This window comes from Sinohyriopsis cumingii, chromosome 11 (assembly GCF_028554795.1).
Source record: "Sinohyriopsis cumingii isolate HCF-2022 chromosome 11, ASM2855479v2, whole genome shotgun sequence".
Lineage (NCBI taxonomy): Eukaryota > Metazoa > Mollusca > Bivalvia > Unionida > Unionidae > Sinohyriopsis > Sinohyriopsis cumingii.
Genome location: NC_142971.1, coordinates 69,832,806 through 69,976,984, shown reverse-complemented (window position 1 = coordinate 69,976,984; position 144,179 = coordinate 69,832,806). Strand labels below are relative to the sequence as shown.

The 144,179-nt window shown below is 34.7% G+C and overlaps 2 protein-coding genes and 4 long non-coding RNA genes across 6 annotated transcripts; all 6 read right to left on the bottom strand.

Moving 5' to 3' along the window:
- Positions 1-26,227: 26,227 nt before the first annotated feature.
- Positions 26,228-31,185, bottom strand: LOC149788658 (uncharacterized). Its single transcript, XR_016424417.1, has 2 exons — positions 30,544-31,185; positions 26,228-28,566 (listed from the first exon to the last, which is right to left on the bottom strand). It is a non-coding gene; the product is annotated as an uncharacterized LOC149788658 (long non-coding RNA).
- A 6,341-nt stretch (positions 31,186-37,526) lies between these two features.
- Positions 37,527-65,879, bottom strand: LOC149788657 (toll-like receptor 4). Its single transcript, XM_089975744.1, has 2 exons — positions 65,729-65,879; positions 37,527-41,426 (listed from the first exon to the last, which is right to left on the bottom strand). Exon 2 carries the CDS (start codon positions 40,465-40,467, stop codon positions 38,842-38,844), a length of 1,626 nt encoding a protein of 541 aa, XP_089831870.1. The 5' UTR covers positions 40,468-41,426; positions 65,729-65,879; the 3' UTR covers positions 37,527-38,841.
- Positions 65,880-78,053: 12,174 nt separating this feature from the next.
- Positions 78,054-91,784, bottom strand: LOC149788656 (uncharacterized). Its single transcript, XR_016424189.1, has 2 exons — positions 91,657-91,784; positions 78,054-85,814 (listed from the first exon to the last, which is right to left on the bottom strand). It is a non-coding gene; the product is annotated as an uncharacterized LOC149788656 (long non-coding RNA).
- A 30,093-nt stretch (positions 91,785-121,877) lies between these two features.
- On the bottom strand, positions 121,878-128,002 carry LOC149788655 (uncharacterized). The gene is made up of 2 exons (XM_089974742.1): positions 127,742-128,002; positions 121,878-125,773 (listed from the first exon to the last, which is right to left on the bottom strand). The coding sequence occupies exon 2, from the start codon at positions 125,586-125,588 to the stop codon at positions 123,390-123,392; it is 2,199 nt and encodes a 732-aa protein (XP_089830868.1). The 5' UTR covers positions 125,589-125,773; positions 127,742-128,002; the 3' UTR covers positions 121,878-123,389.
- Positions 128,003-131,264: 3,262 nt separating this feature from the next.
- LOC149788654 (uncharacterized) lies at positions 131,265-139,561 on the bottom strand. The gene is made up of 3 exons (XR_016424416.1): positions 138,896-139,561; positions 134,386-134,468; positions 131,265-132,688 (listed from the first exon to the last, which is right to left on the bottom strand). It is a non-coding gene; the product is annotated as an uncharacterized LOC149788654 (long non-coding RNA).
- A 194-nt stretch (positions 139,562-139,755) lies between these two features.
- LOC149788653 (uncharacterized) lies at positions 139,756-143,296 on the bottom strand. Its single transcript, XR_016424415.1, has 3 exons — positions 143,250-143,296; positions 142,294-142,431; positions 139,756-141,627 (listed from the first exon to the last, which is right to left on the bottom strand). It is a non-coding gene; the product is annotated as an uncharacterized LOC149788653 (long non-coding RNA).
- Between the last annotated feature and the right edge of the window lie 883 nt (positions 143,297-144,179).

Below are 144,179 nucleotides of genomic sequence, written 5' to 3'. Positions count from 1 at the left end.
GGTACTCAAAATTAACAAAATCAATCAATTTTATAATGTTGATATGTAGTTACGTACTCAAAATTAACAAAATCGATCAGTGTTGCAAAAATACTACCGAACAAAATATTTTATTATTATTCTGAAATAGTTTATTTTAGCAGAAATATTTTAATTTATCAGAAATATAATAAATTGATATGGTGGTTGGTACTCAAAATCATGCAAATCAATCAGTTTGTCAATCCTGATATGGTGGTTGGTACTCAAAATGATAGAAATCAATCAGTTTATTAATCCTGATATGGTGGTTGGTACTCAAAATGATACAAATGGATCAGTTTGTTAATCTTGATATGGTGGCTGGTACTCAAACTTATACAAATGGAATAGTTTATTAATCCTGATATGGTGGTTGCTGCTCAAAATTATACAAATGGATCAGATTTTATGAAGAAAAAAAATATTTCAGAATAAATATAAAATATTTCAGAATAAATAAAATATTACACGTGTTCGGTCGTTTCACCAATGAAAATACTCGCTCACATAATTTTTCTGCATTGTCTTATACGAGTACTAATCGTTTTCTTTGCCTCGTATTCGTCGGATAACTCCGATCTAATTTTTTCTACTGTGGCAGAGAAAGGAACGACGTTCTTGACCTGATCATCTTTTACTGCAGCTAGTGACCGGAACATCGCCGCCTGAATTAGTTTTATGAACTTGTATTCAGACGATAGTGTAAAACCGCCATCATTTTTAAGTTCTTGCATGATTTCAAATTCAGAAATAATGTTTTCAGGATTCAGTGCATCAGATATATTAATACTGTCTTTTTGATAGCAACAATTGCATCCTTGATATTTTCATGGTGCATTATTTAGTATATATATATATCCCCACATGATGAACCTCTATTCTAGTCTTTTAGCAAGTTCAGGAGGGGCACGCGTCCTACACTTCACACAATATAAATCCATAGATATTTTAAACAGCATGGATATAATTGATTTCTCAGCGACAAGAAAACGATAACGTGTCTAGCACCATCCTGCGTTACCAACTTCCATCAGAATGATAATAAAGGACCGTCTGGAAGTGGAAAGACACAGCTGTTACTTAATCTTATAATGAGATGGTTAAAGTGGGATAAATTGTATTTGGTAGCCTCGTCAGTTGATGATCAACGATGTTATGATGTGCTCAAGGATTATAATGAAAACACGCGATTACTGGATGACGATGTTATCAAGTTTATAACCGATATTAATGAAGCACCATCGGTAGATTCCATAGACGGATTCATTAATAATTTGGTTGTATACGACGATGTGATGCTGGATAAACAAACAAACCCAGCTGTAATTTATGTTACTCAACGATACACACACATACCAAAAGTGATCAGAGATAACTGTAATATTTTAGTTGTGTTTAATGGAGCTGATACACACACGATGAAAAATATTCATCAAACTTGGTGCTGCGGTGACATGGATATAATTAAATTCAAAAACTTCTTTTCACGAGTGCAAGCTAATCCGCATGGATTTATCACAATAAATTTGCACGATCCTAGAGCAAGACATCGTATTGGACTTGATAAAATATTTGGATAAATTAATAGCAGCAGAGAGAGTGGGACCTCAATTAAGAAGTAATTGCGTAAAGCCCGTACATAATTAACTAGAAAAATTTACCAACGACAATGAAGTAATATTGATTAGACAAATTCCGGAGAGAATTCTCAGTAAAGTGTCCACGCTTTTTTAATCTGTCGACGTTTTTCTTTTTTCCGATCATTTGTAGGAAGGCTTATTTTGGTTTTTGGACGCTTCTAAAATTGTATGAAAGTTTGCTTTTTATCACTTCTATTTCATTATACCCATTATGTGGATATTTCATGCAGGCACATCTGTGTTGAATATAGAGGATACATGAAAGGCGTTTCAGTTATTGATAGGCATATATAATGTATGAGCAGGGTAAAAAATCTAACAGTTTGAACCACTAATTGATAATAATCCAGAGAACTGGTATAATGGTGGGGGATAAAATGTATATTATTCAAAACGTGGAGATGTACCATTCGCATGTAAATGAATTTAAGCTTGTCCACTTTATATAACATATACTTCAATCTGTATACTGTAGCAGACAACAACATTCCTTTTGTATATTATGCATTAAATTTCCGAAAGACAAAAAGAGTCACGAACCGTGGATGCAGTATTATGTGTAGATCAAGGACTTCCCTTTTTAGCAACAAGAGTCGCAAACGATCGAACACTCCTTCAAGGTTTAGGACATATCTAAGATTAATTTATGGAAGCATAAATGGATGGAATGACAAACAAATGATTAAATTAATTGTAGTATTATTAACATTAACTTTAGTGGGAGATCAAAGCGCGAACCGAACCGTTATGTGAAAGTGGCGGGGGTAGTGTGTGTATCAATGACATGTATGCATATTTATGAATTATGTTTAGTGTCGTTGAGTGAGATATTGGGATATTATATTACAATCCATCACTTCGAGAGTAATGTAAACCAATCACAAATATAAACGACTATAGTTATGGACATTATGCTACCGAGGCTTTGCAGTTGCCAGTTTGGTACTATGAAAATCAATTGGCACATTGTTTGCATCCACAAAAATGAAGTTTAAGTTTAGGTTTTAGTATAACACCACGACGTTCCACCACCAAAATCCATAATTCCAATACATACAGAGTCATCAACCATCTCACTTGTATGAAACTGATCATGTGATTGCTATATTAATTGCCATAATTTAGTTACATTTTCATCCTAGATTTAACACGCTTGAGGTACGGGGTGGAACAAAGGTTTCCCAACTCCTGAATGCACTGCTGTACCTCAGATATTGCATTTTAGTGACATTTGCTTGTATTTGCTCTTATCAATGGTCCTTTTGAATGTGTTACCTCTCTTGTGATCTATAATCTAATATTAATCATTCATTAAGATGTAGAAATGGCTGTATAGGTCGTCTCCCATCGAACGTCAGTCTAAAGTTTAAACATGTATAATTATTTTGGAAGTTTTAGATTACATTTATCAACTGTTTGAAGAGCTCTATATTGGAATGAATATTTATCTGGAGCAAGATCTTGTCGGTTGTAGTTTGAATGATTTTGCTCTTTCTATGCATTGATTGTTTAAGTTTGTTTTTGTCGTTGCCATTTTCTTTGCATTATATTAATATTACCATCCTTATCAAATTTTGTATGATTTTCAATAACAGCTCTCCTTCCTTCGGAGCCTCAGGCATGCAGATCTTCTTAAAGACCTTTGCTTTAGCCTTAGCTCCAAATGTCATTTTAACTAGCATGATCTCAAGATAGTATCTTCCAATGTGTGTCATATTTTGTTTTATTTTTTTATATCCATTTCTCCACTTGTCATTCCCTTGGTATCAGAATATTTATTATTTTGAAATAAAATTGTCATCTATTAAAGTAACTTTATGTACCCTATTGCTTTTGTTGACTTTATGAGCTTAATTGGTGATATGATTTTTAATGTGCATCTGTAGTATATATATAGCACCCAGTTAGTATTATACTTTGTACTTTTCATGCTATTTCGTTTCAACAAAGGTATTAAATATTAGCTGGAAGTCTTGCATAATAGATGCACTATGATCTTGTGAAAACAAGGGTTGTGTCAATTTGATATATCTTAAATATTGTCATTTTGGTGCGTTTTTACATGTATAATTAGGTTTTCACGATACCAACTCATAAAATTTCTTTAATCATTCCGGTGTTGATATCATTTATTAACCTGTACATATTTCTTGCAAAGCAACGTATACACTTATTGTCTGATGGCATTCTATACCTGATTATTCTTATTACTGAATGTGTTTATAATACCACCCAAGTGTCATAGTGCTTTTAATACCACCCACAGTATGGCTGGTCTCTTGTTAACTTACTCTTTTCACACTCTTTGCTACTGGCTGGAACTTTGAGAGCTAACCACTTCTCCATAAGGTCTTTATATTATGTATCTGGACATACTGACATACTTCTCTTTCATGTAATAGCATAGCTCAATGGTATCAAGAAAATATGTGATAGCAAAAGTGAACATTTACGTTATGACTTCAAAAGTGTGACCTGACTCATTTACCAAGAACTATAACTTTTATGTACCTGGTACATACAAATACGTATTAATGAATATGAAATGCGTGACGATTTAATGTAAAAGGCTAGCGCAATGTATTTAAATATTCCGCGCTGCAATTAATTGGCAGATGAGGAGAAAATATACTTTAAATTGGAATGGTACGCTAAATATATATATTATAATAAGACCATTTCACAATTAATTGTTTGCCGCGGTTTGGATGTTTGGCAATCTGTACGATTTCAACTAACACTCTGCTAATGAGAATAAAGGTCTTTGTCTTCAAAGTACCAAGGTTTATCGTTTAGTGTATCAATAAATATATCTTTCAACCAGTCCACATCCATTGTGTGACGTCACATTATAACCACTAGGTTTAAAGCAATATGCATTCCTATTCGCGGGCTTTCTGTATAACTTTATATAAAGGCTCTTCAACCGAGAATAAGGTACATGCTATACGGAATCAAGTTCCCTTATACAAAAGAAGCTTTAAAAACATAATAAAGCAGGAACGCACTACCTGTTCATGGCACTATCCAAAATAAGATAATTGTTTTGGGGTCATAAATAGTAAAATGTTGCAACACATTGGCATATGAAATACACCACTTTTGGAGACAATGATAGAATTTGCAAAGTAATAACGCATCATGTTGGTATCATATGTAAAGAGGAATGTGAGGATTTTATTATGTCACATTTGTTAAAGGAAAAGCATTACGATGATAATGAAATCGAATATCAAGGACAGTATATTGCATTTGTACATCATGATAAAACAAAAGTATCTGATTGGCCTACTGAAATGTAAAGCAAATGTAATTTTATTTATTGCATTAACGATAAATCGTACGTAGAGGTAATCTATCTTCTATATATATATATATATATATATATATCCATCATGTTTTTGACAGTTTTAGGCAATATTCGTGATGTCTCTAACAAGAACGGGGCGAGAGTAGGACAATTAGTACAGAAATGCGGGCACCACAATTGTCAGTTCGCCCACCGCTGACACAATTTCTAATCCGTTGGGGCTTACTGGATACATTTTAATTTGGCCTACATATCCTGACCTTGGGTCGATATCTAGGATTTAGAATACAAATTATTTTTCAAGGACCTATGTCCGTCTGTGTATTTTGCGTACACAGAAACACATCCTATCCGGATATCCGTGTTTATTGGTGCAAAATAGTGATTAATATACTCTCTCTCATATATATGGTTTATATAATAGGCAAACTAGCAGTGTGTGTGCTTGGCATGAAAAGGTTCTTAAAACACAAAAGCGTTTTACAGCAATGATGTTCGATGTAATCATGTTTCGTCAATGAATATGATACAGCCGGAAAAAACTCCATCGACATGACGATTAATTGGTTTTTATTCCATATATATTTTGCGCACACTACAGCAGTACAACTACAGATTTGCTTTTTCAAATTGTGAATCTAAGTTCAAACCGTACAGCAGCAGAAAGGGCGAACAGACCACTTAAGGGAGTGGTCACCCTTGTGTTTGGACCCCAAAAAATAGTGACCCTTCATAGAGGTCAATACCACGTCTACGATTATTGTTTGTCCCAAACAGAATTGTAGACGAGCCCTCTCTGCTGCTGTGTTATTCAGAATAATCCTGGGAATCTTCATCTGAATCCTGGGAATCTTCATCTGAATCTTGTGAATTTGTTCTATGTTTCAAGTAATATTCAAGTTCTGATGGTGGTTTTTCTATTTTTGGATTTATGTTCTTTCTTTTTCTGTAATATATCATTAAACTTCCACCGCAATTTTTGCAAATCTGATATAATCCTCTAACGCCGTTGTTACAACCAACACAACTTCGTGGACCAGCATGAGGGTTTTTCTTTATAAGATAATTATGTTTTTTACAATATTCTCCATGACATTTTTTATCACATTTGTTAGTGGTTTCTTGACGCAACCACGCACAGTTGTTCATTATATGAATGATATCTTTTTAATTAAATTTAATTTTATCATCACCCCTCTCTGCTGCTATATTAATTAACAAATTGTTATATTAAAAATAATGGTACATCCAGAATCTCATACTGCAAGAATAGCACGAGAACGATTAGAAGCAATTAAAAAATTTCTTCCCGTGCGAGATTCATTTAGAAAAAATCTTCAAGCGCAGCAAGAAGAACAAGTTGGATACGAAGAGGACACTAAAAAACTGTTTAAGCCCGTCACTGCAGCTACTGAGAAAGTCATCAAAGAGGATCTTCTTCCGGTATCAACACAAACAGCAGAACAAACCGAAAAAATAGCAAGAAGAACTAAACAAACAAAGAAGATTTTACGAGATCTTCCACCTGGCATAGCCAGGGAAATAGCTGCGGCTCAACCTCCACCTGTTGGTGAGGAAATACTTGAAGGTATCGGAAAACTTTATACTGAAGTCGCCGGCGCAAAGGAAGAACATACGCCTGAACCCTGGCCAATAAAGGAAAATATAAAATTAATTACAAATTTTAAGGAAGGGTTTGTCGAAGATATTAGAAATACTAAAAGAGAAAAATTACCCGAAAAATATTATTTTATATATCTAACAAATCTACTGTTTTAAACCCCCCTTATGAAAAAACAAAAAATGATAATTTTATTAGATGGATATATTGCATACATGCAAATAAAAGACAAGCTAGAGAGGATGATTCGAAATATAAAGCTCTTTATAAAGAAGTAAACACACTTTATAGAGAGAGACAGAGAGAGAAACAAGAACAACTATCCCAGCTTCAGCTTCCTCCACCTCTGAAACAAACAGAACAAAAACAATCTTCTTATTCACCGGTGATGTCGAAAATTAAAGAAATTTTTGGAGTGACACCATCTAAGAAATCAGGCGAAGGAGCTACTGGCAGTGGTCTGGGAAATAATTTTATTTGTCCTGATAATATCATTAATGATGTGTCACGGTTAGAGGTTCTCATAGGAGGAAAACGTGCCGGAAATAATTCACCAGAAATAATTAATGAAGCATCTGATATTTGTCGGCGATTATTTCAAGGTGGTATCATGGATATCGGCGTTTACCGAGAACTTATCGATGAACTTGCTGATGACTAGTTGTTAGATAAATGGTAAATAAAAATAAGATGATCATACATGAAAATCATCGTAAACCCATGCAGGTCAGAGCGGTAAACTCACGATTACCAATCTACAGAGCTACTTACGAAGATGGACTTGGTGATGTTATTCAGGGATTATTTACAAGGATAGCTCCAAAAGCAATACCTGTTGCAAAACAATTATCGATGAAGGTTATCGATGTTGTTCGTGATAAAGCTCCTGGAGCAATTGTCAATGTTGCTGGTAAGGCGTTCTCGGCGATCAAAGAAAGACTAGCACGATTATTGCGACGAAAACAACAACCACCGGTGAAACTGGCAAGTACTGAGGTGATGCCCGCAGACGTAAGTAAAATAATAAATCAGGCTGCAAATCAAAAACTAGCGGCGATATCTGAAGAAGCAGAAAAAATATAACAGCAAATTTAATAGCAGGAAGCGGTCTTCGTCGACGATGCTCATCATTTGAAAAATGGTAACTATAATAAAAATGTTCAAGCGCGAATCAGACCCAGCATTTGATATGGAGGCACCTGTCCTTAAGTACGAATCTATACGTGATTATCAGTTTTATTCTAATGACGCAAGACAACCAAATCAGCGGGGGAGAATCGAATTACAGGTTCAGGATACAAGTAGATATTTCTTGCCTGCTGAGGCATTATTGAAGTAGAAGGTGAACTTGTAAAGGGGGATAATACGACATATGGTGCCAATCTGCTTGTTGGTTTTGTCAACAACGGGATTATGGCGTTGTTTGATAGCGCCACATACATGATTGACGGAAAAAATATTGAATCAATTCAGAAGGATGTTGATGTTGTTACAACAATAATTGGTCTGGCGAGATATTCTGACGACTTTACAAGATCAGCCGGTCCAACAATGATGTTTGCTAAGGATATTACCAACAACGCTGATCATATCAGGTATGCTAAAATACGGACACCACAAAATACTGCAGTTAATCCACAACCAACTGATGAGGGTCCTGAATACGCAGACAGACCAGCCGCTGCTTTTGATATTCTAAAAGATGATAGCGCGACATACAACTTAGGGTTTGCAACACGCCGAGCAGCGTTGTTGGGAAATAATAGACATGTTTCATGTGCAATTCCACTGTCTCACATCTTTGGATTTTGCAGAAATGTTAGAAAGGTCATCTTTGGAGCTAAACACACAGTTGTGCTTGTAAGAAAAGGTGATGATAATGATGCAATCTGGCGAGGTTTTGCTGTTGATGACGCTGGTAAAGTAAATATATCGAAGCTTTCATTGTGGATGCCAGTAATGACTCCATCTATTACTGAAGAACAAAAATTACTCTCTTTTATGGATCAAGGCGGTAAATCATTGCTATCATGGTTAACAGTAACCACAGATGCTATTCAAAGTTCTGTTGTTGGTTTATTTACATGGCATATAGCATCACAGCAAGGTGTTTCTGCACCACGACATATTTTTATTGCGCTGCAAGATAATGCTAGGATAAATAATCAAGAACGTTCACATATGACATTTGACAAACTTGAAGTTAATGAAGTTTCCTTACGGATAAATGGACATCAAGAACCAGCTGAAGATATATTGTTAAATTTTGGTCAAAATCATGTAGCGCGTTCATATCATCGTTTAATGTCATTCATGGGACGTGATCAAAATATAGATACTGGTTTGCAAATATCACAACTAGATTTTACAACATTATATCCGATTTATTATTTTTCGCTAGAACATCTTGATTTATCCAAACAATCTGTCGTTGATATACACTTTCGAGCTCGTGTTAATGCCCTGCCACAAATCGCGGCTGGTCCACCGGTTGTTCATGGTCCTTATAGAACAATCGCGGTCATACTTAGCGATAAAGCCATGTTACTTGAAGGTGGTAGTGGTCGAATGAGGGTCGTTGATGCACCGGTGGAAAATATTTAATCATGTTATTTAGAAAAATATATTTTATATAAAAATGTCGTATGGTCATGTTAATGTTACTCTGACTCCTGGTCAGGTAAAAAAGCTTCAATCAAAAACCGCCAGCAAATGCGGAACTAAAATATCACTAAAACGAGATCAGATTAGTGGTGGTCCAAACAAATTATCGTTGACAAATAATCAGATTAAACATTTCAATAAAGCCCTGGAATCAAAAACTGGAGTTCAATTTCATATTTCCCCGAGCGCCATCAAAGACATGGTTAAAACGGGTGGTATATTTCCACTTCTTGCGGCTATACCAGCGTTAATAGCTGCTGCTGCTCCAGCCGTAGCAAAAGCAGCCTCGTTAGGTGTTGTTGGAACAGCTGCTGGAATGGCTCTAAAGAAAGCAACTGGAAGTGGATACAAAAAAAGGACGCGGTCTAAGATTACCCGGATCTCGCTGGGGGAGAGGTCTGAGGCTTCCACGTTAGATACTCCAGCATCAAATTTTGATTTACTTGATGCCGCTAAAAAATTAAAAATAAAAGCCTTTAGATGTGTTTTTATGCGAGATCAATTACCGAAACAACCGAATAAACTCGAAACGGGTATTATTAATCTAGACTCGAATTCAGGACCCGGTACTCATTGGGTATCATACGCGGTTGATCCACGTGGAATCGTTTATTTTGATTCATACGGGTTAGCTCCACCTGTAGAATTTATCAAGTATGTCGCGCCACTTCACGCAACAACCTCTGGTTGTAAAGTTTGGTATTCAACGCTACCCACACAAACAATGACAGATCCGCCAATATGTGGCCGTGAAGTAATTAATGTACTCGACGCTATATCAAAAGCATCCAAACCACCACATAAAGTCGTGCATGATTATACAAGTAACCGATTCGTTTCGCGTAAAGCGTTTTAAACAACAGGTCTTATTATAATGGTTGATATTTACGGAAGAAGATTCTCGCGTGTTAAGAGAACATCCGGCGATGTTGATCTGTCGAAGTATGCGACTAAAGATGACCTCGCTGATATTATGAACCTGGCTGGAGTTGACCCAGATGAGGTTGTTACTTTTCAAGATCGATATGGTAAACTAAAAACGAGCAATATCAGATGGAATGATATAGTTGGACGAGTACTCGGTGCAGTTACAGATAATATTCCTGTGTTCACTGACGGCGGCAGAATTAGGGATTCAAGTATGTCGTTTTCAACCATCAGAGATGAAATTACAAGAAGCGTTGCTAATCGTGTGAAAAACACCGGCGACACAATGACGGGTGAACTCAGCATGAACGGAAACAAAATAGCAGTTTTAAGAGATCCAACATCCGGTGAAGATGCTGCAACGAAAAAGTATGTTGACATTAACTATGGTACCGTAGATAATAAATTATCCACGTTACGGGCTGAGTATGATTTTCACGTGGGCGCTTTTGCAAGATTTCGCAGAAACCATCAAAAAACCGCTGAAGATTTTTTTGGTTCTCCGCACTCCGTTGACATAAAACTCGTTGATATCAAAACCAACACTGACACGATCAAACAAACACAGCAAGATATCAAGACCAACATTGACACGATTAAACAAACACAGCAAAACATCGTAGCGGGAATTCCTGAGATCGTTAACAAAACCGGTCTGATTAAAATTCCAACCGGAATAACTCCCGGACATATCACAAACATCGTGTACATGGTATCATCTGGATTTCCAACATGGTCGCAGCAAAACAATATTATCAAATATACCGCAACAGTCACTGGCGTGTACAGGCTGTCCGTGTTCAGTGCTGCGCGATTTGAAATATTTACAACGTTTCCATGGCGTCATTCCACCGACAGGTTTTCCGGGGTTGTATCTATTATATTAAATAGCGGAACCGAAGAAATATTTATTCTGGAAGCAGCTGATAAGAAATTAACCGCAACATCTTACTGGTGGTGTTTGGAATTTGTAGCTGAAACACCTCAATTGGTTACTGCATAAAAATATATGGATGGTGCACAATACAGGTACAATCAAGCGCATGAATGGCAGGCGGCGCTAAAAGATCAAGTCGAACAATATACAATAAAAGTAAAAAAATATCAACGACGATTAGTTATCGTCGACGTGATTGTTTATTCAGTATCCGCTGCTGTTGCTGGAACGGGTGTTATATTATCAGCGGTGACAATGATGGCACCAGTAGCCGTGACTATTTGTATTTCAGCGGCAACAACGATTGCAGGTGTGCTCAATATCATCGCAAAAAAAATATGTACTTGCACGAACGAAAAATTATCCGATTACATAATAAAATTACACACAGCGACGGTAGCATGCTCGAAATTATCCTCGTTGTTATCAGCGAGTCTCAGTGATGGAATTATATCTGATTTCGAGTTTTCAATGATGACTAAAATATACGACGAAGATATCGGTATTAAAGATTCAAGTATTAATAATGACAGAATTACTGCAGCAGATCGTGACTAACACAACTCCGCCAAAGATAACGATGATCTCGGTAAGTTCATCTAATCCTGAATTTAGTATTAATTTTCCTACTGCAATTCCAGTAAAAGAAATAGCGTTAGCTCAATTACGGGTATATTGCAGCTGGCCAAATATCAGATCAAAATCATTTCATGGTACACCAGCAAATAATTCGCTCGTATTTGCTAACAAGAATAAACCAGATGGTACTCCTGACTGGATAGATGTTGGAATACCCACTGGTAGTTATGAGATTGAAGATATCAATGAGGAATTTCAACGTAGAATAAAATCAATAACCGGAAAAGAAGCAAAAATATCAATTAACGTTCATGAACCGACGCTATCTTCGACGGTTGAGATACATTCTCCCGATTACGTCGTTGATATTTATCAATCCACGATAAGATCCGTACTAGGTTGGCCGGATGTTCCCCCGGTGTATGAAGGACCACCAGAACCAAAAAAATCTGATTATGTCACAGATGGACAATCATATCACGAAATTGATGTAGTGTATAAAAAAACGTTAATCGATGTAAAAACAACAAGGGCTGGTGATGATGCGGTTTTTTTATTTACCTAATGGAGATATATTTTCTTGGACATTTTACTCTGAAAAACAAAATCCAGAATAGTTGCCTTAATTGGTATTAGCACAATTGAACTTACTAAAATATTTATAGAAATTAATAAACATCATAAACAACAACTAGAGCAACTACAACAGTACTTTCAAGAACATCTTTTTGATATAACAAGCTCACTCAAAGAAATCATTACGCGTATAGAAATATTAAATCAACTTGTTTCCGACATGGAATATCTCAACCAGCGATTAATTAATGCAGTAATTAATGCTGAAGCAGACCACCATGGCAAAAAGCTTTTTTCAGATAAGTATGCAATAAAAGAAGCTGATCTACCAAATTTAAAATTCTCCGGATATAATGCGAATGAACTAAAAAAATCTGTCAATGATGTCATTGATGAGTTTTATCCTAAAATACTCGATGCGTGGAAAAAACTAGCACCACCTCCAACTGTTTTAAGATATAATAATGATCCACATGGCGGCGGCAGACACGTTTCTCCAGGAGTCGTTAATATAACCAGCACTATCGTGGTCAATCTGGTTTGTGACGTAGTCGATGGCAGCTATCAAATAGATCTCGGAAGATCAAATCAGGCTCAACAAGGATATATTTTATATACATTTACACCACAAGTATCCCCTGGAAGTTTAATCGTGCAAGAACCAACTAATCCTGTTTATCTGCGGTGTCACAATAATATGTTAACACGAATAAATTAAGTAAGGGTAAGGGTAAGTTGCTTGATTCTCTAATTGATTTCAATTGAATAAAATATCAAAACCAGTAAAAACCAGTAAATCGGTAAAAATTACATATTTTTTGAGATAATTTTACTGATATTTGAGCTAATTTTACTGATATTTGAGCTAATTTTACTGATTTTTTGTAATTTTTACTGGTTTTGATATTTTATTCAATTGAAATCAATTAGAGAATCAAGCCCCCCTCCCCCCGATCTGATGGATAATTTAGAACCATCTAACCCAAATTTGATCATTTTACATAAATCTGAGTACCAACTAACCCATCAATCTCAGAATAAATATATAATATTTCAGAATAAATATAATCTCAGAATAAATATAATAAATCTGAGTACCAACTAACCCAAATTTGATCATTTTACATAAATCTGAGTACCAACTAACCCATCAATCTCAGAATAAATATATAATATTTCAGAATAAATATAATCTCAGAATAAATATAATAAATCTGAGTACCAATTAACCCATCAAAATTGCAAATTTGATCATTTTACATAAATCTGAGTACCAACTAACCCATCAATTTCAGAAAAAAATAAAATATTTCAGAATAAATATAATCTCAGAATAAATATAATCTCAGAATAAATATAATATTTCAGAATAAATATAATCTCAGAATAAATATAATATTTCAGAATATAATCTCAGAATAAATATAATCTCAGAATAAATATAATATTTCAGAATATAATCTCAGAATAAATATAATATTTCAGAATAAATATAATCTCAGAATAAATATAATATTTCAGAATATAATCTCAGAATAAATATAATCTCAGAATAAATATAATCTCAGAATAAATATAATATTTCAGAATATAATCTCAGAATAAATATAATCTCAGAATAAATATAATCTCAGAATAAATATAATATTTCAGAATAAATATAATCTCAGAATAAATAAATAATAATTCAGAATAAATAAATAATAATTCAGAATAAATAAATAATAATTCAGAAATAAATAAAATATTTCAGAATAAATATAATCCCAGAATAAATAAATAATTAATTCAGACAGAGTTGCTTTGGTCGTTACCCGCTGACATAATTTTTCTTAAGTATCTTATGCGGGTACTGATTGTCTTTTTCGTTTGATACTCGCTGGATAATCCCGAACTGACCGATCTGACCTTTTCTACTGCGACAGAAAGAGGAACAAATTTATTTACTTGATCATCGCTCACCATAGCCAGTGACTGAAACATAGCTGCCTGAATCCGCTTTATGAACTTATATTGAGATGATAGAACGTACTTATTTTCATTCTTAAGCTCTTCTAACGTTTCAAAATCAGATATTATTTTTTCAAGATTTAGTTCATCAGATATATTAATTCCGTTTTCTTCTAGTTTTTTGATAGCAGAAATAATGTTCGATATTTTCATGGTTCATTATATAATATATAAATCTTTAAAATAAAAATAATTATCCCTACAGAACCCCTATCGAGTCTTTAGCGAGTTCGTCGGGATGTTTCAAGGACAGTACAGCCAAGAACTCGCAGATTGCCATCGCATTCTACCAGGCACACAGAACATTTAATGAATGAAGAGCCCCTATCGAGTCTTTAGCGAGCTCAGATTATGCATGGACGGCACAAACATATATTATGAAATGGAACCTCTATTCGAGTCTTTTAGCAGGTTCATTATGCAATGAATGACGGCACAAACATATATTATGAAATGGAACCTCTATTCGAGTCTTTTAGCAGGTTCATTACGTATGTAATGAGATGTAATGAAGGAAATATATATAATGAGATGAAATATATGTAATGAGATGTAATGAGATGTAATGAATGAATGAAATGAGATGTAATGAATGAAATGAGGCCATTTTCTCCGCTCAACAGAACACCCACCCAACAAATAATCAACCCGTGGGAAATACAAAAACATGTATCTACCACGTTTGACATGGTAGGATGGTGTTCTGACAGCGGAGAGGGGCTGGCGGTGCCCCAATTAATTATAAAAATCGCAATTATGCGTAACCACCCGATCAATTGTCAGTCATGGGATTCGATCCTGGACCGCGAGCGTCACAGTCCAATACGATACTGATTGAGCTATCAAATCTTATTACAAACATATGTTTTGAAAGTTAATATATAACTAAGGAACTAATTTCAAATATATTTACACTGAAATAGCGGTTTCTGAATTCAAGAAATACGTTTATACAATATATTCTCACTAAACAAGTTAGATTTATAAAGCTGGATTAAGGAATTTCCTATTTACTATACCACGCCATCTATGATAGAACATTCGGTTCAGATCATCTAATTGCTAGATTTTTCCATCCACGTAATAACTGTTCAATGAAGAAATATAATATTACGAGATTTTCCATTCGGAGTCAAAGGGAGTATTACTCGATAAATAAATAATCACACATACGTGCACAATCTCGCATTATATTTCTGCACTGAACAAGAAAAATGCAACTAATTTTTAATTCCAAACACTATTATGTACGTATTTCTGTAATCGAGCCAGTATATGCAGGATCCATGTGCTGTACATTAGATCTAAAATTAACCCCCCACGATCGATACAGACTAGACGCTGGATTCTGCACTCAGCAAGCTGGAATATACATGTCGGTTTTCTGTAGGTTAGATAAAATATACATGTATTCTATGTGTTGCGCTGTTCTAAATGTTTCACGAAAAGAACAGAAAAATACACGAACTGTATATTTTTGTAAGTTAGAAATCATAAACGGGTAGGCATCACAGACCTTGGATGTTGTATATGATTATGACCATCAATTACCTAACTTTCATGAGTCAAAAATAAGTAGTATAATAATGATAATTTCTGACCCCCAAAAAATAAATCTAATGCGAAGTAGAGATGATAATTATTGATACTGAAAGGTGATTTTCTGTTTATATTTTTTTGAGAAAGCAGATCTGTTTATATTTTCTGCTACTTTTTGTACTGAATACGGGTGAATATCAAAGTATTTCGCAGCAGAACATATCGAACGAAATATAATTACTTTGCCAGTTTCTGTGTTTGTGGAATTTACCGCCCTTCTAGAAACTGTTTTACATCTTCCAGTATTACCACATGAAGAGTTCACGCTTTGCGTGACAACACGAAGGTTGGATAAACTATTATTTTGAGGATCTCCGTCAACATGATCAATAACAAGATCGTCTTTGATCACTCCGAAGAAACACTCGTACGTAAATCGATAACAGAGATACCTTTTCTTCCCAACAGTGAATCTAAGATAGCCAGTATTAGAAACAGTACCAACTGGTCTCTTCAACATGCAATTTCTGATGACGCCATTACGATCTGATTCGTAATTTGCTATTGTGGGATGTGGGACAAATATATTTTGCTCCATTATAATAGTATTATTTGTTTAAATCATTGTTTGTCTGAAATCTTGATATATAATCCTCCACGGATTTTATAGCGTTTTCACCATTATTATTTTTTTTGTCATAATATCTTTTAAACTCTCTGAACCGTTTTCCCCCGCACTTTCCACATAATTTTGTTTTTTCTCGCACTCCAATACCACACCGCAGACATGGTATTGGTCCTAGACTTCCTCGCCGTATGCCCTGTAAGTGCATCCAACAAAATTCACCTCTACAGGATTTGTTGCATCGATTTACTGAACCGATCATCAACCATCTGCATTGAGACATTGTATATATAATAATTTTTATTTAAATATTTGTTTTAATTATATGAACGAGTTTGAGAAATTATCCCAAACTAGGCCTGTTAAGTATAAATTCAACCTCGACAGATTATCTTCTGACTTACCAGTACGAGATCTGGTTGATCCGAAAAATAAAAGTCTGATCTCGAAAATTCACGACGCCGAGAAGGAATTTTACACAGATGGTGCATCTCATACATGGTCAACGTTCAAGATTATACGCAATACTGTCAAGGACGCCACAATGAATGACAAGCGAGCGGCAACTATCATTAACTACATCACTGAATACGAGGGCAATCAAAAATATTTCTTCAAAGTAAAATTTATTGTATTAACAGAAACAGGTAGTTGGATTATCCGTGACAAATATGATCCTGTCCTTGGTAATAATAAAACTGTCATATTAAGTAAAAATTCCAGACCGGGTCTACTGACGGGTGTTGACAAACCGTATTATGAGCGAGCGTATCCTGTAACAGCGGTTATTTATGGAATCTATGAGATAAATAAAAAACCCAACGTTGATAAACTGGCACCAATGAAATTTTCAAGGTTAAATTGTGTAGCCGAACGAGTAATAGAACACTTTACAAACGCGATGCGTGGAAACGGATTAACTGATTTAAGGCGTGAAAAAATAAACTCGTGGGCTGATTCAGTTAAGGATACCGGTGCTACAATAAAAGATGTTGCTGAGTTAGAAAAAATATTAAAATTTCCAATAGCAGTATCAACAATAAAGGGAGAGGTACTGTACGAATCGACACATAAATCGAAAGGAGCTCCAATAAATATTATTGATCATAACGCACACGCATGGACTAGCGCAGTAACAATATTTCCACGTGATCGAACTGTTAGATTTTACCCCTCAGACATGTTTGATTTTATCAACGAAATAAGTAAAAACAATCCTGTATCGGTATGGTTATTTAAAAGTAATGAGGAAGGTGAATTTGATCAGTTTGTTAGACCAAATGGTGAAATATATCGAACAGAATCTCTCCATGACGAGATGAAAAATCTCGCGGAAAAGTTTTTAGAATGCAAACACGTGGAAAATACTGACAAATTACTAACTAATTGTTTTACCGTTCCATCTGTTGCGGCTCATTTCGCCAGAGAACGAAATTCATGGAAACCAACAAGATTTGATTTACTCGAGGATGTACGCGTAAGTTGCGTCGAATACGGACACGGTGGATTGTGGAATACCAAATATAATTGCGATGATGTTATTTCGGTTGATATGGTTGCATGTTATCCAGGAAGTTTCCTAGGATACGGAGATTGTTCTGTATACTTTAAAAGATTCGGTCACCCCACAAACGAGATGACGCGAGTGGCAATTAATGGACCATTACACGATTTTTATCGGACTGGATTTGCTTGTGTTGAATCATTCGAGCTTAACGAAAATTTTCACAAGATTTGTTATGTTTGGTTTGGCAGACATTTTTGTGAAAAACGTTGGGCACCTATAGTTTTGTTACGATATATGCTAGATTGTGCGATACTGACATCGTTGGTGGTCAGTGAGGCAATTATATCATATCATGCACAGACCGAAGTTTGGTTGCCCATGCCAGATTATATAAATCTCGATGAAGTTATTAGCGAGTTTAAGGAAAAATGTCCTGATGTTTCCGAAGATGATATTATCAAAGAAGCTCCTAAAATTCTCGAGATTAAACTCAAAACCGCAAAAGATCTCGGTTGAAAAATTATAGGTAAATTTACTCAAGGTGGTGCATATGATCATAAAAGACATCACGCACGATTAATTTTAGATGATGCCGAGTACGATTTTATAATCACTGATACAACAGCGAGAAATATATTTGTAAATCGAGAAGGTGTTTATTTATCCGACGGAACAAAATTGGGCACGATCGTTAGTTTCATAAATGACGTCTCCCCACAGCATACTCATCTAAGATCTTCCATGTTGGCTTATGTTTCTATAAATTTATTATCGATGATTAATAGATTTCCCAAGACCGCAGTCAGAGTCGCAACAGATTCGTTTTATATTTCGAGTAAATATTTAGAATCCGTTATGAAATTTACAAGTAATGATGAACGATGGGGTTCGTGGAGGATAAAAAAAGAAATATTACACAATTACACAGAATCAGCAGATGTTCCAATGAGAGATTTTTATCGTGAGGGTAATAAAATATCAGAAATGTCGAAAGCGCCGCCGGTGAGTGATCCAATAACCAGATATAAGACAGTATATCTCAAAGGACCTGGTGGATGCGGCAAAACGACTCGAGCAATTAATGTTTTTAGAAATTCAGATATGATCGTGCTGACACCCACACATAGACTTGCACGCGAGATGAAACAACGGCAAGTACAATCGTGCACGTATCATAGTTTCTTTCGGTGGCGCGGGGATACATGGACTCCTGAACGAATGGGGGAAAAATATATACCTAAAATAATTATTTGGGATGAGATATGTACGGTGTCATTAGATACATTAAAACGTTTCTTGATTGGTTGTTGACGAAAAATACCGCTATAATAATGTGTGGCGATCATGGTCAAGCGCCGCCTTTTGTTGGATCATCTCCACATGATTGGTTAAAAAATTTCGTTGATTATTACGAAGAAATAGATGATGATCATAGAGCTCTCGATGCAAATTTGAAGGAGTTTAAAAAATTAATCAGATTACAATCAAACAAAATTCAGTGTGAAATAATACGCGGAGTAATCTCAGAGACCTCAGTGGGTGATTTTTTGAATTTATGGAGACCCAACGATTTGATAGTAGCAAGCAGAAAAATAATCAGAGACGATTTACAACAGCAGTTATTTCAACTACATAAAGAAAAATACCCAGAATTACCCGTACCGTTGTGTTACAGACCATCAGATACACGAAAACAGAATATTAATGTTGATATTCCAGGACAGACGGAGAATCAAAATCTTGTATTAAATGATATTGTCACCGTTGATATCAGTGTGGTCGAAGATGCATTACGCGCTGACAAATCTTCATGGGTGTTGGGATACGCTATGACGATCCACTCGTCTCAGGGATTAACTATTTCTGACACACGAGTCTGGATTGTAGACGATCACATCGAGTGGTGAAATATAGTTTATTTAGCGGTATCTAGGGTCAGAAAGATATCTCAATTACGTAGAATTATAATTCCTGAAATCGTTGATAAATTTAACTTCATCGATGATGATATAATAAGAAAAAAATTAATCGGATATAAACAATCTGATAAAAAAAATAAACGTGACTTTGATCTTGATGTTGAATTTATTATTGAGTTAAAACAGCAGCAGAATAATCATTGCACAAGTTGCAATTGTATAATGTTATGGCCGTAGTCGAGTAATGATTCAAGACAATTTACCGTAGATAGAAAAGATAATAGTCGCGGTCATACACGAGAAAATACCATGCTGACCTGTCTCGAATGTAATCGACGTCCGGGTGCAGGCACCGGTGCTAGTTAAGTGATCGCGGTGGTAGTTGTGTATCCGTGGGGATTATTTGTAGTTGTTCACGTACAAATCCACGTTGAGGAGCAGCCGAATCTAATCTTTAGATTGCAGGTCTACCTGAGGATCTTGTCACGGTGGATATTTTGTGTGTGGTAACACTCCAAATAGGATCAGTCGCTCTTTTTTTTTACCACCTTCAAGTTCACCAGGCTCATATAAATATCTGACTGTGACATCACCCAATATTTTCTGTTTTTCAACATCTTTTCGTTGTGTTGGTATATTTTTTTTTTGTAATTGCGCTAATGGGTTTCATGTTGGTTGTTCGTGTAATCTCATTATTTAATGCAGCTATCACGTTTGGCAATCTTGCAACCCACTCGCGAGATCTTTTATCCTGAATAAATTCCCTCGCGTATTGATATCCAAATAATCGCTCAGCGAGTGTTCGATTAAATCGCTCAACAATTGCCTGATCACGGTGAATTGCAGTATGACCTCGTCGTATTTTGGTATTATGTTGTTTCATCAACGATGATACTGGACCAAGAAATTCCTTACCAGGATCAACCTGTAGTAGCTGTGGCCATCGCAGACCACCTTGTGGTCCACCACCTCGTTGATAAATTCGTTCAAACGCATCGGCTACTTCAGATGATGTTTTCGTCGATAACGGTTCTGCTTCTTTATATCTACTTGCAACATCAACTACGGTTAACGCGTATTTGTATGTTTTTCCACGCACAGTATCATGCGGTAAAAACAGAATATCAGCTTGATGAACTTCATTAGGAACACTGACATCGAAATACGCGTACTGAATTTGTTTCGGTGGTGGTAGATAAATTTGCCATATTGCTTGTTTAGATAACCACGTTTTAGCAGTAGAATGTTTAACCGCTGCTGCATCAGCAAGTTTACCAACTGCTGCTTTGCCTCTCCAGTATCCTCTTGGTGAATAATAAATTAATTCCATTTATATATTACCAGCCCCAAGCGCTAATTTACTTTTCATCGCGGATCTTACTAACCAATTAGCTAATTTTTCTTTGATATTTTTATTTTTTATAGAATCTAGCGCGTGAATTAATTTCACATCCGCAATATGTCTATCTTGTAGATTTTTACTTTTATACGCAACATCATGAGCGTGACAAGCTCGATCAATAACGTTTATTGGTTCCTCGCCTGGTTTTGGTTGATCTTGATTATCGAGCCTGATATCAAGTCTGGTACCGGGACCGCAATAATTATATCCTGGTAGATGTTTTTCTCCGCTGTATTTAGCCCATGGAGTACCTGGAAACTTTGACATCAAATTAGCAATGTCACCACCGCGCTTATTAGGTAAAAACGAAAATTTCTTCCTACCGCACACAGAACATTTTCCACCATACGCTATTTTTTATTTTTTGTTGTAACCGTAGCTAAATCAACAGTTGGAGTTTTAACTCTACAGCGTGAACAATATAAATTCATGATATAATATATATGGATATAATTGATTTCTCAGCGACAAGAAAACGAGAACCTGTTAAGCATCATCCTGCGCTACCGAACTCTATCAGAATGATTATCATAGGACCATCTGGATCGGGTAAGACGCAGTTATTACTTAATTTGATAATGAGATGGTTGAAATGGGATAAATTATATTTAGTAGCACCATCCGCTGATGATCAACGATGTTATGATGTACTCAAAGATTTCAGTGAAAACGCGCGATTACTGGATGAAGGTAATGATGTTATAGAGTTTATAACCGATATTGATGAAGCACCATCCGTAGATGTTTTAGACGGATTTATTAATAATCTAGTTGTATACGACGATGTGATGCTAGATAAACAATCTAATCCAGTCAGAATATTTTCCCGAGGTAGACATAAAAATACAGATGTGATCTATGTTACTCAACGATATACACAAATGCCAAAAGTGATCAGGGACGACTGCAACATTTTAGTTGTGTTTAATGGTGTAGACACACACACGCTGCGAAATATTCATCAAACTTGGTGTGGTGGTGACATGGATATAATTAAATTCAGAAATTTCTTCTCACGAGCGCAAGCTACTCCGCATGGATTTATAACAATAAATTTACATGATCCAAGAACAAGATAACGTGTGGGTCTTGATAAAATCTTTTAACGTTTCTGATGAGCAGCAGAGAGGGGTGATGATAAAATTAAATTTAATTAAAAAGATATCATTTATATAATGAACAACTGTGCGTGGTTGCGTCAAGGAACCACTAACAAATGTGATAAAAAATGTCGTGGAGAATATTGTAATAAACATAATTATCTTATAAAGAAAAACCTCATGCTGGTCCACGAAGTTGTGTTGGTTGTAACAACGGCGTTAGAGGATTATTTCAGATTTGCAAAAATTGCGGTGGAGATCGATACAGAAGTTTAATGATATATTACAGAAAAAGAAGGAACATAAATCCAAAAATAGAAAAACCACCATCAGAACTTGAATATTACTTGAAACATAGAACAAATTCCCAAGATTCAGATGAAGATTCCCAGGATTCAGATGAAGATTCCCAGGATTATTCTGAATAACACAGCAGCAGAGAGGGCTCGTCTACAATTCTGTTTGGGACAAACAATAATCGTAGACGTGGTATTGACCTCTTTGAAGGGTCACTATTTTTTTGGGTCCAAACACAAGGGTGACCACTCCCTTAAGTGGTCTGTTCGGCCTCTCTGCTGCTCGTACAAATGTCTCTTCATGTGAGACATTGTTATTTTGTCTGAACATGTGTTCCTGTATGATAGTACACTGTTCACTATAATGATGCATCATACTTATTTCAAGGTCGAAAACAATGTATATAAAATCCAGTGAATGAAATCATACTTGGATTCCGATCAATGCAGAATTGTGTTGCTTAGGTATAATAATATTAGGTCCTACTGGACACACCTAATGGTCCAATCCATATAAGAAGTACAAAAACACTATTTTCTAATTGTTCTACGTAGGAGTCAGGTAAATGTTTTGTTTTTTTCTGACGAACGTTGTTATCTACCCTTATGGAAAAATGATTATATAAACATAATAATGATGCCCTCAGAAAGACAAAATCGTTTCGGCAATGTTTCAAAATATAAAGCACATCCTCTGATCCTTGATGATCAAGGATAGGATATATGTATGTATGTTTGTTCCCAAGAATGTTATTAAAATGTAATATCCTAAATTTAGATAATGTTTGAAAAGGATTATGACAGAATAAAAAGGAAGCTACATGCACAAATTTAATTTAAAAAAACAATAGTGACATGGCATCACGTAACTATATTTACATTTCAAATTTTCTTCTTACAGTATTCCATATCAGTATAATGTCAGTCATAATGTATGAAAGTGAGACGATAATGCAATATGTAAACAGTCAAGTCCTTATTTGATAGACAATACTTAAGTGAATTTAAAAGAAATTCTTGTTAACAAATAGTGAAAGGACTTTTTTCTGTCGAACAAAAATGACGAATGGTTATTATAATATAGGAATCTGTTACTAGTCTATGCTCTTAAAAATTACATAAAAGAGTGAAAGACATGCTATGTAATATTTAACAAATAATTTATTTCCTTGAATGGACAAATAGAACCTACGGTATTGCGAGATCAATCCCAAAATGATCCAGATTTACAGACGCAAGTTGTAATAATTGAAAGTCCTAGATAAAACTAAGTACAAGCCGATAATAATTCAGAAAACTAAAGTCGAGGTTGTGTCTGTTATAGCTCTTAGTCTGTTCATGTACCAACATGCTTTTATTGAATGGCGTAAATTAAATTCCAGGTTTGAAAACACTTTAAATTCAAGTGAATGTCTATAGCTAAGAATTTCATTTGAACACTTTTGTATTTCCAGAAATAATAACGACTTAAATTGGATAATTTGACGAAAACAGCTTCATTGTTCTAAGACTTAAGACACAAGTAATAAAATCTTCTAAGTCAATATATATATATATATATATATATATATATATATATATATATATATATATATATATATATATATATATATGTAGTTTCGCATATATAATTTAAATAATATTTATTTTGATTTGTTTGTCAGTCGTAAATGATTTACTCTATTAAATGCTATTATAATATAAATGTATTTACTAGGGATGCTGACCTTAATTCAAACTTAAAAAACAAGCTATATCTTTGTTTTAAAATTATTGGTTGTTGTCAGGGTCATCTTGGGAATTTAGGTTTTAGATGTAAATAAAAAAAATTGTTTTCTTAGAGAAAATGATAGGCTTTCGTCAGGGTAACACTGGAAGGAGGTGAGTTTTGACAGCTGTTTGGCTTCTAGAAACTTCCAAGAGATGATCACGTGACCCGTGTTTATGTTTTAGAAAGCCCATATAACCTCTCTTTTAGAGAATTAATTTTAGTACAAGTCGGCCTGTTAAAGTGTTATGTTGTGCTGTTAGGAGTTATTTCAAATTACTTGGATTCTAAATGATTAAATTTGTCATCTTTTGGAAAATATTTGTGCTCATTTAATATTGTGGAACAATAACAGTTTTCTATTTTAAAAATATTCAGTAATCAGAAACCAGAGTGATCGTTATTATTTCTTCATAACGTTAGACTTCAACAATACGGATTTCACAATACGACATTGTCATCCATTCTTGATTATACGTAATGATTCAAGAGTGGAATCAGAATGACATTTTGTTATTAGGATTAAACAAAAAATGTTTCTTTGATAATTATTGGCTATTTTTGTATTTGGGTCTATAAAACTGTAAATTTCTATTTTGTTCTTATTCTTACTGCAGTTTTCCACTGAAATAAATTATAATTTTTTTCAAAGCTTGTCGAAGAAGAAAGTAAGGCACACATGATTTTACAAGCTAAACCATAGGACTATATTGAATAAGGGCCATTTTCTGCCCCCGTTTTTATGGGGGAAAAAAATTCTTGTAAATATCACAACTCTGTGGCTTATTGCATTATTCGATGTACAAATCACCCTATTCTGCATTAAATATGCACATAAATTTCTTTTTCATACCAAAATACGACCTTTGAACATGGTCTGGTATGGGAAATTTAAAAGAAAATGCTACATTTGAGCAACTTGAAACTAGAAATAAGATATAAGCGCAGGCTTGATCAGACAAGGTATTTACACTGATTGATTAATTTTTATTAAAATTTTTAGGTTCTCGTAATAACTCATGTGTTCACGTTTGCGCTAATCACTAAAAATTTTAAAAAATTCTTGAATTTTGCTGCCTATGTGTCAATGTCGTTGTTTTCCCTGTTGCACCGTACCTGCCGAAGTATCGCTACGCGTGAGCAATAAGACCCGCATTTCTAGAGTGCGCTATATTATTTCCTTCATTATTATATTAGAAATATTCCGGGAATAATAACGATTCAGATATTTTAAAAATAATGTTATCCATTCTTTATCACTTTCTTCATTTTATCTAAATTGCATTGGGAACAAGAGTTTTCGAAGAGGCGCTGAAGGGGCACGTTTGCTATGTTGAATTCACTATTACAGCGCAATTCCGTACATGTCATCTAAATGAATCTGTCAATTTTCTGCTGCAAATAACGTTTACAACCTGTGTACTTTTGCATTAAATATTGTTAACTGTGTCTCTCTTCGTATAGTAACAATAGCAATTCTTTAAAATTCTATCATTAAATGTGCAAACAGCAATTAAAAGTCTGCAGTGCTATAAAGCAGCTTGGAAAAAAATGTCATATCCATAATATACATATATTACTAACAATGTCTCAATAGCTCAAATGGTTGAGCAGCTTTACCGGACACCTAACGCACCATGTTCAAATCCCGCACGCTGCAATTTCTTTTTATTCTTTTTTTTCTTTTCTTTTTAAGAATTAATATTCATAATATCAGCAGCTGTGAATTTATTTTGGAATAAAATTAGAAAACGGATAAATAAAACCAACAAAAAATAATGCACAATTGAAAAATCAATTTAATTTTTATTTCAAGCAAGGTAACATTTTTATCAATATGTTATTCATCTAAAATCGAACATTACAAGGGTGGCCAATCATGTCAGCTTCAGAAAAAATGGTTGTGGAACCAATGTTGCGAAGCGGTTATTCTTCCATATTTAGATATTTTTTCATGCTGAATTTTTATCATATTTTCCGATACTCTCGCCCATAACAAGAATCATCGTTTAAAGAATGACATAATTTGTTTAAACTTGCTTACTACGCTAATGATGTTTTTAACAATTGCTAAAAAAAATAACATTTGCTAAAATTATAAACTGTCCAAACAGTGGGAACAATGTCCACAGTCCCGATGGAAGCCAATCAATTATGATTTTGTAACTTAAAATAATATTTGCATTACTTCCATGCCAAAATACCTATTAGTTCAATATACTTATCTAATTACTGCAAATTTATTGCAATTACATTATGTCTTTATTTCATTAAAAGAACACCTCAAAACTGTCTGAACTTAATTCAGGTATAACAAAAAAACAAAATAAAATGCCATAAAATTTACAGGTGAAAGTCTTTTATTCAAAGTATAACTTGCTTGAATAAAAGTAATATCACTAATACTACTACTAGCAATAATAAATAATAACAGTAGCAGTCAATTTATAACAAAATGCAGCCCACATACCTTTTTTCGTACAGGAAATAAACAATGTGGGGGATTGTACTTACTAACCATAAAACGTATATATCATAAAATATATTAAGACCAAAGTGGGTTAGAAGTACAACATGTTGGCCTCTATTATACGTCATAACTGATTACACAATAAAATTATTATACAAAACATGAATTATGACACTTATTATATAATAAGCTGACTTGTTTGTTTTTATATACTCGACATACAATCTGTTTCAAGCTACAGTGTCAGTGGAAGTTGTAGGCTTCAAGTACCAATATATAATAAATATGATTGCCTAAGTGAATAGTTGCAAAATAATGAAAAGTAACCATAAATGAGTGTTATATAACACTTTATGTCATATGTGATGGTTTATTAAATGGTCTAAAATCAAAATGTTGAATTAATTTGTACAAAAATCTGAAATGCCTAAAGCATATCAATGTTTCTGGTGCTACAAAAGGGTAAAACCATCAGCTAGAACAAAAGTACTTACAGGCATTCTAGAAAAGCATACAGAGGAATTACAGCAAAAGGCCTGTAACACAAGATGATGTTGTTTGCTCTAGTTGCTGATGTAAATATTACAGACATCTGTCAGTCAATGTGATCCAGATTTTCAGCTACCAACTACTTCAAGTGCTGCTTTAAAAAGCTCACAAACAATTCAACTACAAATTCCATCAACACCAAGAACACACAGACGTTGTGTTGTATGTAAAATACCACATGGGCATCGAAATCATCTTGTTAATGTCCCAATCTGTGCCATTACCCAGTCTTTTGTAGAGTGTGGTATATTTATAAGTTCATACAGTAGATGTTGCAAATTTCATATGGAAAACTCATACTTTTGTTATGAAGCCTTACAATCTATCAGTGCAACATAAGAGTTTGAAGACTTTTCAAGAACAGATATTACCTCACTTTTACAAAATGTGCGCGAGTTAATTAAAACAAAGTCATATTTTAACTTTGATGTTCCTTCTTCCCTGTCTGATGATGACTACTTCCATCTTACTAGCTTGAAAAGAGATCAATTCTTGGAAGTGTCTTCTTTTTTGAATACACTGCGTAATACACATGGTAGATGCACGAGTAAAACGGTGTAAGTTTTTTGACAAAGTAGTGCCAAAATACACTTGTTCCTCATATAGGTGATTTCCTTAGAATTATCTATGCATTAATGATAAAATTTTGACCACCCCTGGCCAACATGGATCCATCAACTGCTGAGACCGCAAGAAGGATGGTTGAACAAACAAAGGAACCGAACAATGTTCAAATCCTGAATAAGCGCAATATCTACTTTAAGATGGATGCATCAACTGATAAACTGACTGATTTTCCCAGGCTCTCAGTTGATTACCTGCGTTACATCACTATGGGCATTTATCAAGACAAACAGGCTACAAGCTATACAAATGAACATCTCACAGATGAGGGGCTTTATGATGTTATGGTATGCATGGATTTTCCAGGCCTGTTACATGCAAAAATCCAGTCTCGCCACTCCAGAAAGAAAACACATTCACTGTGGATCCAATATAAGCCTAACGATTACACGGATTTCATCAAAGGATGGTACTGACCCTGCAAGGTTGGTGCTCAGGTTGTAGGGTGTTGTGCACTCATGTCAAGTGTCATGGTTTCTGGGCTGCAAAACATGGGAAAATGATGAGTTGACAACGAGAAAATCACTAACTTGTGATCTTAAGGATGCATCATTTATTCCAGAATGTGAAAATAACAACGGTAAATCAATTGAGGAGTGATTGCTACACCGCGACCAATACACTCATCAATAGTAATCTGGTACCGTTTATATATATATATATATATATATATATATATATATATATATATATATATATATATATATATATATATATATATAAATATGTGTGTGTGTGTGTGTGTGTGTGTGTGTGTGTGTGTGTGTAAAAATATATTTTTATAATCTGATTGTCATCCATATCAAGATGTTTATATTATTATGGCATGTCATTTGGGTGATAGTGAGAAAGCGACAATGATAATACATTCCACATTTAAATAAATATAATATATATTTTTAAGACATGCTCTTCAATTATTTAGCCTTTTAATGTTTATGTGTAACTGACTAGTTTGTTTTTCAAAACTTTTTACCTTTGATGACTGTGCAGTCATGGCATTGGTTCGGTCTATAGAAAATGGCAAAGGTGTAGCTGACTACATCCAAGTTTCTTGTGATGTGTTGCCTGTATAATAAGCACTGGAAATAGTGTTACTGTATAATTTGTGGCCACCTCCCTTGGTGTCTCTATGAGGGGTCAAAGGTTAAATGGCAAGTAAAGAAACAGTTTATCTTCTCACCCTTGTGATTGCAGGTGTATATAACTCTTATTATGCAATGTTGTGGTTGGATTGATATGGATGTTACAAGCATCAGGATTTGCGAATAATTGTGTTTAACTCCTAACGTTAGGTACAAATTATTTATTCAGTGCATTTCATTTGAAATCTACTATTGTGCTTCACTGACATATTAATAAAGTGTGTTCTCGCCATTACAGATGTCACAGCTAAAACATAACAATAAGATGCAGTTTTGGGGTGGGGTGGGGGTGGCCCATTTACCCATTACCATTCATGTTTTACAAAAGTACGCAAAAGTTACAAAAGTGTTAGTGTAAGGGATATTACATATTGCTTGGCATTCACATTAAAATGCGAACATATTGATCGCTGTTAATGCCTAAATATATTAATAGCATTCAATAATATTAAACAATGATTCAAATAAATCAATAACACGAAACATCGTTCCATAATGTTAATTAATATGTTGGAACATTTTTTATTATTTTATGGTTAAGTACCTTGTTTATATGATTTTGTCTAAGATAAATCGATATGGAATAGTTTAAGAAATAAAATTTTATTTGCAGAGCTTTATAACCCAAAAATAATAAAAATGTATATTGCAAAATTTAAAACTGAGTGAATAGTTTTTGACAAAGCAGTATCTATGAGAAATAAATGGAAAAGATTACTACTTTTCATGTCCTTTTTTAAAAGTGTGTTGACAACCTGTAACCATGGCAACGGATTTGCTATTAGTTTTGGTTAACTGCTACCGTTAGGTAATGTGTGTTTAGTGATTGCATTACTTTTATCAGATGTTTCGTCATCTCTTGCTTGCATAGATTTATTTTTAACAAGTCCCTGAACTTCCAGTTATATAGAAAGCCTTACGGTGAGATGTTCGCAATATTTTTGCGTAGGAATACGGAGAATACGTCGGCCTACATGTATTATAGTACTTACAATATTTAGGCACAAAATTGCCTTTGAAACCATTGTAAACTTATAAAAGTCAATGAGATAATGTGACTAGCTTTCCTTTAATGGTATATATGAACACATATTCATATAACGTTATTTAATTCGTTAAAATGTTTGTATACGTTTTTGAACTTCTTCATTGCCCCCACCGAGGGCCCCAGTTTTGAGTCTACAAAGAATTGAATATAGGTATCCATGTGCGGAGGAGGAGCAGGAGGAGGAGAGAGAGAGAGAGAGAGAGAGAGAGAGAGATTATAGTCGTATATAGTTATTTTAAACGATGAAAAGGTAGAAAAAAACTTACATTGACTCGTTTTTCATCGAAGTTTATGTGCAAACTTGTCCCTAAAAATTCTTTAAAGCTGCATTCATTCTATGAATCCCCGAATCTTGCACGATGTAAATCACCATCTTTGCCGACTCTTAAGTGCTGGTAAATAGCATTTGCAAAAAGAATAATAAAATGATTGTGTTTCCATTTGTTCGTTATAGGTATATGTTCTTTATAAACGTGTACATCCTCTCATTCCACATACGACAGCATTCAGTGTAATGCAGTATTCCCGCGTTGGTTTAAAACTAGACGCAAAAGGTCTAGAGAGTACAAAACCTATAGTCTGTTTCTTTCTTGTGCTTTCCCAATACCATTACTTCTAAAACATATTTCACAGTTTTCAGAAGTTCATTAAAAGTGCTGAACCAATAGTTTAATTTTTTTTGTCGTAATAATGTCCATATATCTTTACGTATGAATATGTAGTTTATAACTAGATTACAGTTTGACTATAGACTACCTCAAGGGGTGTGGGAGACAATTTATTGAATTTTTTTTAAAAAAAATAGAAACACAGTAGTGTATGTGTTATATAACATGAAAATATAAGAATAAAAGTACAAAAATACATAAAGAACACTTGTCATTTCCATTTAAGGTAAGAAACCCATGTATTCGGTGAAGAAGTGAACATATAGGCCCCTGTTAACGCCTCCTTTCCCGTCATATTCAATAATATCAAACAATCATTAAAATAATTCAATAATATTAAACACCATTCAATAATATTAAACAATATTTTATTGAGGAACAGTTTACTGAGGAACAGTTTTTGTACTGTATGATTAAGTACCTTTTTGTCAACGTAGTTTAGAAAGTTTTCAGTTGATGTATAAGTTCGATATTCTATTTTTGTCTACTATGGACCATTTTGGAATAGTTTTAGAAACTAAGCTTTATATATATACAGCTTTATAACATCTAAAATAATATAAATGCATGTTGCAAATTTGAAACTGAGTGAATAGCTCATGGAAAAGCAGTATCAATGAGAAGTAAATGGAAAAGATAACTGCTTTTCATGTATTTTCTGATAGTGTTTTGACACCTGTAACCATGGCAACGGACACATGAACACAAAACTGATGTCACAAATAGCTGTTAACCACCTCATATGTACATTATACATAATATAAGGACATTTGGAGAAAATGGCCCTTATTCCATATAGTCCTTAGAGAAACAAAGACAAATGCAATCACAAGAAAAAACAAATGCAGTTACAATATGAAACAGAGGAGAAAGAGAGACAAGAAAGAGATAAAGAAAGACAACTATAGTTACGAAAAGAGCAAATGCAAATGCAATTATATAAAGAAGAAAGAGAGTAAGGGAGGGAATAAAAGTTTAGAAGAAATGGATCTGGCAAGTGAAACATACTTCAAATCCCATATTTAAGTCTTGGTCTTGCAAAGAGTATTAAATTTGTACCCCTTTCAGAGAAAAAGAAGTAGACGCATATTTTACTCGTTTTGAAAAAGTGCCTGAAAATGTGAAATGGCCATGGGATCATTGCAAAGTGTGCTCAGTAGTAAAGCTGGTGATATTTACAATTCACTGTCGGTTCAGCAAAGTGGTGACTATGATGTTGTTAAAGAATGCATCCTAAGGGGTTATGGCTTATTCCCTGCATCTTAGCAACACAAATTCAGAAGCTATAGAAAAGAAGCTGGACAAAAACATGTCGAATTTGCTAGAGAAAAGGAACAGTTGTTTGATAGATAGTGCATAGCCAAGAAAGTTGAACGAGATTATAAAAGTCCCAAACAGCTTATATTATTTGAAGATTTCAAACACTGTGTACATAGTGACATAAATATTTTCTTGACGATCATCAGATTGAAGGCTTCGACAATGTTGCGCGTGCTACTGATGAGTATTATTGAACTCATAAAATTCCTATTGTAAATAAGACTTCTACTCAACTGTCTTATGGCACAGAAGTATTTATGCCTAACACAAGCCCTTCTAAAACTCAAACTGGCACAACTTCTCAAAATCACACTTCAGAAGAGTTCGATTCAAGACGCTTGTTAGTTACCACGTGTACCTATTGCAAGAAAACTAAACACGTTATTTTTATTCCTACAAATTGAAACATAGGCATCAAAATCAAGATAGAGCTATTCCAAACTGGTATTATTTCTAACAGGTCAAGGTCAGGGTCATGCATTGAAAGCAATACATTTGTTAGGTCTAATAAACCTCAGTCTGATTTGATTATGGAGAATTATGAACCATTCATATCGATGGGTTATATGCCAATCTTGGGTGATTTGGGGAAACATATCCCTATTAAAATTGTAAGGGTCACATAAACGTCTCAGAGTTTTTTAGTGTCAGGTGCTTTGCCTTTTTCTGAAAAGTCTTCTTCTAATGAGAGTGTTCTTACTCATTAACCGCTCCGGTGGCCTAGTGGTTAGAGCGTCCGCCTCGGATGCGGGAGGTCGTGGGTTCGATCCCCGGCCGAGTCATACCAGAGCTTTAAAAATGTACTAACAACTGTTTCGCTTGGCGTTCAGCATTAAGAGGTTAGTCTTAGCACTGGCCGGCCTGGTGTCAGGATAGTCTGACTGGGTGGGACATCATGCTACATGTCTGCGGCATGATGCCCCAGCGCTAGACATCACTATAAACTGCCACATTGCAGACATCGTAGCGATATGACTGAAAAATTGTTAAAGCTACGTTAAAAATCAAAATCCCATCACATCACATCTTACTCATTAAGTAGAGTGTGGCTTTGCTAATGTTCCTCTCCATTGTGTACATTTGTCATCATACTTAGTTTCAAGACCCGTGATGGTCAGAACGGTCTGTTTTACCCGTTGAGGGCATTCATTTATTACTAGGCAACGACCTAGCTGGATACAATATTGAGGTTAATCCACGTGTAACTGACAAGCGTTGCTTGGATCATAAAGTCGATCCAATTGAGAAAGAATTCCCTAATTTATTTATACCTTTCATAGTTAACAGAGCAATAGCAAAGAAATCTCGTGATAATGATATTAACAAGGAACGTATTCCTTTAACTAACACATGCATTGGTCAGGCTTTTGATGAGGTCACCTTCACTCCTTGTTTGGATCAATCAGAAGACATTGATCTCAGTGACGTTCATTTCACGACTCATTCTCTTTATTCTAATCAGGGTGAAAACGGAAATAGATCATGTGATCTTCTGTTTGTTTCAGAAGGCCATTAGTGAAACTGAAGCTACTGAATTCCTTTCTGTTATTTCATTAAAAATGGAATTCCTATGAGAAAAGTAAGACCTCCCGTTGTACCTGCTGATGACGAATGGTCCGTGAACTATCAAATTGTAGTTCCAAAACCTTAGAAACATGATCAACTTAGTCTGGTCATGAAAGTTCATTAGCTGGCCATTTAGGGATTAATAATACTTATCACATGATCTAAATCACTTCTATTCGCCAAAAATCAAAAGTCATATTCGTAAATGCTGCAAATCTTGTCATACATGTCACATGGTAGGTAAACCAAATCAGAAAATTCCCAAGGATCATCTACAACCTATTCCTGCCTTTGACGAACTATTCAGTATAATTATTATAGATTATGTCGGTCCCTTACCTAAAACCAAGTAGGTAACCCATACCAGTTGACCATTATGTGTGCGTCAACAAGGTTTCCAAAGGCAATTTCCTTGAGGAATATAAAATCTAGAACAATAGTTAAAGCTTTGATACAGTTCTTAATCAGTTTGGCCTATCCAAATCTGTTCAATCGGGTCAATTGTCAAAGTTTAGGTCTGGAACTATAAAGCCTATTATGCTTACATTTTGCATTCAGCAACTCAAGTAAAAAATTAATTTATGGCTTGACAGAACTATACCGGAGAGAAAATTTGAGTTTTGTAATAATGAAGTTCTGTCTCTCTTGCTCATTCATAACATTTTTCTACAGTTTTGATATTACGGCCCTTACAAAGTTAAGGAGACGAATAAGTTAAATTAAATATTAGCGCTCCTGGGTTCTACATAAATATAGGAGTACCATTAGATCGAAAGATATATCCAGGTTAAACATACAATTAATTTAGTAGTACCTGTCCCACTCATTGAAGATATAAATGAGGAATATCATCAGATTCCCCTAAGACTTAAGTGACACATCGTCGGAATTCAGAAATTATGAAATCTCTGGACCAGACACTTTCACATTTGCAAGAGCAAGAAAAAAATGAACGTAAACAGTTATTATTTGAATATGAGCACTTATTCCCAGATGTTCCTACAACGACAAACATAATTTTCCATGGCGATGATATTTTAATTCCAAACCTATCAAATAATACCCGTACACGATGAACCCACTCAAACAGGAATACCTAAAAACTAAATTCAATACTTGCTGGAGAATGATTTTTGATTTTATAGAGCCCAGTAAAAGTGACTGGAGGTCACCATGCATACTTGTTGCAGAGCCAGGTAAAACTTTCCAAATGTATACTGTTTATAGAAAGGTGAATAGTGTGGCACAAACAGATTCATTTCCATTACCAGGAATCGATGACTGTATTGATAAGAAAGGTAATGTCAAGTATTTACCAAATTTGACCTTCTGAAATTATTTTAGCAGATTACACTAACTGAAACAGCAAAAAAAAAATTGACATTCATGACTCCAGATGGCTTTTATCAATATAAAGTAATGCCGTTTGGGATGAAAAGATCGCCAACCCTCATGAATATGATTACTTCTGTTCTAGACAGTTGTGATGCTTACATCGAAGATGTCATCGTCTACAACGACACCTGGAAATAATATTTATCAACAATTAGGAAATTCTTTGACAGACTCACATTTTTGACAATTAATTTATCTGAAAGTGAGTTCTGCCGTGCTATTGTGACTTCCATAGGACACATTTTGGGACATGGACGAGTTAAACCTATAGTTGCTAAGGTCAAGTCTATCTCTGAATTTTTTAGTAAAAAGCGACTGATGCGATTTTTGTGTAATGCCGGACACTACCGAAAATTTTATTCTAATTTTTCTATAATTGCTGAACACCTGACAAATTTATTGAGAAAGAAAAACATATTCCATTGGACTGAAAAAGGTCAGGAGGCTTTTGTCCAGTTGAAAGCCATATTTAAACGTGCGCCAGTTCTTACAGCTCCAAATTTCAGTCAGTCTTTTAAACTATCTTTTCATGCCAGTGATGATGAGGCTGAAACAGTTTTGATTCAAGAAGATAAAAATGTTATTGATCATCCAGTGTTCTATTTTTCTAAGAAATTAAATAAGCACCGAAAATATTATTCAACAATCGAGAAGGAATATTTGACTTTGATAAAGGCACTATACCATTTTTAAGTTTACCTTAGTTCAGCTTCTTCTTCGAATGTTGTATTTAGTAATCACAACCCCCCTTACTTTCATCCACTAGATAAAAAAAACACTACTAAGGTTAGGTTTCTTGTTAAAGGAAAATAATCTTGATATCAGACACATCAAGCAAAAAGATAATGTAATAGCAGATTTACTTTCCCGTGCATAACAATGTATGACCCCATACATACTGTTCGTAATTCATATAAGCACTTCTTATGTTTTTCTTAAAATCATGTACAATTAATCTATGGCAAAAGGAACGCCTTATATAAATCATTTGTATGGGGGAAGGAGTTACATATATATGATTTAATGCATATTTTTTAAAATTTAATTCTTTTTCAGTTTTTAGTTTTTGGTTTTCATATTTTGCTATTATAATGTAAATGTATAAAGTAGAGATGATACTTTGTCAGGAAATGGTTTGACCTTGATTGTTAGTATTCTAAACACCAAGTGTTGGCCTATATGTTGGCTTTGATTCAAAATTAGTAAACAAGTTTTATCTTTGCTTTCAAATAATTGGTTGTTGTCAAGGTCCCTTAGGGGCTTTAGGTTTAAGATGTAAACAACTTGTTAAATTTTGTATTTCTTAGAGAAAATGATTTGTTTTCGTCAGGGTAACACTGGATGGACGTTATTTTTGACAGCAGTTTGGCTTCTAGAAACTTCCAGGAGATGAAAACGTGGCCCTTGTTTATGTTTTAGAAAACCCATATAACCTAAGTTTTAGAGAATTAATTTTAGTGAAGTTAAGCGGTCAAAATGTTATGTTGTGCTGTTTGGAGTTATTTCTAATGAGTTGTTTGCCGTCAGTTCAAATTACTTGGATTCAAAAGGATTAATGTAGTTATTTGTCTAGAAAATATGTTTGTTCATTTAATATTGTGTAACAAGAACGGTTTTCTAAACAATTAATTCAGCTATCAGAAACTGGAGTGATAATTGTTATTTCTTCAAGGAACTTTATATTTCACCATCATTGTCTTCCATCCTGGATTCTACGTCAGAATTCTAAGATGAAATCAATAGAACATTTTGTTATTAGGACTACGAAGAATTTATTTTAGATGATTCGCGGATATTTTCAGAATTGAGTCTATAAAACCGTATGTTCATAGTTTGTTTCTCATTTTTACAGACTTTTTCAAGGGAAATAAATTATAAAAAATTATGATTTTTTTGAAAGCTTGTCGTTTTCACTCTTTCTTATGGTACTGTTTATTCAAGCCGAAACATGTAGCGTAAGAATATATATATATATATATATATATATAGATATATATATATATATATATATATATATATATATATATATATATATATATATATATATATATATATATATATATATATATATATATATATATATATATATATCTGTGTGTGTATGTGTGTGTATTGTTCTCTTCTTGACCTCATGTCACAATTAACATTTGCTCTAAACAAAAGCATCATGTTTTGCAATGATCCTGATGTTTAAAAAATTAAAATCATAACCTGGATGTCACACAGGAAACTTAAAAACTGATACCGAAATATGCATATTTACTTCTTCTCTTTAAAATAATACTGAATTTCAACGCATATTTATCAAACAATATTTATTTTACAATCAATAAAAAAGTAAGTTTGGGTCAAACAGAAATGAACTCAGTTTCCGACATGGTCAGGTCCAACAAACAATGTTACCTTATAATACCATGTAATGAAATGCAAAAATAAAACTAACTAACAAGCAAAGCAAATTATATGTTCATAAGATAATCACATTAACATAAAAAATCATTACCGAGATGGATTGATATATAACTTGCTAAATCTGTATTAATATATGTTTTCTTCCATGCACATGCATCTTATTATTCCCATGTACATATCTCTCTGTCATGAATATTTTTAGGACATGTTTTTGAGGTTGGTTCTCGACCGGAGATACTTTCTAGGGAGTAATGACGTAGGCTTTTAAGCTTCTTTGACATGCAGTTATACGATGTTTTTGTAATCCTAAATGGAACTGTTCGCTATTTGAATTCACATGTTACAGGACGAAAAGAATGAAAAATGCCTAAGACAACAAGAATCATTTAGTACTTTCTTCAAACATCCAAGCGAATTGATTGATTTCATTTATTAAAGAACAATTAGTATCAAAGAATTTAACATCGTAATACTAAAGTGAAGTGAACGAGAATTTACATTAATTCTAACATTCTAAATTCTATTTGCGCTGTAATATTGAAACGAGTCCAGTAAATGGACTAAATATTATCTATTTTTGTTAACAGTGGAATGCAATATTCGTTTGCATACATAAAATAAACTCGAGCAAATCATATTTACTGCAAAGGCGACATTTAATATAATCGTTCCATAAGGGTTTCACAATTACGCACAACGTGAGCGAGATAATGTCCATTGATATCCACATTCATCATCGGAAAGAACGCCATCGTTGCTGGAAGTATTGGAGGAAATGTACCTGCAATGCTTGGCGAACAAAGAATATTGGTGGTGAATGCAATTAATAAACAGAGAGATAAAACTCATGAAGTATGATAGGGATAAAACATATGAATTCTTATATATTTAAATGTATTTCATTGCACCAATTATTATTTAAGTCATAGAAAGTTTCTTTACAGTCCGTGTAATTTATGATCGATTGCCTTATACTAGAGGCCGACAATTCTAAATATGAAGCCAAATTTCTCTAATATGGCTAACTAATGCATTTGTACCACTTATTCCTTTTGTTTTAGCTGGAAGTCAGCCTGAAGATTTAGGCCATTTCCATATGCTAACACTCAATTTTCGACAGGGATATTTCAATAAAAAAATATAGTAACATTTTCATAATTGTAATGAATTATGGATGGTGCAGGGAAGACAATGGTATGTGTACTATGCCATTCCTTCGACCATAGGATGTTCTTCAGTAGGGGTGATAACATTTTGTCTCCAATAGTGTCGAAACGATTCACTTGTTCCACGAATTATTCCTTCACAAATTGTATTCCAGGAGGGTCGAATGACAAATTGGTCTTCATTATCTGACCAGGTTCCTCTGGTGTACTTCATTATCAGAATTTGTATTGTAGGATTTGCCCTAGATGTGTCCGTATGCTGCTTCATTAGAATCACAACGTGCCTGCGTCTATCTACCGCAGCAACACATTCTTCCTGGCTCCAGTGAGACTGAAGAAATGCCGGTGTTATTACAGGAACTACGACGAGACTTTCATTAATACATCGATGTATTTCTTCTATGATTCGTATTCCAGGAACAAAACTATCCGCTCCAGTGCATACAAGGTTCCTTTCTGTGTTGAACGTTTCACTGATATACCTATTTAATGAAGGCAAGATGTTTTCGTCTACGATTTGAGAGTCTTGACTGCAGTATGAAAGAAATACAAGAAATTTTAAATCTGCGTTCTCCCGCAGAATTTCTTTCTTGAGGTTTCCTAGGTCCTTGTTTAGACGTGCCGATTTATGTCTACGTTTGATCATAATGGCGAAAGTAATTATGCTTATTATTAGTGCAACTAATAACCCAACTCCAATACCGATAATACTTGGAAGCCGGCAGTTTTCTTTGATCATTTTAAAAAGTTCATTGCTTAACAACGTTTCTTTATTGCCATATTTACATACCAGTGCTGTCCTATTGACCATGTCAATATCTGTAAACAAAATCCATTCCATAAATACTAGTGTGTCACAATCGCAAAGGAAATGATTCTCAAATATATTACTCATTAAATATTGTGGAATATCTGAATGCAATTCTTCTAGTTGGGTATCTTCGCTTGCGTTGTATCCATATCGGTACCTCTTTCCTATAAGACTTCTATCTTGGAACTGTTTGAGCAAAATGTTCGTCATAGCAGTTCTTTCATTGCTTACAGTGTCTTGCTTCCAAACTAGTCCCTCGAATTGTTCCCAGAAGGTTGCAGGTAAATTTTTCAGCCGATTGTTTCTTAAATTAATTAACTTTAGATCTACTGCATTGCTGAGATCGATATTCAAATATGAGAGTTCGTTCTCACTCAGATCAAGTATGCGTAGCTTTGAATTGGATAAGAATATATTTGATGGCACGAAAGTAAGAAGGTTATTATGTAGTATAAGTATCTCAAGGTCATTATTTTGGGAGAACAAATAGGAAAAATCGTCCATATCCTGCATCTTGATTAATAGGTTAGAGGACAAATTTAGAATTTTCAGCGAAGGGAAACTGTTAAAAAAATGTGGCGATATATATTCCATATTGTTACTTGCTAGGTTCAATGTCTCCAATGCATGTAGACGACAGGCTCCAACAACTGTAATATTTAAAAATCTTATGCTGTTTTTGCATAAGTCTATCATTTTGGGAAATTTGATGTCACAATTCTCAAAACTGAATCTTACATTAAACCTTAACTGAGCAGCTGGATTTACGATACCCTGAATAAATACATACACTGAAGCTGGAATATCAGCCACTTCTATCAGGTGTTCCCCTTCCATCATATAATCCCCCATAATATTATGGGAATCAGTGAGATCCAAAAGCTCAATGTCTTTGATTAACGATATAGGGAAATCTTTCTTCCCCAAACGCGAAACCGTTGTAGAATAAGAAAAATTTAAGTATTTTATATTTGCGAAAAATCTTGCACCATTGCATGTTCCACATATATAACGTTGACTCGACTTATATCCAAATACATAAGATTCTTTCTATGAAGAGTTTTTGAAAAGTTATCTCCCAGGACAACATGCCGCTTATAAAATTGTATTTCATTTAAAGACAGATATTTCAGATTGTTCAATTTATCAGTTAGTGCTGCTTCTACTATATACAATTTTAGGCTTTTGTTCCCATCCAAACGAAGGGCTTGAAGATTGGGTGTAGAATTAAATATATCGGGATCAATTAGATCGAGATCTGTACATGATGATATAGAGATAAATTTTAACTTTTCTAGTCCATTAAGAAACCCGCTTTCAATACGTTCAACGTTAGTAAATTCAAGAATGAAAAGCTCTGATACATTAGGCCATGTTTGATGGTTGAAAAGTCCATCGGGGAAGGAATTGTCAATTTCATTTGTTCCCATCAACGTAACCTTTTGCACATTTGTCGGTAATACAATAGGAAAATCTGCATTGCTGGCGATATTGTTGCAGAGATAATTAATTCCATCCTCAGTACAAGTTGACCTTGCTTCAGAAAAAGGTATAACATACACTAAGATACATATGTACACAATTAGACTACGTTCTATAGCTAGTAGATCAAGCTTTCGAATGGCGATGGAGATGAAACTTAAATGTTCACGTTCTGAAAGAAAAGGCATGACGGAAATGATGAGATCAATTGTATAGTCACCGGTAGAACCTATATTGTCTTATCATTTTGAACGTTCTGGTTCCTTTTCTCGAATTAGTTTTCTTATTATGCTGACGTTCAGAGGCGCTTGTCAACGAGTCAGCTTTTCCTGAATAAGAAAAAATATTTAGATGGAAATACACTATTATAGACATATAGTATTTTTCATATTCCATTTATAAAATGTATTCACTGTTTTGGAAAAGAATTTTGATTTTGAACTAAATTTCGTTAATTAGCCAATTAAGTTCATGTTCTTCTTCTGCCTGTAAAAAGCTAATAAAAGCATGTCGGGGACAGATTTACAAAGAACGTTAAAGAGGTTGTACTTAGAAATTATATGGCCCCAAAATGAAAGTCGTATATCTATTTATATCATCCGATTATCACTATGTATCGTTACACATTTGAATTTTCATACGGCTTCATATGATATAAGAACTACTTGAGTAGTTTCAGATAGAATTCATTGATACAATGATGATAGGTTGGGCAAAATAATAAAACTCAGTTCAAGGATTTCAGGATGAATTATCCCATTTTCGTGCCGATTGCAATTCAATATTATGGAAGTAGAATACAACAAAGGAGGACTAAGACTCCTTGCCCCGTACATAGCCCTTTTGGTTAGAACCTATCTGAAATCATTAGATTAACAGATATCGATAAATAGTGAAAGACAACATGCTTAATAAAATTTAACAAATATTTTTCCCCCATATTACAAAGTATAAATGAAATCCCATAATATTCTAAACATTACAGTCACATAACATAATAATTTAAAGTCCTGAAAAAATGCAGTAAAAGTCCACAAAAAATCCCCATATTAATGTCCATTACGTGTCTGTGATAGCTATAAAACAGTTAACACGCCAACAGTCTTTTGTTGAATCACAGAAATATAATTCCAGGTTTGAATATAATATAAATTTCAGTGAATGTCTCTATCTAAGAATTTTATCAAATGACTTTATTATTCCAAGAATAAACAATCAATTGAATTCAATAATTTCATCTAAAACTATTCAATCAGAAAACTATTGGTCACACCATATAGTATACAAATTGAAAGTTCTAAATGTTAATGTACGAATGACCACGTCTTCATAATCACAAGTTTATATAGTTCTCTAATTGATCTTAGTTCACAATTAACATGTTCTAAAAAATACATAATCTCTAATGGAAAATAACCTTCTGGAATGGTCTTGTTGTTTACTAAATTAAAATCATAACCTAAAAATTTATTTGGGAAAGTCCAAAAACCCTGACACAAATAAACATATGTACTTCTTCTTTTGATAATGATCCTGATATTATGCCCATAAACATAGATACTAATTTAGTTGTGTATTAGTTGTTTAGAAAAGAATGAAATAAAATAGGTCAAACAGGTCAACCAGAAATTAACGCAATGGTTGACATGGGTCAAGTCCATTATGCAATGTTATATAAGTTGATTCTAAACCTCCTACATGTTATTAGAGGAATCTTCAAACCGTTAGCGTTTTATGAATACAATGGTGGCATTGGTAAAACCCATAGTTTTGCGTGCAACAATATTAATTGAAATTACTCATGCAATAACTTATAATCCAAATTGATCATACATAACCATAATGCATTTGTGAAGCTCATCAGGGTTTTGTCTACTAATGAAATAAGTTTAGAACCCTATTTAATTTACTTCATCCAAGTTCGCACTAATCGAAACGGAAGATATTTATTTCATATATTGTGATATATACAAATGTATAGATCCTTTGCATGCAATGGAATCGTTTATTGCTGTGTATCCTAACCTGACAGGCTATTCAAAAGCCTGTAAACGTTTTCTGTCTGGAAAGGTGTACGGACCGGATTATGATTCAGCCCAACATTATGCGTATAAAATCTGCTTTTATACAACAAATATAACTGTGTTGCAGATCTGAACGGAGAAAGTATAACGTATTCAACTCTTGCTTTATTCCATGTACAAACCTCGTTAAATACAAACATTGCAAAGAGGCAAATTGATTAGAGAAGACATTGTCTCAAAAAGATTGTTTTCATTCCATATAATAATGAATACTTTGTATCAATTTGTATTGAAAGTTCACACGCAATTGCAGCCAATAAGGTAACTCATACATATAGCCTATATAAGTGCTATTTTCAAAATAGTATGATACATACTGACGTACACAGTTTGTTTAATCCAAATGCGTTCCATTTTGAGAATAAGTTATGAGCAAAAGCCAGGTTATATACGGTTTCAACAGTTGCAATAAAGGTGTAATTTTACTAATTGAATGTTTGCTTACCGTTAAGAAATATTTATTAGCATCAACGATGTCTAATACGATAATGTCATGGTTGAAAATAGCCGCCTCGCCCATTGCTAATTTCCATTACTAACCTAACTCTTATATATGTCCAATTATGAAACTAGATTTCCCTTATGTTATTCGTACTTAATTTTGCTTGTCAAATTGTGAGATATTTGTTTGACTTAGGTTAAGAAGAACACAAACGAATCTTGGTAGGTACTAAGCATATCGTCATAATTTTCCTGATCTGAAGTCCAATAAAATCATATTAAGCACTTGGAGTGAGCGAAGCATTGGACGATAATACAATGTTGTTCCATGTATTTGAACATTTTGAACTGTTTAATACAAATCAGTTAGTGTCAGACCAATACATACTTCTGCTTAAAAGGAATTGCATTTTATTTGTTCCCCAAAGTTATTCGCCTATTCGTAAATCTCTGATGTATGTGTGGAAGGCAGCATCACCCAATGTTAGGAATAACGACAAGAAGCGCAGCTCTGTCCTAATTATGAGTAAGTTCCTTGGGAAAAAATGTCACTAGACAGCGTCAGAGCCTTAGTCTTACCGTAGTTTTATGTTGCCATACCGGTATACGCCAGCAATTTGTACGAAGGTCAATGACCGATTGATATACATGTATTATGATATGACAGGGATTAATAGTAAGAAAAATGAGTGTTTTGAATGATTGAATGCAATACGTCAGAAAAAGAGTGATTTTACGTAACATCTAAATACAATGTTCATTTGAAAAAATATGTTCATTACGTGCGTGATGTAGGTAATACGAGTGGAAAAGAAGTTGAAAGTTAATTATAAATAGTGCCATGCAATTTTGCTCTCCGTTTGAACGTCTTTTCAGTTGTCAAGAGTTTTGAAGTTTCTTACATGTCGGAAAATGGCTGTAGAAATTTCGTTAAAGCAGTGCAGATTATATACCCTTAGGTATTATATAGTGCTGGTAATTCGCAAGTCAGTACCGGGTGACAGAATGGTACTGTGATTGTGAAAAAATGGCTACCAGTTAAAATAATGTCTCGTGTGTTTCAGTTACGTATCCTAAACATTTAGCAGTTATGCTATAAAAAAATAATTAACAGCTATTAAAATTCCACATCTTCTTGTCCACCGTTTATGAAGTAATGTATAGCAACATAGAGACTGTGTATGGTGATCACGAAATTCCACTGAAACGTATGAATAATACTCTTAGTCGCAGGATTAATTATAGGTTGAAAAATAAAATCATGAATAAATTGAATATAAGCTTTTGTTCTGCATATACTCTTTTCAAATAAAATAGATTATGCAGTATTGGCACAACCTTTTATTCTCCTACACAATTGACTAATTTTAAAAAGAACACCATCAAAGATATACAAAAGGTACAAAACTTAGTCATTTCATTCAATGAGTTATAATTTTTGTCCGGAATGCAGCCAACGGATCCCTAATAAACTCCCGATGTAAACGAGCCGACATACCGATCTCTGTCCTTTCATGGTCTCCTGAACGGTTCGTTTTAGCAAAAGCTGTGAAATTTGTGTACAGTTCTCATACTTTTTAAACAAATTGAACAAAGAAAATTCTTGCACATATGAGCTCAAAACAGACGTATTGCCATTCACATGGACGGTAAACTACTACAAAGATGTTGCTGAAATAAATAAACACTCTTATGCGAATTTGACTTACTAAAGACGCTCCAGATTGATTCAAAACGTAAATAAGTTAACATTGTTTGAGACCACCAGGCAACTATCAGGTTAGAACTTTTACAACAATAAATGGCATTACTAACTTTTTTAATTTTGTATATCCTTAAAGCCTTTTGCTACGACATATATAGCGCGTATGCTCTTCATGGATGGTATGAAAACACCTTGGGCAGTTCTGAACAACATTGACAATACTATAATAAGTCCTAAGATCAGAGTTACTAAGAGTCGGCATCAAGATAAGATAACAACTCAAAACAGGTTCAATACATTTTGGTAATAATAGCGAACAAATTATGATGATCACCAAAGTAAACTCTTTGAAATTTTTATATGCTCTGCTCACAGGACTTTCTGTATCTTCTATCAGTCTCTTTCTATCTATCTATCTATCTATCTATCTATCTATCTATCTATCTATCTATCTATCTATCTATACATCTATTTATCTAATCCTAAATCGAGGGATAATGTCTTGATATTCTTAAATAGATTGATCCTGATTTTGATTAGTATGAATCTCCATCTCGCCTTGCAGCGAATAAACAATTATAAATGTATTTTAAGTTGTTTGGTCTGGTTTATAATAAGACATGCGCACTTTTAATGATAAATCATACTGAGTCAGTGTAAACAGAGTGCACTCTCACGCATACACACCACGTTGACTCATGCGGCCTTCTTTGTACAAGATTCTCACTAGGATTATTCTGCTCGCTCCTCTGGTAAGCTACTTATTCATCCATTATAGTTGTATCTTCTGGTGGTATAATTAAAGTACATGACAATATATAGAAATTAGAATTACGTTTCACATTACAAACTAAACGGCAAGAAGCAACACGTACCATGGGTGTTGGTAAAGAGGAATATTTATTTCCCTCGAAGAGATCATTTTAAGCAGAAACACAACAAAACAATCACTATTTAATGCAATTACAAAGAATATGCATGAAGTTGATATAGTTACATGCATGACTCAAGTGAACGAATTAAATCAAACAATGATGCAACATCGTTGCTTAATATATTACGTATTTCATAAAATTATTCACGCTGCAATACATATTTTAATTTAGTCAATAAAATAGTTCAGTAGACAAGCACTTTGCATGCCCCTACTTTGATATATAAATTAATTTAAAAACGCGACTGCTGTAATGTTTTAACTTAGCTGTGTTTTGGACTTTTTGTACTCTGGACTCCTCCAAGATAAAGTGCTTTTAATTAGTAGAAAAACTAGACTTAAATGTACATGAATCTATACCTAAAATGTTACTTAAGCCTTTATTTTGCCACTCAAGGTGGGAAAGATAATATTCGGTGCCGGTCGCTACGGGCATTTGTACAATGTATGTAGTTATATCATAGCAAATCGGTCTATACCTGTCACACTTTTTTTCACATGTATTCAATATAACATATTTACATAAGCGACTTTAAATGTAGAGGCTCAACCATGTGATTAATTGCGCACGCTCAAATTACTTGCTATAACAATACCGATGTAATAGGTTGAAAAATGACTCTGATCCCTACATCAACAAGAACAATAAGAACAGCACCAAAGTGCGTCGGGTATGAATGTGAACACTTATTTCAATAGCCGTTGTGTTTTATTAAGAAATGAAAGGACTTGTATATAAGTAGAATGGCTAGGATAAATAATAAAGTCTTGACAGAAGAGGTGGATATTGCCTGCTGTCGAAATAAATCAATGATCCCATGTTGGAAGAAATTGCTGTATTAATACTGCCTTTTATTTTCACGGCCTATTTTGAGTGCAATTGGAACTGTTCTTATCTTTCATTACTCTTACAGTTTATATACACACATATATATGTATATAAAATCTTCACATATTCATGCTTAAAAAAAGAAAATTTAATTTACGTTCGCGCATTTCGCAAAAGCAAAAGTATAATATCAAGCATTAAGGTGTTGAAACATGTACATACGTGTTCATGTACGTACCCTGAATGTTCTATAATAGGTTTCAAGAAAGATTGTATGATATTAACATCACTAGTAATGTGTAAGCTACATGCGTGAAGCAGAAAATAGATGTTTGAATTCACTTAAAAATAATTTTTTTCATTATAAAGATGAATTCTTTTAACTCCGTTTTGTGTTTTAACAAATTAAGCCATTATGACGCGTAACAACAAAACTCTGTTACCAGTAACTTTAACACGTCTAATAAATAAGTTATGTCAGGTTTCCTAAATGAAAGCTTGCGATCTTGCAGCTAGATCGGTTATTATGAAATTCGTATATAATGGAACAGGTGATGTCTAGCAATTCTCTAGTTAAGGTGACAAATCATCTCCATGACAAGCTTCTATCAAAACCGCTTTTTAATTCATGTAATGTCTAACTCAGTTCATGTGTTGTCAAATAACGCATATATATAACCGAGTTCAATATTTGCATATCTTTATACAAACTATAAGGTTCCTTCATCATTTATGTATTTTTTCTCTCAAGGAAATTTGAGCTTACCTCCCTGCACTCTTTTAATCCTCTTCCCAATACAATATGTTAATTACCTCCCTATTGCATCATAATTCATACTCTTTCCACTGTGAAGGCATATTTTTCTCAAAAATGTTTAATTCGCTTTTGAACAGACAGGCTTAAACTGTTTTGAAAACTTTTTTTTTTTTCGCGGTAGGTTTGGATGTTCACTCAACTGTTATATTAAATTTTGTATTGCTTATTGGCTTCTTTCTCATGATTCTATGCAATGTATGTTAGTTACAATCAGAACAGTGATATTTTTACTGAAATTTAAAATCACTTAGTTTTGATCTTTCCTTAGTCCCATATATTTTAATTTCACATATAGTATAGCCTGCAATGTTTCGCAATGGGGACATTGACACAGTGGGAATGTGAACATTCACACAGTTAAACACGCACAAAGTCACTTGTACAATTAATGAATACTAGCCATGAAAACCAACTACGTTAAATAGTTTAGATGTGTCCAAATCTTGGTGTTATATCTCTTACTAATGTCAACATATCCTCCATCACATTTGATGGAATAACTCCTTGACCCTAACGTACTGTATATTCAATGGTAATTACTTGCATTTGATGTGTCATAAAATTGATCATTTAATGTCTCGATTGTTTACGCTGTTCGGGCTAATGAACAAAGTAAAATGTATCACATGTTTATCGCTTTGTTTTATCAATGCATTTAATAAACATGTTTTAAATCGATTTGGAAGAGAAAGACCCACTCTACTGTATATTTTAGAGTATCAGGGCCCATCTCAAAATTACCTTATCTCTCTAGTCTCTCGCTCTCCACCACAACGTTTGAAAAAAGTTGCCACTTACGACTGCCAGCTACATTAATTATGGTCACGTAAATTATATGAGAAATGTAGGAAAAACGACTTAGTTTTCGTTAGTGAAACACCTGTAAATATGAACGTCGAACGAATAATCGCAATAATAGCTTTGTTCGATGGAACCGTGTATTGAACTTGAATTATCCAGGAAATCTCATTTTAATTAAAGATCAGAATATATATGTTTTACAATGGGAGATATATAAATGGTTGAAAATGATAGCGTACTGCTACATGCATGAACAGATATAAGATCCTTTTACAACTATGTTTAATTTACAAGAGCAAATGTACGTGCGAATAAACACAGTAATGGTTTACGTCATGCTCTGATACATACACTATATACATTTTTGAGTTTTATTACATGATTGTACAGTGTTATTTTCATGCGTTTCATCGGGGACTATATTAATAGCTTTTATTCTAACTTAAATAATTAAATATCAGCCGGTAGACACAGTATGGCTTCAGAATGTTCCTGGATAGCTTGTATTGTAGACCAACTACACATTAGGGAGACCGTCATGAATTTACAAACTCTGGGTGTATGTGCAACTATGAATATAAATATGTGACACGTGGTCCATTCATTACAAGGTAAGTGTTCACTCCAGTAAAATTCATGGTTCATACAGACAACAAAATGACACAATAGTAGCGGGGGGGGGGGCGAACAGAGCAAAGAGCACTTTCAAAAATAAAGGTTCTACAACAAGCATTGTTCTAGCAAGGGCTGATTTGACAACACAAACGTTTCCATGATGATTAGAAAACGTTAAAGAATTATGGTGCTGTAGTTGGTGTTTATTTTTAATCCAAATATTTTGTCAATCTATGATAAAACAAAATTTATCATTATAAATTAAAATCATTAATATAGTAATATTCATGGATGTCGGAGAAGCATATACTACTAGATTAGCACGAGAACGATTAAAAACAATAAAGAAATATCTTCCAGTGAGAGAATATGTTAAACGAAAAATACGAGCAGTTGAATAAGCAAAACAAGGTTTCACTGAGTCAACCGAATTATTATTTGGACCTGTAACTAAAGCCACCGAAAAAGCTGCAACGGCAACTGAAAAAATCCTTCTAGGAAATATTGAAGACGTTAAAGAGATAAAAAGAGGTATCCTTCCAATGTTAAAAGAAATTGAAGAACAAACTCGATCTCAAGCTGTAGCTCAAATTGTTGATCAACCTGAACCTGTACCTGTAGCTCAACCTGTACCTAAATCTAAGGATTATTATGAATTTTTTTTTTAGCGCGAATGGTTTAAATGAATTATCATTATCAAAATTTCCACTTAATATCCCTGATGATTTTGAAAATCTTGGCGTTTTTGCTTATGAATCCTTTCCACACAGGCACAGATATTTAAATCCTGATGTTGTTGTTGCTACTCGTGATAAGTGGTTTGATTTAATATACAAAGCAAGACAAGGTATTATTAGGATAAGTAAAGAAAGTAATAACTATAAATCTTTTATTGCAGGAACAGTAAAAGGAAGAGAAAAAACACAAAACCTCCACCACAAAAAAAGATAGAAATAGAACCACATGAACTATTTACTGACGATACTCTTATTGATATTAAAGACAAAAGTAAATTAATTGATATTGCCACGTATGGTTACAAAGATAAAGAAAAATATTTAAAACCTAAATTTGTTAATAGTATCGGACTAGGTGATTGGATTACCGCGGTATATTTTGCATCTGCAAGATCGGCTATCATGACTAAAGACGTAAAATATCAAAAATTTCTCGCCGATTTGAAAAAAGCGAAAGAAACTCCACCACAAGAAGAAACTCCACCACAAGAAGAAACTCCACCACAAGAACTAATTCAACCGCAGGGACAATCAACAATAGAAGGCGAAGTACCTACAATATGTTTTAGTAAAAAAGCTTTAGAAAAAATTAAAGATCGGGATGAAGTAGTTCGTATTGCTGTATTTCATTACAAAGAAAAAGAAAAATATATATTACCAAGATATTCTGCTCTGATCGAACATGACTGGATTCCCGCGTTATATTTTGCTCACAAAATAGCAGGATTGATCTGGAAGATCCAGAATATATAAATTTTAAAATTCACATATATCGAATAAAAAATTGAGCTGGTGTTGAACAATATCCTGAAGCTACCGGTAGCGGTTACAATTCTATCTGCCCTGACAACGTTGTCAACGATGTATCACGATTAGAAGATCTTATTGGAGGAAAACGAGCTGGAAATAATTCATCAGAAATAATGAACGAGGCAAATGATATCTGCCGAAGATTATTTAGCGGCGGCATCATGGATATCAGCATTTGCAGGAATCTTATCGATACAATCATTAACGATTACAGCGACTAGTTGTTAAATGCAAAATAATTAAATAAGATTATTATGCATACAAATTATGGCAAATACATCCCTTTTAGGGAGGTAAATGCGTTGTTAGCCATGTACAAAGTTACTTACGGTACCGGATTAGGTGATACCGTCAAAGGTTTCATTACAAGAGTAGCTCCTAAAGCCGGACCTATCGTTACACAATTATCAATGAAAACAATGGATTTTATTCGTGATAAATCCACCGCTGATATTGGTAGCGCTGCCAATAAAGCATTTAGCATCGTCAAGGACAGAATATTGAATTTAGTACGACGAAAACAACCTGTCGCGAAATTACCAAGCACTGCAGTGATGCCCAGCGATGTCAGCAAGGTAATAAACGATGCAGCAAATCAAAAATTAGCATCGTTGATAAATCAGGGAAGCTAAATAATAACTACAAGTATGATATCAGGAAGCGGTCTTAGTTTTAGAAGATACCATTTACAATAAAATGTCTTCGCGAGTATCTAACGCTGCTTTTGACATGGATGAACCCTTAAGCAAAGACGAGTCAGTGCGCGATTATCAGTATTATTCATATGACGCACTAACGCCAAATAGCGATAATAGAATTGAATTACAAGTACATGACACAAGCAGATATTTTCTGCCGTGTGAGGCGTTTATCGAAGTTGTAGGTGAAATTGTAACATCCGCCGTTGATGCACTCGGTAATACTGTGTTATACGGTGCCGATTTTAAAGTTGGATTTCTCAATAATGTCATCATGACATTATTTAAGAGCGCCATATACATGATAGATGGAAAAGAAATTTAATCAATTAACGACAATGTCGATATTGCTACAACAATTATAGGCTTAGCGAGATATTCAGATGATTTTACTAGATCGGCTGGTCCAAGTATGATGTTTGCCAAAGATAATACTAATCACCCTGAAAATAATCCGTATATTATAAGACAACCAAAAAATGTGATGATACTAATGCTGAAGTTAAAAAATGATTATACATGCCAATTCTGATTATAATCTAGGATTTGCTGCACGTAAAAACATGTCCAAAGGTGATCGTAAAAGATTTTCGTGTGCAATCCGTTATCGCATATATTTGAATTTTGCAGAGATTTTAGAAAAGTAATTTTTGGAGCCAAACAAACAATTGTTTTCTTTCGAAAAGGTGATAGTAACGATGCCATCTGGAGAGAGGGTAATGATGATGATCCTGCTAGTGTTGGTAAAGTAATATTATCTAAACTTACACCGTGGATGCCATCAATAACACCATCAATACATGAAGAAGGTAAATTACTTTCCTTTATGAATCAAGGTGGTAAATCAGTAATGTCTTGGTTAAAAACAACCATTGATAGTACCACTAGCAACATCAATGGTAATTTTACTTGGCACATAGCATCACAGCAAGGTGTTTCTGCACCAAGACATATCTGTATTGCTCCTCAAGCGGCTAATCGATTAGGTAATCAAAAAGCTAGTCATATGATATTTGATAATCATAATGCCAGCAAAATATCATTCCGAATAAATGGACATCAAGAACCATCCGAGGTAATCTCGTTAGATTTTGTTAATTATTCGGTGGCGCATCGATATCATTGCTTGTTAAGTTTTATGGGACGAGATCAAAATATTGATACTGGTTTACAAATATCACAATTAGATTTTGCAAATTTATATCCGATCTGTTATTTTTCACTAGAACATATTGATTTATTAAAACAGTCTGTGATTGATATACATTTCAAAGCCAGAGTAAATAATCCAAGTGGCAACAATTTCAGAGCATTTGCTGCTATACACAGCGATATAACTATGATTATGGAAGGTATTGTGGCCGAATGAGAAATATTGACGCTCCTGTGGAAAAAATGTGATCTAAATTTAGATTCAATCGCCTATTATAAATAATGCAATACGATCACGTTAGTGTGATCCTAACTCCGTGTCAGATGAAAAAACTTCAATCAAACGCATCAAAAGCCTGCGGGGTAAAATTAACATTAAAAAGTAATCAAATTCATGGTGGTCCAAATAAACTGTCGATAACTAAAACACAACTTAAACATTTTAGTAAAGGCAAAATCGGCAAATGCTGGTGTTCAGATTGAACTTTCCGCGGGCGCCATCAAAGATATGAACAAGACTGGTGGTTTCTTCCCGCAGCTAGCTGCGTTGCCAGCGCTGTTGGCGGCAGCTGCACCTGCTGTTGCAAAAGCAGCCGCGTGATGGAACGGCATCAGGAATGACAGCAAAAAAATGTTAGGAGGAAAATACGACAAAAAAAAAAGGACTCGGCCTGAGAATGACAGGAACACCTCCATAATACGGACGCGTTCTAAAATTGCCAGGAACACCTCCACAATGGTATCCAAAAATCAAATAACGCCGATGTCAAATTTTGATTTAATAAACTTAGCAAAACTTTAAAAAATAAAGTTTTTCCATGGTGTATTTATCAGAGATTAGTTACCGGCGTATCCAAAAAGCGACGAAACCGGGATTATAAATCTCGATGGCAGTACTGGCCCAGGCACGCACTGGGTTGCTTACGCGATTAATCCACGTGAAATTATTTACTTTAACTCGTACGGGTAAGCACTGCCACGAGAATTTTTAAATTATATAAAACAATTAAATACACCGACGTGGTATTCGACGTTACCAACGCAGACGTTAACGGATCCTCCTATATGCGGCCGTGAAGCAATTAATATTCTTGCAGCGATATCAGCATCGGCTAAACTGTATCATAAAACAGTGAACGAGTACACGTCTGATATATTAAATCAATCATTATTGTAATCGTTGACATATACGGACGATCTCTTTCATCGTGAATAAAAAAAAAGACCTGACGTGGATTTATCCAAATACGCAACAAAGGACGACGTTACTAATCTTTTAGCGATATCAGGAATAGATCCCGATTAAGTTAATATCAAATTAAATGATATAATTCGACGAACCGAATAGGACACGCACGTCGGTATATTTACTACCCTTCAAGAAGCTATTAGACAAACTAATGAAGATGCCAGAAAAGTTAATGAAAACGCCACTGAAGCTGAAGCTATAAGAAATATCAATGAAGCTATTAGACAAATCAATGAAACAGCCATGTAAACCACTGCAAGAGCTGATGAAAATACTAGGAAAATCGATGAAAACTCCGCTGAAACAAACAAACAAATAAATGAAATTAACACAAAACTCGCTGACATCAAAACCGTCATTGATACATTTGAAGAAACTAATGTATTACTTCCTGGAATTATCGAAAAAAACAACTTTGTTAAGATTCCACCGACGATAACCTCATCGCAGATAAGAAATATGATATTTATCACTGCAACGGGATCATCAACGTTGTCGCCAGGCAATGATTCTTTCAAATACACCACGCGGTTACTGGTGTGTATCGGTTATACGTTTTTTTCCAAAATAAGATTCAGAATAATAAATAAAGAATATGACTGGCGACATCCAAGCGACATATTTCTTGGTTTTCTAACTGTTTTATTAAATGAAGACGTCGAAGAAACCTTTACGTTCGAAACAGATAGAACAACAGCGGTAACACCATATTGGTGGGCCATGGTATTTATAACTGAATCACCTCAATTATTCACCAATTAAATTAATAATGAGTGCATCTACATACAGGTATAATCAGGCGCGTGCATGGCAATCATCGCTGTAACACATCATCAGTGTATACTCGGCAAAGATAAAAAAAAAATATCAGCGTCAATTAGTTATCATTGACGTTGTGCATTCGGTATCCGCTGCCGTTGCTGAAATAATATTATCCGCGGTAACAGTGATGGCACCGGTAACTATTACTATTTGCGTTTCCGCAACTACAACGGTCGCGGCCGTCCTTAACATGATTGTGAAAAAAGTATATTCGTGTACTAGTGTGAAATTATCCGAGTACGTGGTTAAATTACATAAGGCGACAACTGCGTATTCGAAATTATCTTGAGAGTCTCAATGATGGAATTATATCCGACGCTGAATTTGTAACAATGATAAATATTTACAATCAAACGATTAAAGCCACGGATATAAATAATGGCGGAATTACTTCAGCAGATCGTGACAAACACAACTCTGCGAAAAACCACGATGATCTCCGCAAGTTCGACTAACCCAGAATTTAATGATAATTTTCCAACCGCAATTTTCATTGACGAAATGGCTCTAGCACAGTTGCGAGTCTACCACAGTTAGGCCGATATTAGATCTAAATCATTTGGTGGATTACTATCAAATAATTCATTTGTTTTTGCTAATGAAAATAAACCCGACGGTAGTCCAGATTGGACCGTAGTTGGAATATCAACTGGTAGCTATCAAATCGAAGAGATCAGTCATGAGTTAACAAGAAGAATACAAATATAACCGGAGAAGATCCTGGGAAAAAAAATATCTGCACACGAACCTAAGCTAACTTCGATGATCGAGGTAAGCTCGAATTACATCATAGATATTTATGCGAGTTCAATAAGAACCGTGCTAGAATGGCCCTAGAGTCAGCCACCGTAACCACCGATACCGCCAGAACCTAAAAATCTGATTATACCAAAGACAAAAAATTTAGAGGTTCTCGTGGTGTTGGAAATTATAAAAGTTTTCTAATCGAAATGGAAATGTCAGATTAAAAAAATGTTATCATCAGAGGAAAAGACGATATGTTATGGATGATCTCTAGTGATTATCCTCTAGATGCTGAACTAAATGATGTCATTAGGTGGTTTAAAAAAATTAATCAAGCACATACAAAAAATCGACAGTTGCTACGGCAGTATTTTCAGGAGTGTATTTTTGACGTATCAAGTTCATGTCGAGAGATTATTAAACGCGTAGAGGTATTAACTCAGTCTGAATACGACATAAAAGAAATTAGCGAGAAATTAGTTCAGATGATAATTGATGAAAAATCACCCAATAAACAAACATTTTTAACTGAGTACTCGCTAACGGAAGCTGAATTGGTAAATTATAAATTTCCCGGATATTAGCCGCGTCGAGACAAAATTACCACCAGCATCTATACTTAAACGTGATAATAATCCATCTGGCACAGGCAGGCATAATTCGCTGGAGGTCGTAAATATAACGAACGTGGTCGCGGTTAATCTTGGTTACGACATCGTCGAAAACAACTACAGCGCCGATACATCAGTGTCAAATCAAGCCCGGCAAGGATTTGTTCTTTATTCTTTTTCGCCGAAAGAACCACCGGGGTACTTAATTTTGCAGGAACCAACCAATCCGGTTTATCTTCGGTGTCATAATAGTTTGCTATCAAGGATAAGATTCCGTCTGACAGATCAAAGCGGAAACCTGCTTGATTTGCGCGGGGAAACATTAAGCGCAAATTTACTTGTGCGATCATAAAATTTTTAAACCTCTATTCGTAAATGTACACCCAAATAAAAGATAAAAACCAACAAAAAGTAAGAAAATATAATACTCTTTTGATTTTGAATCATTTTGGAATATACAAATTACACCTAATGAGGCGATCTCTGATGGTAAATACCATTGAAGTATGATAATGAATTTTAGATTTATCTGCGGAAACTTTGATATATTCAGCTGCTTCTAGAAATTCTCGACGTCTAATAAAATTTCCTTGTGAAAGTTTATTAATTCGATGCTGAAATTCATTATGAAATTTATCAGCTATTCCAATTACCGAAAGCGGAGTTATATCAGGTGAATCAAGACCAATAACAGGTATGATTTTACAATCACGGATCGTAAAAGTCATCATCGTGTCAAGCGGTAATAAATGATGTTCATAGGTATCAGAATATCATTTACTGGTATCATCGATACTCATTTTGTCGTAAAAAATAATCATTCGACAGTAAATTTAACGCAATAAAATCATTTATTGTGCACATTACTTATTAAATAATTTAATTAATAAATGTATTGTTTTTCATTGTCTAGCATTTTTCTTAGTTGTCGCACACGAGTACTAATCATTTTTTTCCTCGCATTCGTCAGATAATTCCGACCGGATCTTTTCAACCGCGTTAGCTAGCGCGGCAAATTCTTTTATTGATACATGTATTGATACTGATACATCGCTGATTGAATTTTCTTTATAAATCTGTATTCGGATGACAAAACGTATCCGCTTTCGTGTTTATTTTGCATTAGTGTTTCGAAATCCGTAGTGATCTGGTCAGCGTCTAGTTCATCTGATATATTTTCTTCGTTCATGATATATAATATTGTAATTTCTAAAAGTTAAAAAAAAATATAAAATACGATAATTTCTAAAATAGATTAATTTTATATTTAATCTAATATCATATTAACATAATAAAATGAAATCCAGGTTCCAAATTTATATGAAAATGCCAATTTAGTTATTCGCTCTACAGCTTGTCGTGCAACAGCTGAATTGATATCAAAATATCTACCAGCGGCGTTCAATGATAGAAAGTGCATTTCTTCACCGGTTTACACGTTTATTGATTTAACCGCCTTGGCGTATTTGCTGTTTTTACCAGTATTTCCTGATATGCAGTTTTCACATTGTGAAATTGCCCTCAAATTTTATAAATTATTATTAAGTGTGTTTCCTTCGATGTGATCAATAACAAGACCGTCTTTGATTGGTCCGTGGACACATTCATAAATAAATCTGACAATAATAATTTTTCTTACCGCTGGTTCTGAAGTAACTGAAGTAAATCACGCCAAGAAAGAGTTGTACGACGACGGAGCAGCTCATGTATGGTCGACATGGAAAACTAACGGCATCGATAACACCATGAACGACTCAAGAGCTAAAAAAAATAATTAGCACTCTCGGTGATAAAACATTTATATTCAGGGTAAAATTTATCGTTTACAATGACAACGACGTTTGGATTACTCGTGATATACGTGTGGAAACAAATCTGTCATTGTAAGCGGCGGTTCTAAACCCGGCGTGTTAACCGGCATAGATAAACCGTATCATATACGTGCGTAGTCGGTTACCACGGTCATTTATGGAATTTATCAGTTGCGTGATAAACCTGATGTTGGAAATCTTGCTTTGAAGAAATTATCTTTGAAAATAAACTGTGTAGCTGAACGAGTATTATAACACTTTACAAATGCAAAACGCGGATCAGGTTGAACTGATTTAAGACGAGAAAAATTAACCACATGGGCAAAATCAGTATCTGCTGGTGCATCAGTGAATGACGATGCTGCGTTATCAACTAAATTAAAATTTCCTAGGACGGAGAAAAACAACATCAGTTGAGGTTTTATATTCATCTGCGTATAAATCCAAGGCAGCGCCAATTGTAATTGTTTATCATAATTCGCACGCATGTACGTCCGCGGTAACAATATTTCCTCGAGACCGTGTTGTTAAATTGTATTCACAGAAATTTTCTGAAAATATGTTTGATTTTATTTATGAAATAAGTTTATCCGATCCTGTATCGGTGTGGTTGTTTTCCAGCGATAAACGATATGATCAATTTGTACGACCTAACGGCGACATGTACAGGAGTGAATTATTACACGACTCAATGAAAGAATTAGCAGAAAAATACTCAATAAACCCCCATCAATTATTGATTAATTGTTTTACTGTTTCATCGGTTGTTGCTCACGCTGCCAGGAGAAAAACTCATGGAGGCCGACGTGGCGAGAATTTCTCAAAGATGTACAACAAAGTTGTATCGAATACGGACACGGTGGATTTTGGAATACCGAATATAATTGCGCCGATATGGTATCATTTGACATGATTGCGTGTTATCCTGGAAGTTTCTTAGGATGTGGCGAATGTGCAAAATACTTTGAACAATTTGGACATCCTTGTGACGAGATGACCCGAGTATCAATTAATGGTCCGCTACCGGATTTTCCCATGACAGGATTCGCTCGTGTTGTATCATCTGAATTTGCTGAAAATTTGCATAAAATTTGTTATATTTGGTTTGGTCGACATTTTTCAGAACAACGATGGGTACCAAGAGTGTTGCTGCAATACATGTTGGATTGTGCCATGTTAACGTCGTTGACGATCAGTGAAGCAATTATATCATATCGAAAACAAAACACGGTTTGGTTGCCAACGGAACACGATGACGCAAAAGACTTAGGCAGAAAAATAATCGGTAAATTTACTCAGGGCGGCGCATATGAATCATCAACGACATCATTGCAGGTTAATCATGGACGACGCTGAATTAGATTGTATAATTGCTGATACCGCGTCAAAAGGTCTATTTTGTAATCGAAAAAACGCTTATTTATCCAACGAAACAAAATTACGTACCGTTGTTAGTTACATTGATGGAGAATCTCCGCAGTATACTCATTTAAGATCTTGCATGCTCGCGTATGTAAGTATAAATTTATTATCGATGATGAATAGATTTCCCAACGACGCGGTTAGAGTAGCTACAGATTCATTTTACATTGATAAAAAACATTTATTAATGTTAGAAAATTTAACCGAAGATGATTTATGGGGCACATGGAGAATCAAAGACGAAAATATTCTTAATTATTGTGCACAAGCTAATGTTGCAGTTGAAAATAAATATTATTCCGATACAGTGCTAGAAATTTCATTAGCGCCATCCGTGTACGATCCGGTATCGCGATATAAAACCGTGTACGTGAACGGGCCAGGTTGATCCGGTAAAACGACACGAATCATATAATTATTTAAAAACTCTGACGTGGTTGTGTTAACGACCACACACAGATTAGCGCGAGAAATGAAGCAACGCGGAGTTAATTCGTGTACGTATCATAGTTATTTCAAATACAGCGGTGGCACATGGACTTGCTTGCGTTAGGCTGATAAATATATTAATAAAGTTATTATTTGGGATAAAATGTGTGCTGTTTCATTGGAGATATTAAAAATATTCATAGATTGGTTATCAACGAGAAACACCGCGGTAATAATGTGCGGAGATCACAGTCAACCTAGCCCAATTGATGGAGAATGTCCTCATGAATGGCTGAAGAATTTTATTGATTATTATGAAGAAGTTGATACCGATTACAGATTACTTGATGAAAAATTAAGTGAATTAAAAAAAATATTTCGATTACAATCAAATAAAACTCAATGTCGCATAATGCGTGAAATAATTTCAGAAACATCAATGAAAGATTTTTATAATCTTGGACGCCAAATGATTTAATAGATGCAAGCAGAAAAATAGTTCGTGATACGCTTCAACGGGAATTATTTCAGCTACAACGAGAAAAATTTTCAACGATGTCGGTGCCGTTATGTTATCGACCAGCAGATACTCGACGACAAAATATTGACGTTGATGTACCAGGACAAAAGAAGAAAAAAAACTGGTGCTGAATGATATTGTCATCTTTAATATTAATTTCGTCGAGAACGCGTTAAATGACGAAAAATCTCCGTGGACACTAGGATACGCCATGACAATTCATTCATCGCAAGAATTAACTATTACTGATACCCGAGGTTAGATCGTCGATGATCGCATATAATGGTCAAATTTAGTTTATTTAGCTGTATCTAGAGTGAGAAAAATATCTATACTAGGGCGGATTGTTTTAAATGGAATAATAACCCATGATAAAACTAACGATTACATAATAAAGAAAAAATTACACATTTACAAACAATTTGATAAAATAAATAATTACGAATTTGACTTAGATGTCGCATTGATAATATCACTGAAACAGCAACAAAATAATCACTGTTCAGGTTGTAATTGTACAATGACATGGCAGTATCAGAAATACGATTCAAGACAATTTACCGTGGACAGGAAAAATAACAATTACGGTCATAATCGCACCAACGTCACTTTGGCGTGTTTAGAATGTAATCGACGTGGAATTGGTTATTTAAGTGATTGCGTCGGTAGTTGAGTATCTGCGGGAATTACAAGTATTTCTTCACGAGTACATTCACGCTGAGGTGCAAGTGAATCAAGTATATAAATTGCTGGTCTACCTGACGATCTTGTCACGATTGATATTTTTTGTGTTGTTGTACTCCAGAAGGAATCAGTTGCTCTTTTTCTGCCGCCTTTAGCCTCGCCTGGTTTATATAGGTATTGCGCAATAATATTACCTAACACTGGCCGTGTTGAAAAATCATGTCGCTGAATTGGTATAGTTGTTTTTGTAATCGCGAACGCTGGTTTCATCGTTATTGCTCGTGTTGGTTCATTATTTATTGCCGCTAGTACACCTGGTAACCTTGTAACCCATTCGTGAGATCTCTTCTCCTGAATAAATTTTCTCGCCTACTGATATCCAAATAATCGTACAGCAAGTGTTTTGTTGAATCGTTCAACAATAGCTTGATCACGATGAATATTAACTTTCCTCGTCGTATTTTGACTTTATTTTGTTTCATTAGTGATGATACTGCACCTAAAAATTCTCTACCAGGTTCAACTTGAAGTAATATTGGCCATTTTAATTGTCCTCGTTGATAAATGTTTCTAAATGGGTTTGCGGCTTCAGTTGCGGTTTTTGTCGATAACGGTTCCTCTTCTTTGTATCTGCTTGCGATGTCAACTGTCGTTAACACGTATTTGTATGTGTTATCATTAACGGTATCATGCGGTAAAAACAAAATATCAGCCTGATGAACTTGATTAGAAACACTAACATTAAAATGCGCGTATTCGATTCGTTTAGTCGGTGGTAAATACATTTGCCACACGGCCTGCTTGGATAACCATGCTGCGGCAGTAGCAGGTTTTACTCGAGCAGCCGTGGCAAGTTTTCTAATCGCTGTTTTACCTCTCCAAAATCCAACTAGAGAATAATAAATCCATTCCATGATATTAATTACCAGCACCTAACGTTATATTGCCTTTCATTGTAGTATTAGTTAAAAACTAGCTAATCTTTCTTTGATTGATTTATTTTTCATAGAATTTAGAGTATGAATTAATTTTACATCCGCGAGATGTCTTTGTTGTAAATCAATACTTCGATCGGCAATATCATAAGCTAGGCATGCTTGATCAATTAAATTTATTGGAGTTTCTCCTAATTTTGGTATATCTTGATTATCAAGTCTGATATCGAGTCGAGTTCCAGGACCGCAATAATTATACCCAGGAAGATGATTTTCTTCTTGGTATTTGGAGCAAAATAATCCTGGCAGCGATGCAAATTTTGCTGCAATGTCACCGCCGTATTTCTTTTCTTATAATTCATTTTACTTTGATTGGTTTCTGACCAGAGGAAACAAATCTAAATTGATTTTTGCCGCATTTTACGCACACACCTGCAGCTGCTGATTTATTATTACGCGTAGCAACCTTAATTAGGTCGGTTGTTGGCGTATGTGAACGACATTTTACACAATATAAATCCATAATATAATTATACCATGAATGTAAATGATTTTTCCGCCACAAAGAAACACGAACTAGTTAAACACCACGCTGAATTACCAAATTATATTAGAATGATAATAATAGGTCCATCTGGTAGTGGAAAAAACACAATTGTTGTTTAATTTGATAATGTGATGGTTGAAATGGAATAAGTTGTATTTGAATGAGCCATCCGTTGATGATCAACAATGTTATCAAGTATTAAAAGATTTGAACTAGAACGCATCATTATTGCATGAATGCGGTGACGTTATTGAATTTATCACTGACGTCGATGAAGCCATATCGGTTAATTCCATTGATGGATCTATTAACAATTTAGTTGTATACGACGATGTAATATTGGATAAACAAGCGAATCCTGCAAGAATATTTTCCCGAGGAAGACATAAAAATAAGGACTTTATGTATGTAACTCAACGATATAAACAAATACCAAAAGTTATCAGGGACAATTCCAATATTCTGGCTGTTTTTAACGGCGTTGACACGCACACGCTAAGAAATAATCATCAAACCTGGTGCAGCGGTGACATGGATATTAAAACATTTTAAAACTTTTTTCAGTCGCGCTCAGGCAACCCCGCATGGATTTGTAAGGATTGCGCTGCATGATCCTCGAACACGATATCGAATCGGCCTTGACAAAGTATTTGGATTAAAAAAAAAACACCAACTACAGCACCATCATAGGCGGGGCTAAAATTATTTTATAATTCTTTGACGTTTTGTAATCATCGTGGAAACGTTTATTGTGTTAAATCAGCCGTTCCTAGAATAATATTTTTTATAGAACCTTATTTAGGAAAATCCACTTTGGTCTGTTCGCCCACCCCCCACCCCACCCCCCGCTGCTCACAAGTGATACAACAAGACATTTTCCTAAACCGATCACTATCATTCCGCGAAATAATGAACACTTTCTCTACCACAATTATCAACTCAACACGAGACATTCGTAACCCAAAGACAGGAATCTGGATATCAAATATAGATCTGGATATGCTGACACCTAACTCCAAACTTCATTTTATCTACACTGGATTACTCAAAATTCAGTTCAATGCTTTTCTCAAAGGTATCGATTATTAATATTTAACTCATGTTAAATTTCACATGTAATGAAGTAGATGTTTCAAAGTGAGTATCAACAGGTGCGTTCTTTATATGTACAGCGAAAGTTATGTTTCGAAGGAAAATACACGTATTTTCTTCAGTTACTGATACCAAAACGACTACAACTACTATTACTTAGAATAGTTAGGTGATTTGCCTTTCGTTCATGCTAAACGTGTCTTTCATATGGTCCTCAGAAAATAAAAGTGACTAAAACGCATGTATCGAGTGGCATCTTTTAGTTGCTCTACACGTTTTAAAATTACAATAGATCCCACTTTGCATACATTTGACAGGTATATAAAAGTATACGCTGAACAGTACACATATATATGCAAACAAACATACATCTCTATGGAAACTAAAGCTACATAAGATTGAAATGATAATGGAGAGGCAGTGGGTTTTACTGCCCTCTTCATCAATTACTACTGCAAATTGCGATAATAGTAACCACAATACGACGACTACGACTGCTACTACTACTACTACTACTATTACTACTAATAGTAATAATAACAATAATAATAATACAGAAAAACTATAAGATGAGGTATGCATTATGTATGTTGTCTTTATCTGCTACAAAATATAATATTTTCCCCAATAATTAAAGTCTACATTATGTAACCACAATTATTTTTGTGACGGCTCCAGTGGCCTAGTGGTTAGAGCGTCCGCCTCGGATGCGGGAGATCGTGGGTCCAATTCCCGGCCTAATCATGCCAAAGACTTACCAAAATGGTAGCAAAAGTTGCCTTTCTTGTCGCTCAGTATTAAGAACTTAGTGTTAGGACATGTCGACCTGGTTTCAGGATAATGTGAATGCGTGGGCCATCATGTTACATGTCTGCGGCATGATGACCCAGTGCTAGACATCACTATAAACCGCTACAGTACAGACATCGTAGCGATATGAATGAAGAATTGTTAAAGCTACGTTAAAAATCCATATCACATCAGATCACACTTCTACTTGTTCTTGAGATCATTTTTGTGAGCTCATTATAATGTTATTCATTTCCTAGCTATATGAACACCAAAGGGTTACTTTGGTACCATTTACTTGCATGGAACTTGGGAACTGTGCAAACCTATTTCAGTACAGTTAGGATAAAAAGACAGCATCAGTGGCAATGATACAAATAGCATCAGAAATTTAACATCATAGCCAGACGACATTTGCAGAAGTTTTCAGATTATACGTTCACTTTTGCAAATTATATTGTGTCATTTAATAATATAACAAACTGTAGTCAACGCAATGAAGCAGACTGCGTTGTCAATTCATAAACATTGGATTATACTGTTTTTTTTTTATTATTTACATAACATTAAGAAAATTGTTTGCGAAAAAAAAAGAGATGATTGGAAAAGACAAACGGCGAATTTCCATGCGTGCTACAAATACCAATTTAAATTACATATACCATTATCTGAGTCAAAGTTCATGGTTGTAAACGATACTTTAATGTTTAAATCACTATCAAGATTCTCTCTAAACCAGAATCTGTTTAGAAAACTACTTATTTTACATGTCCCCATTATGCATGGAAACTGAAAAATGCGGTTGACTTCCTGCCTTTGACGAATAGATGGATTCATAAATCTTTGATTTCCATGGAATATAATAAATATGTTTTTCACAAATATGATTATTTTTTTATAAAGGTGAATACCTTTCTGAAAGCCGGTGAGCTTCATCGAGATATACGGCTGCACTATGAGGCCAGCTCGTGTTGAAGTCCTACATCAAGAGTTGTCGATCTGCGTATCTAATCTTATTATACAAATCTACTAAAATCAAACACATTTGTTTATATTTAGTGTGCATTTGAATTTACAACATCATCCTGTTCCATGAAACTATCATATCATTCGATGTATCTCATACTGACTCCTTTTTCTCAGTATGACAAAAGCATTTATTCTTTTTGGACTATATATCCCTTACATAATTTTAATTTAAATCATAGTATGTTTGATAAATGATACATGATCATTGAATGCACATGTTAAAATTTAGACACATTTGTATTAAACGAAATGAAAAACTCACAAAGTAATTTATATAAGATTATGCAAACAACGGTTTCGTCCTTGCAATCAGGTCATACTTACACAAGGAATCTCACTAATGAATAAGAACGTGAACCTTTTCCGTTCGAACAAACCATAGAGACTGGAGAGTCAAGTTTGAAAACTATCTCTCAATTTGCTTGATTTGTTTACTGTGTAAAACCGGCTTCGTGTATAATTTTAAAAGTTCTACTGAGTGCGGCCACCACCATCACCGATTAAAATAGAATAAAGGAACAGGAAAACAAGAGCAAAGAAATAATACCAAGAAGATGAAACGATTAGCAAACCGCCAAGCCGTGAACAAAGGAATTGAACAGAACAAAGGAACTATCAAACAAAGGAACGATAGGAACACGTAACAGAAAACAAAGGAGAGACTTCTAGCAGAGGAGCAGACTGGGTTAGGACAAAAACAAAAGATAAGTCATCATTCAATGCTATACGCAATTTAAGTAGAAGAATGCAAACTAGGTCCAAACAAATGGCTCTATTCAATCCAAACACGCAAACACACAAACCACCAAACAACCCTATCAATAAATCAGTAAAAATATTGGATGTATCACAACTCCAAACAGCACCAATAAAGCATGTAAAACAAGCAAGATTAACGCAAGTAGTACCAACCACAGCAAACTCGAATTCAACCAACATCACACTGGGACCCCAAATTCTGGTCTCAAACACAGACCAAACAAACCACAAACCAGCGGACATAATTAACACCCCCCCCCCCCCCCACTCCACCAACAGAAACTGCTAGAAATACAAAACTACACTCCAGGGAACAATATAAATACAATGCCAATGCTATCGCCAATCCTCTTCAAGGAAGCGGAAAAACCAAACACAAATGAAGATATAGACACCACTATTCCAAACCTAACAAATGAATTTGACAGTAACCTACATACCTTAAACTCTCCACAATTAGACCACATAACCATAACCAGCACCCCAAAATTCACCAAAAATGAAACAACCAATTCTAGAAGCATGCAAACAAACCAACAACAGGAAGTCAAGCAAACAACAATAAATCAAAACATTAGGAAAGAAACTAGACACTCAAGCCAAACTCCTGGACCATCTGGGATAATAACAGCAAGGGAACCACCAACCTATGGGAACAAATCCAATGAATTAGACACTACAAAACGACCCAGCAGCATCACTAATATGGCAACCCAAAGACCCCAAACAACCCAAAACACATACCTAGGTAATGGCAAGGGCCCGCTAAAACCCCAAAACAACCCCAAAAAAACCCACAAGTAAGGTTAACTCAAAGCAGGAAATAAAACAACAACATAACCCCCAAAACAAAATGTACAGTTATCATTCCATCGAACATACCATATACATAAGCAGCAGGTGCAACAGAATTACTAGTCTAAGTACCAATAGTATTATGACAGCACTGGCCAAAATTCACACTGGACAATTCAAACTGATAAGACCAAGGCGAAACTACCTCATTGTCCAATGCAGCACAATTCAACAGGTGGAACAATTCATCCAACATGAAACTATAGGCCCAATAAAGATCAAAGTAGAGAGACACCATAGCACTCAGAGGAAACCACGAGTCACTTCGAACTCCAAACACAGTGAAACCACAACTCATCTGGCTGAACCCACTAAAACCACTATCTTTAAAAAAGTAATAGCTCTAAAGGGATACAACAAGGACATAAGCAATGAACTCCTACTTCATAAACTCACAGCAAATGGAACACAGACCACCAAAGTATATCGTCTTAAAAATCACATGGGACAAGGAACAAACAAAGCAGTTATAGAGGCTACCGAGCCAATACCCTCAATAATAAAACTAGGACAGTCAGGAGTGTACCATAAGCTGGAAAACTACATAAATAGGCCAAGATTTTGCACCAAATGCCTGCACTGGGGACACTATGCCCTTAGATGTAGATTCAAACCAAGATGTAAGTACTGCAGAGGTCAACACAAAGGAGAATGCCACACAATTAATCAAAAATGTGCTAACTGTAAAGAAAATCATTATCCTAGATCGGCAGAATGCAAATTTGCAATAAAAGAGAAACAAATAGTGGACTTAATGAACGAAAAACACCTCACCTACCATTCTGCCAAAAACATTATTTGTAAAAGCAACTCCAACACACCAAAATCTACCTCTGAAACAATCAATGAGCACCAAAACTCTCCACGCAGAATCAGACGGGAAAACATTGCACCACGAAACATACCCTCGAATCAGGAAACAAAAGAACCAAAAACTACAACCCACATTGTAACAAACCATGACCACCCTGATAACACTCCAGATACAAACAAAACTGTCACCCCAAACATCCCCATATCTAACACACACACTAACACAGAATTAATACAGGAAGTAATGAACCTAACAACACGAACCATAATGCAAGATCTCAGTAGCATAATCAGAACCCTCAAAACCATTTTTACCATACTAGCTGATTGGACCACAAGACTAACAGATAAAGACAACGTCAAAAATGAATAGTACAAAAAATAATAAAATCACCATCTGGCAATGGAACTGCAGAGGAATCTTTAAAAACCTATCAGAACTGCAGAACAAACTGAATAATACGGCCATAAAACCAGACGTAATCTGCCTACAGGAAACCCTCATAACACAAGAACACAAACGCCTGCCCAAACTACAAGGCTATACCCAGGGAATCTTTAAAAACAGACCCATGGGGCAGAAAGGGGGTGGACTAGCAATTTTTTTAATAGATACACTAATCTACTATGAAGTAATAGAAGTACCCCCTAACCTAAACATCAATAATAGCATCGAAATAATGTCAGTAATGATAAATATAGGAACCACAAACATTCAAATAATAAACGCATACGACCCAGGTGGTACCTTCTGCCCTACCAACCTAATCTAACTAAAGGCAATCACTAATAACAACAACAACAATCTAATGATCTGTGGCGACTTCAACGCACACAGTGAATTATGGGGAGGTAAAAGGAAAGATCAAAGACGAAAAATGGTTGAAAAATGGATAACCGAGAACAATCTGGTCATCTTAAATGACGGGTCGAACACTAGATTAAACTCTGAGGATGGCGCTCTCTCAGCCATAGACCTAACCATCACTACCCCAAAATTGGCTCAAATCACAAATTGGTGGGTGGATCAGGAAGATACGTTAGGAAGTGACCATTTTACCATCACAATCAATATTCAAACAAAAACTCAACACATTCCTAACGAAACCCCACCTAAATGGAGGTACCAACAGGCAGACTGGGACCAATTCCAATTATTACTAGCTAGAGTAAATCCAGATAACTTAGAAAGCCCAAGTATTGACATGTATTATGATAACATAACAGACACAATTATAGAAGCAGCTAGCCGATGCATACCAAAGACAACTAATATCCAAAATAAAAACCCTGTACCATGGTGGACTAAACAGTGCACTATAGCACATAAAGACAAAAAAAGGGCCTTAAATAAATATAAACGCACCAAAAATTCTATCTACTTCCAGCAATATAAAGATAAAGAAAAAGCACTAAAACAAACTATAAAAACTGCTAAAATTAATCTATGGCAAACCTTTTGCTCTAAACTGAGTCTAAAATCAAACTCAAAACAAATATGGGACAAGATAAAAGCCATAAAAGGGAAAGCAACTACCTCAGCCCCAAAAATTAAAAATGCCATAACAAATAAAGATAAGGTAGACCTCCTAGCGAAGCATTTTTCGAACATGAGTAGCAACAATAATCACACCAAAAACTTTCAAGAACACAAAAAACTAATGGAGGGTACCCAACCTCAAATGTTTCAAGACCAAGGAACAAAAAAATCTCACCTAAATAGCGACATCACAGTACATGAATGGAAGATAGCCCTACGATCCAAAAACGAAACATCCTCTGGTAAGGATCAGTTAGGTTACATTATCTACAAAAACTACCTATCAATATAACAATAGCCATAATCAAACTCTTTAATAGGATATGGGATAAAGGCCAACTACCCACCAAATGGAAACAGGCCATAGTAATACCAATCCCCAAGCTAGGTAAAGATCCCAACAACATAAATTCGTACCGACCCATCTCCCTTACAAACAATATTTGCAAAATAATGGAGACAATAATCGCAAATAGGTTAAAACACCACATAGAAACCAATAACCTACTCTCCATAAATCAATGTGGCTTTCGGAACAAACGGTCCACAACTGACCAACTTCTCAGATTGGAAACAGACATCAAACTCGCTTTTAACGCACATAGGAAAACCGATCGCAACCTCATAGCGGTTTTTTATACCTAGAAAAAGCGTTCGACCTAGTATGGACCAACGGACTAATGGCCAAATTAAACCAATTTGGAATAACTGGACGCTTGTTCAACTGGATTGGCGATTTCCTCACAGGCCGGAAAATTACCACAAGAATAGGCAACACCCATTCGGAAGAATTTTCACTTGAAAATGGAACACCGCAAGGCAGTGTAATAAGTCCGTTACTATTTAACCTAATGGTAAACGACCTTGACCTCAATGTAGCCTCCAGAAAAATAAACTTGTCACAATTTGCAGATGATAGTGGCATATGGAGGAATGGAAATCCTGCCAATAACACAGTAGTTAAAGAAACCAGGAAACCCTCCTCACGATATATAAAACCCTAATTAGATCAAAACTGGATTACGGTTGCCAAGCACATAACTCGGCTAAGCAGCCTGTACTACAAAAACTTGACACTATCCAGAGAAAAGCCTTGCTATTATGCACAGGAACACTCCCTTCAACATCATTAGAAGAACTACAAACACTAACAGGAGAACTACCCTTAAAATTACGTAGGCAAGAACTGCTCCTCCGATACTCCATTCGATTAGATACCCACCCAGACAACCATCCCACCAAAATAGCTATAAATAAGTGTAAAGTTGTCTTCAAACCCAAAATCATACCTATCACACCAAGTGGCAAAGTAATCCTTGAACTAAGAGAAAAGATACCTCTACTAAAAAACAGGTAACAAACAATACAGACCAGAACAAATCACCATGGTTACAAAAACCACCAAGGATTAACATTGAAGCTACCAAATTAGGCAATAAAGAAGGACAAGAAAACTTACTAAAACCTGTACTGGTAAACTAAATCAACCAAAAATACCCGGACTATGTTAAAATATATACCGATGGATCAAAAACAAACAACCCACCAAGAACAGCAGCAGCAATAGTCATCCCTGAATTCAATATACAAACGGGATCCAGATTACCTGACTATTGCTCCATTTACACCACTGAATTCTGGGCTATACTTGAATCACTACAATGGATCAAAGACAACCAAATACCTAAAGCAGTCATTATAAGCGATTCCCTAAGCGTTATCAAATCGATCCAAAATCGCAATACACACTCTAGGGAACAATTCCTCGACAGAGCATGCCAATTAATCGACGATATCACCACAGCACATCAATTAGTCGAGCTCATGTGGATACCCTCGCACATTGGAATCTCTGGCAACGAAACAGCAGACAAAGTTGCAAAAACCAAACTAGGAGATCAAAACTCTATCAAGCTTAACTATAGCTCTACAGAAGCAATAAGCTTCGCACAAACATATATAGACCAAACATGGCAAGATTTTTGGAACTCCTCCACAAAAGGGAAAAATCACCATGAAACCCCAAAAAACGTAGATAGAAACATACAGCTACCTAAGGGTACCTATTTAGAACAGAAAACCATAAACAGGATAATAACTGGAAAAACTAAACTAGCAAGCAGTTTTGGAAGGTTTATAGGACCCAAACCAGCAACCATTAACTGCTTTAACTGCCACACCACCGAAGATCTACACCACGTGTTCAATATATGCCCAAAATATCAACTCGCTCGGAAAATATTTATCAAAAACCAAAAAGAGATTGGATTACCACACACATACCCAGAGTTCCTTATGGACTCTAATAAAAATAAACAATCAGCATATAAAAATATAAATCAATTCATAGACTCAGCAGGACTTAGGAACAAAATATAATTACTATCCCCACAAAACCAAAAGACCCAGTAACTAACTAAATAAATGTAGAAGCCACCACATAAAAAACCATAGCATATCATTCAATTTTATAAAAGTATTAATAAATAATTCACTTACGAAGCACCTATAAAAAACTAAGGAAACCGCAAAATCGGATGCCCTAGATGTCCTTAACGAACCGAGCAATCAGCTAGGATTCCTGTCCTAGATGTCCTTAACGAACCGTGTAATCGGCTAGGACTCCGGTCTCTTGCTAAATAAAGTATAAATAACATTCAATCTCTAAAAACATCAATTAATAAATAACTTAAAGAGGTAATATCTAAAAACTTATAAATAACATAACGTAGGAAACACACCCTAAACACCTCGACTAGTAATACCATAATAATCTTGAAAATCTCTCTTCATACATGATATCTACTAAGAACCTCTATAAACAGCATAGAACATCCCCCCTCCTTTTAGAACATTTTGAAGAGGAAAAAAAAAAATCTCGAAAAAATAAAATAAAATCTCGAAAAAAAAAAAGGTAAATGCAACAAGAAACCAGCGATGTAAAGCAAGCAGGACCGTTCCCGAGCTCTCCTTCCCACTAATGACAGCCAACCATTCAACTGTAGGGACCTTTATGGACCCACAGATTGAGGCCAAACTATCAGGGTTCCTTGAATCCATAAAAGCCTGGGGGAGGTGGCACCATCCCCTTCCCCGGGAACAACTAGCAGGCTGCGGTGCAGTCAGAAAAAAGTGGCACATGCACAATTGTGCGAACTCTACTATAATTAAACTCAACAACAACTACTGGAGAGAAGTGTACACGTAACGGAAACAGTACATATTCACTTGAATAATATGAAATATAAAATTAAGGCAAATGAAGAATGCAGTTATAGACACAAAATATTTCGACGGGAGAAAATGGGACATAATGGACAATGCGGATATAACTGCACAAAGAATAAATCAGAATTTAGCTCTAACGCAATTGCTACAAAAATTAAATAGTGGCATTTCTCAAATAGACAGAGTTTAGTGCATATGGTCATGACAGAATATAAAAATATAGTAGCACGCAGAAAGATAAAAAGTGCAGAGGTGGATCTTAGTGGAGGACTTTGTGATTATAGCAACCTTTCGGATCCATCTGAAATATTTGTTGCGGGAAAATATACACCCGAAGTTATCAAGCAAGGAACCTCGATTGGTCAGCTGATGCTTACTTATGAGATTATGGACAAAAGTACATGACGCGCACTGATGCATAAGCTTGTTGAATATATCCATAATAAATACAACATAGATAATGAGTAATGAAACAACTGAGACGGTTTTCGTCCTACGTGAAATCTATGTTTGAGTTCAGCAGGAGGATGTAAATAAATTTCAGAGTGTCACCTAGTTGATCACCATCTCATATAGTGTGACCTTTTCCGCACAGGCAATTGCTCTGGAATCGCGCACACTTGAGATAAACGTTTGTGCAATGGCGAACATTGATGAGGTATTTGCATCCATCGTTTGATATGGGGCCGCTAGTTTTGCTATACTTTTAGCATTAATCACACCCAGCCAGGGATCCTAATAAGCGTAAAATAGAGTTCCAAGTATCAGACACGTCTGGGGTTGTTTCTTCCATGTAAAGCATTTTTGAAAATTGAGGAAAAACTCGAACAAAATGAAATTACCAATTATTGCACCAATACCACATTGGAATTCGTTAACAATGGCATTAATGCGCTATTTAACAGTGCGTGTTACTCCAATCGAAATTAAATCCAGTTCATTTTTTGAACATCGATGGGCCCAGGACAATTATCGGACTTGCCTGATACAACTTTGATATGTACCAAACATAGTCTTACTGTGCCAACATACGGTATTTTGTCTTTTCAACCTACAAATCGATGTGATGTTGATACTAACATCAAAATGATACTTGAAGACATAGAAGTGACACCTGATGCTGAAATAACTTTTCAACGGTAATCAAGAACCTTCTTATGAAATTCGGCTTTACTGTTCAGCAAATCATACTACACATGCATATATCAATATTACAATTATCAAAGTCAGAGGTGGCATAAATGCAAAAGACTGATTGAATATTTTCATTCCTTGCAAAGACTCCACCATTGCTGGTATCAGTTGCTCCAGAGGTTGCAAAAGATGAAACATTAAGTTATATCGGAACAGCACGGGGAATGGCTTTTAAAAAAAACCGGATGGTGGCCGTATCAAAAGAAAATTGCTCTCGATTGCCAGGCACAATCAGGAGAGTAACCAAGGGCAGAGGTGTTTGATTACCTACTCGCAGAATATCGCGCCGTTGATGCAAGCGAAGCTTCTTGTCCGTCAATCAACCGTCAGTTGACCAATGTTTATATAATGGCAATGGCTAAATCGATGAATCCTTTTCGAAATGGTTATATGCAAGATGACCTCGCATCGTTAGCGCCGCGCGCAAATGAACTGGCATCGTCCGGATTCATCGGCATACCCTTGCAGGCACTGGGACACGTATTTGGTAACACCTCTATATAGTTTAGCTTTTCGACTTGCACGAGCATGCACTGTCAGTTAAAGGCGTTAATTGTGTATCCAAATATGGACGGTAACCGTTGTTTTAATGCCAGTACAAGCACAGTTGGATGGTCCTATATGCATTGTAGCGTTGAGTGCACCAATACCGCATGCACCTATTGATTTATCAATAAAATAAGTTTGATATTATACATCAATGTCTATTAACATTTACATTATTCAGCTCATCGAAATGGTTTTAATGTAAATCAGAACCCACTTTCCACCAAAGATTGTTGTTTTGTAATGTTATTGTTGGCGTCGAGTTTGTGGTTTTTGAGCATCAAATTGTTAAACTGAAAATGGCCAACGTAAATATTCACGATATTATTCTCGAGTTGAAATAAAACTTAGTTGTAAAATGTTGGTTAAGATCACTATCAACAAAGGAATCAGAGACAGTGGCGTGTCGATTACTTATATCAAGGATTATGTTGATATCAATTGTACAACAAAAAAATACCTGGATGTAAAAACTCCCTAACGTTCCAGCATCACTCAGCATAGTAACCTTTTGGAGTACGTTCAGAAGCGTATTAATCAGTAAAATAGAGTAAAAGGTTGATGTTAAACTAATGGCATACTTGTTTTCACTGATGATGGGGATGATTTTGATACACTGAAAGGACTAAGAGTCTGAATCTTGTTTATTTATCTCATATGGTTAGTATAGTGGCAACTGGAATGTAATGTCAATATTTAAAAGTAATGACCAGCATTTTAGGTCCTCAGTAACACGTGCCGGCATTGATACTAATGTTAAAACAACAACAAAAAATCATCGCAGATCGCCAGAGATGAAGGACCAACGTGAATCCTGACGAGTGCTTCAAAATCTGTGGAGTTTGTGTTTAAGATTAGATTTTAAAAAATTGTAATTAAGAAATGGAAACTGATAAGGTTACTGAAGCTGCCGATGTGGTTTTAGATAACCTAACATTATATTTAAACATCAATCATGATTAATTTCCGCTTGTTGATTGATTTATACGTCAAAATGGTGTTACGAGACATTCGTATATACTGAGATATCTTGTTATGAGCTCAAAAGAACTAAATTATTTGAACCTCCCTTGTTTGCCACATTGAACTTAAGGCTAGCCCAGGAACATATTAAAAACTGACTTAATCAACATTTTTTAAATATCACCGTTATGCTGTCGTCAATGGCTTAATGTCATTCACCGCTGTTTCCATCCAAATTATACTCACGATATAATATTTTACACCAGCATTCCATCACCTGAGATAAAAATGATAACGACTGTTATTCAAATAAGTTGCACCTATTCAGCTACTAATTATTGGGTAAAAGAAGATCGTTATGTGTAAAAGGTGCTGATGTAATCGGTATGTTTTTGCATTGAATGGGTTCCCTAATCAGCACAAGTCCCAATTGGTCAAGATTGAAGCTTTTACGTGGCACAAATGTTTCATATCTCCATGACCATTGTAACAGTAAAAAATGTCAAAAGGCTAACGGTTCGTGCTCTAACTACGCCTGCATCTGATGATTAGGCCGGGCAAAGTATCCGAGTTGTGCAATTAAATTAGACGTTGGCATTAGTAATAGACAAACTATCAGAGTCCCTCCGTTTTACAGGTATGAAAATATAATCGAAGCAGACCAACAATTGTGAAATGTATTTACAGGGAGAACGACTTTGACTCTACAAACGCGCATTATTGGTCTTAGATGATATTGCCGGTCTTTGTGTGTCTGAACTAAACACATCAACCGCTGCAGGTGACCAATCGGAATTGTTATCGGAGCTACAACGAGAGTAACTGGTACCTTCGGTGATGCGAGAAAATTCATTTCTTCGCGAACACAATATCGAGTACATGTCTATTCTGAAGTGATTTTAGCGGGCCAGAGCATCTTAAATAAGAACAGTAAACTGTACCCGGCTGCAATAGAGAATAAAATAATCAGTACGACTGAAAGTGAAACATTTCTAGGAAAAACGGTAATGCAGACAGTTTGCGAGCACAAATAGGAAACAGTGCTGATTTAAAATAAAGGTCGAATAAAGATAACCAAACATCATGCAGAAAACTAGTTATCGATCCAAACCACGCATGCTGGCAGTACTTTTATTGATTGCTTCCGTTGGCATGCCTAATTAAGAACATTTTTCTTATGAGAATTTCTTTACGCAATTACATGGGTAGCATGAAATGCAAAGTTTCGTTTTTTATTGAAAACCCTGTGGGCACGTCCATCCAAACAAGCGTTTAACCCGTATGACTGGATTAGTCGAGTGATATTTATGAAAGCAACCCCGCTTGCAAAATTAAAAGTAATCAACAGGCATAGGTCTCTTGAAGCCAACATTAAGATGAGGGTATAAAAGAGTATATGTGGAATGGCCCCATAAGGGACAAAATAGGTAATAGAGATATCCTTTTATATCATCGTGTGTGCATGTAAGTTATGTTTATAGACTGCTGATAATTATTGAGCACTGCACAATGGTAACCTTTATATAAAATACTCAGTCAAATTCGCAAAAGATGTAAATATTTGCCATTTAGGTTTGTCCTGAGGTACTGATGTTAATCTGGAAGGTAAAAAGATCATATAAATATATCAATATATAAATAAAGAAGTAATGAATATGTATAGGGTGAGAATTGATTGGCCGGTTCTACCTTCTTTCAAGGTGTCCGCTTTATTTGGTTCTCGTTATCTAGGTGATGATCGCCCTCGGTTTTATTGCCCGGATCGATTAAACTTATAGATGGAACAAACAGAGATCTGTTCAGTTTTATAGAATACAAGAACACAAGTTCCGGTACAAAGAAAATCAAAATTTAATCAATTACGGAAATAACGGTGATAATACAATACAGTATGAATATAAACTTCTTTTTGGACAAAATCTTTCAACGAATTTCACAAAACACACACACACACACACACACACACACACATACATCTCTCTCTCTCTCTCTCTCTCTCTCTCTCTCTCTCTCTCTCTATCTCTCTCTCTCTCTCTCTCTCTCTCTCTCTCTCTCTATATATATATATATATATATATATATATATATATATATCCAATCTGTTTTACGGATATAATAAGTTTATCGTATGTTCGAGTGAACAATCAAAGTCATTGTCTTGTACAATTGCATAACCTGCTTATATATAATTAACTACAATTTCCCTGTAGCTGTTATGTCCTTTCACCTTTTTTTTGTTTTTTGTTTTTTGTTTTTCCCTTTAACTTTACTACTGTTTCGCCTCCCTTCACACTTCAAATTTTGTATGTTTAAGTGCATAGTTAAGCATGTAGATACAAATTAGCCTGGATACGTCAGTACATATGTACATCCGATGACACTTCTGGGAATACGTCTGAAGAGCTATTTGCCCCTTTGAAAAATAACAGAACAACCTAATCTTTCTGTCGGTAATTTAACTGGGAATAGAACATTACTCTCCTACCGACCGTTATCATATCTTTCTATATGTATTGAAACATATACCAAATATATTAGTTGGCCCAATCATGGCAGACCAAAAAACATAGTTCATAAGTTTAATGTGCTCCCTAATGGATAACTCATCACTTCGCATTAACACACGAGAATGAGAAACTCCGCTCTCGTCTCATTTACACAAATAAATTATTGAAATTCCCTACCTGGCTTTACGTTTTTTTCAGCGAATACACACATTCAGGTCTTTAGCACACATGAAATTACACGGAATGGCTTAACAACGTTTAATATCAGTCAATACGTGCTCAAGTCGTTATCATACGTGAAATTACATGGGATCGGTGAATTCAGACGGATTCTCGAAAATTAATATTAACTAAAGTAATACATGACATCTTAGAACCTAATTCCTATAAAATAGGACGAAATATTCAAACAATTCGACAACCTTTTATAAAGAAGATAATTTATGACTTCATATATATAAACAGTTTTACTTATATTAAGAAAATTGATTTACAAATTTAAACAAATAAATTCATGCACATATTATCAACTAATTTCATAAAATTCACGTAAATATCTATGTTTTTCGAAGCGTTTATCGCTTCTATCGCCAAAATTATGTCCGTCGACTTTCCAGACATCCGGTGCCTTGGACAACTATTTTATGAGAGAATTTGTTCCAAAATTGACTCTGGGAGTCCCATGTACCTTTACTATAGCATCAAAACGTAGACTAAACAAATTCTTCAGGGGTGAAATATTTACAGCTAGGAAATTCGTGTAGCAAACCCCCCCCCCCCATAGCGTAACCAATCAGGATGAAATATATTTACCACCTTTCATCTAGGCGAAAAAATTGGGGTCAACTTGACTATCCAGGTTATCGACTTACGGTTTCTTGGAAAGTTTCGCTTTCGACAGATCCACTATGACATCGAACTTAGCCATGTCCCAAATAGCCGGTCTCGCGGTTAAGTAAACGACTGCTTCATTTAAAAATCTCTACCAATACCAACTCGACATTAAAAATCACTGCAGTATAGCGACTTAACAAACGCCTGTCCCCATATATCTAATTAATTTTTGTCTGGCCCAAACTAATGTGCTTTCCGTAGATCGACATAAATTTGCTTCATCAAAGTACTCATGGAGGGGGGTTTTATCCTAAATGCATGAGCAGGGGGGATTTGACCCAAATGCATACGTTTGCATATGGGGGAGGGTCTAGTGATAACGTACGTAAGCATAATAAACGGGGAAGGTGTGGAACATCGTTATGTTTTCTACTATGTAACCTGTTCCACTGGGTTCAGTCGCGTTAGACTTTTAGCAGACATTAGACAAACTTTTTTAAGTTACGCATTTTTTTATGCAGCCAGATATTGAACGTCGGTGGTCTATCTGTTTTGTTAAACACTTTATTATTATTAATCGTTGATCGTTTCTGCTTGGATTACATATAGACCATTCTATATAATTCGGGGGTGGGGTGTGTCAATTGTACGTACGCAGGTGGGGTGTGTGTAAAACGCACGCGTGTGTTGAAGGAGGAGGGGAAGGGTCCAGCTTTGTCAGATTTCTGTACACATACTATATGGATAGCCCCTAATTATAATTGCATATAATTTGACACAGAGGACCCTGAGAATCCTAGGGTGAATTTCAGTTTTAAGTTGCTTCATCGAGACATGGACACTACTTTATTATGAATTGTCAATATCCCAGTAATCCTCGGAGTTTGATCAGATCATGATTGATTATATGTCATCCCTTTTTAAAACCTTCGTAATTATACCTGCAAAAATGCTCCTGACTTTGTTAAGGTTACTTAGTTATATATTTAGTCCAGATAAGTATATATTTTTTCCCTGGGCAACTTATATGCTACTGCATCATGTAACCTAATACTCAAGTTTGTAAGTCTGTATTCATTGTCTACAAGCAAATGTTGAATCAGAATCGATTCAGAGATTCAGGACTATCTTAGGTACCAGTATTTTAGTCAATGCCTCTTTTTCTTTCATTCAATGAAATGGTACATAATTTTGACACAAATCCTAAAATTGGATTGAAACTTTTACAGAAAACTAAAGATCAAATTGACTTGTTAAATGAAGTGAATGAAAACACCTTTATCGGCACCACAACCTGTGGTATATCTTATTTTATGTGAGCGCTATTATTATTCGATCCATTTTTAAAGTTTGTATGTCTTGTTGTGTGATTCATTTTTTTAAGTAAAAGGATACAACTGGCAGGTCCCTATTTGATGTTGTGTGGGGTCATCACATGTATACATAATTAAGAAATTACACCATGCATGCCCTGCGTTGCTGTTGTGCAAGATGCCGTGTTATGCACGGAGTCTTCGCTTATTTTTATAACTAAGAAATTACACCATGCAGATCCTGAGTTGCTGTTGTGTACGATGTCATGTTATGCATGGGATCTTCACTTGTTAGCATGTCGTGTTGTGTGTGACGTCTTCACTTGTTTAAGTAAAAATATACAACTGGCAGGTCCCTATTTGATTTTGTCTGGGGTCTTCACATGTATACATAATTAAGAAATTACACCAGGCAGGCCCTGAGTTGCTGTTGTGCAAGATGCCATGTTATGCACGGAGTCTTCGCCTATTTTTATAATTAAGAAATTACACCATGCAGTTCCTGAGTTGCTGTTGTGTACGATGCCATGTTATGCATGGGATCTTCACTTGTTTGCATAATAACGAAATTACACCAGGCATGTCCTGGGTTGCTTTTGTGTAAGATGTCATGTTATGCATGGGTCTTCACTTGTTTTATAATTAAGAATTTACACAAATCAGGTCCTTAACTGATTTTGTATAAGATGCAAGGTTATGCATGTAGTCTTCACTTGTTTGCATAATGAAGAAATTACAACAGGCAGGTCCTGAGTTGCTCTTGTGAAAGATGCCATACTATGCTTTGGGTCATCATTTTTTAGCATAATGAAGAAACTGCACCAGGCAGGTCCAGAGTTGCTCTTGTGTAAGATGCCATATTATGCATGGGGTCTTCACAAGTTTGCATACTAAGTTACACCAGACAGGTCCTGGGTTGATTTTGTATAAGATGCCATGTTATGCAATGGGTCTTCACCTGTTTGCATAATAAGAAATTATACCCGGCAGGTCATGAGCTGCTTTTTTGTAAGATGCCATGTTTTGCATGGCGTCTTCACTTTTTTGGATAATGAAGAAACTACACCAGGCAGGTCCTGAGTTGCTGTTGTGTAGGATACCATGTTATGCATGGGGTATTCACCTGCTTGCTTAATATAAACGTACACTAGACAGGTCCTGAGTTGTTTTAGTGTATGATGCGGTATTGTCAACGAGTGCTTCACATGTTTGCCGAATTAAGAAATGACACAAGGAAAGCCTTGAACAGCTGTTGTGTAATACACAACACATTCTACTTGCTTACCTTATGACGAAATTTGAATGAAAGGTCCAGAACGGGTATTGTGTAAACCGTCTTCACCGTAATTGTATCAGATCCTTTTTGATTTCTGGAATATTATGTGTCTTAGGTCCAATATGCATTGGGGACCTGAGTGGCCAAGTGGTATAAAGCGTTTTGGGCTCTGACAATGTGGTTATTAAAGAAAGTTCGCCAGTAGATTATCGTGTGTCACTGGTTCTTTACGGGGTATTCCTTGGTTCTAAATTCTGCACCATTTATCCTGGCCGTCAAGTAAGACCTTTCTTGTGCTGACAAATGGCGTTAAACCTTATAAAAAAACAATAACAGCCAAGATGTACTAGTTTATGACTTTTTCATTTTTTGTTCGGACATGTGTGAATAAGGAAGTCCTGGGATGTATTGTGTAAGAAATGTCCCCAGTGGTCATGGTGTATACGAGGTCTTGCATTGCTTGTTTGAGTAAGAAGTCCAACTTTTGATTGTGACAATAACTCAATGTGACGAATGGAAATGTCATAGTGTCAAGAACCCCATTTGACTGGTATTTTTCATTGGTCCCCACTTGACACATTTTACAAGTATGTGTGTGTATGTATAGTTATCTACTTGACTTCAGGTCATAATTAGCATTTTATATATAAAAAGGCATAACCTAATGTAAAATAACGTTTTGCAATGATTCTGATGTTTAAAAAATAAAATGCATAACCTGGATTACATTCATGAAATTCATAAACTTAGAACCAAATGGACATATTTACTTCTTCTATTAATAATAATACTGAATTTAAACGAAAACATATAAGACAATAATTTAGCTATATATAGTTGTTGACACTTAATAAAATATAAAAGTAAATATGAGTCAATCAGAAATGAACTCAATTTTGGACAAGGTCAACTCCATTGTACAATTTTACCTTGTAGTACCATGCAATGAAGAAACAAAAACCTAACTAACAAACAAAGCAAATTAAATATACATAAGAAAATCAAATTAGCATACAAAAATCATTACCGGGAATTATTGATATATAACATGCTAAATGAATATTAATATCTCTGTTTTCCCCCATGAACACGTAGCTTATTATTCCCATCTGCATCTCTCTCTGTCATGAATATTGCTAGTTTTAAGACATATTTAGGGAGTTAATTCTCGAACGGAGATAATTACTAGTGAGTAATGACGTAGACATTCAGGTGATTGCTACTGTATGTCTTTCGGGATACTGTTATTTTCAAGTTTCCGCGACTTGCTCTTACATGTTGTTTAGGTAATCGTAAAGTCGCCTTTTGAGTTCACTAGTAACATAAAAACAGTCAGAAAAATGCGTAAAACATAATATTTATTTAGCAATTGTCTTCAAGGAAATAATGAAATGGATTAGTTTCATTTAGGATTGGACAATACTAGCAGAGGTAAAGAAGAATATTCATAGATAATAAAATTCTAAATTATATGGGAGCTGCTTTACCGAAAGGAGTCCAACAAATTGATAATATATTATCTGACTGTATCAGTCATGTTATGTAGTATTCGTTCTCATACATAAACTGGAGCAAATCATATTTACTTCAAAGGCGAAATTGATTTTGGTCATCCCATAAGGGCCTTACAGTTACGCTCAAAGTGAGAGATAATGCACATTGATATCCACATATGAATTTTAATATATTTTATGTTTTTAATTTCACTGGTTATTCATCAAAGTCATAGAACACTTCTTTGCGGTCCGTGACATTTAGGGACAATTGTCTTATACTACATATCAACAGGTTCCATATATCATTCCTAATTTATCTAATATGGATAACTAATACATTTGTACTACTCATTCCACTCCTTCGAGCTGTACGTCAACCTTAAGGTACAGGTCATTTACGCTTGCTAAAATTCAGTTTTCGACAGGTATATTTCAATTCAGCAATATACTAATATTTTCGTATTTTTAATGAATGGCGATTTATGCAGGAAAGACATTGGTAAGTGTACTATACCATTGTTTCGACCAAAGGATGTTGTTCTGTATGGGTGAAAAAGTTATGTTTCCTATTGTTTTGAAAAGACTCACTTGCTACACGAATTATTCCCTCGCAAATTGTATTCCAGGAGGGTCGAATGACAAAGTGGCCTTCATTATCCGACCAGGTTCCTCTGGTGTACTGCCCTATCAGATTTTGTATTGTAGGAATTGCCCTAGATGTGTCTGTATGCTGCTTCATTAGAATCACAACGTGCCTGTGTCTATCAACGGCAGCAACACATTCTTCCTGGCTCCAGTGAGACTGAAGAAATGCCGGTGTTATTACAGGGACTACGACGAGACTTTCATTAATACATCGATGTATTTCTTCTATGATGCGCATTCCAGGAACAAAGCTATCAGCACCAGTGCATACAAGGTCCTTATTTGTGTTGAACGTTTCATGGAGATACCTGTGTAAGAAAGGCAGGATGTTTTCGTCTACGATTTGAGCGTCTTGGCTGCAGTATGAAAGAAATACAAGAAATTTGAAATCTGTGTTCTCTTCGAGAATTTCTATCTTCAGGTTTTCGAGGTCCTGGTTTCGGCGTGCCGATTTACGCAGTCGATGAATCGTAATAGCGAAAGTAAATATACATATTATTAGTGCAACTGATGATGCAACTCCAGTGCCGATAATAATTCCAAGCCGGCAATTTTCTTTAATCATTTCAAAATGTTCATTGTTTAACGAATTTTCGTTATTGCCATATTTGCATGTCAATGCTGTCCTATTGACAATGTCGATATTTGTAAATAAAATCCATTCCATAAACACAAGTGCGGCACAATCACACACGAACTGATTTTCCAATATATTGATCATTAAATATTTTGGAATAATTGAATGCAATTCTTCGATTAGTTTATCTTCGCTTGCGTTGTATCCATATCGGTACCTCTTTCCTATACGATTTCTATCTTGGAACTGTTTGAGCAAAACATTCGTGATAGAGGTGCTCTCATTGCTTACAGTATCTTGTTTCCGAAATACTTGCTCGAATTGTTCCAATAAAGTTGCAGGTAAACTTTTCAACCTATTGTTTCTTAAATTAATTAACTTTAAATTAGCTGTATTGCGGAGATCGATATTAAAGTATGTAAGTTCATTCTCACTTAGATCAATTAGGCGTAGCTGTTTATTTGATGCGAATACGTTTGATGGTACGACACTAAGATGGTTATTATGTAGGAAAATTATCTCAAGGTCTTTGGTTTTGGAGAACATATATGAAAATTCGTTCATATCCTGCATGTTATGCAACTCGTTACTGGACAAGTCTATAATCTTCAGTGAAGGAAAACTGCTTAAAATCTGTGGCGAAATATATTCCATATTGTTTCCCGCTAGGTTCAATGCCTTTAGTGCTTCTATACGACATGATTTAGAATATGTTATATTTAAATGTATTAGGCCATTTTTGCTTAAATCCAACATGTGAGGAAATTTCAAGTCACAATTATCGAAAATGTATCTTACATTTATCCTCAGTTGTGCACCTGGAGACAACATGCTCTGGGCAAACATATACGTTGCAGTTGGCGGGAAATCCCAATATATCTTTCTTTCCCCTTCTATGACAAAATATTTCGGCACCATATACTGGCAACCAGTAATATCTAAAACTTCAATGTTGTTTATGATTGACAAGGCGTGATCGTTCATTCCAGAAGGCGAAACAATTGTAGAATAGGAAAGGTTTAAATATTTTAGATTTGTTAGTATATCTAGTACGATGACGTGATCTACATATATAATATTGACACCACTTATATCAAAATATGTAAGATTCTTTCTATCAAGAGCCTTTGAAAAGTTGTGTCTGAGGACAACATGCTGTCTTGTTGTCTGTATTCCAATTAGAGAAAGATATTTAAGTTTACTCAGTGTACTATACAATGCTGCTTCTACGGTAGCTATTGTTAGTGTAGGATTCCAATCCAAATGAAGGGCTTCAAGATCAGGTGTAGAATGGAATACATCGGCATCAATGATCCCGAGAGTGGGACATGACGATATGGACAGATATTTTAACTCTTTTAACCCATTTAGAAACCGTCCTTTGATATGATTTGCGTTATTAAATTCAACAATAGAAAGTTCAGATAAATTAGCCCATGTTTGATGGCTAAAACGTTCATCGGGGAAGGAGTTGTAAAGTTCATTTGTTCCAACCAGCGTAACTTTCCTTATATCTGTCGGTAATACAAGAGGAAAATCTGTCTTGTTTCCAATATTGTTGCAGACATAATAAATTCCATTCATATTACATGTTGCACTTGCTGCAGAAAAATGTATAATGATTGACACAAAAACACTTGCGTAGAACATGAGTTTACGTTTCATAGCCATCATATAAACCGTTGAAATATCGTTGGGGATCAAAATTTAATGTTTACATTTTGAGACATGAAATATGGCCGTAAGTAGAGACAACCCTTCCCATGGTGATACAAGCTTCAATGTTTGATTTTATTTTCTTGAAATAATTTTTATTATTGGATGCCGCTCAAAGACTGCTGCTGAAGAGAAGAGTCACCATTTCCTGATAATAAAGAAGTGTATATATATATATATATATATATATATATATATATATATATATATATATATATATATATATATGCAAATGTATTTTTAATATATATATATATATATATATATATATATATATGCAATGTATTTTTAATATATATATATATATATATATGCAAATGAATTTTTAATATATATATATATATATATATATCTCTCTCTCTCTCTCTCTCTCTCTCTATATATATATATATATATATATATATATATATATATATATATATATATATATATATATGCAAATGTATTTTTATAAACACGTTTAGTGTGTCACATAAAATTTATAAGGCTAATTATATTTATGGAAAACGAACTGAATGAGAAATCCTAACAGCTCAAAATAATAGAAAAATGCATTAATTGTCATTCCTTGAAGATCATGCATTATCTTCCTCGTTGTGGTAACTATGCGAAACCTTTCCTGAGACTGATTTAAAATTATTGTAAAATAATGTTCACTAATAAATTTCAAATGACTGATGTTCGTCACCAATGTAAATACACCTAAATGAAAATGTACGTATATACTTGAATCATCCAATAAATATCATTTCGTATCGATGATCATTTTCATTTTCATAGAATGTAATTTATATAGAAACACCCCCTGCATATATAGTACGGACACAGTGTTAAGGTATGCTTACCATCTGCCATGGAATGCCCTTTAAGTGCCTAATATCTTTACCATAAAGTAGGTAAGTTTTAATCTTCAAATACTGATCTTACTATTAATTCCATCAGTCATGAATTGTCTACTTTGTATAAACCGATTAGTGTGGTTCGATGCATTGACGATCCATTGCAAGAGCGTTTGAACTATGAAATGAAAGGTTAGTTGTCTTGCGATGAATATAGTCTCCTAAGCAATGCAGTAAATGCAATGCTCGATGATGCTTTCTGAAGAAAACACAATTAACAAATGCATTTACGTCAATGCGTCGTTCAGTGCTGATTGTAAAATACCACACATATAACACAAGCAAGTACATAAAGTGCTTTTCCTAAACAAATAATATAGTGTTAACTTTTGCACGCTTACGCAGAAATATTATTACAGTCGAAGACTTTGATCGTGATTGGGAATTTACGTTCTTTTATGGAATACGAGACTGCAGACGCTTATACTAGGATAAGACGGATGCAAGGAAAATATAGTTCACTGTAATTTTCTGTTACCTGTGGTTTCATATTTAAGCAATGGGGAAATTTTAATAAGCTCGACAGTTTTAATCATTAGGGTAGACTTGAGGCAAATGGGTAATTGTAGATTCCTTCACTATTTGATTTCGAACTCACCTTTAGAGACAACGTTTACATCAATTATTTAGCTTGAAGTTATTATTGTGTCTGTTTTGCTGCACTAGAAACTAAGATCAAAGAATATATAAAGTGCCAGCGATCACTTAATTTATATAACGGATGAAAATATGCAATATAAAATAGTCATGCCTGAATCCACTTTATGGAAGGTAGCAATATTTACGCATTTTTATTTGATTGTGTTTAATAGAGCACAAAAAGTATAAAGATTACTGACTTTAAATTGTGATTTGAACTAGAATATCCATAGGAATGACGATGTTAATAAAAATGATGATAATAATAATAATAATAATAATAATAGTAATAATTTTAAAAGTCGGCAACATCAACAATCTCAACAAAGATACGCGGTGCATCGTCTTTATTCAAAACCATTTATGAATGTTAAATGAGTTCAAAAGTACCTCATGTTTACATGTTCCTTGTACGATTCACATTGACGCCGCAATCGACCGGTTTGACATTTATGACACAGCTACTATATTACTTGTTCTTGGAGGTGGAGACCTAGATGAGTGTTAGTTTATTGTATACATATGCAGTAACAGGCTGAATGAAATTATGCTTGTTATGTTGTTGGAGAGGTTCATAGTTTGCAAGTTTAGACTTCCCGCGTGTAGTGAAAACCCTAACTGAATTCTAATAGGAATTATGTATATAGCCAGCAAGCTTGATTTATCGCCCAATATAATCATGTTAAGCCCTCCCCGTGAGTGACACGTTGGAAGACAACGTTTTAGTAATTCCATGCAATGTGGTAATTTGGGATTTTTTTGGTATAATTCTGTTAGTAACTGACCCTGAATTAGTTTTGCTCGGAACGGATCTCAATACCCTTCTTTCATATGACCTATCTGATAGCATATGTTAAAACTCTCATCTGAGATTAACATGGCAAGACGGATAATTGTATCAATATCGCTCTTAAGACATATCATTGTTTTATTGTTGCTCATTGTATGGTCACTAATTTCTCCAGTATCTAAACACTAAAAGTTGTTAAACTTAAATTTGACATTGTAAAAGCTTGAAATTTGAGGGTTGTTCAAGGCTATGTCAGAACACTTACTAAACATTAAAGTAATACGTATAATGTTGTCATGAAAGATTTATGAAACCTTAATATCATTGCTAAATGTCATGTTCTCTGTCACCACTGAAATATGGTGATGCCTATCTATATTGTTTCCACTTACCTTGATCTTTGACGTACCATTCTTTGTTTTTATATATTGAACTATAAATAAAGTTATGAGCTGGGTTCTGAGTTCTAAAAATGAAACCGTTTCGAGCATTTTCCTACCTGATGATTTTGAATGTGGTTCGACATAAATCATGGGGGTGTTATTGTGATATATAGTTGTAATAAGGTCGTGGTGATGTAAAAAAAAAAGTAGATGAAGGGAATATGCTAAATCCCATTTCCTGTTATCGTTCTGGTTTTAATAGAAGTCTGACCGTGTTTAAATTCAGTTTGAGAAACGTTCGAAATGGATAACAATATAACGCGTGTACCTAAATTAAAGATCGAAAACCATGACGTGCAGCTAGGAATATTCGAGATCCAGATATGACTCCCAAAGAAATACACACAAAAACGTACACACAGTAGAAGAAAACCATTATCACATACCAAAAACGGTTCATAAAGTGAAACGTAATTGCACACCAAGGTTAGGTATCTACACATATTTTGAACTATACCAAAGTCATTTGAAACTGTATATTCTATCTTAAATGTTTATTCATCAGCAAATAATCGTCTTCTGTCTTCAAATATGAACTAGGTGCCTAGCGTTTTGTCCAACATCAAGCGTCGGATATTCGCATATGTACAAACAATATTGTTTATAGTACAGCGATTAAAGGAAAATGTAGAGAACATTGACACGGAGCCTTTCCTTACCAGGTAAATGGCAATTTCTGGTGCATATCTTGCAATCAACCAACGTTACCTTGATACAAAGCGATACAAAACATTTTCTTTAATATAATACTCTCCTTCCACTAAGTAACGTATGCTTTGTTAGAAATTATATCCAAGTTCAAGCACAATAATGGCTTGTAGGATAATTTCAATCAGAAATTTATTCATGCGTCATTTTCCAAATGTTAAGATATGTATCGACGTACCTAATGTCTTGAATGTGGCCTTACGTTTTCAATGAAAACTAGATTCAATAGTTTCAAGTTTTACTACAAACCTGTTTTAAGAATGAATATTGATCGCCTTTCACAAGCGTTTAAGTAGAGTTAAGAGTTTTCATTGCAATTAAACATTTTGTGTAAAGTCGTTTCTCTCACGATAAGAAATACGTGCCAATGTATCGTTTCAGTTATAATGTGTATTCGTTTTGTATATATATATATATATATATATATATATATATATATATATATATATATATATATATATATATAATGTCATTGCTGTTCATAACACTACCTTAGAAGGTTTATCCAGTTAACAAAATTACAAATGATAATCTTCTATAAATGCGGTAGATATCAACTTTGGAAGAGAGGTCAGGCATGTCCGTAATAAGTCTGATTTTTATGTATGATGTTGCACCATTGATACAGTTGAAATCACGTGATATAACTTCAGACCATGAGGTCTAAAAGGTACAGATGACTTATTTTATGAATTGTCAGCTGATTGTGGTGATAAGGTATGTGTGACGATTTCTTTGTACCGTATTAACTTTCTATATAACATATGAATTACGGAGAATTATACATTATTAGCGATATTACCAACAAACTTAGACACTCTTTAGTTGTCATTGCTTCAGTGGATTCGTTTGTTTAATTCATTCCTTCAATGCACCTATATCATGTCAGATTACTTAATAACAGATGCATTGGAACTAACGTGAAGACACTTGGAATTATCGCTGTATTGGAATGACTGCAAATTCATGAAATTACAGTTTAAGATGATAGCTACTTAGGATTGGTGTGCATTTATTTAAAACCATATATATATATATATATATATATATATATATATATATATATATATATATATATATATGTATGTATATATATATATATATATATATATATATATATATATATATATATATACCACACAGTAACACAAACTCCAACCCCAGGGATATTTTTAAAACATTCCCAACGTTAGTGCACATCATCGCACCATTCGCCATTACATCCTAATGTTTGAAGTAGCATGATTATGTTTAGGTCTTTTAGTCAATGATCCATAAAAAACTGATTCTACTGTCCCAGGCGTCTCAAGATGATCTTTGTTACCGACTTGTGTTTGAAAGAAACTCTAAATATGTTTTGTTACGAGGAACCAAAACATTATTGGTCACCTTCATTTTTCCGTTTAGGACCAGCAGTGACTGAGCGTTCGAGTATGATCCACAATTCTTATATTTATCCAAGTAGGTACAGATGATTAGATTATTACCAAGTGATTTGAACAGAGAAAAGATCATGTCATCAAAGTTATTATTGTTTGAATGGAATTGCAGGATACGTTTTCTTCCCAGGTATGTCTGATATCATAATTATTTCAGAACCATCAGATTAGACAACCGTACAACTTATGTTGTCACATGTATCTCATTATCAAGAAATACTTGCCTTAGTTAAGTTAACAGAGACCCAACTACGCATATCAGCCTTTTCCTGCCATGTCTTGTAAAATAACTACGCTAAGCTCTTCATCGGTGTAGTTACAGACAATGCTTGTGTTAGTCCATGTATTTGAAGAGGATGAATATTTTTAAAAATAGGTTAACCAGGAAGTAGCTCTATATATCATTCAGACTAAACTAATCTTACAAGTAGTAATCGCAAGCGAGAAACATGTGAATCATGTATGTATATGTTTTTGCCAACAGTAGTGTCTTGCACGCTGATATCAAATCGTGATTGGTTCCATTTGGCCAAGTTGCTTGCATGACACACAGGCACACACAGGCACACACACATACACACATATATAACTACATATGCACAAACATCCAAACACAAATTCAAGCACATGCACAGGCACACATGCACACGGTTGTGTGGTGTCTAAAACTGCATCGCATTCTGACAAGCTGTTAACTGGACCAATTACATGATAGCACACTTCATATATAGGCATCACACCCACAAAAGAAATACAAACACGTAAACGCAGTATAATAAAGGAAACATTTTGTAGATTATGGTGTTTCTGAGAAAAATATTGCTAAATTCATTCATTTTCTGAAACAGACAACTATCATTCAGACTCTAAATAAATACTTCAATAGTTCAAAAGCGGCATTGACTTGTACCAATAATTATAACATCAGTCTTTTCTTATGATGGCTATTGATATCCCTAATCTATGACATTGACATGTTATTTTGACTTGACATATTCAATGAAATGTTAATGATATACGTTATTACGTGGCACTACATAATGGTAATTTGCTGAATTTAATCGCTGCTTACCTTTGATGATACCGTGGTTTAACATATTCGCACACAACAGTCGCAATATCGACTCAGAAAGCGAGAACAACACGCACAGAGCATTATATATGACACGCGGTTATAAACTTCCTGAAAATGGAGCGTGCAAACAGATATAAACACTTCACTCAACGGCGGGCTAACTAATGACTTTACATCTTGCAGTTCAAGTAAAAACAATTGATGAGCATTAAGGGTCTACATAGAATGTGTTCCTCTGTCAGCAAATGTTAACGTTTTTGACAAAACATCTGATTTATATTGTTGTTGTTGTTGTCTTAGGGTTTAACGCCAGTTTGCAGCACAAGATAAGCTACAATTGGCGGACACTATAAATGGCGGAGAAAGAATCAGGGGAAACCCCGGAAAGAACCACCGACCCATAAGAAGCTACTAGCAAGCTTTCCCACTAACTCATACTTGGCTGAGCGTGAGACTAGAACCCATGCATACAGAGGTAAGATGGCAGTGATCCGAAACGGTGAGCGCTTTGGACAATTCAGCCACTCGGCGCCCCTTCTACGTTATATACTATCATTACAAACATACTACTACAAATAATAATAATAATAATAATAATAATAATAATAATAATAATAATAATATAACTAATAATAATAATAACAACAACGATTAGAAGAATTACCAGACGATTACTTCATGTCTCTCCTGAATTATAAATTTTCTTTCTGACTCAACGAAACTTACATGAAATCATCCAAAACAGCAAACGCTAAAATATAGAGAAACAATTACGCGAATATATGCAAGGATACCTCACACTAATGACGGGTTTTAGTACGCATATTAAATCAAATTATGTTACATCCCATGTCCTCAAAAACAATGACTGCAAAACAATATTTGCAATGAATATATACAAAATCTCGTACTTCTTTGGCAGATATATTGATACCAATTTATAGTAAGTCCCATTTTGAAAACATACGTAAATGTAACACCAATAAACACTTTGATTCACACACATCTCATATTTTATTAGGACCTCATAATTACTGGTCGATCGTCAAGAGGATACAAATATAAATGAGGTATGTATATTACTTGCGAGACTTCATATGTTGACCAAAATACTAATCAGAAGGATACACATAATAGTCATACGTGCACACAATAGAGGTAAACGTAGTATATATACGATGCTGTCTTCTGGGATAGCAAAGCAGTGGCTTATACATTGTAAGTTTCTAATTTGTTTGAACGTTGGCATAGTTAAAACAAATGAGTTTATGAAGACATTCCCCAATCATATCCCACGGTTTCAAGACGCATAAGTTTTAGTATACTAGTTCACTGACCGATGAATGAGACGCCACATTTGATATTGCTCATAGATCCTAAAACTCAGAAGTTTGTTTTTCTACCGAACTTTCCTTGTAATGGAATCAAAGGAAAATATTTTAGTTATAAAATTCAACGTTGCACGTAATATCCTTAAATTATGTTTAGCTCTTCCAGCGAACAAACCCTCCATCGTTAATCCCAATTATTATATTTGTCCAATACGGGAAAGAGCAGGATAATCTCAACATTGGACTTTTACATAGGTCCCATTAAGATCAGAACATATGTGCCTAAGTTAAATTAGAAAGAGCCCTCAATGAATTCTTGTAGGTACTAAGCACATCGTCATATTTTCCGTGACCAGCCTTCCAATATAATTATGTTAACTTCACCGGATGCCGCGTTTGAATATTTTGAGCTTCTTTATACAACTTTTTAAAATTGCATAAGAATGCCTGTACAGCAGTATCACCCTAAGATAAAAGCAACGGCTCGTCTTTATCGTAGCTCTGTCCCAAGTATTGGTCAGTTCCAATTCATAAAGACTTTTTCAAGACGGATACAATACCTTTATCCAGACGTGCCTCTTTGCATGCATCAACAATTATTAAAGGCCGTTAACCTATGCATACATAGGTATTTTGATATGCATGAATTAATGGCAACAATCAGCGTGATCTCAAGGATTTCATGCCCTGTGTCAGCAGAAAAGCTAATTTACTTAACATCTACAAAGTACGACACACGGTACTAATTATTGCGAAGAAATGTGCACCAGTCTAGAAATAATAGAGTACAGACGGGTTTGGTGATCCATGATTGGTTAATAATGAAAATTAAAATTTTAGTAAAAATATATTTCGAGAGCCTGTCCTATATGTAATTTTAAAAAATATAGACACATTTCTACTGATGCAATTTTACCACTTTTACAGGCTTGACTCAGGAATACTCAATAATGAAAGTAGCACCTGATTCATTTGGTGCAGAATCTATAAGATGTGTTTCATGCACATGTAAATAAACAAAATGTCGCGGCTCATATGGTGTCCTCCACACATAAGTTTGCACCAAGGTTAGATGTGCATGGAGAATTACAGGTCTCATCATCAGCACCCAGAAATTTTAAGTTATGGAATTTTGAATATAATAGTGTTTCCCTCTGTTTACCATTGCAGTTGAATTAGTACCGTGAGTCCAGCAAGGTCACATGAAATCAAATTATGAATTAATATTGAGCTGCCCATAGGCCGATTTAAAAGGAGGCATGGAACGATATTCCAAATAGTATAAAGTAATATTGGTCTCTTCAACAAGTAAAGTTAGCAAAAAAGGCGGACACTTACTTTGGTCCCTGTGGTACTTGGACTTAAACAGTTTTTGACATGTGAGAAAAATAGGAGTCGACATTTATTTAAAGTATTTGTCATTGTATGTCCTATAGGGTTATATATTAGTGGCTGTACACATTTCAGAACTGTTGGGTGAGGGATAATAATATGTGGAACCTGTTGCAAAATTATGGTAACCTCCATTTGCCTTTTCAATCAGTTTAATAAACATTAAACTTTTAGAATTGAACAAGTGAAATGGTAAACTATGCAAAATAGTTTGTCCACATACAACATGGAGCCTGTATATAGTAATATAAAATGCCGCTGTGAGGTATGAACAGTTACATTAGCAGCAAGGAGAAGTATACTCCTTGAGGATATCAAACAATAGCTTTATTTATGCACATACTATTTGCAAATAAAATAGTCTACATTATTCACATTACCTTCCGTTTGTGCGCACGCCACCGATAGCCAAAAGGAAAAGCATGAAGATCATAAAGTGCACACAACTTAGTCGTTCCATTTTTGATGTAGAATTTCCAAACCTACTGTTACCAAAGGGTCCCAGCTATATCGACTTGTTTTCCTGTACAATCTTGGCAGTATTATTACAGATGACAAGATTCGATCTGTATAACGTCGGTATTATTTAGAAAACAAACATGAACATAACATCTAACAAGATGTAAGAAATAATGTAAGCAGCGTTTTCTGATAAAGATGGTAGCGCAAGTTTTTCATGCGTTTTGGTAGAAATACTACTAATAAGATACGTTTTAGTATAACGATATGATTATTCCAGAGATTTATCGATTCAAGAATAATGTTATCTGTTTCACAACTCATTGCGTACACATCTTGGTTACTATTTATTTGCTTGGCCATTGATCAATGCACCCGTTACAACGGCTGCGGGATCAGTCCTGGGACTCGGTAGACTGGTTCTGACTTGTTTGTGCAATGTATAGATAGAACATGTAAGAATAATGGTTTTTCATCATTTGTTTCTAAATCACTTAATTTGTTGCGTGTGCTGTAGACGGCCTTAAACAATGGTATTTTGTTATGATGCTTGAATCAAAATGTTTGTTATTGCAAAGTGAGCGATAATTCTGGGTAATGTTGGACCTCATTAGTTATTTCGAAATCAAGTCACCGCAGTTAGGTTTCTTTTCTTGGCGTAGGAATTTTCCACAGCGATTTTTTGGCAACCTTTCTCTAGTAGTTTAAATAGTAACTTTTGTCTCGATTGCTAACCTTTCCAAGTTGTCTTCACTTTTCAATTACCAACTGATTGTAGAATATCTATGGTATTGTTCGGGTTTCTGTATTCATGTTTGACTCAATATATGTGTACTTTAATTGGATACCACTAGAGTATTTGTTGAGTGGACCTTCCTCACCATAATTTTTGCTCTCAGACCGCCCTTGGTGATCGAACATGATATTCTGTGTACAATTGTATGATTGAATAAATTTAGATCATGGAAGAGATCGACATAAACACGAAGACATACACCGATAGATTTTGATACGACGCAAAGCTGTGTCAGCAAAATGCAGCATCAACTGATTTACTGGTGCCTCACTGGACTTTGTGTTGCTTATTAATATCATGTTGTTTATCAATCTATGTAACATATCCACTGTAATTGTATTCAGATATGTTTAATAATAAGGTATTTACTCCAAAATAGCATTCCTAATGAACCACGATAACACTGCCGATTGTTTAAAGAATCTGAACGTCGATGATTGTATTAAACTCTGTATTATTCAAATGCATCACCAAAAGATAAAAGCTCTGAAGATGTTTCGTATTTCCTCGTTCTTTACGTTTCAGTTTCCTTCTCAGAGAACACCTAATAATGCACTATGTTAAAATATTTCCAAATTCACATCGTGAACTGATTTAAATCCTTACATGGGCACTAGGAGAAATACAACTAATGCTAAGTTTTATTTTACGATATTTGAACTGGAATATGTTATAAACTATGTGCCGTCGTATGTTGTACTTCCGCCAAAAAATTCGTATAAAACAGCAACAAGGAAGTGTAGTCCACCCGGACACCAGGGGAACATAGCATAATGAACGCGTGTAATTATACACCAGCTAAAGGGTATATCACCTTTTGCAAGGAAACATAAGAACAACAACGCGAAGGAGATCACGACAAAATTTTAAAAGTGATAAACTCCACCTCAGTTATACAAATATATATATATATATATATATATATATATATATATATATATATATATATCGGTCTGTCTGTCTATCTGTGTGTATCTCTATCTATCTATCTATCTATCTATCTATCTATATATATATATATATATATATATATATATATATATATATTTATATATCTATATCTGTCTATTTATATATCTATCTCTCTATATATCTATCTATGTATCTATTTATCTGTATCTATCTATCTATATTACCATCCATCCATCTATATATATATATATATATATATATATCTATATATCTATCTATCTATCTATCTATCTGTTTGTCCACATATCATGTTCCTGAAATTGACTGAAGATCATAACAAGACTAAAGTGGAACAATTAAATCAAAGCGCAGCGCCTATGTTTAATGTGTTTTCACACTGCAATTAATATTTTGATGTAGACCAGTATAGAGCCTTATAAACTAGCTTTGCATATCCCCTCACTATAATATATGATAGAAGTTCAGTTATGACTCAGACAGGCTTACTTTTAGGCCCTGTTTCTGTATTTAGACTATGGTATATGCCATATTAAGATGCGCAAAATTAGTCGGTTGTTGTTGTGGGGTTTAACGCCATTTTTCAGCACACGATAGGCTATATATGGCGGCCAGTATTAATGCTGGAGGAAGAACCCGGGAAAATCCCAGAAAGAACCACCGACCCACTAGAAGCTACTGGCAAACTTTCTTAGATACCCACATTGGCTGAATCTTAGACTCGAACCGCCGCAGACAGAGGTGAGATGGCAGTGATCCGTAACGAAGAGCGTTTTAGACCACTCGGCCACTCGGGGCCCCCAATTAGTCGGTAAACCCCACGTACGTTTAAAGGATATATACTGCGCATATTACCAAGGACATTGTTTTGCCATTCAATGAGTCATTCAATATTTAGTGAGTCACTACCGGTATCTAGACAATGTTTTTCGCCACTGCAGAGCGTTACGTTTAGAGCTGTCAAAAATGAATTTATCTGTGGGGAATCAACAAATAGGTACATTGTACATGCTTAATGACTTGTTATTAAAGTAATGAATTTCAGATAATGGTACTCCACCATACCCTTATCTTGCTCAAAAAAGTTATGTGAGAGAAGTGTGTAAACTTGTTTGCCGTCTCTACGTCGTGCCATTATGATACATAAGTTTAGAATGTTTGCTAAGACACAATTTCGCTGACATATTTATTCGGTTCTCTAGCTGGAGAATGATTTACACTCATGTTGACGATAACCTAAATTAGGCTATTGTGTGCACAAATTACGTTGTTCTGCTTCATAGAGTACAATGAAAACTTTCCATACTCTGAAATTAAATAATTCAACATGGTAAACGTGGGTTGTACGTGACCACCCGTTGAATCTGTCACCTCTCTTGTACGCACGTAGGTTAATTTATATTTATAAACTGTTGATAATTCTTCACGACTATACAGTAGTAATTTAAATTTAAATTACCCATCAGATATCATACAACACCTAAATTTTGGCTATATCGATAGGTCCCGATGTATAACTATTAAATGGGAAGGCAACATTATAAACTATATGCTTGCACCCTATTAAATAAGAGTTTGTATTACATTGTGTGGAACATAATTGTTGACATTTAATATGTTTAGCTACGTATACTATGAACGCATAGTTCGAGTTTGTGATCCTTTACCCATCTGCTCTAATAATTACACTCTAAATTAAATAGTACATGTGATTTTACAAGTCCCTACTTTTCCATTATAAAAATTGTTGAATGTAAATGAAACTAAGAGGTAGACCCAAAGGTGGATGTATTAGAAATAGCCTTTTAAAAATATCCATTTGTAACATCAGATATGGAAACCTACTAATCAACTATTACTCTATATATAATCTATCTATACGTCCATACATTCGCTTATATATATATATATATATATATATATATATATATATATATATATATATATATATATATATATTACCTATATCTCAATATATCTCCCTACTGTCCTACCTATCTATCTATATATATATATCTATCTATCGTAAACAAGAATATAAAATTATTCATTGCATATTACGCTCAAGGTAAACTAACACTGTACGTACACTTTCTTTCATCGCACCTCCTATACAATGTGTAAATTGAATACACAATGACAAATACCTTAAGGTCGTCACCTGTGTTTTGATACCAGAAGCACGCAAAAATGAGCTCAACACGGGGTATAGTCACCTCGGTTGTTTGATTATGCAAAGCTGTGTTTGTAATAATTCTTCTTCACAGACTAGAGACAGTGTGACATATAAGCAGACATTTGCTAGTCGCCTATACTGTACAGTGGCCCTTACTCGTCTAAACCCATTAATAACATCACACATTAATTAAGGACTGGATGCTTAATCCATTTATAAAATACGCTTATAAGTTTGTATAGGCTTGTATGTATCAAACTGACAATTCAGTAACTAGTCTGAAATATTTTGTGCATTTATATACGCCTTTGACGGGGTGCACGATCAATAAAATCTAGGTCTGATATAACCTGAATTTTGAATTGAAACCGGAAAACAACTGCAGAGGATACTATCATAGATGCCATGTCTAATGATCTCCCTTATTCTATTTATTCAACAATGTGATAACACGTTTTACTACTAATTATTTTTATTGTGATCAAGATGTCAAACCATAATAAACCTTTGTAAACACGAACACATTTTGTGGATCTCTCCAGACGTCTTTAATTCGACCCAGGTGAAAACGATATTCCTGAGCTAAACATTCCAGGCCAGTCAGCAATCCATCCACTCTTAATACCACGGAATTATGAGTAATCAGAAGCAGAAGCAGCAATCACTATCAAAGCATTCTCAGTAGTCGAAAAAGTAGAATTTGAATCTTGCAGAGGTATAAGAAAGGTAAATTCAATTCCATTTTCCCATGGTATTGAATGAATGAGGTACGTGTGTGGTTGTGAGATCGAAGCTCCTTATTATAAATGATGTTTACATCATTGTGAGAAAAGTGCTGAAACTTTTAAATAAAAAGGACAGCAGTGGACTCTACTATTACAAAGTGCATATATTGGCAAATCTCTTGAACGCATCACTTACCTCCTGGTAATACAAAGTACTGATTTTTATGTGGTTAAAGAATATATGTACAAGGCTTATAAGTTGTTACCTGATGCATTTCGAAAAAAATTTGAAACTGTACACAAATGAAACCTGCCAGATCCTTTCCCTACTACAAAAAAAGGAAACTAACAATTAAATCATAGGTCCTGCTCTGCCAAGAAGGCTGGTTAAGACTACAATAACCTCATACGAATCATATTAGTTGAACAGTTCAATAATTGTGTCCATTGTGACGTCAATACCGAAATCTTTCAGCGAAAAGTCGACACCTTAGAAAGTTATGCTCCAAAAGCTGACAAATATTTCGTAACTCACTAAGTTTCCTTTGTCAATAAGTCCTCATCACAGTTATTTGTTGGTAGAAAAATTTTCAGGATTATACAAGTACTTCCACTGGCTCAACGTTTAGGAAACATGTATGAGAACTTCGTATGACCCTCTAGTCTTCCTATGTGCATCCTTTCCAAGAGGAAAAGACACTATATTTATGGTTGATGCACATTGAAAATAAGCATCATAAGAAAACAAAACTATTTCCAATGCTCTAATTTCTAAGTGTTCAAAACTCTCAGTCATGGATTAAGAGGGAAACATTTGCTGGATCAGACAAACCCAGTCAAATTTCATCAAGGAGTATTAAGAACCCTGAATGTCAAAAAGGTTTTACATCACTTCTGCCATGTTGTTTCCTATTACAACTTATAGGGATTCGGGAACTCTCAGGTTTTTTGTATCAGCACTTTAGTTGTATCTCCAAAGAACTCTTCTAATGAACGTATTCTTAGTTAGGGAGTCAAATGCAGTCCTTTTAATGCTCCTCTCCAGTGTGTAAAGTTAGGATAATAACTAGTATAAGACCGTTGACAATCGCAACAGTAAATTATTTTCCCATCGAATTTATTCATTTATTGCATTTAGTGTGACCTAGCTGGATATAAAGGTGTGATTAATCAACTTATAAACCACACGCATTATTTATTTATATTAGACAATCGATCATATTGAAAAAGAAATAGCTTATATATAGCCAGCCTGTGCATCTACTAGAGCTATATCAATCAAGGCTACTGAGAATTATGTTGATTAAGAAACAATTGATTTACCTGACACTTGTGACTTGTGTTGTTGAGGCTTTTGATAAGGTCAAGTATGCTCCTGGCTTGGAACAGTCAACAGGTATCCGTCACCTTTCTACTACTAATTCTCATTTTTTTAATAATCAAGATGACAAACCATAATAACCATTTATGAAACACGAGGAATATAACACGATAACCGAGTGGGATTTCCAGATTCAGAACAGAACACTTTTGAAGATTATTTAAATACAATGTTTAATAATGATTGAATTAAATGGGCAATTAATTATGAATAATGTGTGCGTATATGTAATCCAAATATTGGATTAACTAACATAAGAACGCACAGACTTAATAATGAAAAATGCTAATAAATTACTTTACAAAAGACAAAGACAAGGGGTGAATAATTCACAGTGATTTAACAATGAAAGGATGGATATAGTTTACTCAAGTAGTAAACAATGTAGAATTTATCTCATGTAGTAACTTGAATTCACCCAGATAGTGAAATTATGCAAAACATATATACAAACTTTCTTTACAGTCCCGAAATATACAATGGGCTTTACGAACCCCATAATTAGCCGAAGGATAAAATATTTTGATGTAAGGAGATACACTCTGTCATCAGCGCATTTTATTTCAGCTTCACGGCTGCTAGTTCAGCTTCACAGCTGCTACGGTTGACTCCTGTGGTTTACTTTACAGCTTGCACTACGTCGACCCCAATCACTTCGATAACTTTGAACGCTCGGGTCACTCGATCACTATATACACTCAAGACACTCTGGACACTCCAAACACTCTGGACAGCTGAAAATATGTCCCGTACCATGTAATATATATGACACGAGTATATAATGGAAAACGTAATTACGTTATACACGGTAAGTTATACAGATTACATTATCGGCATAATAAGTACAGAACAATAGGATCGGGAAAAACCTAACCACTGCTAGATAAGAAAACTACTGTACTAAACATTTCTTAAACATGGAGCTTCATATTGCTAATATATATCCCTTGCTAACTCGCAAACAAGAATATAAATGTGTGCATTATACTGCGTAAAAAAAGGCTACCTAGCAAACATACAAAAATAAACATGGTAATACAATATTTATAACTTCTCTACACTAAAATAATAAACTTACATACCTCTACAGCTAAAAATGTGCAAGTCCTTAAAGTAGACCACTGACTGACAAGACTATGTAATGTAAAGATCAACCGAACTCAAGTTTTCAAAATACGACACAATATAAATAAAGTACCCTCGGGTATCGTTGTACACACACAACGAAACACGAGTACATGTATTTAAAAAATGAAAGAATTTATACAATTCCATGACAAAGAAGATGTTGAGTGCTCCTCAGACTTTTCTTTAACAAGATCCAAGAGAAAAAATAAACAAATATGTCAAATAACTCAACACTCCCTCAACTCTTACTAGCCCTCAGATATGAATAACCAGCAGCAGCAACAGCGATCATTACCATATCACTCGCCCTAGCCGAAGAAGAAGTAGCATTTGGCCGTGGTGAAGGTATCCTAAAAACGCTACTCCAGAAAATTTAAAACCACGACTTACATTTACACTGTGACGTTTAAATACTTTACGTCAGACGTGCTGCTGTAGAATGCAGAGGGCTCCATCACCGAACTGTGGGATTCCTTGTGAACAGAACTCAACAGATGCTGTAATCCAACGACCAATTTCTCATCACCGATGTAAAAGCTACTCTATACAGGGAACATGTTTCCCCTCCGAAAGGGAACGAAGGCAGGAATGTATTATTCGTGGCTGAAGGCCAGGATCATAAGTAAAAACAAATCTTTATATTATTAGGTATTTATAGAAAGATTCAAGTCAGACCGAATTTCCGGAAAATATCAAATTCCTGGTAAACAAATTTACAGTGACATACAAAAAAAAAAAAAAGATTCCAAGACCCAGAAACAATGAAATCAAATCAACACAAATTTAATCACGTATAAATTAAATCAACTGTACGTAACATGTCAGACTCCAAGCAGACTAAAGAAATGATAAGGTTATTACTGGGACTACGACGAGCCGTTCAGTATACAGTGATTTATTCCTTCTACCATGTGCTTGCCAGGTACAAAGATATCAAATCCAGTGCAGACAGGATCCTTTTCAATGCTAGATATCAAATCCAGTGCAGACAGGATCCTTTTCAATGCTAGATATCAAATTCAGTGCAGACAGGATCCTTTTCAATGCTAGATATCAAATCCAGTGCAGACAGGATCCTTTTCAATGCTAGATATCAAATCTAGTGCAGACAGGATCCTTTTCAATGCTAAGTTTTTCTTTGACAATTCAATCGATCGAAGGCAGGGTGTTTTTATCTACTATATGATAGTCTTGGCTGCAATATGTTAGAAATACCAGAAAATTGAAATTATAATATTTCTGAACAATTTCTCCCTGAATTTTCAAGGTCCTGGATCTGGCGTGCGTTTTTATGCCTAAGATGAATCATAATAGCGAATGTAAATAAACTTAATATCATTGGAACTGATGATGAAATTCCAATCCCAACAAGAGTTGCAGGCCGGCAGTTTGCTATGACGATGCTTAAAACTGCAATTTTAAATAATTCTTCTATATTGACATACTTACTTAGCAAATGCTGTCCTGCTAACGATGTCAGTGTCTGTAAACACAGTCCATTTAATAAAATCAAGTGTGTCACAATCGCATAGAAGAGGATTCTCCAAAAGATTTATCATCACGTACTGCGGGATCATTTCGTGTTTTATGTGAGTTTGACATTTTCGTTGGCATTATATCGATATTTGTATCTCTCTGCTATACGATTTTTATTTATGAAACAGACGGAGCGAATCGGTCGTCGTGACGGCCTCCTCTGTGTTTTCCGTGGTTAGATTCCAACACATTAACTTCAATTATTCCAAGAATACTCCAGGTAAACCTTTCAGCCGATTATTTCTTAAATCAAGTAAATCAAGTAACTTCAAGTGCAATTCGATATTACAATATTCGTTCTCACTTAAATCAAGTAATCGCAGGTTGATATTTGTTGATAATAAGTTAGACGGTACTATTATAAGGTTGTCATTTCTTAACATATTTGCTTTTGGAAATATTTGTGAAAACTCATCAATTGTTTTCACGGTTTGTAATTGATTTTGGACTAAGCTAGAATCTTCAGCGACGTAAAACTGCCTAGAACAAATGGCGGTATATTTTCCATAGTGTTACTAGCTGGATTCAGTGTCTCCAGTGCAGGGAAATCATATGCTGTAGAAACTGATATATTTAAAATTACAACGTTATATTTGATTAAATCCAAAAATGTTACACCTTTCAACTGATAGTTGTCAAAACTTAATCTTGCATTTAATATACCTTTACCATCAGAGTACAAAATATTCTGAAGAATAAAAACAGATACATTACAGTCGCATATAAATCTCGTCTGACGAGGAAGATCTAACATTTGAAAGATATTATTGGAAGGCAAAATAGTATAGTCCATTAACTCAGAGGTAAGTATTGCAGAATAAGAAAGTTTCAAGTATTTTACAGTTGAAAATATTTCTTGTACGGTAGCGTGTTCTATACAGATTGCCTTGACTCCACTTATTGCAAGATATGAAAGATTCTTTGAAAGTAGAACCCTTGAACAATTTTCTCCTAGGAGAACACTACGTGTGTTACCCTGGATTCCAATTAAAGATATATATTTATGTTTACTCAGGGTGTCCATCAATGCTTCTTCTACAGTAGATAGTTCAAGATAGCTGTTCTCATCTAAATGCAGTGCTTCAAGAATCGTCGTAGAATAATACACATCGGGTCAATGATATGGAGATAATGACTCGACAATAAGGAAATAAATTCAAGAATGGAAAGTTTGGATGTATTTGTCCTTGTTTTATGATTGAAATGTTTGTCGGGAACAGATCGGTCAAATTTACTTGTACCGACTAGAATGACTTGCTTTAAATGTGCTCGTAGAACAAATGGAATATTGGCCTTATGGGCACTATTAGTGCAGACGAAATAAATAGTCTTCGCAGTGCTAATAATATTTGCTTAAACATTTTGTTCATAATAGCAGGGACTATAATGCTAATGGAGACAATCTTTTTTTTTCATTCTAAGGTTTCCAAATGTCGGAATTGCGATAATTTTGTGTCACAACTATACTGGCATTACGGTTGATGTCGTTGTTGAGTCTCATCAGACACCAATCCATTTTGAAGGTTCTAATTTGATTGTATTTGTATGTTCGTGTCCACTGAAAGCCTTCGATGAGCTATGTTTTAGTGAATAAGAAACTATCTCTTTCTGTATATATATATATATATATATATATATATATATATATATATATATATATAGTATTCCAGCCGTCATGGCCTCTACGCTTCATGAAACATTTCATCCTTAAGCACGTGTTGCCTGTTGATCACTTTTCATTTTGTCCGAGAGGTGTTTGTACGCACACCCTTAACAAGAGAGAGACAGTCCCGTGGTGTTGAATCTCGTTCGATTGAAAGTACCACAAAGGGGTTTCGAAGAAAGGTAAAATTTTAGCTTTTCATACAACCCCTGTGATTGCAGAAACTAATTCCTGTATATGAATTTATTCAAGCACTCAAGCCTACTGTAACGATTAATACAGACACACTGTAAACTAGTGCGTTAATCGATCGACAGTATTTTGCCTGCAGGAAGAATTCATACTCCACTGTAGGTTTTAGTAAATACGATATTTCATATTTGTTATTATAACACTCTGGGAAGTTCCATTTATGCCTGCAATGTATCAAACGCAGCCGTAATAATTATTGTATCCTCCATTGCTACCGAGGACAATGTACGAATTGTATTAGGACCTCTACGTGTAGCTGTAAATATTTCGGAAGAGATGTGTGCTCCAAATTGAAGCTGCATCGAAAGTAATTTGCTCTTAACCGAAGACTCGGAAAATATCCATGCAGCTCCGACAAAAACTTCGATTGGTGCACCTGCAATGGTTTATATCGTGATTCCAGTCACACCAAAACAGTTGATGCTGCAGCCACTGCTCTACCACCAAACACAAGCGTTTTTAATTCACGAGCAGAGTGGTTCTCTTGGTAAATTCATTTCCCAGCTGTTGTTCCACTTCCATGATGAGTTATTGTCCTGGTCTTGTCATAAATTTTGTATTAATAATAAAATCTCGTATTTCATTTGCACGACAGGGAGATCTTGCCAGGTATCGTTAACCCTTGCAGGCACAACTTGCGTGCCTATTTCTAGCAAATAAGCTTTTTGCACAGGCTTGTCGCTCAGTTATACAAGAACCTCTGACGAGAAAGAGCACTCTGGTGGTTTGGCACCCCTATCTTATTAAAGGATTCCGTTACCTTTAACATCGAACCATCGTATTAGCCAAATAACTATTTCCCGAACAATTTAGTACTAGTTGAATAACAATTGAGATATGTTTTGTCTCAGCTGAGTTAGTGTTGAAGCACGACACTCTATGGTGAACGTAACTGGGGTGGACACATCGTTGAAAATAACTACTGGACAATGAATGAAATTATATAAAAATTCATACGAGGGTTTGCTACCGCTACTCTGAATTAGATATTACTTGAAACGTGGAGCATATTGTTTACTGATCTTTGCATCCATCTCTTTCAATTCTATGTTGAACTGTTAGGGATCCCTTGCTGGACATGTGTAATACTGAAAATTACTTTTACGTCAATCCACAATGACAGACGCCCGATATGAAATGAAGAATATGATATCACTTTGAACTGAGCCACTGCATAACTATATAGATTCCACTTACATCTTATTGATTTTCTTTAAAACCACTGTATGACAATTTGCCGTCCAAGTCCACTCTTCATTATCAGTTCTGCATCATGGAATCTGACAATCTTTGCAGATCGGCCAAATAAATGACGTTAATAAATGCGCGTGGCATTGATTAGGTGGACATGATTGTAACTCGATCCGGCTTTGACGGCGCTCGTTTAATTAACCTCCGTAACAGATTGATGGGACGCCAACAATACCAGTCGTTTCACTCGATTCTTGTAATACTGTCAACAACATGCATTGAAGTCTGTCTAACAATGGGTGGAGCGCGTGACGATTAGGTTGTGTGTGCTTTCGGTAAACTCATAAATAATCCGCGAACAGTATCACCGAGACCAGTTCTGTCATATATCATGGGCATGGGATTAATCACGGGAATTCGTTAATGGGTTTCACACGTACACGCACGGTTGTTATTTATGTTGTTATTATTAAATATCAAACCTATCTCAAATGCGCATTTGTAACGTTGATGCTTTATTGCGCAGAACAAACACGATTATAGTCTTTGCCAGTCAACTCGGAATTTCTTAGTCAAATTTCTTGAATGATCGATTCTACGTAGTACTCTCCAGAGGCAATACGGCAGTATAGACCAGAGTTTGGTGAAAAAACACATGAGTTATTTGTGGGCAGATATCGAAAAGTTTGTGATTAAATATTTGGCTAACTCAAATACTGGTAGAGCGATCTCACGTGAGCATGATTCCACATGTGAAGAGAAAGTCACACTGAATTCTGGTTTCGTGGATAGTCAAGTTCGCGATCTGGGCTGTTGCATCTCAGCACTTATTTCATGTAAGACGTTGAGCGTTTCCCAAGCACTGTCTCATTCGTTTCATAATTGATTATCGGTGTTGTATATAACATGAAATTCTCCAACAAATTAACGAAACGACGCACGATATATGTCTCTGTCCAAAGTATATTATGAAGCAACTGATGAAAAATAGTTGAGGCTTCATTATTGTATTCGGGTGTATTGTTGCCTGCATGATTTCACAAGTATCGCCCATAGATACACAAGGTCATAATGGTCACAAACAACAAGCAAAATGCTTCTTTCTTTTCTGGTTCACCTATCCACCTCTGCAATGTTTTGCCTTCCTGTTTGGATTCTCTTGTCGAAGGTTAACTCGTGGAGTAGTGTTTTACGTCCACGAGTTCATTATTGATTCGGTACAGAATTGGTTAGTGTGAAGCGCGTTGTTCCTGTTAGAACATTTTATTTTGTTCGTCTAACCACTGTGTATGTTCTTTCTTTGCGCTAAACTGAGGTTCAAGATGTTGTTGTGATAGCCAGCTCTTAAAGTGTTGTTCGGATTATGTTGTATTGATTGGATGAGGGATTTGCAACAAGGACTTTGTTTTCCCGCATGGTTACTTGGTCATTCAAGGTGTGATGCATCAATTACTGGCCTAAGCTTCTCAAAAAAGATGTCAATAATACTTCACGTTCTTCAAACTCTTTAACCATATATACATTCAGCATTCGTTCAAAAGAGCCCACTAAGTACCGGTAGCGTGTTTCTTTCCAGTAAACGCCATAAATAAAATTTTACCAATATTCATATGATGGTAGTTCTATCAAATGATTTCTTCAGTAGGGATGTCTGATAAAACAACGACTACAGGATTTGTAAGGATATCTTCACTTTTTTCCATTAAAGAAATGTAGCCATCTTTTCAGCTGTGACTTGTTCTCAGCTGGCAAGTCTCGTATTATGGCAAGTGTCTTTCTCACATTCTCCACAAGTTCACCAACAGCTTTACTCAGCGTTTCTTCTGGCCACCTCAATTGAGTTTGGCAAATGGGTGACGGTCTCGGTAGATTCTCATGTGATTGTATGGGGACTAGCACTTGACACTTGAACAGGTCTTTTGGTGGCCACGGAAATTTATTTTGTTGGTTTTATCAACGGCGCAAATGTTGCTATTTCTTTTCAAACCCCATTGTGAAGACATCTATTGCCGACTGTGGCAACTGCAACATATTTAGCCTCAATGTGCGGCCTTCTATTTATTAAATTTTGAAGCAAATCTAGGTTTTGATGATCAGCCTCTCGGCGTCGCTTTCGTTGCTTTTCTGTGGTAACACTGACATACATTTTTTTATATCATTGTGTTTTTTGTTATTGTGACTTTGACACATCCGAGTGAAAGACCAGCATGCTACTTGCGTGATCCACTAGCCGAATCAATACTGAAAAAATATACGGATCTGATGTACACCATGCAAACATATCACGAAATTCCCCCCACGTACGACATCCGTCAAACAATGTAACCCAGCCTATATGTAACTTGAATTAATGTGGAGGATCAAGCGTGTACATATGCATGGTAGTTTTACGTAAACACATCAGCGCGCAACAACACATCCGTTCGAAGATACAGATCGTGGTGTTCGCAATGATTTTTAGCTTGAATGCAGAAAACGTCTACCTGTAGTTTCATAATTTTCTTCTGAAGTACCTTCCCTAGACAAAGATGAACAATAATGTTTCGATCAGTGGTTACTGGGTGTCAGCGAACTTACTCTAGTCGTCCATGTACTCGTAGGGATACACGCCTCTTTAATCGTCAAACCCTTTTTGGTTTGACAATAACTTAGACTAATGTTACATATTATGTTGTTAGATTGTTCCTTAACTTGTCCAAGGACTAAAGCAGAAAATGTTGTGAATCAAAAAAAATGCAGTGACCGAGCCTGAAGGTCATGTTTTTTTACGTGTTTTTGGGAGTAACGCTCATCTGTAAGTTTGTAGTCATGGTTACCGTTTGCATTATTAAGTGTCCATCGTATCCAAGTAGTTACGAAGCACAACATGGATGAAGGTTTTGGTGGAAAATTATTAACTACTGTTTGCATGCGCTGTGTGCAAAACCTATGTTGGTACAAACGACAAAATAATTGTCACGAACTTTGGATCCTGGACTTTAAATTTCATTCTTACCATTGGACGGCTTTGCTCTTAAGTGAACATTTTTTACAAATCCACCAAAAAGCATCAACGGAGAAATCGCCGATGTTATTACCAGTCACATTAAGGCGTGTTGGTGAGTATAGATGCTGTAAACTCCATTTTGCTATAACTTCGATCGATCTGAGAAATACCTCAGCTTTGTATCGATAGTTAGCCATCTGAGCACTGGCACTCTGGGCACTTTAAAGGACTGGCTGGTCTGATTTGCCATTACATTATAGTACTGCATCATTGAACACTTATGATATTTGTTCTGCAGTTAGTATAGTCCGGTTCAAATTAGAGGCATTCGTGTCTTTGTTAGCAGAACTAGACGCATTGATGTCTGCCACTGGAACATTCAAGAATGCACAATACATTGTATTGCAGGAAATTCGATGTCTATTTTACCGAGCTCGAGGATTATTGTGCGTTTTAGTTTTTCACTGATAACGACTCCATAAAATATATTACTGGTGAGCAGTTCTTTTGTGTAAAAGAATGCATACAACGTCAGCAGAGAAATTAATTAAGTTCATAATTTCTGTGTAGGTTAAATAGCCGAGCAAATTGTATTATTCATACATAATGCAACATCAATTATGTTTTCTTCATTAAACCAAAATTAATTCGCAATTCGTTTGTTCTCGCCTTATTGAGATAAGGCAAGCGAATAAAACTCTGTGTCATACGATAATACATAAAAAGCAATACCAGGCTAAGTGTTTCAAGATGACTAAGTGTTTTTGTTAACCTGCAGCGGAAACTTTACATCGACAACGTCGACCTTACCCAGGAATCATCCGTATTTCGTGACATGTATTGATTTTCACTGACTCAATGAAAACATCTGTTTTAAAAAGTTGTCCCGTTTATATCTCACCTTGCTGGTACCCAGTCCGGTGCTGCTACGCACCTGGATCCAAGAAATGGGTGTTATGGTGCGAGATGAACCTCAGCGTTGGCCATCTCTTGAGAGTCATACCCGGACCAATAATAGTGTTATTTCTTCCAGCGTTTTCGGAATCTTTTCAATGCTTTTGCCACTTAGGATTGTGTGGGCACTCCTTTGAATCCGGAGGGTTGTGTTTTTGAATGAATCCTTGTGATAAATAAAAGTCATAACCAGATGCGTTATAACAACGTTTGTTTTAACCAAAGCATGATTCTAGTTTTATAAGACCGTTATGATTCCACGAATTATATTGTCAGTTGCTGCCGAACGAAACTACCTAGCGTGATTTTTTAAATTCACCACTACGCTTTTGAAATTTCAATTAAGTCAGTATTGATTGTTGTACGTTTGCACAAACATACTCAGCTACTTCATTAGCGATATCAAAGGCTAGGTTAAGTTTTTGCTCATCCTTAGCACGAAAACAGTTTTGTTCAAACGTGTCAACTGCCGCAATAATACCGGCATTTCTTGCACCGTTGGGTATCCGTATATTATAGTTATGTTCAAAATACTTTAGTTATTTTACTATTGCTTTTGTTGTTGCTGCAGCTATTTCTGTTGCAGTTCCTCAAGGCTAAATTTGTTTCGGCCCGAAAATTTCTATCTTTAGTATTGTCATTATTTCCCCAGTGAACCGGAACACCTCACCATTTGTAAACCGGAACAATATTCGATCCCTTATTTTTCATTTTATGTTTTAATTTATAAAACCAAAACTCATTTGAAACCTAAACAAATATTTTAGCTGCTAAATGCCTTTCACAGGTTGAACAAGGTTAATGACGTTAAACATCTGCTGTACTTGTCTGATCTACCAGACAAAGACCCGCAAAGTCAATTGAGGACACTAGTGCTTCAAACAACCCATGGAACGCCCTCAGAAACAGATAAGGGCTAAAATAAGTTTATTAGGAAAAAATTTGCATAATATAAAACGCGCTATTCTGTAGCGAGATTTAAATATGGTGGTGAGAGTGCAGGTGTTAATGCAGAGATAATATTTCATTCCTTACATGTTTTGTAGCGACGAGGGCTGTATTTCTGTGAAGAGCAACTGCATTTATTCACAAGAAAGGATACAAATTTCGGTACGAACGTATATTGCTCAGCTAATGTTTCATGAAACCCGAGTATTAGAAAAACAATATTAAAATAAAAACTTTTTTACATGTGTGATCTTTTATATTCATACACACTGATGTTTCTTAACTGCATCCGTTCTCTTTCTATCACACATACGTTTAGCACAAATACTTACATTCAACACAAATATTCAAATATACAATTTAAATTACAGACGCACATCAAACATAAACTCACACATACAAACACCTCAAATACACACGTTTTGATGACCAAGACTACATGTTAATTGCCAACTGCACACAACTGACCACCAGACATTCATGACTTGATATAATATGTTAGATATCAGCATGACACATAAAGGCACACACAAACACATGCACGTACACTGTATAAGTAAGCAAGAATTATGCAGATAATTAGATTTTATGAGATCGAATGTAGTGTAGTATCAATCCAACATGAATGTGTTTGAGCAATGAAATAATCATAAAACATCAATTTGTGAAAAACATCCCCAATGATATTGCAAGCTTTAAAGTCTCATCATTATATTAAGCCTTTTCAATGACCGATCTAATGGCAGATCAATTTGCAATTTCTCCTCATATCACAGCATCAATTCAAATTAAATCCTATTGCATATCGTTTTTTATGCACATGAAATAGATTATGTTCAAAAGGAATTGACAAAATCACTAGTAGTATTTATCTTGCCTAACATGTTAAACAATTAACCATGTCTGAAGGCTCCATCATAAACCTCAATTCTTATATATATATTTAAATATTAAAGATCAGGTGTTTCTTAACATGGAATTCTAACATAAACTAGGTTTGAAAGAGATTGTATGATCATTCTTTCTCATATTATATCTGATGCCATAATTATTTTAAGAACAACAAGGAAATGCTTGTGTTGCCTCAAGTATTTCACGATTGGGTTATATTTGCTGGAAGCTAGTTACCAATGACCGAAACCCAGATCGTAATAATTTGCTTGATCTTTATTTTAATACAATCATGTTAAGTCCTTTCAGCGAGTGAACACGATAGCCATAGTTCAAAAAGCTTTACTATTTGGAACGTCCTTATATAATATAGGTAGTATAAGAACATATCGGAATATCGGAATCATGCTAGGAAGGAATGCCATTATCCTCCGTTCTTCTGGCCTACATTCATTTGCTAGCATACTTGTGTTAAGGCTTTTATGGACATAGCAAAAGTTGTCCGAATATTCGTCTTATTGCAACATACCGAATACAATATCTGTCAAACAATAATATCAGTCAATGTCATGTGATCATTCTGGCAGACAGCGACATCATTTTTAAACGCTTGGACGATAATGTTGTCTTTGATTTCCTGAATCATATATACAGATTATGTACGACTAATTTGAAAATGTTTGGAATGAGAAAGATCAAAATTATCGGTTAATTTCAGTTGCTGCTCTAGCTCGCAAAATTCTTGTTTGAAAAAGACAATCTGATGCTTGTGGCACAAGCATAATTCTCTCAGAATCCGACACCAATTTAGAAACATGCTTATCTTACATGAGCCCAAATCACATGATTCGAAACTGAAAATAAAAATTGATTTCATACTTAGACACTAATACTAAATTATAGATCCTCTGAGTTTCATGGCGATGATTACCAGTGTTTCTTCTAATCTAAACAGCTATTCATTAACTGGTAGAAGGCTCCGGTGGCCTAGTGGTTAGAGCGTCCGGCTCGGATGTGGGAGGTCGCTGGTTGGAACCCAGGCAAAGGCATGCCAAATATTATAAGAAATGGTACTAACATCTTCCTCGCTAGGAGCTCAGTATTAAGATGCTAGCATTAAGTCCGGTCGGCATGGCGTCAGGATAATATGACTCGGTGGGATATCATGATATATCTGTACCATGATGTCCCAGTGCTAGACATCACTACAAACGGACACACTGCAGGCAACGTAGCAATACAACTAAAACAAATAATGCTGCTTTACAAACCAAAAGTACACACACACATTAACATGTAAACTTATCATGTCTTCAAAGTCGTACGGGGCGGCTTGTATTATAGGTCTGCATAAGGTATATGAAATCCGCATATACAACCATTGTTTATGTTATAGCGTTAAAAAAAATGTCCAGAATATTGACTTAATTAACCTAATTCTAAGATTGCATGTTTCAATAATAAATATTATTCTCTAAATAGTATCGTTCTCCACCCATGCATTCATTAAGAAATGATAAACCGAGTACATGGACGCCAGCACATATTAACAAGGGAGGGGCACGTGCCACCCCGATGCCCCCGAATAAACCCCTAAACGTGCTTCGGTCTAAATCTGTAAACAATACTAATAGATGACTTATATGTGTTTGCACAAATATAACATAATTATGTTGGCGCCACTAGGCAGAAAACGACTTTATCACTTGAAAATCTTTGCAGATAATGTTAACTGTAATTTGCAGGACAGCACATGGTCAGGGGAAATAATTTGTATATGCCTGTTTCAATGCGGAAGAGTTATGTCCCCTAATACAACTTCTACTAGACGTTGGTGAGGTATGTGGAGGAAAACCATGTTTGGTACATATTGCTAATACTGTAATTTTATTGCTGAAATGGAGATTGTGAATTTATCGTATTATTCTAACATTCGTATTGATCTGTTTGTTCATATCCTATACGAAGATTGGTTTTTCAACTCAAATTTGCATCAATGAGAATTAGTTTGCCTTGACGTTTGGAAACAGTGAGAATATACAACTTTGTTTGGGTCAACATTGGTGACGTTTTCTCCTCATATCGCCTCTTTCTTATTACTTTGTGAGAATATTCCCAAAATCATTGAATGCATATATTTCTCTTGGAATATCCTATGCTGAAAATCTAAATCTGATTTACTTGAGAACGAAATGCTAACACATGTTATTACTTATGCATATATTAGCGCAAGATTTCCATCTGGTACGAAACTGATAACAACCTGTTATTTTGACAAGGTGCAATGGAAACGGTGTATGTTTTCATTTTGGCCAAATTCCTCATCAAAGTGAGACTTACGTGGTCTTGTTTGAAGTTACACTGGCACTTACAGATGATCTTAAGAGTTTAGGTCTGCCGTACGCAGCTATGGAAATGTCGTGAAATATTTGAGTGGTGGTAGCAGTAGTGTATCTGTGTATTTATGTGTGTGTGTGTGTGTGTCTCTGTGTGTTTGTGTTTGTTAGTGGTGCACCTGCACTGAACATAATTGTATGAAATTTTGTTGTGCATTTATATCTCTCTTCCTTTACTAACCCTGCATCGTACTAAGTATCCGATCATCCATGTATGTATGTATGTATGTATGTATGTGTTTGTGTGTCTGTCCGTATGCATGCATATACGCATCGACGAATGCATGCATAATATTTAAAGGTACAGCATTATATAGAGTGTGTCTTCTAAAACAAAGGATGGATGATTTAAATATGGCAATTTACAAAATTGTTATAGGAAGATCAACAATATCAAATCAATTTAAATAATAAAAACAAACAAGAGAAAATCTATAAAATGAGTAACGTTAAAATCCCCGTCTGCCTCTATGTGTGTGTGTGTGTATATATATATATATATATATATATATATATATATATATATATATATATATATATATATAATACTAACAGTAATACTAATGGGGACTTTGTATAACGCCTAATCTTTAGAAGCTTTAAGCGCTTTACAACATTAGACAACACCTATAAGATAAAAATGATAAAATGATATGATTACAAAAAACAAACTCTATGAAATTAGAAAACATAAAAAATATGCTGAGAATATTTAAGGTACGAAACACTTTTAGGTCTTTAAGTTTGTTCATGCAGTCGAAATAAGTGAGTTTTGAGACCACTCTTGAATGGGATCATTGTGTCTTTGTTTAGTGGACAATTTATTCAACGTTGTTGTGCCCTGATATGCAAAATAACGCTGTCCATGTGATTTTGTTTTCATAGTGGGAATAATGAGTATACGATTGTCAGAAGATGAGCGTAGGTGTCTTGCTGATGTGTACATATGGGTGAGGTCAAATAGGTATTTTGGACCAGAGTCCGACAGTAAAACGTAGCACAGAGAACAATTTCGTGTTTGATTATGGATCGAAAGGATAGCCAGTTTAGGGTACTGAGCAGCGGGGAGGTGTGCTAGGATCGTGTTAAACTAAGCATGATCCGAGCAGCTTGATTTTGTAATTTTGGAAGTTTCTGCAGAAGATATTGAGATGAACCAGACATAATTGAGTTACAATAGTCCAGTCTTGAAAGTACTAATGAACACACAAGTGTTTTAGTGACACCAGCTGAAAGATATTTGCGAATAGAGCTGATGAGTCTCAGTTCAAGATATCCAGGTTTGCATGTGTTCATGATATTTTAGTGCAATGTGAGAGTACTGTCCGGAGTAACACCTATGTTTCGTACTGATTGTGTGACTTTAATGTTGGTGTTGCTGATATGTATTGTTTGAGGTAAAGGATTTGAATGAGAAAGTCGTTGGGTCGTGATCAGAATGGCCGCATATATATATATATACATATATATATATATATATATATATATATATATATATATATATATATATATATATATATGCGTGCATGCATGTATGTATGTATGCCAGTTTCTTCATTAATATATGTATGTATGTATGTATGTATGTATGTATGTATGAATGTACGTAAATGTATGTATGTATATATGTATGTGTGTTTTTGTGTGTGTCCGAATGCATGTATGCACGCATTGATGTATGCATTTTTTGTGTGTGTCCGAATGCATGTATGCACGCATTGATGTATGCATGCATAATATTTAAAGGCACTGCATTAGATATAGTGTTTCCTCTAAAACAGATGGTTAATGCAAATATATCAATTTACAACATTGTTATAGCATGATCAACAATATCAAGTAATTGTAAATATTTGAAACCTCGGGATAATCCATAAAACGAGTAACGATAAATTCCCCGTCTCCTGTGTGTTTCTCTCTCTCTCTCTCTCTCTGTATATATATATATATATATATATATATATATATATATATATATATATATATACGCGTGCATGCAATGAATGTATGCCAATTTCTTGATTGATCCGTTCAATCACTTAATACATTTATGTCAGTGGTCATCATGATCAAAAGCGTATACATTTATTCTTCTCACTTGAAAGTCCATCCTATGTTCTGCTAAATCTTGAATTTATTAATAGTATACATATATTACCACCAGAATAGCAAACATACAAAGATATTTTGTTGAAATAAAAGACATGTGAACAAGGTAATACTGCATATTTCGAACGGGGACATTTACAGACTTCTTTGCCCGCATCACAATCGTTTATCTATACTTTTTGAAACATGTATTCTTGTTCTGAACAGGTCGTGACGTAACCTATGGGATAATACTTAAAATATAAGTCTTGTGTAAGCTAGAGTCCTTTTGCTGTTCTGTCATAATATATTAAACTTTAAAATATGGAAGAGACTGGTCAACATTTATCAGGCAAGTGTGAAACATGTTTATCAACACAATTAAAAACTTCCGTTTAAACAATTTCAAATGACGTCATAGTTCAAACGATTACAGCCATTCAGATGCACGCTTCGATAATCAGTATGAAATGAGTGAGCTTCGTTTAGCACAATGATGGGAAATGTAAATTATTTTTCCCGCACATACTCATACCCGATGATTAAAACTAAAAAAGACAGAGATAATTGCCTTAGACCATTTGATCATCCACACCTCCATTTTGTTAAGGGACAAGATCAGTATATTTTAATTAAGTCCATTCTTCTTCTTTTAAAAGATCTTTAGCTGGGATAATTAGTCAATGTAAGTGAATGAGAATAAGCGCCCAAAGTAGTCGAGAAGGCTTTTAGAGGGAGTGGGTTTGCCTAGAGTATTATTTACTGGCATCTCTTTTCTACGGCCGGCCCTATAAGTATATTTCTTCAGTTATAAATGACAAGCCTGACATATACATATAAATATACCCTGCTGATCAGTTATCATCAGTCACAGTTGCCTCTAATGAATGATTCAAACGTACTTTCTGGTACATACTATATGAGTGTGTGAATCCTAATTGATTGTTCTATCTCAATACTTAGTTAGGATATGAGAGTCAATGGTTTCAAAAGTACCTATCATGTCGTTTGCCTTACGTGTTACGGACTAGTACTTCATTATATTTTCGTAAAACATATCCACCCACCTATGCAACCGTCCATCAAAATTTATCATCAATATTTATCTATCCATCCATACATGTAAGTATGTATACATCGACCATTGCATTGGGTTTTCTTTACATTACATTTTTTATGCCTGTCAGCGCTGCAATCGGTCTATAAATTTGAGGCTAGTAACGCTTTTCTCTAACATACAATTAGAGTGTATGTCAATCAAACATACATATCAATGTATGTCAAATAAATTCCTAAGCTCTCATTGATTTTGGTGCATTTATCAATGTTTAATATAATCAGCAAACACATGATGAACTGTTCTCTAGAGTTGTATTGTAATACTAAGTGTTGTTCATTTATTTTGCGGATGATTGATTTTATTCATATCTATGTACCACACACGTCTGCTTAACGAGTAAACCAGATTATATGTATGATTAATAAAGTCATGAAAACGCAATGTATCTCTCGTATTTGCTATTACTTCATTATTTAAACGTGGTAACGTGGTCTAAGATGCTAGCTTGATCAACACATGTCACCTCTCTCTGCTTTGGATGGACTAACCTTGTTATGAAAGAAACCTCGTTAAGCCCGGAAAAATTAAGATATTGAATGTGTTGTTAAATCTGCTTTTCCCCGTGCAACTGAGTCTGTATTAACGTGCACAATGGCAGGATATTGATAAATAATAATGTTATGCAATTGCAATCAAGGATATTATATTACCGGAAACGACTTCATGTTGAAATTACAAATTGATTACACATACATATATTTAATTGCAATATTTTGCGTCAGTTATGACGCTGAAACGATATGACGTTTTGATTTGACAAGTTCACTTTTCACGTGTCGGGATTCAGAAAAATCAAGAAATACGATAACAATAAAGGAATCTGATATTTCGATTCCTTCCTTTTCCGATTAGCACAATTAATGAACGGAATATCATGATCTTTGTACAATACTTTGTTTAAATTTACTTTATTTGTAATAATACTAAATGAATGCAAAGGCATATAAAGTCGCGAACTTCAGTTAGTACAACATTAATGTAAACATCATGAAGTGCAGAAAAGTCAACTTCATGCACATGATTTCAAAAGTGGTTACATTGGTCAATACACGACAACAACATGGGTATTTTATTATTCCTAATGTATTCACTAGTAGAAAAACATTTTTGCTGGATATAATGTTCTCTTTAGATTTATATTTGTGTGGCTAGTTTTAAATTCACATGTAGAAAGGGGCATAATGCCTACAGCTGGTGACGCGCATTGCAAAATATTATATCTTAAAAGTATTGTCCTCTCAGAAGAGTGTATTAATCGGAATGACCTATTCTAAGGAAATGGTAAATAACTCGCGGCTCAGGTTGGCTTTTAAAGCTCTGACAATGTTCCTAAAACAACCCATGCTAATCTAAATTCCCTAGACTTTAGGCTAAATAGTGTTCCTAAAGAAATACAAGCTAAATTACCGGGTCATAAAGTTAAATTGTCTTCCTAAATAATATGGCTTGGTACAATGGAAACTAAAAGGTACGCTGTAATTCACTTGAGATTGTTGTTAAGGAATCCACTTAAAATATATCTTGTTTGAACACGTAAGAAAACGAGGACAGGAACACGTTTTACTGCATTTGTCAAGATAAAATAAAATTAATTTAGAATTTGACCGTACTTTCTAAACAATGCAAATTGACATGTTTTTGGCAAGAACTTCTCATTACTAACAAAACTGATTCACTACTATAACGAAGTTTTCAAAGGTTTAGTTGTGCAATCAGCTAACACTTAAATTACACGTGATTGGGTGCATACAATATTTGTTTATGTTGCAGTGCTATGGATATATATTTTTGCAACACTTGATACATTAGTATTATCCCATTTTGTCATCTTTATTCATGGACGTAAATTGTTGATGTTGTCTTTAGTCAGGTTTTACCTGCGTGATAGGATCTGTTAAGATCGTGCAATTACAATATATATATATATATATATATATATATATATATATATAGAGAGAGAGAGAGAGAGAGAGAGAGAGAGAGAGAGAGCTGCTTACGTATGTGTTTGCAATAAGTACTATTATTCTTAAGAATACGTTTTTATAAAAGCTTTGCTATAGGTTCTCATTGCATGATTGGGTTTTGGATGGTTCTGTAAGTCTTCAATATATTTCAATTGGTTAGGCGAGGTTAAATGAATAGGCAAGTTTGAGACAACTTGCGAAATACAATCCTTCACGTGGAGTATGTTGTGAAATATAATCATATCGAAGTTGTATACAAGGAAATAATTTAGCAATCAGTCCCATTCCTATATTTGGAGTCATTTCGTTTTCTTCGTATTGCTAATGTGTTTTTTGTTCACTTGGATATCATTCTAAAGGGAAAAAATATTTGTTTGGACTGTTAAGTAGAAATATCAGTTTCCCATTATTTGAAATGTACTACTATTATGAAAATATTGGGAACTATTCGAAAGAGTACTGTATAGCGCCATCTTGACAACTCCACACTTCTTGGCGCACCCCCACCCCCCACCCCCCAAAAATATATCTTGTTTTGAAATTTATATATAACTTTGCATTCTATAAGACTTTTATAGAACTTTCTCGGGATGGTCTTGAATGCACTTCTTAATACTGTAGTTTCGTCTTACAGTTCCTTTCCAAATTTCATTTATAGCTTTGTGAATTAACTTATTTACTGCTTTTCATAAACGTATGGCTTTTGCTGCTTTGTATTCATCAGAGTGTGACCATTGTAATCGTAACAGTAGTTACATATGTATATAATCACAATTACGAGCTGTGTTCTAAGTGCGGACGCTAACGAGATATCAATAACCCAACTGACGTTGCAGTTCGGATTAACACTGATAGAGAGGCAATACTGATCTGCGGTATTTGTTCTGCTGCATTAAGTGTACGTATATCAAGGCATAGTGACAAGAAGGTGGGGAGTGGGGGTATGTTTGTGCATAATCAGCACATATTGTGTTGATGTAACTGAAGTAATTGCCTTAATCAGATATATATGTTGAGACAGATTATCTTCGAACTGAATCGTGATGAACCATTACAACAGTATAATTCTATTCAGCAGGTCTATGCAAGCTTCATAGTCCAACAATTTTCACTTGTTTGATTTCTGCAAGTAAATACCATGTGGCAGATTTATATAGTTATTTATTTATATATTTATTAATTTTATTGTTTTTTTATCTTCAGGTTCTCAGTGCGAGTGTGTGAGTGTGAAGAGGATATACCACAGAGCACACAAGCCAGACACATTGACCAGTTTTAATCCTGCAATTAGATCAGCCAGTTTTGTTTCATATTGTTATTACTTGTACGATAAATCAGATAACAAGTATTATAAGGTTTTGGCTAAAGTTTCGTTAGTTGTTAATCTTTTATTTAATTTTGCTTTTAAACCGCAGTCACTGGTTCACGCCTAGTATTATGGAAAGCTTCGAAATACTTCATTGTCCCGTTTACTTTTTAAAATAAGAAAGGGATTGTAGTATCGTTGTTTTCCTTATGTGATATATGACAATGAACTAAAATGATTGTACAAGCATCAGTTTCAGAGAACGTGAACTAATCAAAAACATCGACCATCAGCAGTAATAAAGCTACACCGTTCTAGCAAGGACTTTAGAGCCTGCATGACTATTACATTAATAAAGACATATTTCGTGTGTAAACTGTATTGGGATAAATAATCATTATTTTATATAAAAAAGTAAGATTTTAAGAAATACAAGTGTATAACTATTAAGTATCTAAATTAAAAGACCGTGAAACTAATGAATAATACAAATTATATATATATATATATATATATATATATATATATATATATATATATAAAGAGAGACAGAGATAGAAAGAGAGAGAGGGAGAAATGAGATGTAAATATGTTAATGAAGTTGATTAACCTTTCAAACTTGTATTGTTAATAGTATTACTACAAGTATTATATTTATTATTATTTGTCCGCGTTGAATATACATCTTCATGTTTGCATGAGTAGCTAGTTATTCGTTTTGCATAACCGATATTCCATCACGCATATTGAGGTCTGGTACCAATAACGAGAAACATCACGCCCAAGGTAAGAGTTTTACATATACTGTCTTACATATACTGTCTTACATATACTGTCTTAAATATACTGTCTTAAATAGTCAACATAGGTATAACCGTCATAACGTACATACATCGATTAAGGAAATAATCATGAGTTGGGCGTGGTATAGTATGAATATTGTCAGCGATGGAATATAAATAAACTACAGTTTGGTGGGTCGTGTAGGGGATCTGAGCTTAATAAACAAGTGGATTAATTAATATCCGTTCGATTATTTTGTGCCGGGTAAATATTTATAAATTGTGGTAACCATTGCATTCTCAGATTTTGATAGGCTGTTAGACGATTCAACATCTGAAGCAGATAAATTTGAAATGATGGTAAACATCATTACAATAATTCAAAGCGTACGTTTTGATAAAAATAGATAAGGAAATAATTAAAATAATATGCAACATCGAACGAAAGAACACATAACACAAAATAAGATAATTAAAAACTTGATTCAAGTAAAAGGTTATGAAATTATAGTGAAAACAAATGACCAAAGTAAGGAAACATTTTTGTGGGTTTTAAATGATACCGAAGAAACAATGTACGGATCTATTTTATTTCTGAGAAATGGTTAAAGCCAACGTTCAGAAAGCCAACTGCATTTTTGCTTGTACGTTTCTTTAAATAGTTCCTGGCTTGCAAGATCTAAATGTGAATTTTGACACGTTTTTAGGTGAATTAAATAAATAAGTTACGTCTTTTTTTAATTAAAACCTCATTCTCAAAATTTGATAGGGCCACCCTAGACATTTTATTGGTTTTGACATCTCTTTAAAATAACAATGGAATCTGTAGCAATTAATAGTGCTTTTCCAGGCTGAGTTACCTTGGCATGATACTTTTTGATACCAGTCGAAGAGTTCTATTCCATTACAAACATATAAGATTTATAGTAAATTTGTAGGCTCAAGATCACTGCGCTAACCATTCTCCGAGGCATATAAATATATTCTGGTTTATAAAATCATCGAAACAATACAAAATTAACACTAAGCACATATTTATACCCTCTTGTCAACTTATGTAGGACAGCATGGTAAATTATATTAATTTAACTCACACTATTATCCGCCATTGCTTTCTTTAATGCATCTTTGAAACAATTCTTTAGATTATGTCAACCTTCATCATTTTCTTTCTTGACTGAAATGTGCATATACTTAGATGTTAGCTAATATTCAAGGTTTGCATCGCTGATATTTATCCTACTACAAATATTTGGGAGTAGTTATCTTTTTGTTATATTTTGTTATCAGAGTTATGTAAGGCTTTCCTTTATTATTTCTGCAAATGACCCAACCTCAAACATTTCTAAATACATTCAACACTTCTTCAAGAGTATTAAGAATTTCAAGCCTAGTTGAATCACGTGTACGGTTTTCAATAAAGTCTTGGAACCAGAAATTTAGAAATCCCTTCTCTTTTGAACAAAATGCATAATACAGCATTTGCATGGCCAGTAAAACAAGGGTAGACAACTTATCTTCTTTCCACTCCTTGTCATCCGGGTAAGCCGCCTTCATGGCAAAGAACAGCATCTTGATGATGTAGGTTTTAATAAGTGGTTTCGAATTACGGTAATTCAGAATCTTTTCAAAACTACTGTCATGTTCTGTGCTTTTGCTTAAGCGAACCGATGGCTGCTCTAGTATTTTCTTTGCTTCGACCGCGTTCACCACTCGTTGTCTTAAATAAATCATGTCTTCCTGATTACAGTATTGCTCATTAGGTGGGTACTTCACATCAAAGTCGGGTTGCCTTTGATATATAACTTCTATGTGAGAGTCTGAATCATTTGTTAGATGACCATCTTCTATATTTACTGGTTTCCTATTTAGGGTGATGGTGTTAGGTGCGACTTCCTTCCACGAAATAGTGCCAGTAGCCTTCTGTCCTTTGCACTCTAATACTGGTGACTTTAATGTTGAGGGCAAATCGTCACTGATTTTTACAGACAGTATTGATGACTTTGATAACGATTCCCTGGCTGACATTACTTCGTCGACAGCTTCCTCTGATGAGTCGAACCCTCTCTTCGAACCGCCACTTGGCACCTTTGGCAAGTTATCTGCATGCGCCGTTCTTACAAATGAAGTCAGCCATTTATCGTCCTTGTCGTCATTGCTGGCACCACTACCATTGCTATCTGGGTCCCATGTTAAACATTTATCTGTATTGTCTTCTTCATCAGAGTCAGAATTACCGACTTCCTCTACAGAACAGCAGGTTACAAAAGCACTTGGAGGTTCTTTTAACTTCAAGCCCATTGATCCCGACTTTAACTCTGTGTCTGGTGAATTTTGGAGGTATATTTCCTTTAGGACCTTCAGACTCCTGAAAAGCCTTTTTTCTGTGCTGCATGTATCATACATTCCAAAAACTGCTTTCTCCAAGGAAGAGAAAGACACCCTCCAGGTATCGCTATATAAGTAGTCCCATGCCTTTCTGTTATACTGAATATAGTCAAATTTAAATGGAACAAGCATAATGTCTTCCGTCTCGCTAATAGACTGAAGTAGGTTAATAAATATGTTGTCATCGATTCGATCTTTCATTATCTGCAAAACTGGGGGTCTGAAGTTTTCGTCAGGATAGGCAATACTCGGGGCAATATCTATATCAAGGTCAACCACCTCGGATGAACTTTTGCAGACGTAAGCGACACGTAAAGTAGCGCAAGGTCCATGTTCGAATAATTGCCATGTGTTTGACGGATCTCCCTTACATCTGACATTATCAGAGTGAATAAAGTTATCTGGGATATGGATCTGATTCAGCGCAGCGCTGACCAATTCACAGAAATAGCTCTGAAATGCATGGACATCAAGGACTTTGTCGTCTTTTCGAAGGCATTCGTCATTGTCAGGTGTAACGATAAATTCACGGAAGGTCTTCAGCGTATCTTTATCTTGAACCACAACATAAACAAAACCTTTCTTTCTCTTGCTTTCCCTTGCCTCTACAACATTTCGCTTAGAAAGAGATTCAATTCTAGCCACATAATCAAATTCGTCTGCTTGGCCTATTTTTACACCATCGTAAAAGCTACCACTTTTAATACACTTGGATTGGAAACGTGGATCTATTTCTCCGACCTTATTGAGTATCGTTGCAATCAGACCCTCTGTGGCAGAGACGACCTCCCTCGTTTTGACGTCATCAATAAATGTTCGGTACTTTTCATCAAGATTAATCAGAAACGTGTTCACTTTAGTCGTGTCGAGTGACCAAATAGTAGACGAATATTCGTAGAATTTGCGTAGGTTTTCTTCGTCATGCAATGATAATGTTTCATCTGACTGACACTCTGCTTCTAGATGACGCGAGGAATAATCCCTGCATTCAAAACCAATGTTATTTTTTCCATCGTTTGCTTCCATTGTACAGGCATTTTCATCACTAATACATTTTCTTCGCATCTTTCTTTCATGAAATGTATCAGACGATGTTCTTTTCCCTGATGGAAGAGCTATGTTCCTCAATATTTCAAATTTATCCATGATCCAGCCAACAATTATAACTTATTTAAAAACTATTTTGAATGATCCGTCTCATCTACTATTATTGCGATGTCAAGCCGTATTCTGTTATTATGATAAATAACTATACATTAGGTCATCTACTGCTTCATGATGTCTGACGGGAAGTCTCCAATACATACTAGACTGGATGAGGTACTTGCAACCTGCGTATACATAATACAGATACGTACGTAAGTATTGTTATGATTACCTTATCTTCCTTCCATCATAAATGGTACATATATCAATCTTTCTCTCTCTCTTTATATATTAATAAATATGAGAACTTACTTTATCCAAATGTTTATATATATATATATATATATATATATATATATATATATATATATATATATATATATATATATAGATACATATATATATATATATAGATACATATATATATATATATATATATATATATATATATATATATATATATATATATATATATATATATATATATAACACATAATGGTCTTAATATTATCCACTATTATTGTTATATTTATAGTTTGGACTGAGCCCTGAAATACCTATTTGTACGAATTTGCAATACACATCGGTAATACATGTTATGTCCTCACTCCTGTAAATATATTATGAACATAAAGATGTATTTATAACTGTGTGCATATGCAAATCTGAAAGCACTGATTAATATGTCATCTCATCTCGCACTGCTTTGCCTCCAAAGCAAAGCATCATGGGCAAAAATCTACCAATCACAGGAGGAATACAATATAACGATTTATTGGTACTACTGCCGTAATAGTACAACCATTACGACTACTACTACTGCTACCATAATTACTACTACTAATAATAATTATACTTGAGGGAGATCTTGGGTTTGATCCCCGGCCGAGTCATACCAAAGAATTTTAAAAAAATGGTACTAGCTGCTGCCTCGCTTGATGCTCAGCATTAAGAGGTTATTGTTTGGATTGGTCGGCATGGTGTCAGGATAATGAGACTGGGTAGGACATCATGCTACATGTCTGCGGCATGATGACCCATTGATAGACATCACTATAAACTGCCACATCGCAGACATCGTATGGATATGACTAAAACATTGTTAAAACTTCGTTTAAAATCAAAATCACACACCGACACGCACTAATTATAGTATTACTTCTAATACTAATTTTCTTATAAATTGTTTGGTATATGATGTATTGAACTTTCCTTGTATACTGTATATTTCTTTTTTAGAATCATTTATTTTTGAAAGAAAAAACGCACGAGTACAGATATTGTCGAAATATAGTGCAAAAGAGAATAAAAGGTTTAACGTGTGATCTATCTTGCTTCAAGTAACAAAATCACATCTCCACCTCTGTAATAGCTTCGACTGATCAATCTACTCCATCCATGCACATTTAACTATTCTGGTTTGTTTAGGTACAATATGATACATAATACTAATAAATTACATTGATAATACTTAATCGTTTACATATATTGTGCACATTTGTTATATGCGTGTATTGGAAGAACATGTATTAGCTGAAACGCGTTTAAATACATTTCGTGCATTTTACAGAACAACATTATTTCAAGTGCAAGATGTATCTAATGAAGTTGTATTTATAATTTCCTACTAAATTTGTCACTCAAGCTATTTGATGCCTTTCCTTCTATGTCCATTTCATAGCCAATGGACTTCACTATATATAGAAGAGCGGCGGGGTATATGATTTATGAAACGAGACAACCCATGTAGTTCAGCAGATAAGAATTGCACAGTTTGTTCCCTTATAAAAGTATGATCGCTTGTTCTCATACATTGGGGTGGGGGTGGGGGTGGGGATGGGGATGGGTGTGCAGATAGGAAACGTTTCCTTAGAAAGTTGAGAGATCAATCAGTATAATCATTGGCTGATAAATGAAGCAAAATGTATATAGACGATAAGGACACAGTCTAATGTATTTTGACGATAAGGACGCATTGCCTAACTTGTTTTACTTTCTGTATGTTGCACATTACCTGTACTCACCACAACATACACCTAACAAGTGGGTGTGTCAGTTTAGGTTGTAAGCTTCGCTCATGTACACGAAACTAACTAAACACATATATATGTACATATCTGAAGTCGAATAAATATAGTATGAAATGATCTTACCTTTGTTTCTTTAAAATGTATAGATAATACAAACTCACGGTCTGGTGCAAAACAATATACTGGATGCATGTACACTTGTCGCAGTTGGAGTTCCGATTCAGTGTTATCAATAGTTAAATGGGACAATAACTAATGTAGCCAGTGTCAGTGGATCGGATGTTTCTTCGCCCTATAAAGGAATGAATTATCTACCCTGATTGAGATAAATTTAACACCTAACAAATGTTAAAGATTATTTAACTTTTAGATAAATGTATGTTCCTTTTCGGTAAGAGCTGTTGTACACACACACAAACACACACACACACACACACACAAACACACACACAATCACACACTGTGTTTGCACTGATGGGATCGATTCAGCAAATATTGTCAAGAAAAGCTGACAAACTATCAGCTACAAAATAGGTCATTCGATAAATCCTTTATCTCGAGAGTTATAGCTAGGTTTTGACAAATTATGTTTACAGTCCATGCGTTATCTATACCGATGAAAGAAACTGAAACAGAAAAATAATATTATTCAGCTATTACCTTAACTATACTAAGCTCTTTGATCCGTCAAACTGAGTGCGAATTCGGAGCTAATGTAGCTCAGTAAGTAGAATATCGTTCGCATATTTCAAAGGTTAAGGGTTTGATTCCCACGTACGTCATTTCATGTCGGATGCCTCCATCCAATCTTTTCGTCGGCGTGCTAGAGCCAGTAATGTGGTAAAATTGTTGTCAAAATAAACAGAAAATCAAACATAATACGTGTTCGCTACTCTTTCATACTTCCCAAGGACTGAGCCTTAACCACAGTATCTTGTCATCATACACTGACATTTTAACAGTTTGTGTTGAGTATTTTCATATTATCTGTATGCGACAGTAGTTTTGTTGTGGGAAGGAAATCCAGAAATTGTGTTATGATGAACCTGCTAGGAAATATTGAGGTCTCTTTTGTTAAAGTAGTATAGGTTACTGCATTTGTATGGTTAAATATTAACGTTTTTTTTTTCTCGGATGGATACTGCACGACCTTTGGGAGTGGCTTTTATATGGCAATTATTGAACTCGTCATTGAATCGATTGACTTGTTCATGCTTCCCTTAATGTTGGAATGCGTTTATTTTGTCAGTGCACTAACACTGAGCCAGACAGAAAAATTCAAGATATTGGGAATTATGGAAAGTCTCCAACGATTGTTAACATTAACCAGGCGTTGTCGTTTCAAATGTTCTACAGTTAATCCCATACATCTTTAATGACATTAAACCCTCATCACTTGTCAATAATTTGTTTTATATGTTTTGTATGTTGGTGCATCTTTTTGGTATAGCTGTGTCATCTACAAAATCATCAACCTGATCTCTCTTGACCCAGTTATTGTTATTGTATTTGTAAAATGTTAGAGCATGCTATGTTTCTACGAGAGTGTGTGTGTCTGTTACATATCCTTTCTTTCACATCATACTCTCCTATTGAAATTAGGCATTAAAGTATGTATCATAAAGAAGCAAAATCGTTACGTTTATTAAAATCAACAAGTATTGATTTCTCTGTTACAGGGTGAAAATTTAAGAGACTCGTTATTTTGAGGGAAACACTAAATAATCCTAAATATCATATCACAGGTCTAAAATTGTAGCATGCTCAGAAAATATTCTAACAGTGTGAATATCTTGGTGGGCCAATACTCTTGAATATCCTGATGAACCATAATGATATAATCCACAATGTCTTTGACTGAAATCACAAAAAAACGAGTATTAGCCCAACACGTCAATGAGCACTATGTACATTAAAATAATAACTGTTTACCAATATATCTAATTTTTTAACATGACATAAGTTACTTAAAACTGGTCACTTCCATGACACATTACACGAAAATTTGAACTGTGACATCAGAAAAGATATCTTTTACCACTTATAAGCATTACAGACTTCAAATAGATTTTGTACACGCGCGTAAAGATTTGAGAAGAGATAATTCTGTGCATACACATTTTGGTTTTGTCTCATACTTGCTTGTCGTAAAGTAATGATGGATCAAACAAATGTGAAACAGGAAGAGCCGTATAAGTGTGAAATTATGATGTCATTCTGATCAGTAGTTGGTTAAAGGAACACTCATGTGCGGTACTTGCGTTTTTAAAAACGATCTCATTCCAGGCTTAAGCAGGATTTTCATTATCTCGGTAGTGAAATTTGACTTGCTTCTAGACAATTAACAAACATATTATCGTTCCTGGTATCTGTGTTACAATGAAAAAAATATATTTTAGATTGATATATAATCTTGAAGCCATCTTCACTGAATAATTCTTTAGGCAGATAAACTGACAATTAGAATGTTACGGAGTAAACGGGGTCTCATTTTGCCGACTGGTTAATATAGCTTGGGTCATTATTTAGGCCAGACGTTGTACCACATGGACCCATTATGTTAGATCTGGTTCACATTAGTTTAATACTAACATTTTAAGCATCGTATTAAATAATGAGTTGTTTCTCGACGCTGTTGTGCTGTTGCTTGTACATCATCCCACAAAAAAATCATCCTTCTTCTTCTTCTTCTTATTATTATTATTATTATTATTATTATTAGTAGTAGTAGTAGTAGTAGTAGCAGCAGTAGTAGTAGTAGCAGTAGTATCATTAGTAGCGGTAACCTTTGTAGTAATAGTAGCATTAGTAGTAATTAGTAGAAAATTATTTATTATGTCCGAAATTGTGTTAAGGTTATGTTGAACTAATGTAAATGTATTGCTAATAATATAAATATTTCCGTAACTGTCCATTTTATGGGACTCGTAATGCATCACAATCGTGGTAGCAACAATTACGTAGGAACTTTATTAGTCGATATGTATTGATTTAATGCTAAATAAAGCTAATACAATTTTCTTGGCACTGGCCATCGTTATACTGTAATAATTACAGAGGCAAGATGCGATGATATACAAATAACGCTACACGTTTTCAGTGCAGAGAAGGTTTAGGTCTAGTCTGCAGTTAGTGTTTTCTTTCCTTATCATATGTTTCTCGAACTGATATAGTAATGTCAAAAGAAGAACATATATATATATATATATATATATATATATATATATATATATATATATATATATATATATATATATATATATAAGCCACATATTTAAATAGTTTTTGAGCTAAAGTTTTAATGGAATAGGAGACCACTTTGTACTTTATATTAAGTGTCTCTTTTCCATTTTACGATATCCGACCTAATAAAATGTTGACCTAACCACCACCACCCTCTTAAAAAGACCCTTGCAATACGACACATTATTTCGAAAAAGTTTATAATTTGCTTTTCTCTCCGATATGATATTTCAAAATGCAGAATGTCAAAAATGTTGACTACTTCACATTTAATTGAACCTGTTCATACATATCTTGGAATTTTCATAGTGAGATTAATTTCAGGATATGTTGTTCCACGAGGCAGAAGTTGACTGTACATAGAAACGGATGTAAAACACCCATATGAGATCAATGACAAGACTGAGAGAATATTACGGAAGTTAAAGTTATTCAGTGGTTGAACATTTTATATGCACCTTGTGCTATGTCATTTCTTAATTGGATACATCGGTCATATTCCTTATAACTATGGTCATGTACGATTGATTGAGCTATCAAACGTGCGTGACAAGTAATTCCAGCGGGAAGGAGAAAAAGAATGAGAAACTGAAACAAACAGCAAAGTGAAGGGAAAGTAATTAATGTACATGTTGAAATCACAACATTGATCGACACTACTAAAATCTATAATTGATTTATACTGAAAGCCTTTATGATACAGAGGTATCATATTGTACAAGACTTCCAAAACAAAGTTAAATGCGTCGTAATGTGTTAGCGGTTATGCATCGTATGTTTTGATTGTCTGTTAGTTTTTGTGGAAATGTTTCCTTGGTCCCTTTTGGTTCATATGTGTTAATACCGCACATACACGAACACACACACACACACTCACACAAATACACATACTAGATGTATACTACTACACGTCCTGTGCTTAATTTATTGTTAGTTCCATAATCAAATCAATAAATCAAACCATGACTTCCACCATACTACACTGCAAACAAGCAAAGATAACAGCATTAAAGTTACCACAATTTAATCAAGCTTAACAACATTGGATTACCCAAGAAACATTGAGAAGACAAGGAACCCGTTCATATTCTAATGACGCTGTATAACCGAACGACCTATCGTACACTGCAATGATTATTTTAAAGTATAGCTTAATTATTTCAATTGAATCATGTTTGTTAATATCCTTGGTGACGAAATTAAATTGAAGGTATGCGCAGGAATTAACTTTGAGGCATATCATGATCCTAATTTTGAATCTTAGAGCATTCAAGCCAAGTAAAGATAACATTCCTAGGTGCTGGAGCTTTTACCACTAGTATCATTGGCAATAACTGAGATCCAAACCTCAATTACTTAATTGTTATACACGATAACTTCAAGCTGTCGAATACAGTTACAACATCACAAATATCAAACAAATATTGCACGATCATCCACGTATTAATGATCTTAAGCTTTGTTGCTTTATAACTTTTATGAATGCATTTAAAATATGTTATGTTAAACGCAATATTATCAATGTGTACTTATAACAGGAAGAGGCACAGTCGTCCTCAATTAATGTACGATCTTAAAATATGAGGATTATCCGACAATTATTACTGATTATTAGTTCATTCTGTCAAGAATATCTGCAAATTATTTAGTTTTCGTTGTATTCGTCTATATTTTCTTCACTATATTCCGTAGTATTTCGTCTTTCTCGTCGTTCCATTTTCCCATAAGTTTAATTTATCCGATATCTCTCTCTAAATCTGCCTTCAGCTTAGCGATTTCGTCTTTAAGCTGCTTGATCTTTTCGAGCAGAGCATCATTTTCGTACTTCTGAAAAAACAAAATGGTTCAATCTCAATCATCTTTTCCATAAGAAGTAAGGAAGAAAGAGAAAATGCATCTCATACGCAACACTATTTTGTTTTCAAAGATTATTTTTGCGATATAATTAATTAATAAATAGGTGAGCAGGGTTGATTAGAAAGTTTGTATTACCATGTTTGGCACATAGTCATCTATGTTTAAGTGATTGTGTGTCGACGACATGTTTTTGCCACAAAAGAAAATAAATAATCCTTGAATGCCACAACCCACAATTAGCTTGTGGGCTTGTTATGCATATTCGATTTATGGCATATTTGATTTAATTTAATTGTGTGCAATTGTTTAAAAAAATATTTTAATTTCAATATATTTCAAAGTAATTTAATTTTGCTTACTAGGAATCTGACATTTTCCAATAATTAGTTGGACTTAACTGTCATTTGTAAACAACGAACTTTGTATCGTATGCTAACCGAGTTCCAAACCTTTATTCGGAAATCAGTGAGTCGAATAAACATTTACCATTTTTATCGTATTTTCAGAGTAAAATGATTGGTTTTTATCAAGGTCAAACAGAGACTATGTGTTTTTAGACGTAAATATTTCTACGCTGTTCTCGAAAATTCTGGAAAGTCGGCCCTCCTCTAGGAATCTGTTCTGCATCTCAAGTTACTGTATAACCTTGTTTATAGATAAACTAGGCAGTCGGGCTTCTAAACACTGGGACGAAAAACTGTTCCTTTTTGTGTGACAGTTTGGGGTTATATTTTAATTTTATTTAAATTATTTGTATGCTGAAAGATTAATAATTTTTCCTGGAAATATTTGAGTGCTCAAACAGAATTCTTGAAAAAAATACAGTTCTTTAAATTTTATTCGGAATTCAAACAACGGAATATTATTTTATGTGGTTCACAAAGGACGTAACCATCAACACTATATGGACTACAGTATACGTCATCGCCTTCCATTAAGGACCTTTCGTCGGGAATCGAACTTGAATTTATTTGAACATTTTATTACTGGGACTTCTACACTTAAATTCGTGGATTATTCTTGAATTTATTTTTTTTTATTTGATTCTTAACACTGTAAGTTCTTAATTTTTCATTTTTACGTTGTTTTTTCTGGGAAATAAATTATTTGTTTAATTTTTCAAAGCTTGTTGTTTTGTCTTATTCTTTTGTTACTGTTTATTTGAGTCTAAACAATTAACAGGGTATTCATTGCAATAAGATGGCAAAATAGGAAAACTGTGTTACTTAATATACCTTTCATCTCTACATAGTTCCTTGATAGTTTGATATTTTTATTTTCATAGTACATATTTGGAACAAACAGGCAGCGAAATAACAAAGAAAAAAAAAAAAAAAAAAAAAAAAAAACAAATGTAAAGTCAAAACACAGTACGTGTCACGATACAAATATGTGAGACAGTTACAAATTGATGCATGCGTTTGTTATTACATATTATCCGTCTGCATATATCATGTGATAAAACATATGTAGATATATGTGTAGATCTGATTTTAATCAGACTGCACTTCAGCAAACTTTCGTGAAGCAGGTATATGTACTCTACATTTTGTTTTCCATATATTGGCGCTTTGGGGAAAAATGAAATCTTAGCAAGAATAACAAATATACATCTGGCAGCAAACAATGTCTTCAAATAATTTATACATGATATGATCACATCATACCGCCCAAGCGTCCAGAAATTTTCTTTCCTTTTTTCTTCTCATTGGCATGGCTGCATTTATGCTGATAATGGATGTTTGATGATCTAAAATAAAAATAAAAACATGAAAGGCAAACATACGTGTGATACAAACTATAGATGTTAGGTGTTAACCTTAATACGATTATGCATCAGTGTATCGTTATTACGATCTATCCGTACGCATGATCTGAATGGTTAGTGGTGCTCTGCGACACATCAGCACATTACATTTTACTCATATCCGGTGGTATCTTAGTGAAATTCACGTACATTGATTCAATATCATTCCAGCTTATGAATGAAACATACGTCTCCTTCGTTATCAGTCCATTTTATCCGCTTGACATCTAAATAGGACCTAAATAAGGTACTTGAATTGGATTTAACTGTATATGTTAAGCAATCTTTGGGTATTATAACAGGTACGTTCCAAGTAATGACACATACATCGTAACCAGCAACTGTGGGACGATTTATACGTACCCTATTTATTACATCCATAATAGTTGGAATTGGTAATGAGGCAGTAGGGGCTTCAGGAATGCGTAACGAGACTAACCTTAGCCTTAGCAGCATTGAAAAAATATCACACGTACAATCGGAATAAAACCAGTTTAATTGGCTCGACAATAGTCAACGTTACTTAGAAAACGATTTAAATCCTATACCATTGTAACCACTCTGAAACAAGCTTGTTTGGTATCTGTTTTCACCTGGAGAGTTAAGTAGTAGACGTCTTGATCATGTTTACTATCTCTTAGCGGAGTGATACTCGAAGACAACCAAGATATTACAAATTGTGATCGTGAACAGGTTAACGAAAACCTCTCAGCCGGGCATTTGAGAAAGACGTTTCATAGTACACATCACTGCCACTAGGATTTGAATTAATGCGCTAACCAGTATATATCGTAGATTGATTTACAACACAATATGGCCAAACACTTAACTGACGATTGCATAGCCGATTATACATCGCTTGTAAGCAGACTTTGGAAACAGTACCTTGGTGCCCCAGTAAGTACCCATGCGATGTTTTTGTGATCGTATTATACGAGCTAACTTAGGTTTCGGAAACATTCTCCGTAACAGTTCGTGTATGAGATCGTTCTGGGTAATTATTAGAAGGACACCTTTGGCCCTTTTAATGTTAACAGAACCGCCATCAACAATGGAGTACATTTTAGGGGGCAATCCCACATTTATTAATTCGTTTGCTCCAGCATTCGGCAAATATCCAACATCAAATACAGAACCAACATGAATATTCAGGGAATTGTACTGTTTGATCAATATACGAGTACAGCTATATACTGAAACATTTCGACCTTCGAAATCCGCTTAGATGATATTATGAACGTAGTTCAGTGCACTTAAGTAAATTTGCGAATGCTTTTACTAGGTTCTGGCATTTTTGTTTACCTTTTTTTTATATAGTAATACATTGTGGCTGGCGAGCGGTAGCTGGGTCATGAATACTTGCATGCAGCGTCTGCAAGGAAAGTTCTTAAGAACACCAAATCTATCGGGATGTCACAAGTTGTAATAACAGCCGGTCATGGATTCAATGTAATAAAAGGTTTTAATAATTCAAGTGTGTAAGCCTTTTAAATACAATTTGGTAAGTATATTTTCTGCTGTTGTGCAATCTGCTTTAGCTCAGTAACGTTAAGTATACTTGTATAATGGGAAAGGTGCACCTGATAAATAAATACGTCATTGTCTCGATTTGATTTTTATATTACACCAGGATCAGAAACTGCTATCGCTTCAATCCCAGTTAACATATTTTTTATTTATGTTTCATTTAGCTTTAAATTTGTCTGTCCAACCACAGGCTAATATGATGTCGGTTTCATTTTGCGGGCATGATAGGATTCCCGAACAGATCTGCAGGGACAGCAACGTTGACAATTGTACTTGACTCTGACACCATCTTAAAGACATGGCTTTGAAGCTGAACCATTACGAAACATCAGCAAGTGTATTTTACAGTATTTGTAATGATATTTTCTGCCTTAGTTTGTATTTGACAAGGCAGACAGCTTATAAACTATTACGTCACAATGCCATATATATTTATATATGTACGAAAGCATTTGTTTAATTGGTGGAAATACTGCTGCAATTCAAATTTGTCCATGTCTTCAATGATTCGTCGCCGATTTTCTATACCCGTCTATTTACCAGATACAGATGGTTTCAAGGATTGGAAGGATAGAGTAGTTCAAAGAATCCATTACTCCACTTTATGGTAACTCAAAATTTTGAATTAATCTTTCACAGATAAATTAACTGTTTATATTGGCAACATCAAAATCATTGCTAAAGTCAAATAAAGCAATATCCAGTGCGCTGTCAGTCCAAATGACCTCGAATAACCAATCACGATAAAGTACAGCAGTACAGCGAGATGGGCCACACTGTGCATATGAATCAGTAATGAAACAATTTCTCGGATCCCTGGTAAATTTACTTAATAAATGTCGCTTCGTTGCTTTTACTAATATGATCTGAAAATTGTGTTTGATGCTCACAATGATGTATCCTTATGATTTATTTCGTACATCCGCCAAAGATGTGTGAGTTCGAATGTCTTTCCTATATTAATGCCCATAAACATTTACCTAATTTATTTGCTCTTGTATATGCTCATATCTTTAGCTACAACAAGTTGCATGGAAATTGTCACTTTGTTACGCTGTATGTGATATATCCATGTTCGCGATTCTACTTTTAGATACGTTTTTCTGCTTGATTCTTCAAACGATCGCGCTATTTTAGGTCTTCTCATTTCTAAGGTCAGGCCCACGTTAATCAATTTATCAATGTGATTTATTATGTCACTGACAATACATATACCATCTTTTGAGCCTATTCGATAAATCGATATGCTGTATTCAATACATAAAGTGGTCTAAGTTTATTCATTAGATTTTTGTTAGAAAATTTGTTTGGTAAAAAAAAATCATTGTTAGAGACCTCCATATACCCTTCATGATATTTTGAGATCAGTCTGGTGTTTGCTATGGATATATTAACCACTGCAGGAATTGTTCATTTTAAAAAATGATATGTTCTATTTTTCTTTGTCAGTATACATTGCATGTTGTTGTGGAGAAACTCAATATGTAGCCTGTAAGTAATATATCCGCAGCTGCCATGTAGTTTGTGTGGGTTAGCATTATCGATCGGAACAGTGTCCAAAAACCAGGAGAGCAGTGGTAAATTGCTGGTTAGCCCTTTTGATGCTCTTTGGACACTGATATACGTCTTAGACCCTATCCAAATGACTGTTCACATGTGTGGTTTATCAATACTAAGACTATAGGTTCCACATGGCATATTGATCGGATAAAATGTCATGGGAATATAGGTTGTGACTTGTATTAGATATTAAAAGGTCCAAAACAGACAAGCATGAGCCTTGCAAATACTGGTGTGTACCTATTCGTTGTAGATTCACTGGTAAAGTATGCAGATTATGGTTATTACATCTGTGTTAATTCATATTTACAGATGATAATACACAGCACCGGTTGCATTTAAGTCGTTCTAAACACCTTCTTTTCATATGATAATAAATACAATGGTTCATGATTTATGCAGGCGCTACTAAAAGCTTACTACGGAGCCGATACATGTATGTACATGCGTGTGTTTGTATGTTTATGTGTAGATTAATCCTGGTTCTTTTCCACTAATGTGACACACCCATTTGTCATGCGATCCTAGGTTTCGTAAACGATGTATACGGATCTCCGTTCTGGACACTTGGTTGACAATAATTAATATAAATATCAGTACTAACTTCATCGTTTTGTCTTGGTATTAAAAGAGTCGATCAAGCTGATAGTGTTTATCTGCAGGCTTCTCTCAACGCTTATGTATATTCTCTAGGTATTGATTGATATGAAATACGTCTTCATAATTATTTTTAATATGTGTGATTAGGCGGCATATAGAAAAGGATAAAACAAATGTCTGCCAAATATATTTTCAACACTTAGAAATTTTTTTTTGTTATTTAGCTCAGTTCATTAATGCCTATTACTTAGCATTTTGAGACAAATTTATTTTAGAATAAGTGCAGAATAGAAAGTTCTTTTATAGATGCGTTTTGTTCCGTATAATTATCAAATGAAATCAACCATTGTCTTCAATACAAGAATGTCCCTCTATTAATTCGATACATATATGATAATGGACCGAACGTTTTTAGTTTCTTTGAATATGTACATAGATACAATAACCAAACATTTTAAAAACAATTTTAATTTGATAAATAAAGAAAATTGTGTCCTGAAATATTACACTTCTGAGTAGGTATTAATTCATATATAACTATGAGACAGTAGAGAAAATCAAAGGCTGTGGGTTCCAATAATAAGTTCTACTTAATGTGAATGCAGAAGCTAGAACATTTGGGGTTAATACATGATTTCAAACATATTATGATGTAGGGAAATTATATAGGAACGAAAGTTTACCAAATGCCTTGGCACTGATGTTTTCCAGTATCGACGTCCCATCATTTAGTTCCAGCCATTTCGACAATTCCGGTATGCATTCAGGGTGGTTAATGATCCATATCACCAATTTTCCGGTACTCTTATATCTTCGAAACGGAGCAATATTGTTACTATATTGCGGGAATACCTGAATTAAGTTGTTAATAAGGATCTTGCGCGCATGTTCATTTTCTTGAAAAAAACTGTTCCAGATCAGAATAGACAGATGTAGAAGATTTTGTCGAATCCATGTATCAACATGAATCTTGTATTTTACACAACAACGTATATGAGCATTCAGATAGTCTGTATAGATAACTATGGATATTAGCCATATATTTCGTTTCTGCAAACAATTGTAAGTGATATATATTTTACTTACTTATCAAGCTACATATAATAAATAAAACATTCGAAACGCTACATATCCACCGCTATAGGTATATTACTTCCTGGTATGTAGCACTATATTTCAAATACAATGTAACGAGTGTGATCAATTTTGCAATTCCAATACATTCGTTAGAATATCAGTAAACTTTCATTTGTTTCATTTTTTATCACTTTTACCGAGATTAATACAATGTGTTAATAATCAGCATCGCTTACATTTCATTAACAAATATCTTATATTTTGCTTACATAGATTTAATTAGGATGATATTCATATGGTTGACCTATTTTGAAAGTCAGATTCAAATCATATAAACTCAAATTTTGTCTTGCAGGTCTTCCAACAAGACCCATACTAGCTCGAATCATATACTACTACTACTACTACTATTACTATTAATAATAATAATGATAATAATAATAATAATAATAATAATAATAATAATAATGAGGAATTTGTATAGCGCCTAATCTTAAGAAGCTCTAAGTGATTTACAACATTAGACAACATATGCAAGCTAAAAAAAACATGTAATTAGATGATTACAAAAACAAACACCATGCAATTACAAAACATTAAACATGCTGAGAATATATAAAGTATGAAACATTATTAGGTTTTTACGTTTGTTCTTGCAGTCGAAATAAGTGAGTTTTGAGAGCCATCTTGAATGTGATCACTGTGACTTTGTGTCTAAGTTCAGTGGGCAATTCATTCAGGTTGCTGGGTCCTGGTATGCAAAAGAACGCCCTCCATATCACTTTGTTTTCATAGTGGGAATAATGAGTATACGATTGTCAGAAGAGGAGCGTAAGTATCTCGCTGTTATGTAAATACGGGTAAGGTCGCATAGGTATGTTGGACTAGAGTCCGACAGTGAAACGTAACACAGATAAAACATGTTGTGTAGGGTACAGAGCAGCGGTGTTTTTAATTTTTTTAAGTTTCTGGAGCAGATATTGATATAAACCAGACAGAACTGAATTAAAATAGTCTAGTCTTGAAAGTACTAATAAACAAACAAGTGTTTTAGTGGTATCAGCTAAAAGATATTTGCGAACTGAGCTGATGCGTTACATCTCAAGGTGTGCAGCCTTGCATATGTTTATGGCATGTTGGTGCACTGTGAGAGTACTGTCCAGAGTAACACCTAGGTTTCGTACTGATAGTGTGAATTTAATGATGATGCTGCTGATATTTATTGTCTGAGGTAAAGGATGTGAATGAAAAAGTGTTTGTTTTGTGATCATAATGGCCTCAGTTTTATCATCATTCATCTGCAGCTTGTTACATGTCATCCATTATTTCAGATCAGAAATGCATCGCTCTACACCTTGGACGGTAGCATCAACTTCAGTTGGGTGATTAGATATGTATATGTGGGTGTCATCAGCGTACAATTGGTGAGACACTTGATGATGATATATGACACTTGAGAATGACTGAGTGCACATAAGAGAAAAGGTCCAAGAACAGACCCCTGTGGAATACCATAACATAGATCAACTGGGATGAATTGTACTCCATTTGCAGTTACAATTTGTCTCATGTTGACCAAGTATGACTTGAACCACATTAATGCTGCATCATGAATGCCAAGTACATGCTGGCGTCGGTGAAGTAATATATCATGGACTATTGTGTCAAATGCTGTAGACAAATCAAAGAGGATGAGGGCTGTAATCCTTCCGCTATTCAACACATATATAATGTCATTAATTTCTTTTAGAAGAGTAGTTTCAGTACTGTGGCAAGGTCGATATGCAGATTGTACACGGCTAAAACGACTGTTTGAATTTAGATGAGATACAAGCTGGGATAGAACAACCTTTTCTAAGACTTTTCTTATATGAATGCAATATTATAAACTAGGTGGTAGTTCTTTAAATCGTTATGGTTTAGCGTTGGTTTCTTCAGCATAGGCTTTACTATGGCAGTTTTGAAAAATGATGGGAATTTCCCGGATGAGAGAGAGGTATTAATAGCATTAGTTAGTGAAGGCAATATTTGATCAATGCACTCAAGCAACAGTGATGATGGAATTGGATCAAGTTCACACTCTTCATCACGATTGTACGTACGAAATCCAAAGAGACAAGTTCAAATGCTGCTAATGATTGCCGCTCAAATTATGTATCCCATCTCTATGGTGATGACGGGTCAGTTGAAATTGTGGTGTCAAGCTTATATCTAATGGTTTGTACTTTGTCAGCGAATAACTTTGCAAACATATCCGGAAGGTCGACTGGAGAGACGGTAGTTGGAAGTGGTTTAGATTTGTTCCTTGGCATTAGCTTGTTCGTAGTCTATATCAGGGCTACAATGAATTAAATAATATTATTTATATATCCTTCTAGTCAGCAGTCAGTTCAAAATAGATGTTTATGATCGATATCGATATGTCGCCAATATCATGCTATTATAGTACTCATACAATTGTTGTAAAAGTTTCGATTTGAAAACAGCATAACTTTGGAAATGTTGGAAACAAAACATAAATAGAAGAACAATGCAAACTATTTTGGTAATAACTGACTTTAGATGGAGGTGATAAACGAGGAATGAGTGCAGTTTTTTAATGGAACATGTAGCTTTTGATAATAACAAGATAAACGTATCGGATATGTTATATGTACTCAACATGTTTGCAGGATAAGTCAAGATATTGCAAAGGCATGTATATTCAATACGAAATGAATTGATATTCAAAATAAAACACTACCTATAAAGGTCTAACAAAACACGTGATATCAGCCGAATTTATTTTAGGTACAGACTTTGATTGCTTGCAAATATTTGTACATCCTATGCAACTTCAAGTGCTTCGTTGACATAGCAGAACTCAAATATACCCCACGCTAACAAGCCAATGTCTCCTAAATACTAAATTACATAGGCATCTTATATTAAAATGTCTAATTATATACGATCAGATCGTTCCTCTTTCAGAGTACTGTTTACTTAAAATTAATATACGACAAACCTTTATACATCTTATATCTCAACGTTTAGGATAAAACATGTTATGGATTTATAACTCGTTCGGTGTAGCTAGCTACGTCGCCATCAGCCGATTTATCTCGTGCCACTCTCTTAATCACTCTGGTATGCGCTTGTGTAACTAAAAAGATTGAAGGAGAATTGTATTAAGTAATGTATGGTGCATTGGCACTCACTTGCTAGATAATAAAGATTTATGATTCTGCTATATGCGCATACATACAAGTTTTATATTCAGGAGTGTAAGAAATATGCATGAACTCATAATTAAAACAAACTGATATCACAATAGCAGACAGACAGGCAATCGAACACACATAAAAATAAGTAAAAGTTATTGATAATGTATTATATCAATGCCCTTATGTTCTCAATAGGAAATACTTCAGTATGATTTATAGCACTCAAGCTAGTACGATATATAACACCATGGTGGAAAGTAGATAACCCCGCCAGTCCAGTTGAAATCAAGCTTTTAGTAAATATAGCCGTTGGATATGGGATTTCGTGTTTGAATTATTAATCAGCTTAAAATTCGTCTTTACACAGACTTGCAAACGATTCAGTAAATATAGTGAGATCACATGATTTGATAGTCAATCATGCCGCAAACCAGTTGTATCGTATTTGTGGTAACATCTTCGAAGCTATGCGGACTATGTGGGCAGCTATATTTGGAATAAAGTCATTTTCAAGTTGTAATGAACAATAAAGCCGTGCCTTAAGTTCCAACTGGTATGTGCTCGCGTCCTTACATTTAGCTTCTGTTGCTACTGGTAGAGCTGTTCCCACTTACCGAAATATTGACATTTTGGTTCTAATTCCAGACTTAAAATCCCTTAGCATTTCATATGTGGATCTGCCAATATACACCTTCACATTACATATGACTCTATAATCTAGTCGCTTTTATTGGATCTTTGTAAAGATAGAACTTACCTTGTAACCTGCTAAACCTGCCTTTTCAAATTGAGCACTCCACGTTTTGGCCACAAATGTTTCCCACTATAGCCTTTATCAAAATTGAAAGCCCCAAAGTGGAGACAATCCTTTAGCAAAATTACAGTGCAATTATAAATTCATGGGCAAAAAGAACATAATAATATATTATCAGATTATTATTCAAAAAGAGAAGACAACAAACAATTGTTATTGTTATATAATATTGTTGTTTTTCCCAAACATCCATTTTATTTGCGTCAAATGCAAACTTTCAATGATGGTGATTGTTTGATGCTGATTCAGCGATGCAAAGTAACCAAAGTTGCTATGTTTCACATAATTATGATTATATTAAATTATAAATCCTTGCCAGTATTTTCCCTAGTGAATGAATAAAAGGACAATATTTTCACTATATGAACATTTTGCTGAAAATCTTGTCTGAACAATCTGTAGAACTTTAATTATTGATGTCGATTAAGAGTTTGGAGGTACAAATAAACGGTTTAAATTATGTTCATGTACAGTGTCATGGTATTCTAAGAAATAAGTGCAATTATTTTTTTTAATGAGCGACAAGCCTATTGGTCAAATAAATTCATAGTATAACTATAACAACAACATGCGGATACTGTGCATAGTAGGCATCACATTATATATAAATCGAAGAGATACAAATGTAGCAATTACTCGGCTCTGCTTGCATTAATGGGAGTGGTTCACCGCTATTGATCAGTCTCGGAGATAAAATGCAGTGGTGATACCGTCATATTGCCTTGGTACGAATTTCTAAAACAGTGCTATATATGCTTCCCAATAAGATCACTATTAGTTTAGCTGCTTTCGCAAGGAAGATTTAGACACCTTAATATATATTCCATCAAGTATAACTGATATTTGTGAATGGAATACGATTAGTCAACTGAA

What these genes read in the sequence shown, in the direction of transcription:
- LOC149788655 (XM_089974742.1), bottom strand. Translation starts at nt 125,588, where the DNA reads ATGGATAAATTTGAAATATTGAGGAACATAGCTCTTCCATCAGGGAAA.
- LOC149788657 (XM_089975744.1), bottom strand. Translation starts at nt 40,467, where the DNA reads ATGGGGGATTATATGATGGAAGGGGAACACCTGATAGAAGTGGCTGAT.